At 46.1% G+C, this 119,888-nt stretch overlaps 8 protein-coding genes across 8 annotated transcripts; 3 read left to right on the top strand and 5 right to left on the bottom strand.

Moving 5' to 3' along the window:
• The first annotated feature begins 343 nt into the window (after positions 1-343).
• alox12 (arachidonate 12-lipoxygenase) lies at positions 344-12,479 on the top strand. The gene is made up of 15 exons (XM_018733219.2): positions 344-714; positions 4,431-4,574; positions 4,749-4,947; positions 5,372-5,453; positions 5,725-5,847; positions 6,615-6,721; positions 7,130-7,302; positions 7,679-7,822; positions 8,253-8,456; positions 8,664-8,750; positions 10,106-10,275; positions 11,060-11,181; positions 11,347-11,447; positions 11,535-11,705; positions 11,897-12,479. The coding sequence occupies exons 2-15, from the start codon at positions 4,431-4,433 to the stop codon at positions 12,074-12,076; spliced, it is 2,007 nt and encodes a 668-aa protein (XP_018588735.2). The 5' UTR covers positions 344-714; the 3' UTR covers positions 12,077-12,479.
• A 983-nt stretch (positions 12,480-13,462) lies between these two features.
• rnaseka (ribonuclease, RNase K a) lies at positions 13,463-15,600 on the bottom strand. The gene is made up of 3 exons (XM_018733485.2): positions 15,351-15,600; positions 14,395-14,477; positions 13,463-13,722 (listed from the first exon to the last, which is right to left on the bottom strand). Exons 1-3 carry the CDS (start codon positions 15,426-15,428, stop codon positions 13,578-13,580), a joined length of 306 nt encoding a protein of 101 aa, XP_018589001.1. The 5' UTR covers positions 15,429-15,600; the 3' UTR covers positions 13,463-13,577.
• Positions 15,601-31,169: 15,569 nt separating this feature from the next.
• On the bottom strand, positions 31,170-38,377 carry LOC108922847 (protein FAM122A). Its single transcript, XM_018733234.2, has 8 exons — positions 37,429-38,377; positions 36,867-36,951; positions 36,641-36,697; positions 36,418-36,461; positions 36,117-36,221; positions 35,866-35,921; positions 35,115-35,199; positions 31,170-32,820 (listed from the first exon to the last, which is right to left on the bottom strand). The coding sequence occupies exons 1-8, from the start codon at positions 37,527-37,529 to the stop codon at positions 32,706-32,708; spliced, it is 648 nt and encodes a 215-aa protein (XP_018588750.1). The 5' UTR covers positions 37,530-38,377; the 3' UTR covers positions 31,170-32,705.
• A 2,994-nt stretch (positions 38,378-41,371) lies between these two features.
• LOC108922967 (P2Y purinoceptor 3-like) lies at positions 41,372-42,617 on the bottom strand. The gene has a single exon (XM_018733382.1). It carries the CDS (start codon positions 42,587-42,589, stop codon positions 41,372-41,374), a length of 1,218 nt encoding a protein of 405 aa, XP_018588898.1. The 5' UTR covers positions 42,590-42,617.
• Positions 42,618-45,150: 2,533 nt separating this feature from the next.
• LOC108923043 (schwannomin-interacting protein 1) lies at positions 45,151-50,874 on the bottom strand. The gene is made up of 7 exons (XM_018733495.2): positions 50,480-50,874; positions 48,562-48,839; positions 48,259-48,377; positions 47,961-48,045; positions 47,282-47,413; positions 46,874-46,991; positions 45,151-45,675 (listed from the first exon to the last, which is right to left on the bottom strand). Exons 2-7 carry the CDS (start codon positions 48,790-48,792, stop codon positions 45,578-45,580), a joined length of 783 nt encoding a protein of 260 aa, XP_018589011.1. The 5' UTR covers positions 48,793-48,839; positions 50,480-50,874; the 3' UTR covers positions 45,151-45,577.
• Positions 50,875-56,407: 5,533 nt separating this feature from the next.
• ache (acetylcholinesterase (Yt blood group)) lies at positions 56,408-67,557 on the bottom strand. Its single transcript, XM_018733223.2, has 5 exons — positions 67,300-67,557; positions 60,904-62,362; positions 60,419-60,611; positions 59,959-60,137; positions 56,408-59,246 (listed from the first exon to the last, which is right to left on the bottom strand). Exons 2-5 carry the CDS (start codon positions 62,315-62,317, stop codon positions 59,125-59,127), a joined length of 1,908 nt encoding a protein of 635 aa, XP_018588739.1. The 5' UTR covers positions 62,318-62,362; positions 67,300-67,557; the 3' UTR covers positions 56,408-59,124.
• A 28,471-nt stretch (positions 67,558-96,028) lies between these two features.
• On the top strand, positions 96,029-101,584 carry LOC114912099 (integumentary mucin C.1-like; the record flags this gene model as incomplete). The annotated part of the gene is made up of 3 exons (XM_029257175.1): positions 96,029-96,067; positions 98,501-98,656; positions 101,492-101,584. Coding segments are annotated over 3 exons (288 nt in total), but the record flags the coding sequence as incomplete, so codon positions are not given.
• Positions 101,585-101,947: 363 nt separating this feature from the next.
• On the top strand, positions 101,948-106,426 carry LOC114912098 (putative protein TPRXL; the record flags this gene model as incomplete). The annotated part of the gene is made up of 3 exons (XM_029257174.1): positions 101,948-101,988; positions 103,858-104,008; positions 106,367-106,426. Coding segments are annotated over exons 1-3 (252 nt in total), but the record flags the coding sequence as incomplete, so codon positions are not given.
• Between the last annotated feature and the right edge of the window lie 13,462 nt (positions 106,427-119,888).

The following is a 119,888-nucleotide window of genomic DNA, read 5'->3' as shown; positions in this document are numbered from 1 at the left end:
AATTTTTGTTTATATAATTTAGTTTTGTTTGACAGTTCATTTTAAGAGTTTTTATATTATATAAATATCATGTTTACATTTTTCTACGAAATATATATACGTCGCTTTGGAGAAAAGCGTCTAAATGAATAAATGCATTTCATTTCAGAACCGCTTGTCCCATACGGGGTCACAGGGAACCGGAGCCTACCCGGTAACACAGGGCGCAAGGCCAGAGGGGGAGAGGACACACCCAGGACGGGACGCCAGTCCGTCACAAGGCACCCCCAGCGGGACTTGAACCCCAGACCCACCGGAAAGCAGGACCGTGGTCCAACCCACTGTGCCACCGCACCCCCTAAATGAATAAATGTAAAAAGTAAATGTCCATTTCTAAATCTCGCAGCGCTGAGGAACGAGAAGGTCAAGGTAGCTTGAACTATATGAGGAAGTTTCGAGGAGGACTACGGTTTGCGGAAAAGTAAACAAATGTTAATTGTGTGGGAGGAACAGAAGCAGAGGGGTCTGGTACCAAAACGCAGTAAAACGCAGAGAGAGGTGAGCAGGAGACACGGAGAAGGAGCACTAGGGAAGCGTCCTATGGTCGGAAAATCCCTCCCTGGAAAGTTACCTCAGCGCACAGCTGAGCTCCCGCCATAAACGAGGAACTGCGCGCGACCGCAGACGACGGTGCATCACGGCGAAGGAGAGCAGTTCGTCCACAGGAAAAACGAGGTAATTCTCCACTGGCTCACCTGTTTCCCAGTGTCTGCACTGAGCTCTACGTTCTACACACACTCTCCATATATTTGTCTGTGTGTATATATTATTTATATATATATATATATATATATATATATAATGAATTATTTGTCTTACGTACTTGCCGTTTTCGTTGTAAAATGAGCAAGACTGACCAGCTAATATAGAATTAAAATATATTATTATTTTTTTTTATTTGTAAAGATAGACTTAGTGTCCAGCATAAAAAGTGTCTTTTTATTTTCTTAGTTTAGTAACAATTTGAATTGCCTGTTATTTTCGCAGACCCCGGCTATCGTTTTGACGCTGAAGATAAAATAAAAAAAGCCCGCGTAACGGATCATTGCAATACTCTTATCCCACAAATATTTGATTCTACGATAATAATATCCGTTTTTTTTTTCCTTCTGACGTTCACTTTCCACATGCTTGTAAAGTTGCATTTTTCTCGAACTTAGCATTTCACATGAAAAAGCCTGGTCGTTCTTTACACGTAGTCTAGATGCCATTTCCAGATATGATCGAAGTCTTGATAAACATTCCTGGAATGTTTCCTGCCTCGGTGTTTAAATGTGAAATAATTTGGTTGACTCTATGTTCTGACACTCGCATTGATCATGGGCAATGAGGTTTAATTTGCAAAATTACACGCTTCGTCGAGCTGAAAATACAGCTTCGAGCACCTCCGAGCTCAGGACATAACTTGTATTATATTGTGTAATTGAATAATAGTGAGTACACTGAGTGTACACCGTTCCAGGTATCCGAACACGATTCGCTCCTGAGAATTACCTTTCAAAGTGAATATTCTGGCACCGAAGTCGATTTCTCCATCGTTTCCCAGTGGGGAAAATGTATAAATTGCTCCTGGACCTGCATACAGTGAGTTTTATGCGAAAGTTTGGGCACCCCAGGCCAAAATATATTTAGTTAATTTTGTACCCTGAAACTGAAAAGCTGATGGCTTCTACAACAAGACAAACATACCTCAAAGCCACCATGAGCTACTTGGAGAAAGGCAAGCTGAAGGATTTGGAATGACTCTCACAGTCCCCTGACCTTAACATCATTGAACATCTGTGGGTAGATCTTAAACATATTGTGCATGCAAGACATTTACATTTATTCACTTTAGCAGACACTTTTGTCCAAGCAACTTACAACAGATACTACATAGTGTTACGAGCCCATACACCTTAGTCACCAAGGTGACTACATTGCTAGATACACTACTTACAAGGGGTTTTCATCCATGCATCAGTGAAACTTCATGACACTCTCACACTATGGGGGAAACCTGAACAGCATGTCTTTGGACTGTGGGAGGAAACCAGAGCACCTGGAGGAAACCCATGCAGACACAGGGAGAACATGCAAACTCCACATAGACTGAGCAGGGATCAAACCCATATTCTTTCACACCACCCAGGCACTGTGAGACAGAAGCATTACTTGCTGTGCCACCATGCCACCCAAGACAGCTTAAGGATATCTCAGAATTAGAAGTGGTCTGCAAGGAAGAAGAACTGAGAATTGAAAGACTTTCAGCTTGATGTAAAAGGTCTTTACAAGCTGTGATAAGTGCCAAAGGGGTATTACTAAATACTGACTTACTAGGGTGTCCAAAGTTTTGCACGTCACAGATACTATTTTCTTTGTTCCTATGTTTTAAAGTTCATGAAATATAAAGTTACTGTGCATTAATAATTGCAAATATGTTGTTTTTCTTTTTAACAGTTAATATGATAAATATAAGCTTTGTAAAGCAGGCTCTCTGTCCAACTAGTTGCCCCTGTGATCAGGTTCCATATTGATCCCCTGTCTGTGCGATGTGACGTGCTGCACGCATCCGCTCGTGCAACACTCATTTCCTGCGAATTTTCACAGGTGCACCAACACAATAAAACTAGTGTTTTGCACTGAAGCCCACACAATTTTAATGGAATGTCAAAGTGGAAAATACAGAGTAGCAGAGTGAAATCTGGGTTATTAACAGTTGGAATCAGGATTTTTACTACAATGTTAGAAATGTTCAAGCACTTCCTGTGGAAGAATATATGTTTTTAAATCGCAGTATTCTTCAGATAATAATAAGGAAGTGTGCAGGGGAGTAGAATGAAGGGTTTAATGTCAAGTGAGATGCTGTCCTTCCCACCACCCTCAGCTTGACCACACATGAGACTGGGCCAGTGCAGTAGTCTGACTGAAAAGTCCGGATAACCTGGATGGGGCACACCTTTCTGAAGTCTGCATAAGGCAATATGATATAAATTACATCTTTATAACAGGCAATGGGAGAAGTGTCTGTGATGTGAGATGTCGGAGGAGCTTGAGCAGGTCTGGATTCTTCTCTGTTCTGCTGATCCGGTGTCAGGATCCAGATCGCATTCTCCTCACAGCCATGGAAAATATTGAATGTTTCTTATGATTCACATTTTCCAGGTTATTCGCTCCAGATCTGTCATACGGTTCTGCACTCTCTTCTAATATAACTGTACAACCAAGAAGAGGAGCCCTCTCCATTCCCCTGATGGATCATCCTCTTGGTTAATAAATGCTCTTATCTCGGACCCACCACACAGTGGACAGTAGACAGCTATGCGTTTTCATTAAGTGCTTGTCTAGTTACAGTTGCTGTGGTCTGAAGCCAAGGGTATTGGGGGTTTGCACTGTGGACAAACCCCTGTCCACTGTTGGGTTCTTGCATATAGAAACACACACACACACACACACGGGGTTGTGGGGAACCGGAGCCTACAAGGCGTAAGGCCGGAGGGGGAGGGGACACACTCAGGACAGGACGCCAGTCCGCCACAAGGCACCCCAAGCGGAACTCGAACCCCAGACCCACCGGAGAGCAGGACCCGGACCAACCCACTGTGCCGCTGCACTCCCTGCATATAGAAACATAAAGGACCAGTTTTTTTTTTTTTTGAACAGCATATGTCGTTATGGCAAGTAAGAAGGTCTCAAGTTCAAATTCCAATTCTACTCAAGTAGCCTTGGTCAAATACTAACTGCAGTGAAGTATTCTGTTTTATAAATGGGTAAATATTTCAAAGGTTACTGGTCTAATTTTGTAAGTTGCTATGGATAAGGATATCAGCTGCCTAAAGGTTATTAGTAATAATTTGGAGTCACCAGCTCACCTAAACGTTGTGAGAAAAAAACCCTGAAAATTATGTATAAGCCAGCTGTAGGAGGAAACAACTGTACAGGCCATACTGTTGTACATACCAGTTCTGTGACCTGAACTCTACGAGTGGATGTTTCAACCATTAGTTACGTGATGCGCTGCAGTTGCAGCCATGAGGAACTTCTGTGGTTATACTGCACAACCACTGATAATGCTGTAGAGAGCACCCAGGGTAACACTGGAGAGATGAACAGAAAAAGAAGTAGCAGCACGTACACACTGTGGTGGGAAACAAATATATGCAAAATAAAAATATGAATTTGTACAATAGTGCCTTTTGTGTTCAGATGTATCCTAGTCTTCAAAGAAAATGAAGTGTTTGATACCTTGCATAACACATCCTATGTACATTTAAGGGTCATTAATTAAAATTTATGTGCTAAGTGAAATTTACTTTGCTTATTTTCTGTTGCCTAAAATTACATTGTATGTGCTGACCACAGTTACATGGAAATGTCTCCATTCATTAGCTCTTGTTTACTCTTGCAAATAGATGGATTATACAGTCACTGTGGCAACAGGGACCTCCGAATACTCTGGGACCAACAACTATGTGTACGTGACCGTGGTGGGAGAGAAGGGTGAGAGCGAGAGGACAGTGTTAGACAACCCTGGTCTGGATCTCTGCCGGGGAGCGGTCAGTATGTGGTCAAACCAACAGAGTCCTTTTCTTTTATTCCTGTGTGTGTAACAATGATCCAAAGCTTTCTTCCCACTGAGTTTATATGGTGTGTGCATTAAGAGACAGCAAACAGAATTTGTTTGTCTCTGTTTGTTTGGGTCTCTTACATTCCCTGCATCTCTCTGCCAGGTGGATAAGTACAGAGTGCACAGTGCTGCTTCTCTTGGTCAGCTCTTGCTGGTCCGCCTAGAGAAGGAACGCTACTGGGTGGAGGACAACTGGTTCTGCCGTTACGTGGCTGTGACATCCCCAGATGGAGACACGCTAACCTTTCCTTGTTACCGCTGGCTGGTGGGAAATGTCAAGGTGGAGCTGCGAGAGGGAACAGGTGTGACTCAGTTCTCCAGTTTGAGCTCACCGGTCAGAGTATGTGTTAGCGGGCAAAGGTGCTGAAATTCCACTTAGAGATGGTGGTACTCAGACACACGCATTCTAAAGAGCTCTCACAAGTAAAGGGCTGATTTTCTCTCAGCCTCATTCACATGGGGACCGCTGGTCTCCTGCCAGACAGTCTATCTGGAAAATTCTGTGAAAATGTGTCAGCTTACTGGTAGGACTAGAAATAAGAAAAAAATACCACTACACAAAACACACAAATGGCAGAACTGATATCAAAAAGAGGAAGGGAGAAAGAAATTTGCTACAAACTCATCCCTTACTGCTTGTAATAGTAATAGTTTTTTTTGTATTACTCCTAAGGTGGTGATACAGCAGTGGTTACATTTCTTTTCACTTTGTCTCGTTCTCCCCAGCAAAGAAGCTTAATGATGACACTTTATCACTTTTATTGGAGCACAGGAGGGCAGAGCTGCAGGAGAGACAGAAAATATACCGGTCAGTTACAGTAAATGGAATAAATTCTATGTCTGCTAGGCACACACAAGCTAGCCTGCCTGTGTGTTTGTTGTATGTGATGGTTTGTCTTTTACTTTATTTGTAACCTTGTGAAAGCAGTCTTGGACAGAGTGCTATAATAATAACAATAACAACATATAACAAACTGTATTGTATTTAGGAACACCGTTGTGTATACGGCAATGTATGACTGTGTGTATCTGGGGTGTGCTGTGGTTGTAATTATGTGGGTGTGTTGTGTGATTGACAGGTGGCAGGCCTGGGCTCCCGGTATTCCAAAGTGTATTGATGCCAAATCAGAGGCTGACTTGCCGCAGGATGCGCGTTTTGACAACGAGAAACGGAGCGATTTCGAGGGATCACTGCAGTTTGCGTGAGTGGCTGTTGCTTTGCGGGACGTCCCCAGATAAGCATTTACATAGTTGCTACTCCTGTATTGTATGTAAATGTTTGTGTACCTTATTTTAAAAAAAAATGTAGGAAGGTTATCAGGATTCATCTATCCTGTGTTTTATGCACCTACTTGAGCGATAAACATCAGTGCATCAAGTGGAAAGTAAACTAGGTTTACTTAAGAATCACGTCTGCAGCTATGTCTCTTTCTCCTAATGTAATGCATAAATTTGTATTTTCACTGAGATGTATGTGGCTTTGGAGAAAAGCATCTGCTAAATCAATAAATGTAAATGTACATGTGTATCGCTGCTCATCGGGGCTGCCACTGCTGTGTTACACCACCTGTGTGTGAGTTACACCACTTGTGCCCTGGGCACATATAGGTAACTCTCTGCATAGCAGCTCTCATGTGTCACATGTGTCTCAGCCCTCATTTGAATCACTGCCGTTCCGAGCTGTGATCTGCTGTCCCATGAAAACCAGTGTCACACATAATTAACATACACATGTCCTGCAGATCTGCTGTGTAGCATGCTTCAGCTTGTTGCGCAGCAATTCAGAGAACCCATGACCTCTCCCTTTTGTGTCCCTCTTGTTGTTAACTGCTTCTCTTGGTTATCTCAGCACTCTCATATCTCTCTGCCTTTATCTGTCTCAGCTGCTATGTCTTCATTTAGGGTAATTTGATGTCAGTCCATTAAAATATCTTACAGTCTCTAATGCTGTGCTTCTTCTGCCTCACAGGCTGCTGGAACTCTCCCTGAAGACACTGGCATTAAAATTTGGAAAGTCGTGGGACAGTCTGGACGACTTCAAGCGCATCTTCTGGAAGCTCAGAAGCCCAGTCGCAGGTACTACTTCATGAGGTGCAATAAAACTGTGGCTTTAACAGATGATCCAGCTGTGATAGAACCTCATGCTCTGCAGTACACTTTATTGCATCTTTCCTATAGGTGTGATGTGGTGTGGGGGGATGCGGTGGCGCAGTGGGTTGGACTGGGTCCTGCTCTCTGGTGGGTCTGGGGTTCAAGTCCTGCTTGGGGTGCCTTGTGACAGACTGGTGCCCTGTCCTGGGTGTCCCCGGCCTTACGCCCTGAGTTGCTGGGTTAGGCTCTGGCTCCCCGCGACCCTGTATGGGATGAGCGATTCAGAGAGAATGTGTGATGTGGTGCGTTTCTGTCCATTGAGACCTTGTTCCTTTCTGACTTTTGTCCTCTGTCACGTTTCACATCCGTATGGGACTTCTGTGTGTTCATCAGAGTATGTGATGAAGAACTGGAGAGAGGACTGGCTTTTTGGGTACCAGTTTCTCAATGGCTGCAATCCACGCATGATCCAGCAGTGCCGCAAGCTGCCTGACAACTTCCCAGTCTCAGAGGACATGGTGCAGGGCTCCATGGGGCCAAAAATGACACTCAGCAAGGAAATGAAGGTGATTTTTTTTGCCTCTGCTTGACCTAGGGCATCCCAGTGAGTTTTTCATTATAAAAAAAAAAGCCATATGTCGTCACAAGTCAGTTATCCCAACCTCTCTTTACCCCCTTCTCACATGTTTTTCTTCTTCATTCAACTTCAGATGATTCTGGTTTGGTTTAATAATAAGAAAATGACTATACTATTGCTGTTTACTGCTTGATATTAATTTTTACATCTGTTGTCTTTTAAAATTTTATATTTATTTATTTAGTTGACATTTTTCTTCAAAACAGCTTACAGTTTATTTGTCTTGATTCATCCCAAGGTAGCTGAGACCCAGTTTTAACATTTCGTTCCTTTTTCTTTCCCTTCTTTGTCATCATTCACTGTAGGCTGGAAATATATACCTGGTCAATTATGCCATCATGGATGGCATCCCTGCAAATGTAATCCGGAATCGGCCGCAGCACCTGGCTGCACCCTTATGTCTGCTGTATGAGCACCCTGAGAGTGGCCTCATCCCCATTGCTATACAGGTAGCAGAGCCGGTTCTGCCTACACTTTCCCATGTATCTCACCTTTCTGTAGCTGCCCATATCAAGTTCCATACTTTGACTACTGCCTAGAAAAGAGTCAAAGAATTAGGACACAGATGCTGTCAGAACCTAATCACTCTACACTCTTGCAAGTGCACTGGGCTCCTCCAACACTGGTTGTATGGTGGTGCCACTCACTAGGGGATCCAAAATTTAAAGTCAGTAGATTCTCAGTTTTGGCACCATTGTGGTGGGTTGAACTTCCTTGGTCGCTCAGAACTGCTGAATCCCTTCCTGTGTTGAAAAAGGGTCTCAGATCTTCTGATCTTCTAACAGCTACATAAATTTGCAACACAAACTTTCTAATATAATCTTTGTATATGACTGTACACTGAAACTAAACACATATCTAATGCCAAACTATTTTCAGCTGGATCAGAATCCAGGCCCAGATACTCCTATTTTCCTGCCCAGTGATCCACCTCTGGCCTGGTTGCTGGCCAAAATATGGGTTCGTCACTCCGAGTTCCAGGTTTTCCAGGTGTTGTCCCACCTGCTGCGCACACACCTGGTGATCGAGGTGTTCTGTGTAGCCACTCTCCGGCAGCTTCCGGCTGTTCATCCCATTTATAAGGTGAGACTCCAGAAGGGAGGGGGGCGGTGTTATTCTAGTGTCCAGCTCTCAATCTAGGAAGGAAACGCTATACAGTGTCTGTGCTTATTTTTGATGAGCATCATAAATATTATAAATAATTGCTGTATTCCATTTGGAACTGGAACCTTGATGATAGTATTCTACCTCAGAACATTCCTCTGAAGCTCTGGGTGTCCCTCCTTATAGCTACTGACTCCACACCTGCGGTACACCCTGGAGATCAACTGTCGAGGACGCACCCAGCTCATCTCCTCCAATGGCATCTTCAAAAGGGTCTAAATTTCTCTCTCTCAGCATCTGCTAGTCGTGTCACAATGAAAGGGGAATGGGAAAAATATCCTGGCAACCAAACTCTATTTCATAAACTCCCTATTTGTACGAATACGCATGCTGAGCTACGTGTGTGGGAATTAGGACATGTTATGGGGAAGGACATGTACTTGTAGCCTGTAGGTTACTGGTTCAAGTCCCAGAAATGTTATTTCTGTTGTAACCTGCGGAAAATACTTAGAGGCAGTCCCCGAATTACGAACGAGTTCCGTGTCCTCAGTCTGTCTTTAAATCAGATTTTGACTTAAGTCAGAACACTTAGGTACGGTGGGTATCGAACGTCAGTTTGTGAAGTGTTTGACCTAGTATGCCGTGTACCTTTCTATGCATAAAAACATTAAAGAAACACTTTGGATACACTAAAACATCTTTAATATAACAATACAGTAATAATATTAATAATAATAATATGATGTGATGATGATTATTATGATAATAAATGTAACTACAGTATTTATAATAGAGAAAGACATAGAAAGAGATAATAATAAATGTTACTACTGTCATGATGAGCAGAGGACACGGAGGAGACTGCACCGAAGTGCAGGATTGTTTATTCAGAATCAAAGGACTAGACGTGTTCTTGTGGTCGGGGACGGGTGAATGGTCGGTTGGCGAACTGAACAGAGGCGAGGATCCGAAATTGTGGTCGAGGGAGAAGGCGTGCGGTCGTTTTCAAAGAAACGTGGAATGGGACTAGGGAATGATGAGTGACAGGAGTTGGAAGAGCAAAGCGAGGGGGAGTTGAGAACGCACGAGGGTTCGGGGGGTGGGGTTGTTGTTTGGAGTGAGATTCCGCAACTGGGAAAAAGAGTCTTTTCTAGTCGAGTGCTCTCTCAGAGAGAGAGAGACTATGTGTGCGTGGAAAACATTAAAGAAACTTTAATGTTCGCTTTTCCATTGTTCATTGGTGTTTCACCTTTCACTTTATTATTTACTCTTTAGTTTCAGTGGTGATCGTTTCCTTTTTCTCGGATGGTCAAAAAAAAAAATCTAATTACCAGTCAGTAAGGGGGTTGTTTGTAAGTACAGGTTGTATGTAAATCGGATGTTCGTAACTCGGGGACTGCCTGTAGTCCCAATCACACCAATATAGAATCCACCTATATAAATGTGTCAAATTTATCATTCACTTTCCATGATTTTGTTTGGAAGTCAAACAAGAAAGTAATACATTTTCTAGTTGTTTTCACATATTATCCTGTATTGGACTGGCTTCCAGTTTGGGGTGTACCCTGTCACAGTGTAGACAGTAAGTGAGTATGTTTTCAGATAGTTACCATTCCTGTGTCCCCTAGGTGGTTTCAACGGGGGGTGAAGGCCTGCTGGTGCTGGCCCAGAAAGAGTACAAGGTTCTGACGTACAGGTCTCTCCAGCCCAGCGTAGACTTCCATGAGCGTGGTGTGACAAAGCTGAAAGGCTATTTCTACAAAGAGGACAGCATGATGCTGTGGGATGCCATTCACAGGTAGGCCGGCACCTGGGGGAGAGATACACCTGGAGACCCCATGGGATAGACACCAGTGGGACTTGGCCAAGGCTACTCAGGATACTGCGGTACAAGATGGGTACAAACACACGGAACATGTGGTTCATCAGTTAGCCTTTTTCTGACTGGACTTTAAGGCTCAAACACTAGCTGAGCCCTTCTCTAATTGTGACCAGGACAACAATGGTGGTAGGAAAATCTGGCAGTGTTTCCCTGAGAGAGGTAAAGTCTGAAATGCTCAGGGGTCCTACACCAGTCAGCCAGAAGCTGGGAGCTGCTCGGGACCAGTTGCCAGGATGGTGCTTCTGTGACAGTTGGCCCTTACTTCTGCACAGGACCATCTAATCCAAAATGTGAAAAAATTAAGTGGATTGACAGGCACCTTAATCACAGGAGCACATCTGTCCTTTACTTGGAAGTGGGCAGGAAAGGTGTGAGAACAGCAGTCAAAACAAGAGCAGAACTGCAAGGTAGATAATTCCACATTTCAGGCAGCTAAATATAGGACAGACAGTACTAAGCTGTAAAAAGACTAATAGTTTGTGATGGATTTTTATGTTCCTCCTTCAACATTACAGCATTTTTGTCTTAGAACATCTAACCTTAACCCTAACTGTAAGTCTTCATCCCTCTTCCTGTTTCCCTCTTGCCCTCTCTTCCTCCATGTCTGCCCCTGCTTTTTCTTTCCGCTCTATTCTGTCAATGGATTCCCTCCATTTATATCTCGCCACTCATAACCGCCCACCACTCACTGCTCTTCCAGCTTCACCTGGGGGATGGTGTGCCTCTATTACTCCAGCGACACCGATGTGGCTGAGGATGAAGAGCTGCAAGCCTGGATACAGGAGATCGCTAACGAGGGTTTCGTGGACATCCCCAAGTTCGGTCAGACTTTTGTTTCTTATGTCCCCTTGTCCAATAATATCAGCTGCCGGAATGGTTTATTAGTGTAATGATGGGTGATCTGCTGTGTGACTGGTGATACGTTATCTCTATGGTGAAATATGATGGCGTTCACAGATGACTGGTAGTGGGGTCTGTTCTCTGCAGGTCTGTCCAGTGAGCTGAAGACCAGGGAGGAACTAAACACACTGCTGAGTGTGGTGATCTTCACAAGTACAGCACAGCATGCAGCTACTAATAATGGCCAGGTACACATGTACACGCACACACGCACGCACGCACGCAAGTACGCACACACTGTGATACCCTTTGGGACACTCTGCTCTAATTACCAGTTTGACTGGTGCGCCTGGATCCCCAACACTCCTTGCACCATGCGCTGCCCCCCGCCCACTGACAAAGATGCCATCACCATGGAGCTAGTCATAGACACTTTGCCTGATGTCAGCCAGTCCTGTATGCAGATGGCCATCACATGGCACCTGGGGCGCCTCCAGCCTGACGCAGTGAGTCCAGGGTCCCGCGGTGCTATACAGCTCCTCTTCTTGGTGTTTTATCCCATCTTGTAATATCTAACTGGAAATATTAGTGTGGTTTTAGTTGAGATGCTCCTGAAAGGTGAAATTGTCCATATGATCCCCTACTCACACCTGCTGCTTTCTCTGTGTCTCTTTGCTTTAATGCTTAACCATTCCAGATACAACTGGGGCAGTACACTGAGGAGTACTTCACTGAACCTCGTGCCAAGGAGCTCATCGAGAGGTTCCGACAAGAGCTGCGGGATGTGGAGGAGCACATTGCCAAAAAGAACGAGGGTTTGGAGCTGCCATACCTGTACCTGTGTCCCAGTCGCATCGAGAACAGCATCACCATTTAGACGGCAGCAGTACCGCAAAGACTGCCTTGCTGGGTAGGGTGCTGTGTCACATACTTAGCTGAACAGTAGGACTCACAGGGGTGTAAGTAAGTCACTGGAATCTTCAATATTTAGCTGTAGTGGTTACCTGCAACGCTTAAGGGTGTTTGACATTGCTGATAGTGTCACAAAAAAGGTATAAAAGTCTGTCACATTTCACTGTGATGTTAAAAAAACCTGATTAATTTTTTTTTTAATGGTAATATATTTTTCATGCAAGTGGCCTAGTCTTTTCCTGTAATTCTGTGTTATTCACTCATTTGATGAAATAGGCCAGTGAGAAACACCCATATTATTGTACAGTAAATATAAATTTTTATCTTCCAACGGTCTAAATACTTTTTGTATCAAAGGGGAACCTAGATAAACATGGTTTTAACGCTAAAAAGATGTAACTAATAAAATAAAGTAGTGCTTAGAGACTATGCAGTTAAAAAAAAAAAAATATATATATATATATATATATATATATATACACACACACACACACACACACACACACACACACACACACCACAGGTTTATGTCTATTTCCTATAAACACTGTATTCTGCTTATGGTCTAGTTTTCCAATATAAACAATGTGTTGCAAACATGATGCTAATCATTGTCTTTTATGTACAGTCTACATTGTCATAGGTGCAGAGCTCCATTCTGCTTTATTACAATAAACATCCAGTCTGGACAAGGGGGCAGCTACATATTTGTTGCAAACACAAACAACCTAAACACCTTAAAATGGGAAGTAACACAAATACTTTATTTCTGCTGTACAAGTACAATTACTTTTGAGACAACAAATCAATTTTAAAAATTCATAGCACTTTGGTGGGTGCAGTGGAACAGGACCACTGCATGTCATATAGGCACAATTCAGATCTACCAAGGCCACGTGGAATATGAAGAGAAACAGTGTTGGCAATTTTTTTTTAAAGAAAACACATTAATGGTGGTTGCGGCAACCAAGAACCAGGCCCTTTTTTTTTTTTTTTTAAATTGATCTGAGCCTTGGCCAAGTAATGTGATCCATCCCTTTGTACAACTCTGCAACTGAATCCTTAAAATACAGTCCTCAAGCATTTCTGAAGCAATCTTTGTAAGGCTCCAAACAGCATAATGAAACAACACACAGGATACAGGACATTTCTGAGGCACAGACACCCCTCACTGACAACTAAGGAACTTTGAGTAAACAACTAATGTCTTCCTCACCTGGAAGGTTTAAATTCCAGTTCAAAGATACAGACCCGAGTAGATGAGCAGTTGAATGAAGTCTTTCAACATAAATACTGAAAGAAGAACTTAATTCAAACCCCCCCCCAAAAAAAAAAAACAAACTGATTTGGATTTTTTTTTTTTTTTTTTTACATTAACAACTTCTGGAATCAACCATCCTGCAAGAGGGAATGTCAAGAACAGCTGATCACAACACAGCGAGGCAAGATGAACTGAGGAGGGGCTGCTAGCGCTCCATGTACTCGTTGTGCTTGTTGAGTCGGGCCTGACAGAAGGACAGGAGCCCAATGAACACATAGATTGCTGCCGCGATGTAGCAGTTGTAGCCCACCTGGTCATAGAGCGCATATATTGCTTGCGGAGAGCTGGAACTGCAGGTGTGCAGCAAGAGGAGGAGGGAAAGAAATCAGACAGGAAACACAAAACAGAAGTCTCATTAAGATCTCACAAAGCATCAGCTAAATGAATAAATGTGAATGTGTCATGAACATAATCTCTACCTGTGTATTGGACCTTAAAATTAAAGCTAACATCACTGTATGCCCACCACCTATATACCTGAAGTGGTTTTTCTCAGCACATTGAAGCCACAACCCAGATCTGCAGATATATCCTGCATAACAGCCACAGCATCCATCCTAACCTCACAACTGACTCTGCCCAACTACTTCTCCAGGCCATGGTGACATCCTGTCTGGACTACTGCAACTGTCTCTTGTGTGGCCTTCCCGCTACTGCCATCAAAGCTCTACAGCATATACAGAATTCTGCTGCACGAATTATGTGGGAATGCTTCGGCAAGTCAAACATCTCCTCTACTCATTTCTCTGGACTAGCAGAGATGTACCTGTCATCTTGCTGTTGTCCCCTTGAGAAAAGTGTTTAACCTCAACCCCTTTGGTAGATGTACATTTTAATCTAGTTTGGTATCTGTTTTTGAAAGCACCTTCCTAAATATGTAGATAAAAATAAAAAGGATGATAATGAGCATACAGTGACCGGACAGACCCACAGTGAGTCACGCCGTGGTGGAGATTACTCACTCTTTCTGGATGTCCTCCTCTGTGAAGGGCACATCCTCGATGAGAACTCCAGAGTGGACATTGAAGAAGATGCCCAGCAATGCCTTAGACGATGAGGAAGGCAGTGAGGAGCACAATGGATCGCAGGTCAAATCTCTCAAATCTACAAACTGTTCATTCACATACACTCTCTGCAGTCAACCCATCATGGGTTGAGAAGTGAAAGAAAAGTGTGAAGAAAGAGCTGCTGAGGCTCCTTCCTCTTCTGAAGGTGAAACCTTAAAACATTGATTTGTTTTTAAAAAAACCTAAGTATATGTAAAGCTTTGTGAGCTACAATGCATAAGATGCATTACAGCATATATTCATACACACAACATTCAGTGCATTCAAGAATCTGCCTTCCACATCATTTTACATGAAAATTACCACACGTGACTTATTTTGCCACATGACAATAGGAAAATCCCTATACAACAACTAGTGAACAGTAAAGCTCATCATAGAAAAACATTAACTACATAAGATAGGTGCACAAATAAACCACATATTGCAATATGAATCATTTAACAGAAGGAAACCAAGTAAAATAATAAAACCTGCAGGAAATTTCACTGTGCAAAGATTTATGATCAATTCATCTATAAAAATCATGTATGAACCAAGCAAGGCAGGCAAATCGTTGGCTACTGAATAATAATAACAACAAAAACGGAATACTTAAGTCATTACATACAGTAATTCTCAAACTATACGTGATGTTACTCGTTTTAAAGGTTAAACATCATGTCGCTGTCTGATCAGTTGTATCTGTTTTGATTTGATTGTCACCTCTGTCACTCTGAACCAAGTTGCTGGTGGACAGACACGTAAAATGAACATCATGTCCACAGCGAGCTTTTTGTGCAGAGCTACACAACGTACGACTGATAATAAATACTTATATTTGGATAATGATCGTAGAAAAAACAGCTTACCAGCATAATAACTCCCCAAATACTGATGACAATTCCACAGGCGGCCAGTTTGGGACCGCAAAACAGAAGCGACGCCATGAACGAAGCCTTCTTCTTTTTTCTTTTCAAAAAAAGTTATTTAAAAGAAATGTTTAAATACCCCTATTCAGGAATTCTCATATCGCCCAACACCCAAACCGAACCGCCACACAGACCCAATCAATGTTCGGCGGCACGAGCCGAGTCAGCTGACCGCCTCGCTCTGCCGTCTTTAGCCGGTACTTCCCGAACAGTCCACTAGAAACGATAGGGGGAACGGGAACTCGGAAACAGAGGTATCTGGGAAAACCAGACAAGTTAAGTACTAAATCAAACGGTTAAAGTTTTAAAATTCGCACAAGAAAGAAAATTCTATTTTTTGAGGGCTACAGATTGAAAGTTTGTTCGAAAAAAAATTTGCCAATTTCCCACCCTTACAGGATTCTCACATGGTACAGACCTGCTCAGCGTGAAGGACCACGTGAGAGGAGAGAAGCGGAGCGCAGATCACTTGACAGGAGGATCTCCAGAGCCTAACCCAGAAAGGTCAAGAAATCACAGTAGTACAGTGTCCTACAGTAAACATCAGTTCGGGCTTTTTGGCCTTATAAACAGAACAGAACCGGGTTACATGAGAAACAGTATATCGAGAAATTGCAGACAGGTTCGGGAATATACAACAACTCAAAGGCAAAAGGTTTCAGTAACAATAGGGTTGCAGAGTGTTACATGATTATAATGATTATAGTAGAAAAAACAGTTGAACCCGAGTCAACCACATGTTTGCTGAAGAAGTGCCTGTTGTGGATCTCTTTAATGCTATTGGACAGTAAACAGAAGCATAATAATAAAGAGACGAGTCACCTCAGAATCAAATGTTTTACTTAGTCGCATTTTCTGAATGACACTGATTCTGCTTGTCTGTTTGCTAAAAAAAAAGATAAGTTTATATTTCTTTATTCCTGGTAAAATGCTAAATTTGTTCAGGATTTATATTACGCCGAGTACGTCCAATGCTGTAATTCAACTTCTATCAGTTTATTTGTATTAATCGTTTATTTATGCTCAGGACTGCTTTTCCTATTTCAAGTTTAATGAATTTTGAAATATTTCCACAATCTTTATTTTAACACAATGTATGCAGAATCAAACTAGCTAGCGCGACTTTTCTCGGGTTTCAGTTAGTAGACCTGTGTGCTATTTAAGCAATAAAATATTACAGAAGTATACACCATATTTAGGGTAAATGATAGATGAAAGGTTTTCACAATGTTATGATTTATGTTTACAACATTGTTAACTATGTCTTCAACCCGATAATAAGGAAAATCTTTTATGATTTAGAATAATTTAGTCTTATACTAACACGTATGTGTGAGACTAGTCACATTATTCTCACAGTGATTTATGACGCAGACCCTGAATCATTACATTCATTGGGTTATTGGGGCTAAAGACCGGGGTCAAAAGTCTCCCTCCTCTGTCTCCGGAATATTGTACGCACGAAGTTTGAAAAAAAACACTCGTTGAGGCTCCGACCAATCATAATCCACTTCCGTTTTTTTCGGCCAATGAATGGTGCAGAAAATCTAGCGCGAGCAAAGTGTTTTCCGCACATTTTGAAGTGAAGTAACCAGGGGACGTTCAATGAATGTCGTTTTATAGCGTCCGGCTTCTGTCAGTGTTTGTACTTCAGCTTGAAGTTCAAGTCGTATGTGAAGAAACGGCAGTTACTTGCCAGAAACACTTTTCAGTTTAAAAACTATTTTGAAATCAAACACCTTAATAAAGTAACCAGGTGAGGTAGCAGATAATTATCTCAAATTGTAAAACCGTGTCGGAAACGTATTCTTGTAGAAACGAACTCCTAATATAATAATTTGCGTGAGTTAATATTTTCTTTTTAACTGCACAAAACGCTTCGGCTTCTTCTAAGGTAAGCTTTATACGTCCACATAATGCTGTTATTTATAGGTAAGCTAATGTGTATCCACGTAATCCTACTGTCTGTTAGACAAGCTTCTGTAGAAATCCATATTTTGCATACGATACACCTTTTTTGACAAAAATTTTGTCAACAAACGCAGTTAATTCCACTGTTGTTTTACAAAATTTACTTTACTATTTTTTTCTTCTCGGATGAGAATGGATTACCGGCCCGCCAAAGACCTTATTTTACTATATATATAAAACGTTCCCCTTCCTTTTCTCATCTGACTGTGACGTTTCCCACTTTAGTTGAAGTGGGTGATGTTGCTGTTAAAGGCCACAGGGAGGCGCTCTTCCCCTCATTTTCAGTCTGCTTTGTTTGTACTTCACGCCCATTTTTTAAATTATATTTTAGTGGCATCACTTCGTGGAGAACACATCTGTATCCCACTGTTTTGTTCTCTTTTAGCTCATAAACACTGGTGATTGGGTAGTCTGTGGGGGAAGTCGTTCTATAAAACACAGTCATTTCATTTTGGAAGTGCAATGCGTGGGTAGCAGTCTGGGCTGGAAATATGAAGATTAATTATGCTCTGATAATGAGATTTTGGGCTGCAGAATGCACTGCCATAATGCGATCTTTCCATGTGCTTATGCTTTACAGGTGAGGGCATCTTCTCTGCAGCGGCGCTGTGTTCACCACACTAGTTACTCGGGCACAAACACACCAACCAGTGGGCTGATGCAGAAAATTTTGACTGAAGTTGGAACCCCACGTTTCATGTGGCCTCGATTTCCCAACATTTCTGACGGTTACATCTGACGCACTTCAACCATTGTTTAATACCAGGATTTAAATGCGAATGGCTCCGCCATTGCAGGTTGCAGCTCAGGGTGTGTTCCATGTGATCTAAGTGGAGGTGGGAAAGCATAGCTGTGGAATCCCACAGAAAACAGGTGACACTGGTGCCTCACAGCTCCTTAACAGTAATTAATTATTGTAACTGCAAATAAGAGATTACAGTGGTTGACATTATTATAGCAGTTCAACAACGTTAATAAAATTTATTTTGCTGTTAAATTAAAATCACAGGCTGCATTACTAGATGGTTTTTTATTTACTGATTCTAAAAAAATACTTTCAGTAACGGGGAAAACTGAATGCACCAAATTTCCAGCGTCATGTCTGAACCCTCTGGCAACCATGCAAGTGCCTGACACTTAATCAGAATTAGGATCAGAATCCATTACTGATGCATTCCTTCCTCTGGATTTACAGAAGCCAGTTAATAACCGCAATAGTCCTCTGTCACGCCAATATTTTGAAAATAATCAAATCACGTGCTAATGATTGGCGATTCCCTAAGTATCGAAAACCAAATGCATAAAATTTTCTCTGCACAGAAGTACACACAGTAAGCAGTGCCTGTACACAATGTATTACTAAAATAATCCCGTTAAATAGAAAAGATTTTGTTTTCCCCAGTATTTCAAATGAACAGATCAGCTACATACAGTTTAGTGCTGTTAGATGGGAGGTAGTTGAGATAATGGCACTGTGGCAGTGGAGGAATTTTAGCAACATATTCTGCTTTAAATAAAGATTGCAGCTCCTGTGACTGATACTGATGCATACACAAATTTGTTACAATACAGCATATTATTTATTTATTCTTTGTGTCCCAAAATATACGATTGTGGAAGAAAGAGACAATGCATTAGTGTTTAAGCAGTGATTCATTTTAACCTAATGGTGAATTTGACACTTAAATAGTGCCCTATGTTGATATCTTCATTTAAACACAATCAACAGTACATTTAAATGCGTTCTGCTCTTTTACACAACTTTGGACATTTTTCCAAAGTATGTTAGGTTACAGCTATTAAAATGTACTCAACTGTAAATTTATTAAAGGGCACTAACTGTGAATAATTACAATGCAAATGCACCACATAAAACACTTTTAATGAATGTCTTAAAGCATAAATTTGAAATGTTTTTTTTTTTAACCTTCAGATTTGATGGTTAAATATAGATCTTTATAGGATTTTTTTCATAGTGTACCTTCCACTTCTGTGGTTTTTTTTTTTTTTTGTTTGTTTTCCAGAGCCAAATGGACAGACACAGAGATTAAGATGCTGAAGTGTGCTGTGCAATGCTTTGGTGATGACCTAAACACCATCAGCTCATTCATGAATGAGTGCACCATGCAGAAGCCCTGAACACATATTGTCATTCCAAGTGTTTCATCAGCGTTACACTGTATCCTATTACCTTTGGCTCCTTGTGGCCTTCAGTTGCACATCTCTTCATTCTTTCGTTATATTTTCTGCAATTAACTGCTTTCTTAACAAAAGTTTTGCTGATTTTATTTTTGAATAGTTAGATTCATTTATTTAGCTGATGCTTCTCTCAAAATGACATGGTGTTAAGCTACTCACAGTCATTTACCCATTATACTGTATCTTATAATATTTAAAAAAAAAATTGGTGGGAGGGTATCGGGATTTATCTATCCTGTGTTTTATGCACCTACTTGAACAATGAACCTCGGTGCAGCAAGTGGTGGGTAACAAACTAGGTTTGCTTGAGACTTCAATGTCTGCAGCTATGTCTCCTCTTAACGTAATGCATAAATTGTACTTTTGCTGAGATGTATGTCGCTTTGGACAAAAGCGTCTGCTAAATGAATAAATGTAAATGTATACAGTTAATTTTCATTGAAGCAGATTTGGGTAGGTTCCTTGATCAACAGTAAGAGCTGGGATCCAAACCCAGTCCCTTGAAAGCAAGGCAGTGGGTAGAACTATGCTAACTGCTGACCCTGGTTTTTTTGCCTAGTGAAAAATATTATGTACTATGATTTAGCTCTGGTCTGTATGCATAGTTACTAACTTCAGAAACCAATGATTTGGTTTTATAAAAGTAATGGGAAAGTGGAAAGTTGTCAAGTGCCTTTGTCAGATTTCTCATTTGAATTCTGCAGAGAATCTACAAATGATTTCTTGAAGGGAATTTTCTTCATGCGGGTGCTGCATAGGCCCAGTTGTGTGTTTCAAAAGCTTGTGGGTAATGGCCAGTTCTGGCAGAACTGAATGAATTCAGATACAGCTTTAATTTGTTTTGTCATTGACAGGAATTTTTATTTGGTGAATGCAGTTATTTGAACTAATTTCAAAAACTGGTCATTAAAACTGACAGTTTTGGAGATATAGGTTTGTGAATTCTGGGATTGTTCTGCTAACATCAGTTGCTCATCTCAAAGTAGAAGCCAGATCAAGACCACCATAAAAATCTGAGTGGAGCACCTGTCAGTAGACCCTGCCAAAAAAGGCACATCAACAGTGCTAGGGAACTGTCTGGACCCCATGGCCCTCTAACTTCTGGGCTACAAGGTTCCTCCCCAGCCATCCTCTAAAAACAGTTGGCAAAACTGGGGTTTAGGCTATTCAAGTTGTAAGGGTTAATGTTTTTTTGTCAAATCTCCAGCAGCAGTTAATTAATCAAAAATGAATAGTGATGCTGGCCAAAATAATACCTTTTACTGCTTCTATGCAGTTCAACACTTTTAATGCTTTCAAAGCAATGCAGCAAACAAATCTTTTAAAACTTGAACCAGTGCATCTTTGTTCATCAGAGCTCACCTTAAGTGTGCTTAATGACTCAGATCTGAGCAGTGGCTTGAAGGCTATTAAAGGCCTGGGTGAAGGTTCTAGCAGCAAGGAGCTCAACTCTGGCCATGGTGAGAATTGCTGGCATGACTTTGTAGTAGCACTTTCACACAGAGCTGTAATGGTTGATTTGGTAATCCTGTACTCATGTCCCTTTGTATGTATACTGAACACAAGTTACTGGGCTTGTATATTATGAACAATAACTTGAAGCCTGCAAATACTTTTGGCTTCAGTTGGCAAATTATTCAGCAATCTGAGCTGTATTTGTTATAACTTGATATTGACGTTGTGCTTATCTTCCCTAGAGAACCTTAATCTGGATTCTAGTCTCATTATGAATTCCGGTGAGCTGCCCTTTCTCTCATGCTAATCCTGTCATTGTACTGTACACCCTTACAGCTCGTACCCCTGTTGAAGGGAGACAGGACACCCTAGACTGGTGAGATGTGACTTCATGGCAGGGGATAACTCTTGCTATGGATCAGCCTTTTAATAAACTTTGAGGAGTTATCTCTAATTATGCAGCTTTACTGGCATTTGGTCGTATTGGATTTATGTCAGGTTGTAAAAAGGTAATGTACTTATGAAGTTTTGTACTGGTAAAGTCCATTACATGTTTTTGGCAGTATTTCTGCAGTCTAAATGTTGTACAAGAGTTTTAACTTCATAAGGCACTTTATAGAAGGGCTTATTTTCAGTGCAAATGAATTATCACTGTCTAAACAAAACATTTGCTTACCTTGAGCTGAATGTTTACAAATGTTGGTTTAATGTACAGTAAAACTGTACAAAAATTTATGTATAGAGTTTTTATTGAATGATTGTCAATTAACAAAGTACAATGTAGACTGTTGCTGATGGCTGTAAAGATGATCACTATTACCAAGTAGAAAGTTCATATATCGAACAACTGGTGTATGTATAACCAAATAATTTGACTAGTTTAACAAAATTAAGCAAAAAACTTTAAGGATTAAAATATTCCTGAGCTGCATGGTGGAGCTGTAGTTAAGACTGCAGCATCACAATGACTGGATGTTTAGAATTTGCACATTTTTCCTGTGTTTGTGTGCGTTTCCTCACAGTTCAAAGACCTGTATTTCAGGTGAACTAGTGACTAAGTTGACCTCTGGCTGTATGTTGTATTGCTCTAGTTTATAGATGGGTGAATAGTTACAGGGAGTTTACTGTAGTTTATCCAGCGCTGCCAGTCATCTTAAATGAATGTCAGCTAAACACTACTGTACGTGGTGATCATTGTATGTCACTTCAGAGAAAAGCCTCTGCTAATTAAATGGACATCTGACATGAGAATATTTGGCAAAGTTTCCAACGTCTTTGAAATTTCTTTAGCTTTAGTGTCACCTCTGGATGTCTATAATAAAGTCAACACTTGGGCATTTTTATGTTGCGTTGTCCATCACTGCAGCTTCCACAGAGCAGTTGCGGACACCTGTGTATTCTTGAAGCCACGCCTTTATTAGCCAGCTGTAGACCTGATGTGGCTGACAGGAGCAGCACGATCACACTGGCACTCCAGGGAGGGCAGCTGCCAATATTGATGTGCTGCTAAGGCCAGGCACACAAATGGACTGATGGCCTACTGAAGATAGCTGGAGTCAAACTCCTCCCACTTCACCATAATTAATGCATTTATTTCTATTGGACTTCTAGCCCCAGCCTGTACAGGAGCTGACAACCTGGACTTATTACACTGAACATTGTCTGCTAATACATTACAAAATGAGCAAAGAAGTGTGTAAGAGGAATTAAATTACTCCTTGCAGCACCACAATCAGCCAAGAGATACTATATTTATCATTTAGAAATTTTTTTTTAAACAGCAAAATTACTTAATTTTATATGTTATAGTGAAAATTGAAGACTTTACTACACCCCTTGAAATACAGTAATACAATTATGTTGAACTAACAAAATTAAGGGACAGTTTGCATTCCATTAAAAAAAAAAAAAACAAAACTGAACAATAGTTTAACAGACATAGTTATTCCATACTACTTGCATGTTCTGTTGGCATGACACTTGAAGTTCAAACAACATGTGTTGTTCCCAGGGCTCCCAGTAGCAGCATAGAATGGTTTGGAAGCGTTTGAGAGTCTGCAAACCATGATGTGCTGCTAAAGGGCACCCTGGGGGGGGGGGAAATCACTTGCTGATCCAGAGAATGTTCCTTGTATGATAAAGAAAACTTCACATTACCCCAACAGGTTGCAAACTGTGGATCAGTCTGCAAAAGACAATCTTGACTCAAACCGCATTCAGATGGTCCAGATCTTCATAGTCCTTCATTGTCACATCTACTTAGGAAGCATTCTTATTTTAATAATGTGCTCTCAGATAGAACAGAAATTCAGGATATGAGTTATGAGGCCTGATCCTAAGGAAGACATAGAAGTTGCAGTGTAATGAAAACACAGAAACCAACAGCTACCATATACATTACACATAACCAGTCCTACATTTATGGGTAGCAGCAGCATTGATCATCCAGTACAATTTAGTTCAACTTACCTTTGAAGAATCTGCACAATTCTGGAAAAGCTAGTCAGATTTTACACAAATGACATTCCAGTGTTATTGTTTTTACTGTTAAAGGTTGAATCACAGATTGGAGTTTAATTTTATTCATTTAGATTTTGTGTGTAAAATATATACATACACATATTTTGCAAGGAATAAAATGAAATCAGTACATTTTCTGCATATTTAAAACAATATGATATAATATAGTTTATTTTAAATTATGGCATACATTGAGCATGTAAATGAATTTTGGAAAAACAATCCCTAAAAAAATGAGGTATAATTATACATAAGCTTTTCCTGAATTTGAAAAAAATGTAAAATGTTCACGTAAAATACAAGTAACTACTTTGCCTTCACAGTGCAGATTTCACTAGTGTGTGTACTACACACCACTTGTTTACATAGATCCCTTAATGTCAGAGTAACACAGCAAGGAGCCCTCTGCAGTTCTGTCCCTGACAGTCAATTATGTACAAAGATAACTGGGAGACATTCCCTTAGGCAGGAGGCATTCAAAAGGTCTCGTCAAACAGGTGGTGACTGAATTATGATTCTCAAAAAAGCACACAAAGTAAAATGCACATAATGCAATTTACTGCAAAACTATATAATAACCATGTCCCTTTATAGAATAGTAACAAAAAAGGTTAAAAGAATAAAATTTTCCACCCACATTTGTACAAGTTTCAGATATAATGCAATCAAACATTCAAAAACTAATACTTTGACTCTGAAGCAATTAACTGACAAAAGCCCAAATTAATTAAAAAAATGAAAAAATACAGAATTATAAACTAGGATTATAGTTTTCCTTTCAAATGTCCGTCTGTCAGTGATCCATTAGCAAAAACCCGAGAAGCAATCTTAGCCACCTTGCAAATCTCGAAATGGACAAAAAAAATCATTGAAGAGCTTGTTTTTCTAGAGCAGCGAACACACACTGGCACTTGTGCCAATACAATACGTGTGTGCGTGCTTCATGTAGTAGCTTAAGTGCACGGCAGAGAGGGGGCGAGAAAAAAGGTACAGAGAAAAGAGAGAGAGGAAGAGGGTAAAGAAAAGAGGTGAAAAGATGCCTCAGACTGGCCTCCCCTCTACAGCTGTTAGAGGCAGTTAACCGAAACAAACAGGGAAACAGGAAGGAACTGGGGGAATAAAAAGTTTTACTTACCTCTAGTCCTTTTCCACAATATAAGCAAGAGACAAATTAACAAAAAGGTTTGCATGGCAAATTACTCCCAAAACCAAGAGAGTCCAACCAGTCTGATATAATTTGTCAGAAATCTTTTAAAAAACTAACAATGTATTTCTTTGGCTAAATTTTGTTTTAAATTATAAAAAGCACTTCCTGCACTTACTGGTAATGCACCTTTTCCATCTAATTCAACCACAAGTCTGTTTGCAATAAAAGTATTTTGCCCATCGCCATAAAAACGACAACAAAAGATTAATAAGCTCTAATAAACCTCGCCCTCTATTACGCAAATAAATTATCACAAACAGGTAAATTCATTAATTAACACATGAATACGTAACTACTCTTCTGACAGCTTCAATAAGAATTAACCTGATGGACATATAGAAAAAGAACTTAAAACCACAAAACAATGGGGCTTCCCAGTCAAGCAGCAGCAGCAGAGATACCGTCCGTTTAAGCTTATGGTTTCCTTTCCTGACTTGGGGGGGACAAGGCCTATAATTCGCCTCTAAACTTTCACCCCCCAAACCCCCTCACCACCTCCTGTCTGTACCCACGGCCCCATTCCTTCCCTTTCCACCTCAGAAAGCAGCAGTCCAGTGGTGTGCTGCTCTTGCCCTGGTGCAGCTGAGTGAAGCTGCCGGGGAGCTGGGTAGGCATAAAGAGCAGGGGCTGTAGCCTTTTTCCCGGGCCGTCACTTTCTACATTTAAAATCAACCTTTTCGGGGGGTCGAAAAAATCTGAAAAAAAATTGGAGGGTCCTCCTAGAATCACCCCAGGAGTGTTTCAAATTTGGGGACCACCGCACCTACCATCTTGGGGCAAAAAATTAATTTGTGCAGGCTTGGTGTCTGGGCTGCGCCAGTGCTACCAGGCTAGGCTCGCTCCCTTTATTGTACGCTTGCCAAGGCATTCACAGAGGCAGCAGAGAGAAAGGAGGGGGAGAGATGGGGGGGGAACAACAGAAGGAACATGCTACGCTGTGCACAGCCAGTGACGGGAAAGAAATTTGTTGCATGTTTGTGCATAAAATAGTAAAAAATTGCAAGCTACACAATGAGGTCTTTACCGAGTCGCACAAATAGAACCATGCCCAGAAACAAAAACTTTGCGAACCTGGTCACTGCAAGAGTAGCATTTAATCGGGAGGTTAAAAAAAAAAAGAAAAAAGAAAGAAAAAAAGGAATAAAGAAGCTCACACTAAGCAGCAAAATATGCATTAAAAGATATGCACCTACAATTAAAAATAATTATCTTTTCATTTCATACATCATTTTAGATGGGCCTGCTTTCAGCCACCTGATTCGTAGGCCTGTATGTTGAGCAAGGCCAAGCTCACACCGTGAGGAAAATGTACATCTGGTTCTACAGATAGTTTTACTGAACGAGGCCACAGCCACACACAGTCACACACATACGCACACACGCACGCACAAAATCCGACGATTCTTTTCAACTCTGTCCTACCTGCTTTTTATATCGAAAACCTTGTTGCCAATTTGGCAAAAGTATTCAAAATCAGCATTAAGCACGTCATTTGCATGGACAATGTTGAAATTTTAAGTTCAGACTGCAGCAATAGCCACTACCAATTTTTTTTTTTTTTTTTTTAAAAATCTACAAATTGTACACCTTACTTTAAAACAAATGTTCCTGTTCTTTCTTACCACTTCAGCAAAGTAGTGTCACACTTCTTTGGTACTGAAGCATTTTCCATTGTTTATGACTGAAAATTAACTAAACATTTAAAGAAATCAAACATATTCAGGAGTAGAAATTCAAACAAGCAAATAAAATTACATCCACATCTGAAACAAATGCATGAAACCAGGTAAAAACAGGTAAACACACAAAATCCTACAGTTCTCAACCACCCAGAGCATACAGAACTCAGGAAACATCTCATTAATGGGGCTCTAGAAACACTGCACAACTGCCACCTTTTCAGTGAAACAGAAAACTGCTATATCTATGCCAATTAATTAAAACTGGATCTATGAAGGGTGATTAGTCTCACTCCGACTTACTCTTACTGGGGCACGAGGAAACTATAAATACAGAAGACCAAATTTAACAAATTTCAACTCTGAATATGCAGTTTATTGTTGGAATGTTTTTTTTTTTAAACACCAGAATAGGCGTGTGTCTAATATATGCATATATTCCCAAACTGCTCCAATACCCAGATTCATAGGGTGTAAAAAACACTCACTCCTCTAATTTAGTTGTAAAATTTCTTGCAACTTCCCATTTAGAGAGCCTGTAAATAAGATTTAGTAATGTTAGATAAAATAATGACTGCATATACTGCAAATATTACCTGCTTATAAATTAAATTAAGCAAAAATGTGAAACATGTGACATACAAGGCTTAAAGTTTAGTTTATGAGAACAGTAGAAGCAGGAAACTTAATCCCTGAAATTCGGACACATGTTGGCACAGACTTACTAAATGATGTCCTAAAAAATACAAATAGTAGTAAACAGCATACATTATATTTTTTATAATTTAATAACTGGCAAATAAATCACCGCCAAGGTATTTAACTGTAACTTGCTAAAAACTAGTTTACACAGTACTGTGTTATACTTAGATGTTAACGTTATTATACTAGGTCATGAGAACATACAGACATAGAATTAATTTATATATTAATTTATTCAATTAATTGTTGAAAGTGCTTCTTTGCGATTTAGTCATGAATGCATCACTTCAGTAGTTAACATTAGAGAAGTAATGTGGTAACATTCCCCCCCCCAAAGAAAAACTTTTTAACCATCCACACACCGTGGACAACGATAATAAAATACAAGATGAACTGTTTTGAAAATACTTATTCAAATGACCAACTCGTGGCAATTTCTATTTATTTATTTATTTATTTTTAATAAAAAAAAAAAAAAAAAAAAAGCTTCAAACTTGATTTTTTGAATCAGGTTTTAGAAATAAAACTATAAAATTTTAAGATTAAATAAGAAATACATTTTCTATAATTAAAAGCAGAAGAAAAGTATGAGTTTATTAAAAAACACTTATTAATACAGTTTTTTTTGCACAGTTGTTTCTAGTCTTTCCGACCGAGTCATGCATGGACATTTGTGCGCAAATGACCGTACAGGATTATATATGTATCTTTTGCGCGTCTCGGACTGAACGACTGACTGGTATCCAGATGGTTTTCCCTTCATCTCGAGAACTTCTCCCAGCCCGTTTGAGAGCAAAAGCCGTTCCTTCTCGCCCTGACACGTAATTTAGATGGAAAGAGAGCAGTGTTTCACACAGAAAGGGAATGTAAAATGGATATTAAAAGTTTTAATAAACGGACAAGACAAGAAGTGTGCAGCTGACAGGGACACAGGTAGGTGTAGGTGTAGGTACACGTACACGTACACGTACAGCTTGTTCCTCATCATCATGTCTCTTAAATGTGAGCGAAATGATGACTGGAAGCCAGACAGCTCTCCTGTGTCAACACGCCACCATCATGCTTGACAGGCGCCAGCACCGTGAAGTAAATTAAGAATTATGAATTAGACAAATATTGGATTTATGTGCGGCACAGGGGTGGGCTGCTGGGCCTCGAGAGGGTGCGGGGAGGGGTGTGCTGGAGTGACACACACACACACACACACACACACAGGGCAGTAAACCCTCACAATTACACAATTAGAGCACAGAAGCTCCTTTAACTGGCCAAGAACGCAGAAAAACCATCTCAACGTACTGAACAACACGTCTAACTTACCTTTCAGTTGATGAATCATAAATAATAATTTTAAATAAAAAAAAAAAAAAAGTCCCCAGATTTCTCGTGCAAACCGTGACTAGTAGTAGCAGTCTCGGGAGGTGGATTTCATCATGTATACATACATTCGTATGTATGCAATCAACTAAATATTAACTGACATAGTTTATTAAATTTGTTGTGCATTCACTTATGCAAATACAAAATAAGAAAACATAAGACGTTAAAACTGTCTTACCTTTGTATTTAACTCCCATACTTCCAAAACCACGCCAAAAATATTAATTCTCTAGCACAGTTTTTTTTTTCGCGAAAATATGTAGAAAATAATAAAGATTAGGATTGTATATGTTTTTTTTCAATCCTGGCTATCACTCTCTCAGACGCCACAATTTGAAAATGGCGCCAACCTGAAGCTCCGACTCTTCTACTGCTCCGGTGACACGGCACTGAGGAAAAAAATTAAATTAAAATTTTCGCGACTAAATTATAATTTTTCTTCTACTAGAATACGTGTATTTGGACTCGCTTTAGCTATATCGGTGCATATTTTTTCATAAAATTGCTTCAATAATTTTTATTTATTTTTTGTTTAATTAAAACGACGGTTTATCTCCGCCGCAATGCACGACGGGAAGTGATCTTTGGACGTTTTTTTTGAATTTCACGCGCAGCGAATACCCGGATGGAGGAGCTTGTTTCTTGTTGGGGTACTTGAAACGAACAGTATTTCCACTTTGAAAATAACCTCGTTTAAAAGTGGTGTCTTCAGCTTACATTTTACTATATGAAATATAAAATCAGTATACAATACTGATTTTTTAAAAAAGTTTTTGGAGTCAGGAAAACGCCTGGACTGTTATTTATAATTAATATATACTTTAGTAACATTTAAAAGAGTCTTTTTCATGTAAAAAAAAAAAGTCGTTAAAAGGTATTTACATTTGAGGGTTTTCACCATACATGGGATAGATATAATATGAATTTATACTAGGAAAAACTTTTGTTTGTAGGATGGGCAGCTGTTGGGGTGCAGACAAAAACCCCTCCGCCCTCGTACAAACAGAACTCCCACAGGACAAAAACCCCTCTTTTGAAGCACAAAGTGGGACAACAACCTTCTTAATTAAATTAAGAAATGACAAAAGCCCCCGTTTTATGTTTTTGCACGTTAATGCCATCTAATACCATTATAATTGGAAGAAAATATATAAATTTAGGGGGGTGCGGTGTCGTAGCGGGTTTGGCTGGATCCTGCTCTCTGTGGGGTCTGAGTCCTGCTTGGGGTGCCTTGCGATAGATAGACTGGTATCCCGTCCTGGGTGTGTCCCTTCCCCCTCCAGCCTTACTCCCTGTGTTGCCGGGTTAGGCTCGGGACAAGCGGCTTCGGCCAATGTGCATGTGTGTGTAGTTAAATAGCAGACCCTCATTTATATTGTCTGCCTTTCTAGTTGGCGCTGCTCCAGCCTTGTGCCCTGTGTTGCCTGGTTAGGCTCCAGCTCGCCGTGACCCTGCTTGGGACAAGCCAGTGTGTGTGTGTGTGTGTGTGAGAGAGAGAAATTTAGTAATTTAATACTGAAGTAATCCTAAAAAATATCTTTCTCTGTGTTGGTTCATTTCTGAATGGCATAGGACACAGCATCAGGTGGTAGTAAATGACATTTAAATAAATCGAAACACTCTATGTTTTGAATATATTTTTTTAAAGATACGATATGATGTTCTTTTAATTATGCTTTTTTATGATTGTACAAATAATTTTGTTGTAAAACACACACACACACACACACACACACACACACACACATTTTCAGAACCGCTTGTCCCATACGGGGTCCCGGAGCCTACCCGGCAACACAGGGCGTAAGGCCGAAGGGGAAGGGGACACACCCAGGACGGGACGCCAGTCTGTCGCAAGGCACCCCAAGCGGGACTCGAACCCCAGACCCACCGGAGAGCAGGACTGTGGTCCAACCCACTGCGCCACTGCGCCACCGCACCCCCTGTTGTTGTAAAACAGCGAGCTGTAAATTTATAATGCAAGTATTAATGTATGCTACAATACAATATTTATAACGCCTTCCTTACTGTAGTCTCATTATACAATAAATGTAGTATTTTATAATTCAGAGAAGTGTTCATAAACTACAAATACACACACACACACACATTTTCGGAACCGCTTGTCCCATACGGGGAACCGGAGCCTACAGGGCGTAAGGCCGGAAGGGGAGGGGACACACCCAGGACGGGACGCCAGTCCGTCGCAAGGCACCCCAAGCGGGACTCGAACCCCAGACCCAGCAGAGAGCAGGACCCGGTCCAACCCACTGCGCCACCACGCCCCCCAAACTACAAATAATCAGAAGAATAAAAATTTCCTTAATTATTTGTCCTGGGGGGGGTTTTGTCCTTCACTCTGAGCAATACATCCATCTATCAAAGTGATGTTATCCATGCTGGCAAGAGGGCATTCTTCTTGAATTTTCCTCCCGTTTTCATCCAAGAGCACAGGCACAAGCATTTAAATACTAACCAGAAAAGATACCATAGTCCATCAGTGTTTTTCAAGCTTTTATTCATATATATATTTGTACTGTATATTTAAAAGATATACATTTCCACTAAAGCAGGAAATACTCAAGGAATGAATGTCTTTTTATCTTACAATTCCTTAAAAATACTTGATTATAATAAATTGCACTCTATTTACATTCAAACACATACAAAGAGCCATCTTTGACAGCAAATGCAGATTTCTTACAAAATGTGCTTTAATCTATCCTGTCTGTAGAGGAGTTTCTATGACTTTTCAGAGTACAGCACATTAATACCTCAGTGTCAATGTGCATACATGCAGATACATCCAAATAATTAAAGCCAGAACAATCATTAAACTGTAAAGGTAAATGTAAGTAAAAACTGTCGGAAACAGACGGCAAGGCAACAGCATACAATCGCGAAAAGAGTGCTGGGCAATGGCAAAAATGAACTTTTTGGTCAACTTAATATAAATCTAAAATAAATATATTAATTCTTTGCATAAATCAATGGAATTCATTCACACATAAATCATGGAAACTCCACTACAACCATGATATACTTCTTGCTCTCTAATAAAAATGCTTTCCACTGCTTCCTGACTGAATGAGAATATCTTGAATACACAACATATACACACTGTTTCGCAGACATTCTGTTGACATGTTGTTCTTCAAATATTTCAGTCATGACAGGGTAATACTGTATATGTTAGTGGAGTAGAAATCTAGTCATAGCAATTTCTAATCATAATGTAGAAACTCACTGTGAATCAAAGAGTTTCCTGAGAATACTGTACACAAGTTATCGGAGACTGTTGGGACATTGATGTGTTTGCGAGTGCCTTTATACCCTTATTTGTTGTTTTCAGTCTTGGATTATGATGACAACAGTAATTTGAGGAAGTCCTCACATCATTCATCAACAATTTCATTTTTTTCCAAACTGTAAAATGATAGTTTTCAGATTTATTTGTAGTTTCATTAAAAATAAATTCAAACAAAAAAATTAAATCATATATCAGGTTATGTGGATGAAGCTTCATTGTAATATAAGATAAACTATTAAACTACAGCGCTTAATTTTTACACATTGTTTGCTAAGTCTGAAGTACATACTAGGGCTTTAAATGTTTTCTTAAGATAGGGAGACTGGCCAATACTGGTCATGAGCAAGGGACTCAAACTACCAGCCCCCTGTCCAGTTTATGTACAGTATGAATATATGCACATCATAATATATACAAACACAATCCACTCAAAGGATTATTAAAATTGCTGTCTCCCCACTGCACATAAGTTAACAGAACAGTCAACAGTCTCTTCAACTTCAGATAGATGGCATATGTACATGCCACTCATATCTGTACTTTGTAATTAGGGGAATTTTATGGTGTTTCTAAGTACCTATAAATTACTTTAGGCCAAAGAGAAAAAGAAAATACCATAATTCTTAATTGTGGGTTAAATCTGACAAATTCATTCAGATAAAGTAACACCATGAAAGAACATTGCTCAAGAATGGTATGGTGTGACTGCAGGTTTTGGGAATCTGAATGCTGATACTCTGAAAGTGTAGCAGCACTGCTTTTCCATCACTGGGCAATACAGCATCATCTGATTGTCTTGAAGCAGAAACTTGTCTTTAACCATGTATTTGCTCTCAAGGCAGTACACATGCATGTGACTGGATGACCTGGGTCTACAGGCTGGGATGTTTTGGGGCACATGGCGGCAGCGAGAGTGACAGGGGGTTGCTCTGTGGGATGGTGGACGTGGCCATGTCCCCCTGGGTTGAGCCAGTTTGCTGGGTCACGCTGTGAGACAGAAGACAGAGTCACAGTACAGGATGGAAACAGAGTGAGGAAAGAAACACAGATAACATGCAGGTTTTTGTGGATTCAGGTGTATTCCCTTAGTAGCGAAAAAATTGTACAAGAAAAAAACAATTTAATTTAATATTCACAGTGTGTGTCTGGGTTTTCAGGTATGCTTTTCTTAAGAGAAAAAGGAACTTTTTTCCAAAGGGAAAAACATCTGACAGTCAGTTCAGTGAGTAGTGCAACTGCCTGATGACTGAAACTGCATGACTGAGCAAGCTTCAACATACTTTTTAATCACAGAACTGGGTGATATCTTGTTATAGAACATTCCTACTTCCTAAAGAGCCAAACAAAAACTAAATGAAATGTAATCATCAGTACAGAATAAAGCCGTGTCCCAAACAGGCATGTAGCATATGCAAATGAGAATGCACATAAAATTACTATGTTTTTGTCAGATCTGTCTGGCTCAGTGAGTAAATACTGAATGACCCGTGTTACTGTGGGAAATGTGTTTATTGTAATTGGTTAGCATTTGGTGACGGATGGGGAATATAAGGGGGTGTTTGCGTCTGCCAGAGGGAGAAAGAGAAGACAGCCTGGGGGAGCTAAGCAGGCTGGGAAAGCTGGCTGGAGGCACAGGTCCTGGAGGAAACAGGGTCCTCAGACTGAGAGCACTATTCCCCTGTGCGTCGGTGTTCTAATAAAACGTTCAAAATGTTCGCTGCCTTTGTGTCCTTCTTCGCCCCATCCAAACCCACGGCGCTGCGCACCACACTGGTGTCAGAGTGGGATGGGGCAAGACCATGAGAGGCTGGACTCGGAAGAAGACGAGGAAGGGGAAACTGGCGTGAGAATGAAAGCCAGCAGGACGGAAGAACAGTGTCCGGCGAACGAAGAGCTTGAGACAGTGGAGGCAGAGAAGCGAGAGGAGAGCACGGGTGTCCAGGGGGACCGTGGGGAAGCGTACGCTGTGGTGAAGACGGAGGAGAAGGGCTGCGAGGTGCTGTTGGAGATGGACGAGCAGGTCGAGTGGGGTCTCCCTGCGCCCACGGTAGGAGTAGCAGGAAGAGGCAGCGAACTGCCGCCGAGCGTGGAGGCTGCGGAAAGTCGCCCTGCGGGGAGCGATGCTTTCCCGAGGAGGTCGGACGATGTGCTGGACGACGCGGAGCAGCGTGCCTCGTCTGTGGACAGGCAGGGCTCCGTGGCGGAGGAGCGAGAACTCGCCAACGCGAGTTCACCCACAAATGAAATTTTTGCTGCTTTCATTGAGAAAGCGCCCAGCCTGTGTGAAACCCCGATGAGCTTTTTAAAGTTAGAGCGGTGCGGCAGACCGAGTGGCGCAGCAGACCAAACGCCGCAAAAGGAGGAAGGCTGCACAGCGAGAAGCAGCCAGTTTTACGAGCATCGAGGTGGACTCGGCGTAGGCGAGACTGCAGAGGCAAGAGTAGCAAGCAGGGCGGCTTTGCCGGGTCCTCTGCCGAAAGACAGCCGAGCAGCAAGAGGCGCGGTGAGACAACCGGGGGCGCAAGAGGAGTGTTCGCCCCCGATGATGGAACTAGGGTAGCGCAGAGAGGCTGCGGAGAGTGGACATGACGGCCCTGCGAGAGCCAGTCAGCTATGGGGAGCACAGAACGGTCGGCAAAAACCACGTGGGCGCTGCCAATGCTGGTACGTGCTACGGGCGAGGAAAAGAGCGACGCTGGGACCGAGGCCGGGTGGTCACGGGATGACTGCCTCGATCCCCAAGCGCACCGCCATAGTGGGCTACTGTGATTGTCCTCGCCCAAACCACCAGCATTGAACATCCGGGACTGCACTCCCGCCTGGAGGCACGTGAGGGACAACGCTGGACACTGGGACACTTATGGGGCAGGCAGCAGCGGGGACGCTGATATCTTTTGACGGGGGGCTATGTAACGACCCGCGTTACTGTGTTGGAGCGGGAAATATGTTTACTGTAATTGGTTAGCGTTTGGTGATGTACGGGGAATATAAGGGGGTGTTTGCGTCTGCCAGAGGGAGAAAGGGAACAGAACCTGGGGGAGCTAAGCAAGCTGAGAAGGCTCGATGGAGGCGCAGATTCCGGAGGAAACAGGGTCCTCAGACCAAGAGCATTATTTCCCTGTGCGTCGGTGTTCTAACGAAATGTTCGAAATGTTCGCTGCCTTTGCGTCCTTCTTCACCCCATCCAAACCCAAGGTGCTGCAAGCCACAATACTGTGCATATGTGTATGAAATTTTATGAGATGATGCACAAAACAGTGATTCTTCGGGGAAGTTCTGACCTTACTGTATAACCAGCAAGGTGGGGTGGGTCGGTTACCCCAGCAACAAACAACTTTTTAGGTGGGGCATCAAGTTCAACTCCTCCTGAAAAAAATATCACAACAGTCAGTAGTGAAAAGGGTGACAACTGGTAGCACAGTGGTTATAGCTGCTGCCTTCAGACCCAAGGGTTGTAGAATCCCACCTCCAGCTGTAGTACCCTTGAGCAAAGTACTTACCCTAAATTACTCCAGCAAAATTTCCCAGCTGTATAAATGGGCACATAACTGTAAGGTACTCTGGAGGAAAGCATCAGCTAAGTGAATAAATGTAAATATGTTTAATAAAATGTTACTTTTATAGTGTCTCCCATTTTTATGGTTAGAGTGATTTTATCAAAACCAAGAAAAAATGCAAAGGCAACTTACACCACATGCTCGCTACAAAGTCTTATTTAAAATGCACTAGTTTCTTTAAAAAAAAAAAAAAAAAAAAAGCTATTTATACTTTTGATAATAAGGGGATATTGACAGGTTTCATCTAGGCATCGTCAGAAAAATCTTTTTTTTTTATTAAACTGAGGAAAAACTTCAGTGCATTTTTGTTTGTTTTAAGCAGGCTAGACTGCAGACAAAAAAGGATTTGCAGGGTGTTCACATGATTTAACTAACACATTTCAGTAAAGTCAGGCATGCAGGAGTCTCCTCCAGCATTGCCAAATGACAACACCATCGTTCATAATAGCATTGTAGACCGGGTGCTCTCTCTCACCTTTCCTCTTGAGTGGTGTTAAAGCAGGCCATCTAACAGCAGAAGTCAGTGGTGTCCTGCAAAAGACAGAAGATATAACAGCTGCATTCTCAAGCAAATATGACAAGATCTTGTTCTCAGAATCTAAACAAGAAATATTTTAGCATATACTGTATGCTGAAATATTCAGATATCATGTAAAAAAATATCACAATAAAACTCAAATTAAAGTTATGTAAATGTGGCTGCTGCCTTCTAAAATTTAAACTTACTTCCTAAACCTTCTTGTTGGACTTGGGGATGAATTTGGGGTAACACCACTGTCCAAAGAATCATGCCAGTGTGTAACCGGAGGGAGGGGCACCAGAGAAAAGGCACTGTGAGTGAAGAAATAGCAGGCATGTCAGCCCAAATGCATCCCTAGCCTAAAAGAAAAGCCCTACTCACAGTGAGTCACCTTCATCCAGCAGGTGCTGCAGACACACTCAGACCAACTGACCAAATCAACTGACAAAAAAGTTTACAGAAAGGGCCAGTCCAGGTTATACATTAGCATCTGTTCAGGGCCCCTACCTCTGTCTAAGGTTCCCCCGCAAGGTGAGCTCCATGCTTTCATCCTGAAAGGCAACACACCACAGTAAGGTCACATTCATAGGCCACATAGTATTTTGATGCTATAAAATAGTGTATTAAGCAACCTTTTAAATCTTCGTCAAAACAACATCTTTTTTAATAAGACAATCCTAAAACAAAACAGTCTTACTCCAATAGGCAGTGTCCCTTTTAATTTTCTCACCTGTCTGTGGGAGGACAGTCTGTCGCTGACCCCTGGAAAAGGGCACAGAGGAAGGGCCTGTAACGGCAAGACAGATTACTTACTGATTTCTTCAGGGAAATGTACTAACACAGCCAAAGTCCGCCCGCTTCTCCAACAAAAACGCTCAAAGGCACATGTGTATCTGACCAGTTCTGATAAATAGAACAACGCGACATGGGTCACACAAAGGGGAAGAGACACTGACCAGTCCGGGACAGCTGGGGTTCACAGACATGCTACTCCGACGACAGCGAGCAGAACTCGCTGAGCTGAACACGGCCATTCCATCGCTGTGTCCGACACGACGTGTCCAGTGATACGTTATGAGGCATATGAGGGGTAAAGAAGATATAGGGAAGAAATTGGAGTTGTTGAGACAAAACAGAGCAGGAAGAAAGGAAGAATGAAAGGGCAGAAAGGAAGGTGGAAGTAGTACAGAACATACATACAATCATATATATTAACCATTTACTTACATTTACATTTATTCATTCAGCAGACGCTTTAGTCCAAAGCGACATACATAAACATCTCAGCAAAAGTACAGTTTATGCATTAACTTTCATTGCATCAGCTCAAGGGCTGTGGTCGTGCTACCATGTAAGCAATAAGTAAGCTGAATAATGGCATTTGACTGAATGTAAAGGTGAAAATGTTATGCTATAATGTCATGGATTAACCATTAGATGAAAAGTTCCAGTAAAGAAAAACACAAGTGAAAGAAAAACGTCTTTTTTTAATTGAAGAGCAACCTGCACTACCCTTACCTGACGCCAGTGATCATTGGGGCGCTATTGGATCTCCGAAGAGACCCGCCTCCGCCGGCCACCGTCGCGCCTGCGCACTGGTCGATCTCCATCCGCTCCATTCCGTACACCCAGGTCTCCGGGTTCACTTCTGCTGTCGCTTGCGACCCTCCCACTCTCACTCCCGGGCAAACTGAAGTACTACAACCCGGTGAAAGCCCGACCCGCAGGCCTCACCTAGTCCCAAGGGTCCAAAAGGGACTCCTGGCTAATACAGCGGGACTCTCTGCCCGACCCTGCCTTCTATCGCATTATTTGGCAGTGAAAGCAAGACCCCACGTCGGAGCCCGAGTTAAATACTAGTCAGCTGGCTGAGCAGCCTGGGCCGCTGGCCCAGTGCTAACCGTGGATATCCGCTAGCTGGCTACGTGGACAAATTTATTTCCAAGGAAGGGCCCCCCGCAGTAACATATATCGTAGCCAGTTAGCTAACTTAGCTAGCTACTCCATGTATTGCTACTACTACTACCCAACAGCGGAGCTCAAAACATCTCAGCTAGCGTAGCTAACCGCTAATAAGAGTAAAGTTGGAACATGAACAAACCTGAATAAAAAGTAACTAGTCTTCGAAACGGTGCTACAGGCAGCCAGCTGTCTATTTAGCTACCGAAGTCGATGCATTTAGCGGTACAACTTTCCATCGTTCACTGCATCGCAAACTCCTGAGAAGTTCAAAAAGCGAGGCTAACAAATTTTTCAGAGATTTTTTGAAAAAGATATCAAATGTTACTACATGTCAGGAAAGCACGCAGAAAAACTACTTTAAACTTTATTTGAACTCTTCTGTGTCCCGCCTCCTACGTGAAATCTCAAAACAACCGTGAGATCCGTTTGAAAAATCACATAATTTAAGCAGCTGAGCTTCTTTTTTTCTCCATAGCTATAGTCCAGGCAAGACGGAGCAGTCCTTTGCCTGTCGCGGCCGGGGAACTACGCCACACCGTGGCTGAGCGAGTTACTACAGGCCGTGTGTACCGCAGGCTTACACTGTTAACCGTTACATAGTTCTGTTGTTAAACAACAATAACATGGGTGGAAAGGTGCTTCTTACGGCGAAACTAGGATATTTCCCCCACTTACACTATTTTTACAGATTGTTTGTGTCTGAAGTGATTTTCTTATGTTTGATGATTCTAAATGTAGCCATAAAGAAGTAGATTTTATCAAAATGTAAAGTCCCTTTTCTTCTAGCAATATTTCTATGGCATAAGATGTCTTATGGGGAAAGATGGTCACAGATAGCAGCATGAATTGTGGAACAACATACAGCATTTACCAAGGGTCTGGTGTGTTTCCCCGATGCTGCAAAAGCATTTATGGCCCATACGTGGTATGTTATGGGTTGTTTCAGCATTTAAAATCTTTTCCTGATAACAATCTAATAGCACCATTGATGAGTGAAAGAGCTATCTCGAGTAATACATTTAATTTTTGCGTAAATCACCTGTCAGGCTGTATTTTGCTGTGTAGATTTGAAAGGGAAACTGTAACTGGAAACAGCTTTAACTATTTTGTTAAAAGCTTTGCCCAAAGTTTTCCCAGTTAAATTCACAGTACCTGCATTTAAATTATGATGTTAAGCAGGTGCATCATTCTCTATAATTGTAAGGGAGGTGTCAGAGAAAGTAGGGTAACATCAGGCAGGTTGCTTTCTGTAAACATGTTGACGTGGTTTTCCACGAGGACATCCCAGGATCAGGCCTTTCTGGGTCATTCCTCTTCGTGAATTAAGATACACACTTTCTGGTTTTTCAGAAAGTTTATCTATCTATTTGCTGATCCATTTTTTGCCTGCAGTCAAATCAGTCCATTGAAGTTTTTGCCTGTTTTCCAGGGCAGGATTTGGTCAGATCCAGGTAAGATCAACACTCCAGTTTATCACTGTTCAGTGAAAGACAAATTTCTACCGGAGAGCAAAACAAACACAACTGTTATGATATAAACATATTTCACTGAAAAACTGTCCGTTGAATTTTAGCATTTTTCCCCCAAAATTTTTAAAAGCACTTGACTGTCACAAAATATTTCAACATTTTCAGTACTGTTACAAATTAATTTATTTATATTTCTCCATAAACATAATCTCTAACCCACATTTAAACCACCTATTTTCCAAAATGCTGGATGTCATTTTCTGGCGTCCCGTCCTGAGTGTGTCCCCTCCCCCTCCGGCCTCAAAAAAATGGCACTATAGAAAAATCTACTTTTTATTTATTCTTTCAGGGGGGCGCGGTGGTGCAGTGGGTTGGACCGGGTCCTGCTCTCCAGTGGGTCTGGGGTTCGAGTCCTGCTTGGGGTGCCTTGCGGCGGACTGGCATCCTGTCCTGGGTGTGTCCCCTCCCCCTCTGGCCTTATGCCCTGTGTTGCCAGGTAGACTCCGGTTCCCCGCGACCCCCGTATGGGACAAGCGGTTCTGAAAATGTGTGTGTGTGTGTGGATGTCATTTTCTGTCATTTTACATTTGGATCTCATAGTCTTTTTTTTGATTTTCAACTTCCCACTGTCAGCATGTAATCCAGTGAGTAAGAAATTGATTTTGGGCTCCCAGGCCAATGAGCACATGTTCACTTAACATATTAGCAATATACATAGGGAGCAGCTGGTAGCACAGTGATCAGAACTACTGCTTTATATCCAAAGGTTGCAGGTTTGAATCCCACCTCCAGTTGTAGCACCCTTGAGCAAGGTACTTACCCTAAAAGCGCTGCAGTAAAATTACCCAGCTGTATAAATGGGTAAATAATTGTAAGTAGCTTAACAGTGTAAGTTGCTTTGGAGAAAAGCATCAGCTAAATGTAAAATACATGTAATCCTAGAACAAAATACCACTGCATACCCATTTAAGGGACATATGAAATTACTAATACAGATTTTACAGAATGTTTTTCAAAACATATTTGTTCTGTCCGGCAGCCCACCGGAGCACGGACACGCACAAACCATTTTAAGTTTAATCATTTACCAGGGCACCCTCAGGCACCCGCAATATTTGTTGCTGAGGTCTTCATGGATCGTCTGTTCCTTAGTTGTTAGAGCAATTGGAAAAGCAAAGTAGGTTTACTTACAATCCTTTTGTATGGATGCTAGAAAGTCTATGGTTTCCATCTAGTTGGCCCCAGTTGACTGCCTCACACTTTTGTGAATGAATAGAAATTACATGACTTGTGACATTTTTTCTATTCACAGTCTTTTGGAGTGAGTTGCTTGTAACACATTATTACTTAGGCATGACATCAATGTAGTGTTGCAGTATTTTGTTTGTAATAAAACACTCAGTAATATCTGAGTTGAACCTCTGACATACCTCTGGAGATAGACGAAAAGATTTACCTTATAGTTAATCCTTTGGACATCACACTACAAGACATTTATTACACGTTTAGTAAAAGCAAGACAACAGCACGTTTAATACAGCAGTTTATATTTGACATATTTCAAACCCATTTACATGACAGATGTAATATCCACCAACATAGATATTTCTCACCAAGAAAATATATTCAAATAAAAAATTGTACATCATGTACCTAAAACATTTTTATTATACTTCTGAGAGCAACATGATGTTTAAATAACTGTTGTATGTTAAGAGCTGAAGCCACAGTCTCAACTAAGAGATGTAAAAGATACAGGAGATGAAAAACATTTGTCATTTGTGATTAAGGGTGTCTCAGACCATAGTATTGTTGGAAATAATAATACAGTTTATTACACAACTAATGTTTGTTTCAAATGACAAAAGATATTGTGCAGATAATTCTTATAAATAAATTACCTTTGTGACTTGTGATTTTTTTAAAAAATATTTTCCTTTTTTCTCCTTTGGTCATCATTCTCCTAATCATCTCCAGCAATGTAATTAAAATATTCTATTTCTGCCTCTTTTTTTGTCTTTGAGTTTCATCTAAGCCAGGCCTCGGAAGATATTTCCTGATGATTTTGATTCATTGTCTATATTATTTTCTGCCTCCCTACCTCCTTTCTCTTCATCTTCCCCTCTTCCAAGCATCCGTAGGGGCCAGAGGAGGCCATGGAGCGCAGGGTCAGGTGCAGGGCAGCAGCGGGCTCCCTTCTCCTTGGTGAGAAAGTACAGCAGGGCATTGAGCCAGGCATTGAATGAAGCCAGCGGCCTGGTGATCTTGTAGCAGATGGAAACCATCCTCATGGTGTTGCATTCCACCCCCTTAGTGACTCTGAGTATGAGGAAAAGGGTTCGAGTCACGTGGAAGGGGAAGAAGCACAGTGCAAAGAGTAGGGTGATGGTGATGATGGTTTTGATGGATTTATGACGGCGGCGAACGTAGGAGGACTGTGGCCCCAGGGTGACAGACACAGCACCTCTTCTCTTCCCTGCTCTTCCACTGCTTTTTGGACTTCCTCCTACCTCCACTCCGTGCATGGACGGCTGCAGGCGCAGGGTTCGAATGATCGTCAGGACTACACGGGAGTAGCACCAGGCGATGATGGTGAATGGTACAAAAAACCCCAAGAGGTGGAGAACTATGCCGTATGGGATATAAATCCGGAACTCCGTGTCAATGGCATCATCCCAGCAATTCTGAATGACCTCTACTGGTCCGGCATTGACTCCCATCCCTGCCCGGCTACCTTCTTGTACTGTTCTGGTGAGGTTACCTGTTTGAGCAAAGCGAAAGATGGGGCTGGTCAATATGAACACCACAGCCCACACCACCAAACAGGTCCCCTTGACAGCCCTCTTTGTCTCCATGGTGACAGTCCTCATCGGATGGCAGATGCCCAAGTAGCGGTGCACAGATATGCAGGTGAGAAAGAAGATGCTGCAGTACAGGTTGAAGTAGAAGAGGAAGCGTACCAGGCGGCACATGAAGTCCCCGAAGACCCAGTGGTCTCTCATGACGTAGCTGGCGACTAGGAGGGGCAGCGAGAGTCCGTACATCAGGTCAGTGGAGGCCAGGTTGACCATGTAGATGAGTGAGGCGTTCCAGCGCTTGGTGCGGCGGAAGGAGCGGTAGAGGACCACTGAGTTGAGCGAGAGGCTGAAGACAAAGGTGAAGGAATAGCAGAGGGGGAGGAAGATGTATTTGTAGGATTCGTCAATGATGCAGGGCGAGGAGGTCACGTTTTCTCTTCTTGTTCCCATCAGCCCTGCCTGAGCGGTTGTTGTTATAATGAGCGCATTACTTCCCATGGCAGTGAAAGTGTTGTACTCTCATCCTTCCTTTTTCCTGATCTTCTTTAAGTCCTCTGTTCCCTCACTTTCTCTTCGCTTTCTGTCAGATGGATCATTCAGATTCCGAATTCGCTGATACGTCTCTTTAACTCTCCACCAAAAAGAAAGCTGCGCCGCAGTTTAATTTCACTCTTGCTCAATGCAGGATCAGTGTCTGGTCTTTCCGTTCTCTGTTTCATCTCCACTTGCCCTGATCCCACATACGAAAAACCTGCTTTCTCCACTGCACCCTTGCCCTTCCGCCCCTCCGCCTCCCTCCCTCTCTCCCTTCCTCCCTCCCTCCAGCCAGTTCTGATTCTCCTCTTGCACAACCTCTTATGCTGTTTGCCCTCTGGTACAAGTGGATGTTGCTGATTCAGTCTCTCTTTCACTCCATTAATTCCTCAGTCAGTAACCATTCTTACTCATGGCTTTTCCATCTCTCTATCCTCCTCTCCCTTTTTCATTCACCCTCGTGTATGACGGACCAATGGATTGTGCAGCTCTCTTTCCACACTGTCATTTCCAGGTCTACCTGTTTTCCATTTGGGAAGCTTTTGACAGTTTGAATAAACATGTCCGATCACTGCATAATTACTTAGTGAGTCTGCAAGCTGTAAGACAGCATTAGAGAACTGTGACATGAACCACTCCTGAACTGCTGAGATCTGAACATGCTCACATGATGCCATGTCACACTGCCTGTCCCATGGCAAGTGTGTCCATTTATAATGCAGCTGCTTAAGTATAACAGGTGTAAACAAGGGCAGCAGTCCAGAATCTCTCTGCTTCAGTGGTAAAAAGTAAGAAAAACACACCAGGAGATCATCATAACTATGTGTCAAACTTAGCCAGTTTTCATATAATCCCACCATGTAAAGGGCTCAAAATGTAGTGTTTCTTTGTAGTCATGCTCACAGTATAATGTGCTGTTATTTTCTCCCATTTCTCTGTCTTTCATTCATGTAATTCACAGGAAACAATAAAAGAATAAAAGTAAAAGTAAACAAAGATTTCTATACAAGCCTGTGTTTTGACCTTCTCTCCTCATTGTGTGCAATTCAAACTAAGGAGCTTCACCGCAATTACATGCCTCCTGTTAGATACCCAATAGGATATTGCTTGGGGATTTGCTTTATTGTATATCTGATATCTTTTGAACGATATTTTAAAAGGTTTACAACCTCAGATGGACAACTACTCACTGCAATCCATCATGTATTACTACTAAAGCCAGGCAGAATGCAAAAGGATGGAAAAACACGCATCCTGCAGTAGCCATGACTCCCTCCCCTTATGGCTTTTCCCAGACCTTCATTGCCTTACATTTACATTAAAACAATTAATGTATTAAAATCTACTGCTGTATTATTAAGGACCATGTGACTGTGGAGATAAAGCTGAAAATGGGAGATGTTAGGACTTTGCAACTGATCATAAAGCCATTAGGTTTACATACAAGAGCATGGTGATGTGTGGTCCCCCTGACATCAAGGTAAAAATATGAATTAAGGCAGAAGGCCAAGGGAAGAGTGATAATCTGTAGTTCTGCTTAACTGGTACAGCAAACAGTAGAAGCTCTATGCACTGTGGCTGCATGCAAAGACACATGCAAGGCATTCGAGTGAAAACTTACTGATATACACTGCTTCATCCTTTAACAGGCAGAACATGCTCCTGTTTCAGTGGTATGCCTTCATTCTGTGACACATGCCTTCATTTAAGCAGACACTCCCTCTGTAAGAGGAACGTTCCATTTCTTAAGGAGCTATATTCATCAGATTTGTTGTTTGCCATGCCAACCATGGAAGACAGCTCAATGACACAGTCCACACCTCCTCAGCTCTGCATGGCAGGATTCTATCTGTACTTCTTTCTCACTGTCTCACAACTCCTTCTGCCTTCTTACAACACCCTGTCTTTCCCCCTTCACTTTTTACTGCTGACCTGCTTGTTTGCAAACAGGTGTTCAGTGATTTTAGGGCTTTTGAGCTATAGGTCAGTGAGGGTGCACGCATGCTCAAGCTTGGGAATGGACATAAAAACATGCACCCATAGGGTTGACCTCTGTCCTTTTTCAGCTTTATACTGACACTTGGACCCCAAATAGGCACATTAACTAACCTCTTATTTATTCATTTAGCTTAAAAATTTTCTCCACACTGATGTACACAATTTACCTACTTACAATCACCCATTTATTACATTAGGTAATTTGTACTGGAGTAATTCAGGGCAAGTATCTTACTTAGGAGTAGTATAGCAGGAGGTAAGATTCAATCCTGGATCCCTTAAGCTCAAGCTCTAACCACTATGCTACTTCCTGCCCCAGTGCTTTCTTTCATGTGAAATCCTATAAACATACTAAAAAATGAATAATAAGTAAAAATGAAAACTAATAATAAAAACTCTATGGCATGTACCCACACACACATATTCACAAACTCCCAGTAATATTCAGATATATAGGAAGTGATGTACTTTTATTGAATAGAAAAATTTCTGGGGCTTGACAAACAGAGGCCAACAAAGTCAGGCCAGTGCAGTGAGACAGCCCCACGAGTACCTCCACAAACATATGGCTACAATGAGCTCCTTAGCAAACAGAGAGAAGCACAGGGAATACAACAGTTGCGTAAGGATCATTCCACATTATTGTTACCACCACAACGATGGCTTGGAAGCCATATAGTTCCTTGGGCATCAAAAGCAGCATACAAAGTTGAAAATACTGAAAATTCAATACTGAACACCATCATAAAAGCAGAAAGAAAACTTCCCTTAAAAATGTCCATGCCTGCCAATTTGATGTTGGGCAACACACTGCAGCTTTTATTCCCAGCCATTTTGGCAGGAGTGTCCAAAAAGTGATATCATCCAGTAGAGACGTGTGGCTTCTTTGCAGTTCAAATGGTCACATCACAATGTCATATCCTGCACCTCTAGGAGCATAGCATCCTGCTCTGTCCGCAGCTGGTCTCTGGTCAAGAGTCGGCGTACCAGTTCTGAGCTCAGATCTGGTGGATCATGACAAGTACACAAACAGGAAGACAGATGTAAAGGTCAAGGAAGTGGACAGACCCTGGTTCATTGTCTTAGTGTAGCAGTTCTGCCAGAACCATTTTTGCCCCATGTACGGTCTTGCTGACAGTGTGATACTGTCAGGATGGTCAGGAGCCTTGATATTTTAGCATTGTCATCAGCATTTTTACTCAGTGTCTGGCAGTGAATCAGTAGTGTTACTATATCATTATGGACGCAAATGTGGAGCAGCAAATAGGCTCATAGTTAAAGCCCTCACTTTATGATCAGAGGCCTCAGGTTCACATGGTGCACTTGATGGAAGTACTTTACCCTGAATTGCTCCAGTAACAATGACCCAACTATATAAACTGATAAATTATAATTACAAGTAGCTTAGCATGTAAATCTAACATTTTAAGAGAGAAAATGTTGCGTTCCATAAATACATTGGCTCCTCCTGTTGCAAGCATTCAAGTAACAAATTTTCAAAAATACAAATGTTTTCCTGTTTATTTATAACTGCTTTTTCTTCACTATTTTCAAAATGCAGCGCGAAAGCATCCTGTATTTACATGTCCAGCCAGTTTGGGCAGTAAAACACACCCAAACACAATAGAAGTTTGAGATCATTTTCAGCAACAACCAACACTCAACAGGGGTTTGTGGAGACAATGTATTTTTATCATTTTACGTTAAAAATTATTGTTGTAAAAACAAAGTATTTTTAATTTAATTTTTGGGTTTTTATTCAAGCTTTTTACAGAATCTAACCAATAAATAAACTGAAGGACATCATCTGTGTTAAAGTGGTCAGGAAGGTTTTATTTTTTGTAATTATAAATTAGCTTTCATTTTAATGTTGTTTCAAGGTGATTGTAACAAAATCAAAGACTTAAACAGCATTTTTTATTAATTGCAGTTTTATCTGAAGTCTTTAAAAATCTAGCCCATGAATAAATCCATGAATGTCTGCATTACTGAGCTTCTATTACGACCTAGTGCTAAAAGTGAAATTCTTGTTTATGAATATGTTGAGTTCCAAACTAGTTTCTTCCAGTCACAATTTTGTTCATAAGGTTCAACAGAATGTAAAACAGCAGTCAGTAGTGCAGCGGTATCAAAACCATGACATATTTCAGAAGAGGGTGTGAAGGTGTAAAAGGCAGTGTCGTGTGTGTCTCAGGACCTTACCATGAACACTCTGGGTGAGAGAGACCCTCAGTGCATCCAGTTGCTTCAGACTGAGAGCCTGGAGGTCACTGCGCTCCAACTTCTTCCTTTTCGTCACAGTATCAGAGCACGGTACACACTGAGGAAGAGGATGAGGCAGACTGATTATATGCCCAACACGTAATACAGTGGTTATGGACTAACTAGGCTCCTAGAAGGAGCCATGCAGGGATACCCTTGAGAAATACCCAACCTGAATTGCTTCTGTAAAATATCCAGCTGTAACAAATGGGTAAAACTGGGTAAGATCCAAGTGATATATACCCATAAGATGTGTGTTTCACCATTTGTGGGAAATTTCTACCTTTTTGGTCATGTTCTCTGCTGAAAGCTGTTCTCCTGTTTTCATGAGCTCCGTCAACCCCATACCTGTTCCTTCTGCTCAGTCCGCAGCTTGTCTCGGAGAGCGGTCAGTGCAGCCCTCACTTCCAGCTTGAAGCCGGTTGACCTGCTGCCACCTGTAGTCACTGGGGTTGGGGATGGGTTCCTAGCTTGGGGGGGCTGAAGAGTGATAGAGAAATATTTTATGAAGTAAAAATATTAAAAGTTACTGTTGTTACCATGGTGCAGTGGGTTGGACCGGGTCCTGCTCTCCGGTGGGTCTGGGGTTCGAGTCCCGCTTAGGGTGCCTTGCGACGGACTGGCGTCCCGTCCTGGGTGTGTCCCCTCCCCCTCCGGCCTTACGCCCTGTGTTACCGCGTAGGCTCCGGTTCCCCGCGACCCCGTATGGGTCAAGCGGTTCCGAAAATGTGTGTGTGTGTGTGTGTGTGTGTTGTTACCATTTCCAGATTATGAAGCACACTGTCTGGTCTATTCAATTACTCTTTTGTTGCATTTAAAAATTGTTTGTGAAATGTTGATCTACAGTGGTCCAGAGTCTGTCCTGGAAGGACAGAGTATAAGATACATCCCGGACAGGACACCAGTCCATAGCAGGGCAATGTCACACAATCACTCCCTAGCACATTCACACAAATGGCACAAATGGCAAGGAAGAGTCACCAATTCACTGGAAACATGTTTTGCACTGTCATTTTCCTGCCCCTACCGGCTGCGCAGTGTCTTCATCATCTTCATCTTCACTCTCACTGTTGTTGATAAAGCAGAGCTGAAGATTCATCTGGTTTTGGAGCCTAGTATAGAAAAAGGGAAAATTCTTCCTCAGTGTTTTTAATGCATTAGTGGGCAAGAATGTGGGTCTTGGAGATTATGACACATTGAATTTGAAAGATGAAATATTAAGCTATCCTTAATATGTAAAGGACTAAAGAAATGGTATGTATCACCCCATAAATCTACTAATGAGCACAAGGAAAAGTCTATGAACAGGGTGTTTCAGATGCTACCTTGAGGTGAGAGCAATGACACGGCTGTTGCATTCGTCCTCGCTGTCATCCCATACGTCTCTTCGACTTGAATCCCTCCAGACCCCAGACACACCATCTTGCTCCAGGACACTAGTACACTGGGGAATGAGTAGACACTCGATGAACTAGCCAGACAGATGAACTTCACTGACTGAAAAAGATTTCTTTAAGGCGGCTCTTTGTCTTCTTGTCAAGTCTTGTTTTGTTTTGGGAAAAAAACACTCATATCACTCATAACTTTTACCATATTAACTTCAGTGTCCTTCTGTCATGCTTTCTCACCTTGGATCTTTCTCTCCTTTCCTCCTCCTGTTTCTCCAGCTCAGCAATTCGCAAACTAAGGGCCTCCCAGTGCATGATGGGTAGGCCCAGGTCATCATCGGTACCCCTTTCTTGCCACACAAGGGCTGCTCCTTCTATAGCCTTCCCAAGGTCCTCTGCTTCATCACTCTCCTTCTCCTCTCCTCGCTCTCTCTGTCGCTCCTTCTCTCCCTCCACTCCTTGCTCCATCATGAGAACTGCTGAAGGCCAGGAGACAAGGGGGAGGGATGCGGGTGTCACTGTAAAGAGTCAGATATGACCAACATTGTCAGCAGAAGCAAAGGTGACAAAAACATCTTCCCAAAAGCTTCATAAAAGGTCCAAATTCTCACACAGACCCATACAGAAAACTTAGATATAATGTGATATTTATTGTATAACATAAACTACAGTTGTACGTAATTTCTATCTTTTTGGGAAATTATGATACAGAACACTTCTTCTTTGTTATTATGTTGATATCCAGCATTTGCACAAACAATATCACAGTTCTTTAAAATAAGTGCATAGAAACACAGAGAAAGAAGTAATATTCCTTGGGACAGAAGACAAAAAGTCTGGAAACAAGTTACTTTCATGATTCAGACTGTCATATTGCAGATATCCAGCATCTTTAAATGGTTTTTCATTAAGCATGAGGTTTTCTATTACAATACTTATAATTTTTCCTTTTTGTATGGAAGGGAGATAATTTTAAATTCTGAAGCAATGCTTTTCACAGTACTTGCACAAGAAAAGGCATCAGTAAGATATGAATTAAAATCAAACTGAGGCAAAAGCTAGTAAGACTGCAATTTATCTATATTTTTAGCTGCCCTGCTGACCCACACTAGCCTTTCTTTAGAAAGGGCAAATAACAATACCTGGTCCCAGGTGTGAGTACAGGCACAAGGGCTTGAAGCAAAATTGCACCTAAGCAGCACATGAGTCTATTATTCCCTCATGCAGAGAACAGACAAATAACTCCTAAAACTGGGGTCATTTGGATATGTACATTGTTGACAGACATTTGAAAGTATAATATTTACATGGACTATACTGTGCTGTTAAATCAGGCAAAATGGAAACCAAGAGATGGATACCTCACAGGTTTGTGTGTTTGGACTTTTTTAGACCAACTTTACTATAAAAAATGCATTGCAGACAAGCTTTGCATAAAAAAAAACTATTTTGCAAACCATCTGTATGATAAAAACTAAAAACTAAAATTTAGACTAGATTTACTATAAAAAAGATCAGCTGCAGCATAAAAAGCACAGTGTAGACCAGGTTTAGTGCAAAAAAACAACATTATAGCATAAAAAATGATGGTGTAGACCAATTTTACTGTACAAAAACTACAATATAGACCAGTTTTAGTTAAAAACCACAGTGAAGACCAGATTAAATTAAAAACACCACAGTGTAGTCCATTTATTGTATAAAAAGCTACAGTTTAGACCACTTTTGCTAGTGCAAAGACCACATTATAGACCAGTTTTAGTATAAAAACTGTAATGTAGACCAGTTGTTGCATGAACAGCTACAGTGTATCTAGTTTTAGAATAGAAAGCTACAGTATAGAACAGTCTTAGGGCAAAAACCATAGTGTAGACCAGTTTTAGTGTAAAAAGCTATAGTAGAGATACACATTTCAGTGTAAAATACTAGTGTAGGTCAGGTTTCGTGTAAAAGGCTACAGTGTAAATCAGTATTAGTGTTAAAAGTTACAGAGTAGATCAGTTTCAGTGTGGCTACAGTGTGTAAATCAGTATGTTAAAAGCTACACTGTTAGATCAGTTCAGTGAAAAAGGCTACACTGACTGTAGATCAGTTTCAGTGACAAAGCCAAGGCTGACCAGTTTCAGAATACAAAGTCGGTGTGGTAAGAGGCACTTACCAAAATGAGCTCAGCCCTCGATCTCCTTCCTCATCCAGCTGTTGTCAGATCCCCCGCAGTGTTCCTTCAGCAACTTTCTTCGGTTCGCCCCCTTCCTTCTACAGAAGGAAACACTCGTCCCTGCTGCTCTCCTTCCTTCCCAGCCTCCTCCTTCTCTCCACCCTTCCTCTATTCACGCCGTTTGTTTTCCCCACTCGGAAACGTGTTGGAATTCACGCCGGAGCGCCGCCGCCGCCACCGCCGCGCTTCAGCGTCTCCCAGAGGGCGGAACGGAGCCACGGCCGCTTCGGGGCTCTTATTCACGGTGAACACTGGAGCAAAAGTGAAACAAGTTCAGGAAAAAGTTCATGTAAAGAGCTTTTGCTCAACAGAAGACGGAGAAGGAGAAGGAGGAGAATGACAGGAAACATCCAGGTGTCCGATTTCATGGGCTGGGAACCAGATGTGGAAAATGTGGAAAATGCGAATCAAGCGATGGGATCACGAGACAGAATCGATTCTCCCCGTCTCAGTTCACCCCCTTTTTATTTTAGCACTTAAATAGCAATAAGGCACAGTGAATATTATTACATACTAGTGCATAATTAAATGCAAATACGAGTTATTGCATTTAGGTTAATTTAGTCGGCTAAGTGTCTTTCAATAAAACACTCAATAGAAATTACTGCAAACTTCGATTAAAACTAAGTGTCAATGTCGCTCTTTCCTTCTGCTGTGTACTTTTTGCTGCTTAGTTTACCGGTGCACACAAAACCATTTAAACAGCATCTGTAAACAGTAGTAGTCTACTACGTCGGAAATGGATTTTATCATTTATGTTTATTCATTTGTAATGGTTTTCTCCAAAGCGACTTTCAATGAACACTAGTCTTATCATCCCACCATACGCATACCAAATGCCATATTCACCAAGGTAACTTACACTGCTAGATACAATACTTAATGGGTCACTCATGAATATACCCGTGAAACACACTTTCTGTCTGTCACTCAGACTATGGGTCAGCTGAGCAGCGCCTCTTTGAATTGTGGGAGGCAACCGGAGGACCCGGAGGAAATTGAGCAGACACGGGAGAACCTGCAAACTCTCCACAGGCTGAGTAAATTGTACAAAAGTTTTTTTTTTTAAAGGTCATTTTCTTATACAATAGTGTACTGTATGGAGGCAGCTGGTAGCATAGTGGTTGGCACTACTGCCTTTAGATCCCAAAGTCGCAGGTCTGAATCCCACCTCCAACTGTAAAACCCAAGAAAAAGGCATTAACCTTAAACTGCTCCAGTAAAAAATAAATAAAAGCCCAGCTATATAAATGGGTAAATACTTGAAAATAGCTTAATAAGTCGCTTTGGGGAAAAATGCCAGATAGATAAATGTATTTAAACAGGCTGGCAGATTGTCGATACTGGTGTCATATCCTACAAAAGGTTGTAGGTTTAATTCCCGGAATCCTTGCTTCAATATCATCCATGCATCTAATTTCAATTAACCTCTTCTTCTGGTCAGGGTCGCGGTGAAGCAGAGCCTATTCCGGAAACACTAGGAATAAGGCTAATTGGGGGTACACCCTGGGCAGGATCCAATAATTGTCCTAATACATAATAAATCAATATACAGAAATATTTTAAATCAGAATCAGCTTTATTGACCAAGTATACCTGAGCATACAAGGAATTTGTTTCCGGTTTAGAGCAAATCTACAGTGTGCATTCACACATACAGACTACATAAGCACGTACTGAACTAGGCATAGACTAATACAAACATGATTACCGATAATATAATGCAGCAGACAAGAACATAGTATAATGCAGACAGAACATAAAACCATGTAGACATAATACAACTAAATGATCAAGCATAGAAAAAAGTATGCATTGACCTGTATCATAAAGTGACATTATAGTGCAGTGGTTGTCAGTTATTTGGAGAACATACTGCACATGGGTATGATGTTACTCAAAAGATATAAAGAAACATATTGTACATGGATATGATATTGCACAAAGGATATAAGGAAACATATTGCACATGATATTGCACAAAAGATGTAAGAACATACTGCACATGGGTGTAGTGCTGAACAAGTAGGGTACAGTAGTAGTAAAAAGTCCAGTGAAGATTGAGGTTATAGGAGGGTGTTTAGAATCTTTATGGCTGCCGGGAAAAAGCTGTTTTGGTGTCTGGTAGTTCTTGTTTTGATTAGTCTGTATCGCCTACCCGAGGGAAGTAGGCTAAACAGACAGTGAGTGGGGGTGAGGGGTCCCCTATGATTTTCTCAGCCCATTTCCTGACACGGGACATATACAGGTCCTGGAGGGAAGGCAGGTTGGTCCCGGTGATGCGCTCTGCTGACTTAACCAGTGTGTGAAGGCAGCGCTTGTCCGGTTGGGTGGCAGAGCCGAACCAGACAGTGATTGATGAACATAGTACGGATTCAATGGTGGCCCTGTGGAATTGGCACAGCAGTTCCTTCGGCAGGTTGTGCTTCCTTAGCTGGCGGAGAAAGTACATCCTCTGCTGGGCTTTCTTTGTTATGGTACTGATGTTCTTCTCCCACTTCAAGTCTTTGCGGATGGTAGTGTCAAGGAACTTGAAGGAATCAGTGCTGGACACAGTAGAACCTTGGATAGTGAGTGGTAGCAGAGAAGGTACTTTCTTAAAGTCAACTGTCATCTCCACTGTCTTACCGGTATTAAGTTCCAGGTTGTTGTGTCTGCACCACAAAGAAAGCCGGTCCACCTCCCGTCTGTATGCGGACTCATCGCAGTCCTTGATGAGTCCTATGACTGTAGTGTCATCAGCGAATTTCAGGATCTTAACTGATGAGTCCGCGGAGGTGAGGTCGTTTGTGTATATTGAAAAGAGCAGAGGGGAGAGCACACATCCCTGGGGGGGCACCGGTGCTGAGTGTGCGAGTGCTAGATGTGAATATCCCCAGCTTCACCTGCTGCTCTCTGTTGGTGAGGAAGCTTGTGATCCAGTTGTAGATGGATGTTGGCACAGGGAGCTGACTGAGTTTGTAGTGAAGGATGTCTGGAATGATTGTATTAAAGGCCGAAGTGAAGTCCACAAAGAGGATTTGTGCATATGTCTTTGTTGAGTCAAGGTGCTCCAGGATGTAGTGCGGCCCTATGTTCACAGCATCTTCCACAGACCTATTTGATCTGTAGGCAAACTGGAAGGGATCCAGCAGTGAGCCTGTGATGACCTTCAGACATGCTAGCACCAGCCTCTCAAAGCACTTCATTGCTACAGAGGTAAGAGCCACTGGTCTGAGTCATTCAGTCCCGAAATACAGGTTTTTTTGGGAATAGGTATTATGGTGGAGCCGGTTGAAGCACGTTGGGACCATGCTTGGTTCCAACCATCTATTGAAGATCTGTGTAAAGATGAGGGACAGCTGGCTCACACAGATTTTCAGGCAGGACGGAGACACCTGATCAGAGTCGGGGCCTTCCTTGTCTTTAATCTTTTGAACAGACGCCTTACATCATCTTCACTTATCGTCGAAGTTGGATGGGAAGAATGGTGGGTTGGTGGAGACTGGTGGACAGGTGTTAATGGCTGGTTAATGGGCCCCTCAGATATGCAGTAGAAAAAGTTCAGGTCTTCAGCCAATTGTTGGGTGTTACCTGAGTGAGGGCATCATGCTTTGAAGTTGGTGAGGGCTTGTAGGCCTCTCCACGCTGACACCGGATCATTAGCTGAGAATGTTTGTTTCAGCTTCTTGGAATAACGTCGCTTAGCAGTTTTGATCTCTTTAGTTAGCATGTTTCTGGCTTTGTTGTATAATGACCTTTCTCCACTCCTATAAGCTGCCTCTTTGTCCTTCCGTAGCTGCCTCAGTTTAGCAGTAAACCACGGTTTGTAGTTGTTGAATTTCCTGTGAGTGGTGGTCGGGATGCATGTGTCTTCACAAAAACTTATGTAAGAAGTAACAACATCAGTGAGTTTGTCAGGTTGTCAGCTGCTACTTCAAATACACTCCAATCGGTGCAAGCAAAGCAGCCCTGCAGAACCGACTTGGCTTCATCTGTCCATTTCTTCACTGTAGTGATTGTGGGTTTGGCAGATTTAAGTTTATGTTTGTATGTGGGGATTAGGTGAACCAGACAGTGGTCAGAGTAGCCGAGCGCAGAACGGGGAAGAGTGGTAGTTAGTTAATAGTTTAACACCTGTAAAAATAGGAAAATGTTACTTACACACACACACACACACACACACACACACACACACACACTGACCTGCTTGTCCCATAGGAGGTCACGGGGAACCGGAGCCTAACCCGGCAACACAAGGCGTAAGGGGACAAACCCAGGACAGGACGCCAGTCTGTCGCAAGGCACCCCAAGCAGGACTCGAACCCCAGACCCGCCGGAGAGCAGGACCTGGTCCAACCCACTCTGCCACCACACTCCCCTGAAAATGTTACACAATAATAATAATACACACACACACAATATGTAAACACAGTGCCATCTGGCGTTGACTTTATGGTTTCACTTCTAAAATGATTCCAGAATATTGTCACTTTCAAAGACGCTGAAAATATCTGGAAATACTATTACTGTGTATAATGCTACTTTTGGTAAATCACAGATTAGTTGTAGAACATTGTCATTTGAAATAATATAACAAGATGGGTAAGCACAAATGAATTTTATAACTATAAAATTAACAGCTGTGCATAGGATGGCTTGTGTGCTATATTTCTTCATTGAACATTCAGTTAAGTAAGTGTACTGGAAAGGCAGAACAAACATCTGCTCACTAGAGGCAAACAGTGAAGTTTCAATTTAGAAAGGATGTTTCACTCATTAAAGGAAGCCCTGGGTCATCCAACAAAGAGGATGTATAGAACCTTGCTAAAAGCTGGATATCCATGCCCCTCCTGCCCACTGTTGTTTCTGGATCAACACACAAAGAGGAGGCTTGTGACAGGGACTTGTTTTGGTTGGTGAGTGTTGAACATATCAGGTCCTCAGAGAATTTGTTTTGTCAAGAAAGGAAAATGTAGACTTTTTTTCTTTCATTTCCAATGATCACTGTCAGAAAGATGCTGGTGCCCAAGAGAAGAGCAATAGTGAAATGCTTATTGAGGTTTCATGTGGCAAGAAGCAGTTATATTGGTTTGAGTTCCAGTGAAACTCTACCATGAGAAAAGGTACACGAAAACAGACAAACACACACACACATTTAAATTTATTCATTTAGTAGATGCTTCTTCTCCAAAGTGACACACAAATGTGCATTAGGCAGCAGATTAAAAACTTTAGATAAATTATGTGTATATCATTTTGATACATCACTAGACAATTACCAAAGTAAAGTTAGTCTGATAATGAATGTTTTTACTGGAGTAACTGCCTATAGAACTGAGAGTCGCATAGGAAATATGAACATCATTACAGATGGTGTGGTGCAAATTTATGTTGCTGTCAATAGATCAGAAGGGAAGTTGGTCCAAAAGAGATGTGTTTAGACCCTTCTTGAATACTCTAAGGGATTCAGTAGTTCTGAGAGATAGGTGGTGTTCATTCCACCATACTGAAGCCAAACCCAAGATCCTTCAGGTTTTCAATTTTGGAGCCTTTGTGAGCAGGACCACCAAGTGGTCATAGGTGGAGAAGCACATTGCTTTTGCTGATCACATCTTGTAGGTGATACAGTACTTTGAGCATCATGTAGGTTATAACCATAGCAATTAACTGGATACTGGCAGCTACAGGAGAGAGAGAAGGAGACAAAAATAGACACATAGAGACAAGCAGAGACAAAGATATACAGACAGACCAACACAAACACAAACAGGCTGACAAAAAAGACACACACACACACACACACACACACACACACACACACACACACACACACACACACACACTTGGACAAATAGACAGAGAGGCAGTGTAGAGACAAAGACAGGAAGGCTTTTTCTCAGTCTGTTTATTGAGGTTGTATTCAGGGCTTCTGATACAGCAACCAGAAGGGCAAACGCAGACACACCAAGCAGGACCAGCACAGAGCAGCCGCCACAAAGACAGTTTGGCACAGGAACACTGGCCTCAGCCATAGTCATCATCAGCACATTAACTGTAATTGTAAGATTGACAGTGATAATAGCAATGAAATGTAACAGCATTCTACTTGCAATGGTGGTAATAATAATAATAATAATAATACTAATAAAGTATGTGAATGCCTTCTGAAGTGCTGGAATTATTTGAACAGTGGTTTTATTTTGAACCTGTTTCACTTCTAAAGTTGCACAGCTAAAGCGCAGGGTTTTTTTTTTTTTCATGATTACGCCATTAAACTGTAACTTTATCACTTCGATTGAGGTCGTCTCTTGTCTTAAGAAGAAAAATTATGAGTGTAGCTGTTGATTAGAATGTTTTTTTTCGTGAAAGAACACAATATGACTGGGTAAAAGCAACAGCAAGTAGCTAGCAGCAAGCTTGGGTCAGTGGATACATCAGCTGCAAATGTCATTCTATTTAAAATAATGGCAACAGTAAGAACTGCTGTGTGGCAGGTTTATGGTAGTAAGTAAAATATTACTGTATTAGAAATATGGCACTTTTAAGTCACTCTGTCTAGACATAACCTGCTCCTCATCTTCGTATCACTAGCCGTGATCATCACCATCCTAATTTCTGAATAATAAAATGTTACACTACAGCATGTAATTATTGCTAACATTATCATAATAACAACATCTGATTCCATAAGATAATAAGAATAGTGTTATGCACAGTTTCTACACATAAGTATAGGGTCATTTCTTACAGAAAATAACAGTCACGATATTTGGAGGAGGATACGGATGGGAGGCGGGCTCAGGGCATGCATCGGAAGGTTTCATTGGAGGAGGAGGAGGAAAGGATGGCCTCTCATTGGACAAGAGGCACTTCAGCAGCTGTCACTCAGACTCACCAAAACATGCCCACACAAATGTTTTCTCTATTCTTAAATGTTCATTAATAAATATTCTTTAAATCTCATGTCATTTTCATGTAATTACATTTTTAATCTAAACTTTCCACTCCAGTTTTGATCTTTAGCAATAACATGCCCGGTGATTAACTAATCAGGATGCTTGCTAGAAGATCCACAACCTTTCTGCAGTATCATCAGGAGTGAAAATAAGTAATACCTGTCGGTCAGACAGTAAACAAAATTGGCGATCAGCCACACATGAACATAACTATTTTTAAAATCCACTCAAACGCATGAAAATCCTGAATTCAAATAAATAACACCCCTGAAAGCCCCTGACTTTGACAGAAGACAGTGATGCATGCAGATGACAGAAAAAGCAAAAAAAGAAAAAAAAAAGAAAAAAAAAAAAAGAAAAAAAAAAAGAAAAAAACAGAGCACTGGTGAAATCACTCAAAGGTATGCGAGTAGATTTCATGGGGCTTGTCTTTTCTCTCGGCCCCCAGCCGTTCCCTGTCCCACACCCCCTCCAGCACTGGCAGTCCCATCTGAGGCAAAGGCCTGACACAGCTCTCTGTCAAATTAAAAAGCACTGAGGCAATCACACTCTCTCCATTTGGATTACGAGAAGCAGTCCCTTCCTGGCAGGGGGCGGGAGGGGGTACATGTAGAACTGCAGAATTGCATTGATTCGTTGGCACAGCAACAACACCAGTTGCACTCAGAGTAAAGCTGCAGGTCAGGAGAAAATAACTCAAGAGCAAACACAGGCAGACTTGGCAGGGGTTGTGCAAGGAGGACACACACACACACACACACACACACACACACTCATGCACTCAGAGGGCCGTAAGAGAAGAGTACAGGTGGAACAGGTGACACTACACATAGCCTGATGGTGCGGTTCAGTGCACATCTCCAAACAGTGATAAAATGGCTCCTGATTCCTATTTCTAAACACCACTTTTCATCTCATCTGGAGACAGACACACATCGGAAGATATCACACAAGAAGGCAACTACAAAAGAACAAAAAGCAAGAGGAAATGGGAGACATAACGACAGCACAGAGAGCAGCGTAGGCCAACACACAGATACAATGCTAAGTAGTGGTAAGTACTGGGAAATAAAAAATCGTAAGATAGTATTAAATAAAATCATAAAGTTAAAAAAAAACCTGGGTTTCTTGGGATCAGAGTAGATGAGGCTTCCTCATTCTCAGATTTACAAATGCACACTCAGATACTCGTGCACACACACACCCACCCACACACACACGCATACACTCATGCGCACACACATACTCTGTTTTCAGAGGTCTGAATTTTTGCTTTCCCAGATGTTCTCTGAGACACATTCTCTTGGACGACCGTGTCACTCCATAGGCTTCCCTTTACATCCTGCTGTTTTCCAATTTCTCTGAACTGAAAGCACACATGCACTCCCTTGCCTGACGGGGTATGTGGCTCATGTGTGGCCACGCCCCTTTGCCCATCAGTCTCTGGATTTGGGTAAAGAGTAGCCAATGATCTGTGGAAAGTGTACTGTGAGGGTAACTGTGTTCCCTCGGTGCCACTGATTTCACTGCTTTCAGTTTATTGCCCCCAGCATCTGTCTCAATCACATAAGTATGGAGTGATGCGGTCAGCCTATCCCATTTCCTCTCTCCCTCTGTCCTTGTTTCCCTCGACCTGGTGCACGCCCCTCAGAGGTCTGCACAGCGTTCCTGTTTGCTGTAGTGGTCAAACTGGCTCTTCCAGTGCATCATGTAAGAGCTCCAGCGGTGGAACTCCACCTTCCACTGTCGTTCAGCCTCATCAATGTTGTCTACAGAGAGATGAGAAGGAGCAACCGAGGCAGTAATTATGACCAGTTATTATCACCAACAGACATGCCTAGATCAATGTCAATGATATGAGTTGGAAAGAAAGATCACCTCCCTGGACAGGCTGTGTACTGATGCTGACTGGAATTTGGAAGATGAATGAACATTTTTAAGAAATAAAGGGCACTTTCAGCTTTCCTATAAACTAATAGTAGAAGATGGCAGGAAAACAGCAGAGAGAAAGGCATACAAACATTGTTATATTTTTAAATGATTAAGCCTAATGCTTACACACCCTCACCCCTTCCCTCTGTTCTACCCTGTGTCTCCTTTTTTTGTTTCTTGTTTCTCACTAACTCACTCCTGGCCTCCATCAGTCATAGAACTCCTGACCACCCGCACAATGATTATTAACTGTGTTTGAGGGCATGTGGTCCAATGTCCAACTATCAATGGACACCAGATTTTTTTTCAAAAGAATTATATTTTGCGAAATAATGTACCAATGTCAACAGGTAAAACTTATGAATATACTATGTACCTGTGATATTTCTACAAGAGGAAGTCAGATGATGCGCTACCTGTAAAGTCTGTGAGTGAGGAAAAATGGTGATGATGTTCTACTACCTGTAACCCCAGTGGAACAAGGAACTGTGGCAAGGATCTGCTACCTGTGGTCTACGTAGGTCATTAAGTGTGGAGATGATATGCTACCTGTGATGTTGAGCAGCTGGGGTAGGAAGCGGTTCCACAGGGCACACAGCTGGGTCCTCAGGCCGCGGTGCACCTTCAGCGGCTCTGTGTTCAGGCCCACGTGTTTCTGCTCACTTGCTGTGAACACGGGCCATCGCCGACGGCTATCCAACGTTCCATCCACGTTGACGTTGGGATTGCTGAGGTAGAAGACGATGGAAAGTAGTTAGGGTGACCTGGGCAATGCTGATTTATTCTCTGCTGTTCTGTGGTACAACACTACTCTTTCTGTGATCATCTACCTATACACCATCAACATACCCTGAACCTCCACATCCCCAGACAGGTTCTGTACAAGTGACTTCTCCTAACTCTAACCATCAAATTTGGTGGTAGCAGTCTCTTAGTGCTTCCATTCTCTCATTCATGTTCCCAACACAGTCCCACCTTTCCATTCTTCCAGTGCCCCAGTCATCCTCACCCAGTGCGGGCAAAATTGGCCCAATATCGCATCATCCGGCGGCTGAGCTTCTCTTCTTCTGCTGTGTAGTTCAGCCTCTTCTCAAGTGGCAGACCAAACACAAACTCAATCTCGTAACCGTGAATGACTCCCATCCATTCTGGCCAGACCAGATTGGAGGCACGGTGGTCAAAGAGGTAAAGGTACACTCCCCCTGTACAGAGTGATCAAACAGGTTGAGTTGGAGAAAAAAAGGAGTGAAAAATACTCAGCTATGTATGTCACCAGCAGACAGACATCATGTCTGAGAAAGAAAATGCTTTTAGACAATTCATCCTATAACTCAGGTCTTTAACCAATACTTTAACTGATAAGGTTGATATTAAATCAGTTCCATCCTTTTGTACTTAGTAGTAAAATGCACAAACATAATCACTTTACATTTTCTAAGCCTTGTATGTCTGACCTAACTCATGCAGCGCTACACACGCTGTCTGTGGTCTTACCTTGTGAGTTGGTAGCACTGTTGACGATTACTCCTACATTACCACTGCCAACCCCTGCCCCGGTGGGCCCCCCAGCTGCTGCCTGTGAGCGCTGAGCATGGTGTTGGGCGTAAGATCTAGCGAAATGCTGGAGAGGGCAGATGACGTTGTGGTCTCCTACAATGTCATCCATGGCATCACGGTTCTTAAGCGGATTGTTCTCATCCATCCAGTCTGTGTACTGCAGCACCACTGCCTCCAGGCCAATGTCATTGGCATGGGGCACACTCATCTTCACTCCAGCCAAAAAGTCCTCCCTAGAAATCAGACTGTCATTGTCTTTGCTGAATCCAGGAGCTCCGTAGATCAGGAAGTAGGAGCCCTCATCCTGGTTGACCCCAAGGAGTATCTGGGTGTCCTTGAAGTTGCCTGAGCTGAGCATGGCTTCTGGTGTGTCAGGTAGCACCACCCCGTCAATCACGGGAACGAAGGAGAAGCGGAAGAGACTGCTGAACGGTAGCACGTGCCATTCTTGCTCGATGAGCTCCTGGGGCGACCGGTTGCGAAGGCAGTCCACCAGCTCAGTGTCATTGCCAGTTGGGCATCCCACCAGCTTGCCCAGCAGAGTGGCTCGTCGTCTGGCTTCTACCGGGGTGACAGTAGCCCAAGGGCAGTTGGGGACCCCACTCTGCAAAATGGCACGGGTGAACAAAGGTCGGCTGTCGGGAGACAGGAGGTGCATACCTACAGAAGCCCCACCTGCACTCTCCCCAAAGATGGTCACCTGCTTGGGGTTGCCACCAAAAAACTGAATGTTGTCTTGTACCCACTGGAGGGCAAGCCGCTGGTCCAGCAGGCCCACATTTCCAGTGGCCTCTGTGGAGCCATGCAGAGCAAGGAAACCGAAGGCCCCTATACGGTAGTTCATGGACACCACTATCACCTTTTCTGTGTAAGATAGATACCGCCCATCATAGACGTCCAGTGAAGAGGAGCCACTGAAGAAGCCTCCACCATAGATCCATACCATCACTGTAAGGTTGTGAGGCCGTGGGGATGCTGGAACCCAAACGTTCAGGTACAAGCAGTCCTCGCTCATCTCCCTGTTGGGGTTCCACATCTCAATTCCTGGAAAGCCTGGGTATGAAGTGTCAACATACTGGTAGCAGGCATTGGGATAAGCATTAGCATCAATCACCCCTGACCAAGGTTTCTTAGGTTCCGCCCTCCGGAAGCGTTTCTTCCCTACGGGTGGTTCAGCAAATGGAATGCCGAGGAAAGCAATCACATGTCCACGGTCTGGCAATGGTAGGCGTATACCTCGAACACGCCCTTGGCGGGTGGTCACAGTGAGGTCAGCATCGTTCTGGGAAACAGTTGGGATAGGAAGAAGACAGAGGAAGAGGAGGAGGGGCAAGAGGAAGGGGCTCCTCATGATGGTATTTCTGGTTGTAGTCACAGTGTTTCTGGGACCTTTTTTCTGTAGGAAGAAAAATAAGAGGAAGAAAGCAACAGATTAAAGCAGGAATACATACTGTATTTGCAGACATATACATATAAAAAGAGAAAAGAAGGACAGACCTCCAGGAAAAAGCAGAATTTGAGAGCGAAGAGGGAACAAACAGTGATGAGGCTGAGAAAATGACAAATAAGACAGAATACACACATTTTCAGAACCGCTTGTCCCATACAGGGTCACGGGGAACCGGAGCCTACCCGGTAACACAGGGCGTAAGGCCAGAGGGGGAGGGGACACACCCAGGACGGGACGCCAGTCCGTCGCAAGGCACCCCAAGCGGGACTCGAACCCCAGACCCACCGGAAAGCAGGACTGTGGTCCAACCCACTGCGCCACTGCACCCCCCTCTAAGACAGAATAAAACCCATAAAAAGAACACTGCTGCCAGCCCAGAAGTCTTAAAATTACACAGATATACTTGTTTTTTTCACTGTGATTTGTGCTGTTGTGTTGTTGCCATGACACTGGGATTAGTGTAGGGGGCACCACAAGGGAGAGGGGTACATGATTTAGCCTGCAGCTGTGAGTCCAGGCTATTTCTGTCCCCCTTAAACTTCAGAGGCCTATTCTGGGGGTGTCACCTCCATCTACCTCTGTCCATATTTATTGCTCTACTCCCATCTCAATGCTGACAGCTGTCATTAGGTTTCTTTTCAATGAACTTTCCACCAACTCTAGGGGAATTATATTACACTATTTTAATTGTTATGAAGATTCACCTCCTCCTGAGATCTAGCCATTCATTTCTGTCCACCTTACAGGACACATCTTGAAGTTTATCCCCCAAACTGTATTTGCTACAATGCTGAGTCCTTGTGCACCTTATACAGTACATTCTCTGCTCTTAAATAATTCCATGTTTCCACACACACACACACACACACACACACACACACACACACACACACACACACACACACACACACACACTTTCTGAACCGCTTGTCCCATACGGGGTCACGGGGAACCGGAGCCTACCTGGCAACACAGGGCGTAAGGCCAGAGGCGGAGGGGACACACCCAGGACAGGACACCAGTCCATCACAAGGCACCCCAAGCGGGACTCGAACCCCAGACCCACTAGAGAGCAGGACCCGGTCCAACCCACTGCGCCACCGCGCCTCCTGAAGTTTAGATAATTTCTTATAAATCCTAGAAATATATCCAAAAATGTTTTTTGACTAGATCTCAGGAGGATTTGCACATTTACTGCATTATTCATGAAATTCTAATCTTATTGCCACTTACAGCAAAACCTGCATATAGCAACCAGAAAAACCAGGTGTGCTGTCTGCACCTGTCCCAAGCAGACAAGTGCGAGCACACAAGCAAATCTGATTCATGTACTGGATCAGTACACTAAACAGCCATCATTTTGTTCAGCACACACTCCGCCTAATACCAGAAAGTGGACAGACTCCAGCTGAGAAAGGGGGGAACAGGAAGTGATGACTCCAGCTCACAAATCATGAAAGATTCTCAAATGCAGTTGTGACACTGCCAGAGCAATGCAGGCCTGTCAGTCTGGCAACAGCACAAGCGGGCCCACAGGCCCGCTTCAGACACTTAATCTCCTCTCCACCAGGCTGGAACGCCATTTCATCTGTGCTGTACATGTGATGCTAGCTACCTGCCAAATCGAGGAGTATCCCCGGCTCTCCTGGATCATTTCCTGTGCCCTAGAGAGTCTGGGTCCCCTTGTGAACGCCAGACCCACCAGACAGCAGGACCCGCAAAACCTGCTGCGCCACCGCAACCCCCACTACTTAACTATTATTCACTAATAGTAAGAAATTCCGAAATAACTGTTCTGCTCAGTGGCTCCCATTATCAACAGTATTATCTTTTAATTGCTATAACTTTGGTGGCATGAAATTATAGCCTTGTTCCACATTGCTATATCGTCTCATAATATTTATGTTTCAAAGGTACATAAGTAATAAAATGCATCATGCACTACACAAGATACTTATGAATAAATTCTGATTTTGATGTGGTAAAATTCATAAAACTGATTTAATTACATGAGACAATCTGTGGAAGATTACTTACAATGAACAATGAATGTTGTCCTCAGAATTTAACAGAGAATTAGAGGTGGAGAGAAAAAGAGAGATGGGGAAAAACCTGCAATACTCAGGAAAGCAACACTGTAGTGCTGTGTGTGTGTGTGTGTGTCTCAATGGAGTTATTAATGTCTGTAAGGACAGCTGAGGGACGGAAGCAGGGGTGAGGAGAGGGAGGCTGGGTGTGCGTTCTGTCCCAAATTAGACCCTGGAATCTGTGTATGAAGTTCACAGTGGGACTGATTTCAGTCTGGGGTTACACACATCCCTTACTCCTACACACCTCCCCCTTCATTATCCTTCATTCTGATATCCTTCTGATATCTTTCATTCACGCATCTACAAAGTATATGTTATACTATCATAAACCATGAAATCAGCGTAATATTTGCTTCCACTCTTCTTTTCCATACTCTAGCATACACTAAAAGTGTGATACCTCATCCACTTCAATCTTTCTCCCAACCTCTGAGGCTCAGTTTGAACTTTATTCTTGTTGCTAAGGGAACCGTGGCCTAGACTGCCCACCACATCCTCTCCATAGATCTTCTCTATCCCATTTTATCTGTCTCTTATTAAATATCTGTGCTTTCTGTGTGCTTTCCTTTGTTCTTGCCTATGCTATGTTTCCTACTTCTTTATGGTTTAATATATGCAGTACAGTATTACACAACATGTCAAGATGATTTATGGCTTTCTCCCTGGAAAGCAGTAAGGATAAAACATTGTGACACTGCTTTATCAGGTATTGCTTGCTGAAGAGTTATAAAGACGATGAACAACATATTCTGAAGGACTGCTAAATACTGTAGTACAGTCAACGACAAAAAAAGGCGGGTCCGGCTTGTGACGACGAGCAAGCGCGCGCCACCCCCCGAGCCCCCCCTCCACCCGAACCACACACACAAACCAGGCGCGCGCTCCCCACCTTCGTATGGAGGCAGTTCTCCGTTTGGCGCTCCGTCCGATGGCACACGCGTACACACAGACACGCGCAAACACGTTTACAATTACATGATTTATTTATTAAGCAGGCGCTTTTCTCCAAACTGCGACGTACATGATGATCTCTCATACAAAAAACACACGCACGCACGCACGCACGCCATTGTAATTCGAAATCTGGACAGCTGCACCGTGAAAATAACACCGGACAGTCACTACTGTATTATAACAAATTTGAAATAGGTTACACGTTATGCTGTAATGCGCAGTGCAGTTAATTTGCCATGTAATCTATTTATACGCAATAATTTGTCAGTCAGGTGAAGTGAACGCCCATCTTTATATCCCAAGGGGGGGTTGTGTAATACACCAAAAAGATGTTGGACACCGTACTGTACTACAGACTCAGACACGGAGGGGTGGGAGGGGGGTGACTGATTGACATGAAGGAACACGGATAAATTTAGGAAATGTAAAAAAAATCAAGAGAAGTGCACAGCGACCACTTTACCTCAACATTCTCCCATGCCCGCTGTCTTAAATTATCGCAGCAGATCCCATGCATGAACATTTCGTTATCATTCTGTAAATTATTCAGACACAGATGGCCCAAATACAATTAGACAAATACTAATATTAATATACATCGACGTATAAAACAGTAGCTTAACCACTTGAAGGCTTTACACATATAAAAGAATCACGTCTTACATATACACTGCATAAGCAAGCAGCAAAACCGGCCAGTTTTGCTGAAAATAACCTGTTTATTTTTGCGCTCACAGTTGGCTGCTGTCACTCGTGGTCATTAAAGAAAGGCAAAAACAAACAAAACAAAGTAAATGTTCCGTGGAGTTTACCACATATCTAAACCAAGTGACTTGAGGATGGGGGTGTGAGGACACAGGAGAAATGGCACATGATGTGAAGGTAAACAAGCAAGGCTCCGTTGTCATTTCAGGAAAAATTTTCGGCCGGCGCGCGACTCTCGGTCTCCCTCCACGCACGACGAAATAACCCACTAATCAGACAAAAATCTAATTACATATTTATAATAAATGACATGCGTTCGGTGCTGCTGCCTAAGCCTCGCCTCGAAAACACGAAGCAAACCCCGAAATACTTGTTTATCCATCAGTGAGCATGTCAGTTGTTTCGTGTGCTACACTCGACTCAGTTATGCAACATACTGGGAGCTGCACGCGCTGCATAACGAAAAAAGATACACATAGACATACCTCAATGGGAGCTGCAATATCATACTGGTGATCATCCCTTCCTCCTGTCGCTATCGAAATTACCGGTAGAAGCTGTAAAAAAGGTTTCCGCAAGGTAACAGATTTAACAGATTTCACGATAAAAAAAACGCACACAGTGATGATATTTCTAGAAGGAATCAAAAGCAAACTGGCCCCTGATGTCAGTTTCATTTTGAATGACAACGATCCCAGCTGAAAACGGAAGGGATGCAATGATCATGACAGCTACACACAGAGCGTCAGTGAAAACCGCGCGCGAATCGTGTTTTTCATTTGTTTATTAATATGATTTGGCAAAACATACACATTTGAAGTACACACGCCCGCCGTCTAAAAATGCGCGCACACGGGCACACTCGAGTACACCAACATCAACACATTCCAGTAGCAAAACACCGACACCCCAGCACACATGTGACATGTACATGTATGAGGACTCACACACACACTCACACACATGCACACTTCGAGACCCCCATGATCATATCATTTTCCCGCATCTCCCCTCAGGATTCCACATCATGGACGGTTTTTTTGATTTGCTCGAGCTGCTCCTCCGTGTTTGTGTGTTTTTAACAGCCCACGAAGTTGCTGCAGCAATCGCGGCGTGGGGCGTGTTTTACTGTACCTGTCGTCCGACGCTGATGATGGAGCGACTCAGCAGCACTGCTTTCGAGGCTTTTCCTTCCCTCGTCTGACTTCGTCCTTGAACGAGGGGGTCGGAGCTTCGGCCGCGACGAACGGGGCGCAGGATTGGGGGAGCGTTAATATAACCGCGGGGCGACGGAGCGTGGAGACGCGCACTCTTCAGTGCCCAGCTTTACGTGTTAACGACCGCGCAGCGCGCGTGCGCGTGTGCGTGCCCGTTTGTGTATGTTTCACTGCTACGGAGAGTACGAGGGACTGCCCATAATAAAGCTCCTAGAATAAAAAAAGAAAAAAAGGAGTTCTCGCGAGAACCACCAGCACCACCCCCCACCCCGTCGTTGTGAGAAATGTTCTAAAAGTGAAAAAGGACGTTCGTACAAAATTAATCAAAAAATATCTTTCACGGAGCAAATTTAGATAACCGTTGTCATGGGTTTGGAACTGAAATTAACTTGATGTCGTATTAAGTTCTATATCTAAAATAACAAAAGTTGTAAGAATACAAATTTTAAAATGTATTCTTTAATATAACATATATTCTTTAAAATAACACCTCCTGTGACTATTAGTAATATTAGTACATAAATAGCTACTGAACCTTAACTGAACTTTTAAAACGAATGAAATAAAGGTTTTGTGAGATAAAAAATGAATTTTAAAAAGTTCACGTATGTTGAAAAGAATGCATTTCCTTAGCTTATTCATAACATTGTGTATTACTTCACTAGCATAATTACTATTTTCTGCAGTTTGTATTAGCTCTATCCTTTTAAGACTGTTGCCATTCATTTCTCAGATAAGCTCATGTTATTCAAATCAAATTTATTTCCAAGTTTAGAATTAGTGGTGATACTTTGCCTAGATGTCCTCGTGGCCTCGGTATTCTTAAAGTATATTTAGATGCAATGGCAAAGTGCGTTGCAGCACGGACACACTACAGACAGAAATCAAACAGAGGCTCATCAACACACACATATGTGCAAATTATTTTGACCAGGACAGGGACATTAACTCTTACAAACTGAATTACATTATTACTGTGCAATATGTAACAAGATAACTTTGCCAGGGCAGAACGATCGTAAACAAATCACTTTTTCTTCTGTCCTTTATTTCTCTACTGCCAGATCTCTCCATCTCCTCTGTCAGCAGTTCTCTCTGTGCATGTGGCTGCAGTGATTTTTGTTCTCTCCATTTAATCTTGAGGGATGTGGGGAGCTGGAAAACGAGAATGTTGCAGAGATGCAGAGGAGGGAGGAGAGGGGGCATTGGTTGATGTACAGTATCTGGCTGTGCAGAGCAGGAGGAAAGGTTGGGAGGGGCTTTCTCTGCACATTTGGTAATTAAAGAGAGTGTTCAAGTGCACCACCACGCCCATCTCCCCAGAGATAGTGAAATATGTCAACATAACAGTACCTGCAGGCCCATCCACTGTGCCTGTAGTTAGCAGCCATGCACAGTGCTACACTTGGGATTTGGACATCATTGTGCAACCATTGTTTCTATTAAAAAGTCATACAGTAGAAAACTAGCAAAGCCAGAATGGCATAAAAGTCAGGAGACGTCACATCAACACCCAGGCCCTCATCAAGAGGGACAATCCAATGGATTTAGAGAAGCTAGGTAATAATCACAACAATTCTGCATCACTCACATTTTTTGGAAACAACAAGTCAGAGACAGTATAAGGAACATGTAAAAAGTAGTGCTGATGCCTGAGGACACACATCCACAGGATGGTAAAAGTATTTACATTGGTGCTGCACTCATTTGGTCATTGTGCTATATTTTTCAGTAAGTGTATACACTAACTCCTCACCTTACAAACACATTTTGGAGAATTTTGGAATTCTTTTCCTAACTCCATTTGTTTACATCTCCAAAGTCACTTTTACAATGAAGTCTTAACAACTGAAATGCTACATAATAGAAATATTCCTCCGATTTTTTACTGGTTACGTTGTGTGAACACCTCAGAGAAAGTCATAATATGTCCAACAATTCATGCATTATGGTGGACTAGAGCCAATCCCTAAAACACAGGAGGTCAAGGCTGGGGATACCCTGGGTGAAATGCCAGTGCTGCACCTTTATTATTTTTTAATACAATCACACACACACACACACACACACACACACACACACACACACACACACACACACACACACACATTTTCTGAACCGCTTGTCCCGTACGGGGTCTTGGGAAGCCGGAGCCTAACCCGACAACACAGGGCATAAGGCCGGAGGGGGAGGGGACACACCCAGGACGGGACGCCAGTCCATCGCAAGGCACCCCAAGTGGGACTTGAACTCCAGACCCACCGGAGAGCAGGACCTGGTCTAACCCACTGCGCCCCCGCGCCCCTCTTAATACAATCAAACAACATGAAATTTAAACTCACAGTAAAATTTTTATTAATTTAAAACTGACTGAAAGTAAAAGTATTTTGTGCCCTCAAACTCCTACTCAATGACAGTTGTTGACCCATTCGTCTCCGTAAACATAAGCAATAATTGTCATCTTCTCTCACTAAGTTGTTAGGGTACATTTTACTGCCATCTATAAGTTGGACTTGGAAACACATGTTACTTTCACTGCACAGCAGAACTTTGAGCAAACAGAATGGTGAAGAAAAATAAAATAAAATAAAATAAAAAACTGGAAACTGTTAATATCTTTGCAGATATATAACTTGAATGATAATAACACAAGGAACCATTGTGTATTGCTGCACAAGTGAGTCAAATTTGATATGTAATATTCATTTCTGGTGTCCAGCCTCCAAAGCCAGTATCCGTATAACAGTATAAGTGTCATATAAAGGGACAATATTACAACACCAAAAAGAGCATCTGCAGTGTCGCCTTGGCCACCATGCAACCATTGCCCTCCCTTGCCAAATATAAGCGGTGTGTTCATATTGCTCGATTATGCTGTTCCACTTTCCCACTCTGTCCACATCCACATCAGAATGAATAACACTACCAGTTGTTCAAAATCCCTGAAGGACTCGACCACTATCAATGATGTAAATTACATTGGTAAAGAAGCTAGTGGCAAAGGACTCAGAGAGATGGCTGATGGGATGCAGTTTCAGTCTGCAAAGGGACAATGAAAGTTAAGATATTATAGAAAAAAAGTGCCTATTGACATACAGTTTGAACAATCATGTTCATTCAATGTTAAGTATAATGAATGAAAGAATAAGTACACAGACACACACACTTTCGGAACCGCTCGTCCCATACGGGGTTGCGGGGAACTGGAGCCTACCCGGCAACACAGGGCGTAAGGCCAGAGGGGGAGGGGACACACTCAGGACGGGACGCCAGTCCATCGCAAGACACCCCAAGCAGGACTCGAACCCCAGACCACTGGAGAGCAGGACCTGGTCCAACCCACTGCACCACTGCGCCCCCCCCATATAGAATAAATAAAAAGTAGATTTTTCTATAGTGCCATTTTTTTGACACATTTGTCCCGAAGTGCTCACTTCTGCTCATATTTTAAAAGGAAAACAATGTACTTATGCTCAGAATAAGGAGCAGAATGTAAATGGAGCCTTACTACAAGCTATCTTTGAACATCTCTAATGCTGATTCAGTTCTACGTGACGGTGCATGGTCACAGTCTGTTTTCTATATCTGTTGTATGTTTGAGGGCCTGTGAAGACGGTCGCTGAGCGCACAGAGAGGAATCTGTAACTCTCCAACCTTGGTTTCCAGCTCACCACCTCAGCGTTAACACAGTTGCCATTGATTATCTGTCTCGGCTCAACCTGAAGTCCTCAGCCGTTCCCTTTGGCCAGAAATTAATTCTCTGTGATTAAATCAAAATAATTTTCAATTACCTGGGAATGAGAGGAAGACAAGTGGTAAGCTATGAGACAAAAAGCATATGTGTAAGATATGCCACAGTGAAAGAAAGATAATAAGCAGACATTGTCTTAATGGAACATCACTACATATGTACTGCATAAACCAGGGAACCTCAAGCACGGAATGTATATGGACTTCAGAAATTCAGGCCTGATTTTAACAGCAAAAATACAGCAACTGCACTACAGGATGTCACACCTCACACACAATTCAAGTTCAAATGTTCAAAGGTCAAAGTTTAATTTTACTCACATGGCAAATAAGCCTTTGACTGAATTTAAGATATAATACAGTAACAAAATTGATACCAAGGCAGTTAACAAAACGATTAGTAAACATTTAAAATAATCTGGATATAGGTGTTATACTCTGTTACAGCAATGATTTGCTCGATTAAAAACTGACAGTTCAATTAGAAGCAACTAGTCAATTAAATAGTATAGGAAGGTTACTTGTGACCTTTTATAAACTTTTCATCTTTTGTTTGTCCACCCAATAAGCCCTCATCGTGGGGGGTAAGCAATCCCTAAACAGAGAAATAAGGAGACTGGTAAAATCATGACTTAAGTTTATTATTTGTGTGTGATAGAGTTAGAACCAGTGGAACAAGGGCCTTTCATGAACTTCTTTAAACTTTTCAGTGGAGAGTATGACACAGAAGCTTTTGTACAATCTTCAGCTGGGACAGGCTGGGAGAACTATGCCTCACAAGAGTAAAATCTTTAGCAAATACACACACACACACACACACACACACTTTTCTGAACCGCTTGTCCCATACGGGGTCACGGGGAACCGGAGCCTACCCGGTAACACAGGGCGTAAGGCCGGAGGGGGAGGGGACACACCCAGGACGGGACGCCAGGCCATCGCAAGGCACCCCAAGCGGGACTCGAACCCCAGACCCACTGGAGAGCAGGACCCGGTCCAACCCACTGCGCCACCACGCACCCCCTTTAGCAAATAATCCCTTTAAATTACTACACTGCCCTGTCTGAGAAAGTGCAACATTTTGCTTTATATCTTATAGATCAAATTAAAATTTGTGATGAACCAGTTCTGAGCAGTCTGATCCCCATTTCTGGATGCCTGGAAAAGTGAGCTGGAAGTTGCAAATCCAATGTGTGTGCCAGACACTGACAAAGGCCAGTGCATTACAATATTCAAACAGTGCTTAAAATTAGGATATAGCATTTACACACTTTTATTTCTTTTGAAAGAAACCAAGAACAGCAGCTCAGGGCCACGGGAGCTGCAACCTGCCTGCTCAGTAGTGGTTGCGGGATCCATATAACTAATGCAGTGAGAGGCAAAACTGCTGCATGAAAACAAGAGCGAGAGAAAAAGCTTCCTCAAGCTAATCTATAATAAGGCTATTAAAAGCATCAGTGTGCTGACCCAGGACTATGATCTAATTGCTGGTCTTTTAGCGATCGGCTGCGCACATCAGTCTTTCGCCCGCCTTTCTTGCTCTCACTATCTCCCTCGTATTACTACTGCACCTCCTGCTACAGCAAGACCATATAAAAAAGGCAGAAAAGAAGGATTCTAGTCTGTTCAGTACCAGAACTGTGAGATGTAGATGGGGTACAGAAGCACACTCACAGCACAGTTGAAAGAATTGGGAAAATTTCAGAGCACTGACATCACAGAGAACAGACATCAGAAAGAAAAAACACAAGCACAGAGCACGTAATTCACGCGACTGCAAACGACAAAGGCAATGTAACTGCCCTTTGAAACTGCAGCTGTGTTTCTGGACACACACCTTTGTGCCGAAGATCACCTTACTGTACTGCGGGCGCAATAATCTAGGGGCTGTACAGTGTCGACACCTTGTGGCCGTTCTTTCACACTGCAGTCCACAACCTGATTCAGCAGTGGGGACGTCAAGCTCAGCAGGAAGGTGCAGTCCACTGGCATCCCTCACTGCAATAGATATCATGGTCATTAAATGGTGTGAGTCATGACGGAGGTGGAGTTTGTCAAATAAAATCACAATAAAGAACGGTAACGCACAGACCACATACGTCAATCGGGGATGCAACAGCACATTAATCTAAAAATGTAAAATTTATTAGGAAGGTGGCATTTGCTTGGGGCACCTATTTAATTAGACTGAAAATGTAAATTTTGAACGCGATGATAAACTTGCAGAACAAGTAGATGCTTCGAGATAAGATAAAAAAGGAGGAGGTGTCTAGAATTCCATTTTAGCTAATCTCTTTACTGTAGTTTCGATGTCGTGATGAGCCTTTGAACTGGGTCGATATCTTTGAAAAGATGTAGGTACCTCAGAGCTGATTAGGAATTCAAAAAGGCAAAAATTTTATATAACGTTTTACATTTAAACAGAGTACTTCTGCCTTAGGGCTAAATGACTTTGTAAGAATAAGAAGAATATAAAAAGTAAATACAGTAGTTTCGTGTAACCGTTTTACACAATCGAATTACTAGACTGTAGGAATAAATAAGAGAAATATTTGAGTGAGCTTGCTCTTTCTCTCAAACCATTGAGTTTTTTTTTTCATACAATGCGAAACATTACATAATAAGAAAAAGTGAGTAACTAAAGGAGGTGCAGTGGTGCAGCGTTGCAGCCGCGGCTTTGGTCTGTGCCTGTTCTCTGGCGGGTCTGTGGTTCGAGTCCCGCTTGGGGTGCCTAACGGAGTGGTGTCCCCGCCCCCTGCGCCCTGTGTTGCCAGGTTAGGCTCCGGCTCGTCGCGACCCACTTTGGATAAGTGGTTTCAGCCTGTGTGTGAGTGAGTGTGAGAGAATAAATAAATAAAGTAACCGCGCTTTGACGCCAGCACAGCCTGTAATACTGCGCGTTTCAGTGAAACGACTAATACCGGCCGGGACTGTTCAGCACAGTAGATACTAGAACTTCCTGTGGTGTGGACCGATATATGTGATCCAGGGCTCTACTGGGATAGAACTGTCGCCTTGCACTCAAACACCCCAGTCTGACTTTGAACTTGAACTGTAGTAAATAGGCGGGTAGTTACCCTGAATTGCTGTAGTAAAAAAACACCCAGCTGTATGAGAAGAGGTTAGGGAGAATAAATGACAGTTTTTAAGTTTTAATCGTTTTACTTGGCACAACTTAAAGTTGGTTCGCTACTACACTTTTACGGATGTGCATGAACTCAAGAAAATACACGAAACGCGCACCGCGATCTGTGACCTGGGTCGGTGAGCTGGCAGGGATTGGTTTGTTCGGAGTAAATACAGTGACTGTTCCGTATTAAATCTGTGAAGGACAAACAAGAAAACGAACACGTTGTCACGAAAGAAGTGAAAGTAATAAAGTACAGTTATGACTAGATAAGGAGGGCGTGGGGTAAAAATGCAGTGCATGTCATAATCGCGATCCTCAAGTGCGGCTCCCTGCCTAGAGAACCCTAGAGAGAATATAAACCTAAGAGTGTTCATATCACTGTTTCATAGAAGCCCTCATTATCAAGAACTGACATTTCCCAGTAAATCATAAAAATCGGATGGGTTACACAGAGTCTCACTTATGGCCAACAGAGGTGATAATCCAGTATCTCTTACATTTCTACAAAAAACCTAATAACCTATTTATATAGCAATTTAAATTTGAATGAAATAAATCTGCAAAAGAAAAAAAAATCTCTGACACCTGAAATATTTTCAAAACAGCTGGGAAAATATTAATGTTGCATAGAGCTATATATATGCATACTTGAAAATAAACTAAAGCATACTTCATCAGCCACTTTGATATCAAGCAGCCTGTAATCTCAGTGCAAGCTCTATGATAACTGTTTGTCCCAGGATGGAGGTGACAAGGATAACATAATGAAATCTGGATTTAAAATGCATTTAAATATAAAATAGTAAACTAACTTTTATTGTACACGATGTGTTCCCAGCATATTTTTCTTTAGTTAAAAAAAAAGAAAAAAAAAACTTCTGGGCAATGGTATCCTTCTGGAACTATGCACGCCATTTGTATTGAGACTTTTACAGCCATCTCAATGCTGAATCCTACCCACAGGTGTCACCCAGTCAGGAATCAAGGTTAATAAGAAAATTCAAATTCTTCAAAGGTTAAAAATAGAGATGGCTCGGCTTATGTACATAAAGATGACTGTTACTGTGCATGGAATGTAAACATTGAATACGGGGAATATCCTCGTTCCGCTCCCTGATCTGACATCTTCTCTTCCTCCCTTGTCATAAATGTTAGTTTTGTGAATCCTCCTGTGTGAGGATAGTTGGGCTGAAAAGTCAGAAGGTGCAAATTGACAGATCAGGGCTTTGTCTGATGTGTGTCTTACAGTGAACCTCCATCCATCCCCATGACATTCTCTGGCATGTGATCATAACAACTCACTCTTTGAACCCTCAGTGTGGAGATGGATTATTTACTTGAGCTGAAAATGTCTTTACAAATCAGTCCATCCAATTTAGCTGTAATATAGACAGGTGGACTCACAGGAGTAAGGTAAGAGATCTAAAGCAGAAAAATACTACTGAAAATAATCAGTAACAGACATGAATTTAAGCAGTGAACTATGCACGTCAATAACTGCTGCGCTGCAAATTTTGATATGTCTTTATTCAGACAGTTTGGGCCAGATTTAACATAATTACCACTTTTAGTAGTGTGATACAGTCATATGTTATTGGGATGACCTCATATCAGTTATATTTTAAACTGCCATGTACACCTTTAGGCTGTTTGCTTATTACCCTCACAGCTATTTTGTACAATGAAGCAGCCTTTCCACCTAACTGTGTCTTTTAATGGATTTTCTAAAGACAGTACCCACAGGTCAGATGTTGGCTGATCTATATGCTTCCAGTCAGTACTTCTCTATAATGGTACATTAAACATGGTTTCATATAGCTGACATGAATGTGTGTTGAATGTCCCACCTCCTGCTCTAGAACCCTTCAGCTAGGTACTTAGTCTGAAGGACTTATTTAGGGGTAAGTAGTAGCGGAGTGGTTAGAGCTACTGTCTTTGAACCTAAAGGCCGCCAGTTTGAATCCTAACTCTAGCTGTAGTATCCTTAAACAAGGTACTTACCTTAAATTGTTCCATTACAAGTATCCAGCTCTATAAATGGATAAATAATTGTAAGTAGCTTAACAACGTAAGTTGCTTACAGCCATGTGTCCCCTGAACTTAAGGGGGATAGGATGCAAAGGATTGTTAGTAGATAAAAAACTTACCAGAAGAGATAATTATAAGAGAGGCAGACATAATATTCAATGGACACTATTCCTAAGCAGCTGAAAAATGCATTGTGCTGCCCATTTTGTTTGTACTGTACCTTTAAGAGCAGTGTATTACAAGGACATAGAAAATGAATGTACTTGGCTAGCCTGATATAACAAAAAAGTGATGTATAGATATATACGATATACTATACATATATATTATATATGTCATATATGAGAGCCCTTACATATGAACTCAAATGTAACAGGTAAATACATGACATTACACGATAATTACATGAAGTCATAATATGGTATTCAATCTTTTATGTTTTTAATGTTTAAATGTATATGTTAGTAACTTATGCATCACTCCTTGAAATTATGAACTCCCTGTGTTGCTCAGTTTACTACAAAATCACTATTTAATGAGAAGCAGTCTTTCTCACCTGAGACAGTAGGTGCGTAATTATCAATTCCATATGTTGCTCTAGTGGAAATCATGCATGTAGTAGAAAAAAAAAAGGGAGTAGTGCTGGTGCAAAAATAAGTGAATTCCAAGTTGTACTGGTTAAGCCAAGTAGCTAAGTAGAATCAGGTGTTTAAACCATAATCATTTATTCATTTTATGTATAAGAATTTTAAAGTTTAAACTTTATAAGTTTATTTTAATATTTTATATAAGAATAATAACATCCCTATAGGGTTGAAATACTTTCAAGCAGCACTGCACATATAAATTAAAAGTGTTGGGTTTTTAATAACACAGCAGTGTCTCTACACCAAGATAATGAAAAATCACAGATCTATCAGGATGAAAATCTCTCCTTTCCTATTTGCCTGTGAGTGTGGAGCATTAATTTAAGCAAACTCAATAAGCACATCCTTTAATAAGGCTATCAGGATCTTGAAATTTCTAGAACCAGAGTGCCAAAGAGCTATGGCACAACCTAAGTTTTTTCTGCAGAAATTGAACTTCCTTATCATTATCTATGTACTGATGATTTTGGCGGCACACTTGTTAACTTCCAATCGTACAAGGAAAAAAACGTTAGAGACAGTGAATATACTCATAATCACTAACTGGATGTTAATGATTAAATGGCTTGGCATTACATGGCATGGCATATTCTTGTGCTTCCTTCCCTGGAAAGGCAGTGGCTCCTGGAGAATTTTTTGAAAAGGGTCAGAAAGCAGAGGAACAGCGAGCATGGCACCTTCGGGGGCACCAGGAATTGGAATCCTATTCACCTTGCTGGTACTGTGGGCTGCCACAGGTAAGATACACTCAACTCTATTCAAATAAGTGAAGCATATTTCACTGACTTTCTAATCAAAGTCATTAATGCATTACATGATGCATTTGATTAAATACAGCTTAACTTAAGAAAAGGATAGTTAAAATTTAGTTTTTAATTTGTAATGAAAATGCAAATTGTTATTCAGGTAGAGGGGGGCGCGGTGGCGCAGTGGGTTGAGCCACAGTCCTGCTCTCTAGTGGGCCTGGGGTTCGAGTCTCGCTTGGGGTGCCTTGCGGTGGACTGGCGTCCCGTCCTGGGTGTGTCCCCCTCCCCTTCTGGCCTTACGCCCTGTGTTACCGGGTAGGCTCCGGTTCCCCGCAACCCTGTATGGGACAAGCGGTTCTGAAAATGTGGAATGTTATTCAGGTAGTTCATATGAGTGTGAGACACACTCCCCCTCCCAAAAAAATCAATGAAGTGAAGAATTCTACAATTTACAAAAAACTAAAATGTAAAATCAAATAACATTTTTAGATATTAATGGGTTTCCTTCCACAGTCCAAATACATGCAGTTCGAGGGAATGGTGATACTAAATTGCCCTTAGGGTGTGAATAGGCAAGTGACGGTGAGTGGCTACCCTACGATAGACTGCCATCCTGTCCAGGGTGTATCCCTCTCAACCTTACACCTAATGCTTGTGGGATAGATTGCATATCATTGCGACCCTGACAAGGACAAACGGTTCATTAAATATAGATAATTTTTATATATTGATAAATACATAAATTCTTGAAGAGCAACACAGTACTACAGTAGCCAGTGCTGGTCTGTCTCAGCTCCTGGACTGTGGATTTCGATGTGGGTTTGAATCTGGCTTAGTCTGTGTGGAGTTTGTTCTCCCCATGTTTATATGTGCTTACCTTATATTTTATGGATTTTAGATCACTGTGATCTAAGTGGGGGCGCGGTGGCGCAGTGGGTTGGACCACAGTCCTGCTCTCCGGTGGGTCTGGGGTTCGAGTCCTGCTTGGGGTGCCTTGCGAGGGACTGGCGTCCCGTCCTGGGTGTGTCCCCTCCCCCTCCGGCCTTACGCCCTGTGTTGCCGGGTAGGCTCCGGTTCCCCCGTGACCCCGTATGGGACAAGCGGTTCTGAAACTGTGTGTGTGTGTGATCTAAGTAGAAAGACAAATGAACAGTATAGTAATTTACGCCATTCATATAAAGCATACAGTCTAAGCTTTACACTGTGCTTAAGAAACACATAAAAGTTCATTGCACCTTTAAAATGAATTTTGGATAACAAGACATCAGAAGACGTTCTCCAGCTGAATAAATGTCATTATTGTTAAGAAAAAGTTGGTTACAATATAGTGGGTCTGGGGTTCGAGTCCCGCTTGGGGTGCCTTGCGATGGACTGGCGTCCCGTCCTGGGTGTGTCCCCTCCCCCTCCGGCCTTACGCCCTGTGTTACCGGGTAAGCTCTGGTTCCCCGCAACCCCGTATGGGACAAGCGGTTCCGAAAATGTGTGTGTGTGTGTGTGTGGTTACAATATGCAATTCACAGCCGAATATGTTGTATTCTGAATTCCTAAAGAATTTCACACTATAACAGACATTATTATGGTATAAGGACATGACATGTATATGGGAGACTGGTTTGATGGTCACCTTTGTCTGAAGATTGGAATCTGAGTGACATGGTGGCTGAGCATGTACTGTATAACTGATGTTTCACTGCTACAGTGTTGAGGATTTCAATATGGCCATAGCCATGCATGGGTAAAGCTTGTATATTCTTGCTATGCTTCCATGGGTGAACTGGTAACATGAAATGAGAGGCAGCGAGTCCTGGTCCTTGTGGACTGTAGGGTGTACCAGTTTCGTTAATCAAGTGACATCTCAGTTACTCAGCATTAGAAAGGTACCATTCAAAAGGGTAACATCCACTATAATAAGTGTAATCTGGGATTTGAAATAAAATCACATATTTAAAATACGGAATTTCTCTAACTGACTGGGCTTAGTATGCTGGCACAGCAGGTAGCCATAGTGGCTCACAGCTCCTGGGGTGGAGATTTAGATATATGTTTGAGTTTGGTTCAGTGTGGATTTTTCATGTTTTCCCCATTTTCATGTGGGCTTCTTCTTACCGTCTAAAGACATGTTTCAGATAAACTGATGATTCTGAATTGTGTAAAAAGAAATGAACAGCCTTAGTGAGTATAGTTGTGAAAAAATTAATGTATGCATGTAATTGCCTTGCGATAGACTGGCATCTTGTCCAGGGAGTACCCTGCCTTTTTCCATATGTTTCCAGAACAGGCTCAAGACCACCACGACTGCATGAGGAAATGTCGTTAATGACAATAAATTAACAAATATTTGATTAGCCAGACCGAAGGACTGAAAAAGTGTCATATCAAATGTTGAATGGATCTTGTATCCCAGGTGTTGTCCATTTCTATATATATATTGCCTCTCCCTCCAGCCTTGCGTCCTGTGTTGCCGGGTTAGGCTCTGGTTCACCGCGACCCTGCTTGGGACGACTGGTCTCAGACAATGTGCATGTGTGTGTGTATTTCATCCTCATAATTTTTAGACTTTCAACATTTTCAACATTTTACAAATCATTCATTTTAGTTAATGTAACTTAGTATAACAACATTTCCTACTATTAGATATGTATTCACTATTTGAATGACGTTTCTATAGACAGGTTCTTGAAGAATGCATGGTCGAAAATATACATTGATAGGCCCAACACAATGATAACCTCTGTGCTGCAATGGTAACGATGTCAACCATATTGGAAAAATGATTCACACTTGTAAAAAAAAAAGCACAATGCTTTGGATGCACTCAACCTTTCTCCTAAAGCAGGGGTCTCCAACCTTTTTGTGAGTGAGGGCTCCCTGAAGGGATAAAATAGTCTAGAGGGCTACTTGTTTGATATACTCAAAAAATATATAATTTGTTATAAATATAATAAATATAGGGGGCGTGGTTGTGCAGTGGGTGGGACCGGGTCCTGCTCTCCGGTGGGTCTGGGGTTCGAGTCCTGCTTGGGGTGCCTTGCGATGGACTGGCGTCCCGTCCTGGGTGTGTCCCCTCCCCCTCCGGCCTTACGCCCTGTGTTACCGGGTAGGCTCCGGTTCCCCGTGACCCCGTATGGGACAAGCGGTTCAGAAAATGTGTGTGTGTGTGTGTGTGTGTGTGTGTGTGTGTATAATAAATATAAACACAATGGTGCTTTTTAAACTTTCAATTAACAACATTATGTCAAAGGGATAATAAAATATCTTGATATCCAATCCTGGCATAAAAAATATTAATGATTTCTCACAAGTTGTTTTAATATTTTTTATTAAACAATCAATCCTGGAAAATATTCCAAGAAAATGTATTGAAATATGTACATTTATCATTTTTTTTCGTTCACATTGCACTGAACACATTTCCCTACAGACTCATCACACCGTGATTGGAAAACCATTTGCACGAACCTGAGTCTTTCTTCGGTTGCTTCGTTACGTTCGCTGACATAGCAGTGACTCGTCTTGCGATTATGTTCCCCCCGAGTTGAACATCGGAGAGTGCAGACATGATTTCATCTCCATTCTTGTGATCTTTAAACAGTGTGTTCACTATCACAGTCACATTCATTGCTCACTTGACAATTTCGCCATCCGAGAACGATTTTTTTTTTGTGTTTTGTCAAAAAATGAGCAACCCGCTTCGGTTGCAGCGTGTGACTTTTAGCGGGTCTGGTAAAACATGATTGCTGCCTGCTTAATGTTGCTTTCAACTCGTTAACTTTTTCTTTTCTAAGTGATGTACCTGGTGGATAACAAACTGCTATTGTAGGTCTTGTGGATTGTGGTGAAATGTTTCTCCGCGTTGTCCCTTGGATACCGCGATGCTAAACCCCAGATGAGGCGTACACTTTGTGACGAGAAATTCTGTCTTCCACTCCTTGTCAAAGTAATGTCTTTTTGTTTTTTTGCAGGACCTGGTGCACCATCAGCCATAATTAATCCTTTGTTGTTTTATTGTTATAGTTGATTTCACCTTGTTTATGCCGTAAGCTCGCTACCGCCTCAACTCGCACAGAAAAGAATATAGCCTGTGTGAGAAACGTACGCTACGTACGTTAATAACATGCGTAAACTTCTAAATATTTAAATGATGATTTTAATGTTATATGAAATGTTAACATACACGCACACATCATCTGAACCGCTTCTCCCATACGGAGTCGCGGGGAGCCGGAGCCTAACCCGGCAACACAGGGCGTAAGGCTGGTGGGGGAGGGGGCACACCCAGGACGGGACGCCAGTCCGTCGCAAGGCACCCCAAGTGGGACTTGAACTCCAGACCCACCAGAGAGCAGGACCCGCGCCCCCCAATGTTAACATAACACTTTTTCATTTTTTTATAAGTATAATTAAAAAACTAAAATCAATCATTAAAATGAGCCTATTTATAGAACGCGCTTCGCAGGCGACTCACAGACTACATGCGGGCTACCAGGTGCCCGCTGGCACCATGTTGGAGACCACTGTCCTAAAGAGTCTTCTATCTTGGGCAATTCTCAACTAGTTTCTGTGAAATATTGTTTATTTTAAAGCTAAATATATTTTCTATCAGTTGATCAAACCAGACATGTAATATCAAGCAGACAAAAACCTGAATGATGACAGGAAGTTTACAGATGTATATATACAGTATTGGTACCTAGGCATTGGGCTATGGTGTAGATTACTGTCAGCACTAAAATAAAGATTTTGGAATGTTTAGTTCTCTCAGTGTCACTTTAACATGATTACGTTTAAGCTATATTTTGCATTAGCAGATGTGACTGAATCTGTGGAAATCCAGATTCCACATGGTACCATATCTAATCTACCTGGTTTCCCATATCAAGTGCTCCCTATGCATAATTAACAAAGTAATGTCATCATCCTATATTCATAGTGTCTGTTAATAAGCAACAGAGATTTTCCTAGCATTTGGACGTATATAATTTACACAAAATACAGCATTCTGGTATTATAGCTGTCATGTTTGACACAAGCAGGCTAGAGACAGGTAGGTAGTGGACCCAATTGCAAGTTGGTTTTAATCTTTCAGTGAGGTTCGTAGGACTGGACATTAACAAAGTCAGGGACAGGCAAAGAAAGGCACAAACGTCACAATACAGGCAATCTGAAGATCAGTAGTCAGGGAGAACGGGCGAGAGTCAGAAACCAGGAACACGGGAACAAGCAAGGCAAAGACGCTGATACTGCAAAACCACGAAGGTGTTTGCCAGAATCTGCGTCATGGTGCGGACTCAGAGCTCCTTATATCTCAGGGGTTCAATTAACCGCTCGTTCCCGGGGGCGTGACAATAGCCATATATACCAGATGGTATCTGCCAAAGAGACTTAAAAGTTTGCTGCTCAACATACATAATTTTGTCATATATAATTTTTTGGTCAATAAATTTTGAATTGAATTGAATGGAGGATATTTCTAGACTATAAAGAAATGGACAGTCACAGCATTGGTATTTACTATGTTTTATTAGGAAGCAAAGCCACTAATCAGATAAAAGTTCTGTTGAAATTTGGGTATGTTTGCAAGGCACTCAGATTACACTATAAAGCTGTACCACACAATTTTCCTTCCTGAAGATCAGCTTACCTATGTGTTTTAACATTTGTTTGCTGATCCAGATTTAATGCATAGCGGACACTGCATGAATTCATGACTTAAACAATGTCTGGACTTGGCTTGTTCTTGTGTTTGCTCACTTGCTAGGAACGTAAATTGACCTTTAAGACTTTTTTGCACAAGAAGAAACTTAAGTCTCAAGCCTTTGTCCTTGCTGTATTTGTTACTATAACTGGTACAGTTAAACGCATAGCACTGCGTGCCTCTCGACAACTGCATTTTTTCAGTATGGTGGCCTGGGGATTCCTTCCATCATGATGCCATGACCTATCAATGTTAATCTATGTGTGATAGCAAAATAATGGTGTCAAATAAATCTGTTCTTCAGTATGTGTTACACATTTTAGTGCTGAATGCATTTTTGTATCCTTTTGAGTCGTACATCACCTTGGATCAATGTGATCAAATGTAAAGGATTCATAAATTTTTAAATTTTGATTTGATTAAAAATGTTGAAATACCAAACTTAACCTAAACTGAATACTCTTCAGTGATTTCCATACTAATAAAAAACCATAAATTGTGGATACAACATGAACCAAAACTCCTTTATATTAAGAATACCAAAGAAATTAAAAATGAATTCAGACATTAAAATATGAGACACAAAATTACACATCCTGCACTGAGAAAAAAACTAGTGACAACCAGAAAAAATGTTAAGGAAAAAAATTAGTAAAGGCTTTAGTGTTTGTAATAAATATACAGAAAAAACTGCAAATTTCAAGTTGAAGCGCAAATGGAAATTAATTTAAAAACAAATAGTCCACTATAAACACTGGTGCTTCAGAGAACCTGGGCTATGTGATTGGACATAAGTTGAAGTCCAACTAAGTTTGTGTGAAGTTTTCATATTATCCAGGTGTTTACTCGGGATTCCAACAGGAACTCAGATTACTTCTCAGGCAAAAATATGTGCTACATATGAACTTGGGAATTTTGACTATCCTCAGGGTATGTTCATGTGAGTGACCAATGAGCTACTGTAAAGTTGAAGTGATTGAATGTACAGAGAATTCTGAAGTGAATCTAAGATTGTGACTAGGGTGTAAGATGAATTCTAGTTTCAAAAAAGTAATAAAGGACTATTAAATAATTCAGTGAGTAAAAAACCAAGAATTTCAATGAAAAATTCTAAATCATACTGTTTTCACATGTTAAAAAGAAACCAAATAATGTATTACATTTGGAATAAAAACTAATGCAAGACATCTCTTGTGCAGAAAGTAAGATCACAAAAGAAAATGCAGTGTTAACTGGAAGGCCAGGGGATGCAGCAAAAAGACTGGCTACAAAATATAGAGCCACAGAACAATCTACTGCAAAAACATCAAAAACTGCTAGTACTACTGAAAGTGAGCCAGGTAGAACTGGAGAAACAGCAACATCTGTGACAACAAAAGTAGATACTACCAGCAGCTCATCTACAATAAATAATTCCTCAGAAGTTACGACCTTGACTGAGCCAACAACGACTTCCTCGGCAACGGCCACCACACCTCCAGAGACAACAACAACAGTGGAAATGTCAACGAGTAGCACGGGCCAGCAGACATCTACAGAAACATCGGAGGCAACTGTCTCTCACGCGGCGAGCACAACCGAGGGTACGACGGCCGGAGCAAGCACCAGCAGCGGTGTCGGAGAAACCACAAGTGTCGGCACCGTAGCTACTACGTCAGCAGAAACAGTGACGTCGCACGCTCCGGAAACCACCAGCGACCCATCGGCAGCTAGCACTACCGCGGTTTCAGCAGCCACTATTTCTGACAGGACGACGACTGCCCAGTCAGAGGCAGCGACGTCAGAAACCGCGCCGTCAACTGTGTCCGCCCGGACCTCTGCAGAGAGCACCGTCACAACCGACGAGGCGACGGTTGCCACTGCGCCGATGGGTACATCGCCGCAGTCCACCGCGATGATCTCAGAGACCAGCAGCGCCGCACAGAGCGAGCCAGCTACAAGTGCTGGGGCGACAGCAACACCTGCGACAACCAGTGCGCCGTCAAGCCCCACGAGTGCGGACGCAACCGCTTCTGCGTCGTCCCCTGAGGCGACCCCAGACGTCACCACCTTGACTGAGCCAACAACGACTTCCTCGGCAACGGCCACCACACCTCCAGAGACAACAACAACAGCGGAAATGTCAACGAGTAGCACGGGCCAGCAGACATCTACAGAAACGTCGGAGGCAACTGTCTCTCACGCGGCGAGCACAACCGAGGGTACGACGGCCGGAGCAAGCACCAGCAGCGGTGTCGGAGAAACCACAAGTGTCGGCACCGTAGCTACTACGTCAGCAGAAACAGTGACGTCGCACGCTCCGGAAACCACCAGCGACCCATCGGCAGCTAGCACTACCGCGGTTTCGGCAGCCACTATTTCTGACAGGACGACGACTGCCCAGTCAGAGGCAGCGACGTCAGAAACCGCGCCGTCAACTGTGTCCGCCCGGACCTCTGCAGAGAGCACCGTCACAACCGACGAGGCGACGGTTGCCACTGCGCCGATGGGTACATCGCCGCAGTCCACCGCGATGATCTCAGAGACCAGCAGCGCCGCACAGAGCGAGCCAGCTACAAGTGCTGGGGCGACAGCAACACCTGCGACAACCAGTGCGCCGTCAAGCCCCACGAGTGCGGACGCAACCGCTTCTGCGTCGTCCCCTGAGGCGACCCCAGACGTCACCACCTTGACTGAGCCAACAACGACTTCCTCGGCAACGGCCACCACACCTCCAGAGACAACAACAACAGCGGAAATGTCAACGAGTAGCACGGGCCAGCAGACATCTACAGAAACGTCGGAGGCAACTGTCTCTCACGCGGCGAGCACAACCGAGGGTACGACGGCCGGAGCAAGCACCAGCAGCGGTGTCGGAGAAACCACAAGTGTCGGCACCGTAGCTACTACGTCAGCAGAAACAGTGACGTCGCACGCTCCGGAAACCACCAGCGACCCATCGGCAGCTAGCACTACCGCGGTTTCGGCAGCCACTATTTCTGACAGGACGACGACTGCCCAGTCAGAGGCAGCGACGTCAGAAACCGCGCCGTCAACTGTGTCCGCCCGGACCTCTGCAGAGAGCACCGTCACAACCGACGAGGCGACGGTTGCCACTGCGCCGATGGGTACATCGCCGCAGTCCACCGCGATGATCTCAGAGACCAGCAGCGCCGCACAGAGCGAGCCAGCTACAAGTGCTGGGGCGACAGCAACACCTGCGACAACCAGTGCGCCGTCAAGCCCCACGAGTGCGGACGCAACCGCTTCTGCGTCGTCCCCTGAGGCGACCCCAGACGTCACCACCTTGACTGAGCCAACAACGACTTCCTCGGCAACGGCCACCACACCTCCAGAGACAACAACAACAGCGGAAATGTCAACGAGTAGCACGGGCCAGCAGACATCTACAGAAACGTCGGAGGCAACTGTCTCTCACGCGGCGAGCACAACCGAGGGTACGACGGCCGGAGCAAGCACCAGCAGCGGTGTCGGAGAAACCACAAGTGTCGGCACCGTAGCTACTACGTCAGCAGAAACAGTGACGTCGCACGCTCCGGAAACCACCAGCGACCCATCGGCAGCTAGCACTACCGCGGTTTCGGCAGCCACTATTTCTGACAGGACGACGACTGCCCAGTCAGAGGCAGCGACGTCAGAAACCGCGCCGTCAACTGTGTCCGCCCGGACCTCTGCAGAGAGCACCGTCACAACCGACGAGGCGACGGTTGCCACTGCGCCGATGGGTACATCGCCGCAGTCCACCGCGATGATCTCAGAGACCAGCAGCGCCGCACAGAGCGAGCCAGCTACAAGTGCTGGGGCGACAGCAACACCTGCGACAACCAGTGCGCCGTCAAGCCCCACGAGTGCGGACGCAACCGCTTCTGCGTCGTCCCCTGAGGCGACCCCAGACGTCACCACCTTGACTGAGCCAACAACGACTTCCTCGGCAACGGCCACCACACCTCCAGAGACAACAACAACAGCGGAAATGTCAACGAGTAGCACGGGCCAGCAGACATCTACAGAAACGTCGGAGGCAACTGTCTCTCACGCGGCGAGCACAACCGAGGGTACGACGGCCGGAGCAAGCACCAGCAGCGGTGTCGGAGAAACCACAAGTGTCGGCACCGTAGCTACTACGTCAGCAGAAACAGTGACGTCGCACGCTCCGGAAACCACCAGCGACCCATCGGCAGCTAGCACTACCGCGGTTTCGGCAGCCACTATTTCTGACAGGACGACGACTGCCCAGTCAGAGGCAGCGACGTCAGAAACCGCGCCGTCAACTGTGTCCGCCCGGACCTCTGCAGAGAGCACCGTCACAACCGACGAGGCGACGGTTGCCACTGCGCCGATGGGTACATCGCCGCAGTCCACCGCGATGATCTCAGAGACCAGCAGCGCCGCACAGAGCGAGCCAGCTACAAGTGCTGGGGCGACAGCAACACCTGCGACAACCAGTGCGCCGTCAAGCCCCACGAGTCCGGACGCAACCGCTTCTGCGTCGTCCCCTGAGGCGACCCCAGACGTCACCACCTTGACTGAGCCAACAACGACTTCCTCGGCAACGGCCACCACACCTCCAGAGACAACAACAACAGCGGAAATGTCAACGAGTAGCACGGGCCAGCAGACATCTACAGAAACGTCGGAGGCAACTGTCTCTCACGCGGCGAGCACAACCGAGGGTACGACGGCCGGAGCAAGCACCAGCAGCGGTGTCGGAGAAACCACAAGTGTCGGCACCGTAGCTACTACGTCAGCAGAAACAGTGACGTCGCACGCTCCGGAAACCACCAGCGACCCATCGGCAGCTAGCACTACCGCGGTTTCGGCAGCCACTATTTCTGACAGGACGACGACTGCCCAGTCAGAGGCAGCGACGTCAGAAACCGCGCCGTCAACTGTGTCCGCCCGGACCTCTGCAGAGAGCACCGTCACAACCGACGAGGCGACGGTTGCCACTGCGCCGATGGGTACATCGCCGCAGTCCACCGCGATGATCTCAGAGACCAGCAGCGCCGCACAGAGCGAGCCAGCTACAAGTGCTGGGGCGACAGCAACACCTGCGACAACCAGTGCGCCGTCAAGCCCCACGAGTGCGGACGCAACCGCTTCTGCGTCGTCCCCTGAGGCGACCCCAGACGTCACCACCTTGACTGAGCCAACAACGACTTCCTCGGCAACGGCCACCACACCTCCAGAGACAACAACAACAGCGGAAATGTCAACGAGTAGCACGGGCCAGCAGACATCTACAGAAACGTCGGAGGCAACTGTCTCTCACGCGGCGAGCACAACCGAGGGTACGACGGCCGGAGCAAGCACCAGCAGCGGTGTCGGAGAAACCACAAGTGTCGGCACCGTAGCTACTACGTCAGCAGAAACAGTGACGTCGCACGCTCCGGAAACCACCAGCGACCCATCGGCAGCTAGCACTACCGCGGTTTCGGCAGCCACTATTTCTGACAGGACGACGACTGCCCAGTCAGAGGCAGCGACGTCAGAAACCGCGCCGTCAACTGTGTCCGCCCGGACCTCTGCAGAGAGCACCGTCACAACCGACGAGGCGACGGTTGCCACTGCGCCGATGGGTACATCGCCGCAGTCCACCGCGATGATCTCAGAGACCAGCAGCGCCGCACAGAGCGAGCCAGCTACAAGTGCTGGGGCGACAGCAACACCTGCGACAACCAGTGCGCCGTCAAGCCCCACGAGTGCGGACGCAACCGCTTCTGCGTCGTCCCCTGAGGCGACCCCAGACGTCACCACCTTGACTGAGCCAACAACGACTTCCTCGGCAACGGCCACCACACCTCCAGAGACAACAACAACAGCGGAAATGTCAACGAGTAGCACGGGCCAGCAGACATCTACAGAAACGTCGGAGGCAACTGTCTCTCACGCGGCGAGCACAACCGAGGGTACGACGGCCGGAGCAAGCACCAGCAGCGGTGTCGGAGAAACCACAAGTGTCGGCACCGTAGCTACTACGTCAGCAGAAACAGTGACGTCGCACGCTCCGGAAACCACCAGCGACCCATCGGCAGCTAGCACTACCGCGGTTTCGGCAGCCACTATTTCTGACAGGACGACGACTGCCCAGTCAGAGGCAGCGACGTCAGAAACCGCGCCGTCAACTGTGTCCGCCCGGACCTCTGCAGAGAGCACCGTCACAACCGACGAGGCGACGGTTGCCACTGCGCCGATGGGTACATCGCCGCAGTCCACCGCGATGATCTCAGAGACCAGCAGCGCCGCACAGAGCGAGCCAGCTACAAGTGCTGGGGCGACAGCAACACCTGCGACAACCAGTGCGCCGTCAAGCCCCACGAGTGCGGACGCAACCGCTTCTGCGTCGTCCCCTGAGGCGACCCCAGACGTCACCACCTTGACTGAGCCAACAACGACTTCCTCGGCAACGGCCACCACACCTCCAGAGACAACAACAACAGCGGAAATGTCAACGAGTAGCACGGGCCAGCAGACATCTACAGAAACGTCGGAGGCAACTGTCTCTCACGCGGCGAGCACAACCGAGGGTACGACGGCCGGAGCAAGCACCAGCAGCGGTGTCGGAGAAACCACAAGTGTCGGCACCGTAGCTACTACGTCAGCAGAAACAGTGACGTCGCACGCTCCGGAAACCACCAGCGACCCATCGGCAGCTAGCACTACCGCGGTTTCGGCAGCCACTATTTCTGACAGGACGACGACTGCCCAGTCAGAGGCAGCGACGTCAGAAACCGCGCCGTCAACTGTGTCCGCCCGGACCTCTGCAGAGAGCACCGTCACAACCGACGAGGCGACGGTTGCCACTGCGCCGATGGGTACATCGCCGCAGTCCACCGCGATGATCTCAGAGACCAGCAGCGCCGCACAGAGCGAGCCAGCTACAAGTGCTGGGGCGACAGCAACACCTGCGACAACCAGTGCGCCGTCAAGCCCCACGAGTGCGGACGCAACCGCTTCTGCGTCGTCCCCTGAGGCGACCCCAGACGTCACCACCTTGACTGAGCCAACAACGACTTCCTCGGCAACGGCCACCACACCTCCAGAGACAACAACAACAGCGGAAATGTCAACGAGTAGCACGGGCCAGCAGACATCTACAGAAACGTCGGAGGCAACTGTCTCTCACGCGGCGAGCACAACCGAGGGTACGACGGCCGGAGCAAGCACCAGCAGCGGTGTCGGAGAAACCACAAGTGTCGGCACCGTAGCTACTACGTCAGCAGAAACAGTGACGTCGCACGCTCCGGAAACCACCAGCGACCCATCGGCAGCTAGCACTACCGCGGTTTCGGCAGCCACTATTTCTGACAGGACGACGACTGCCCAGTCAGAGGCAGCGACGTCAGAAACCGCGCCGTCAACTGTGTCCGCCCGGACCTCTGCAGAGAGCACCGTCACAACCGACGAGGCGACGGTTGCCACTGCGCCGATGGGTACATCGCCGCAGTCCACCGCGATGATCTCAGAGACCAGCAGCGCCGCACAGAGCGAGCCAGCTACAAGTGCTGGGGCGACAGCAACACCTGCGACAACCAGTGCGCCGTCAAGCCCCACGAGTGCGGACGCAACCGCTTCTGCGTCGTCCCCTGAGGCGACCCCAGACGTCACCACCTTGACTGAGCCAACAACGACTTCCTCGGCAACGGCCACCACACCTCCAGAGACAACAACAACAGCGGAAATGTCAACGAGTAGCACGGGCCAGCAGACATCTACAGAAACGTCGGAGGCAACTGTCTCTCACGCGGCGAGCACAACCGAGGGTACGACGGCCGGAGCAAGCACCAGCAGCGGTGTCGGAGAAACCACAAGTGTCGGCACCGTAGCTACTACGTCAGCAGAAACAGTGACGTCGCACGCTCCGGAAACCACCAGCGACCCATCGGCAGCTAGCACTACCGCGGTTTCGGCAGCCACTATTTCTGACAGGACGACGACTGCCCAGTCAGAGGCAGCGACGTCAGAAACCGCGCCGTCAACTGTGTCCGCCCGGACCTCTGCAGAGAGCACCGTCACAACCGACGAGGCGACGGTTGCCACTGCGCCGATGGGTACATCGCCGCAGTCCACCGCGATGATCTCAGAGACCAGCAGCGCCGCACAGAGCGAGCCAGCTACAAGTGCTGGGGCGACAGCAACACCTGCGACAACCAGTGCGCCGTCAAGCCCCACGAGTCCGGACGCAACCGCTTCTGCGTCGTCCCCTGAGGCGACCCCAGACGTCACCACCTTGACTGAGCCAACAACGACTTCCTCGGCAACGGCCACCACACCTCCAGAGACAACAACAACAGCGGAAATGTCAACGAGTAGCACGGGCCAGCAGACATCTACAGAAACGTCGGCGGCAACTGTCTCTCACGCGGCGAGCACAACCGAGGGTACGACGGCCGGAGCAAGCACCAGCAGCGGTGTCGGAGAAACCACAAGTGTCGGCACCGTAGCTACTACGTCAGCAGAAACAGTGACGTCGCACGCTCCGGAAACCACCAGCGACCCATCGGCAGCTAGCACTACCGCGGTTTCGGCAGCCACTATTTCTGACAGGACGACGACTGCCCAGTCAGAGGCAGCGACGTCAGAAACCGCGCCGTCAACTGTGTCCGCCCGGACCTCTGCAGAGAGCACCGTCACAACCGACGAGGCGACGGTTGCCACTGCGCCGATGGGTACATCGCCGCAGTCCACCGCGATGATCTCAGAGACCAGCAGCGCCGCACAGAGCGAGCCAGCTACAAGTGCTGGGGCGACAGCAACACCTGCGACAACCAGTGCGCCGTCAAGCCCCACGAGTGCGGACGCAACCGCTTCTGCGTCGTCCCCTGAGGCGACCCCAGACGTCACCACCTTGACTGAGCCAACAACGACTTCCTCGGCAACGGCCACCACACCTCCAGAGACAACAACAACAGCGGAAATGTCAACGAGTAGCACGGGCCAGCAGACATCTACAGAAACGTCGGAGGCAACTGTCTCTCACGCGGCGAGCACAACCGAGGGTACGACGGCCGGAGCAAGCACCAGCAGCGGTGTCGGAGAAACCACAAGTGTCGGCACCGTAGCTACTACGTCAGCAGAAACAGTGACGTCGCACGCTCCGGAAACCACCAGCGACCCATCGGCAGCTAGCACTACCGCGGTTTCGGCAGCCACTATTTCTGACAGGACGACGACTGCCCAGTCAGAGGCAGCGACGTCAGAAACCGCGCCGTCAACTGTGTCCGCCCGGACCTCTGCAGAGAGCACCGTCACAACCGACGAGGCGACGGTTGCCACTGCGCCGATGGGTACATCGCCGCAGTCCACCGCGATGATCTCAGAGACCAGCAGCGCCGCACAGAGCGAGCCAGCTACAAGTGCTGGGGCGACAGCAACACCTGCGACAACCAGTGCGCCGTCAAGCCCCACGAGTCCGGACGCAACCGCTTCTGCGTCGTCCCCTGAGGCGACCCCAGACGTCACCACCTTGACTGAGCCAACAACGACTTCCTCGGCAACGGCCACCACACCTCCAGAGACAACAACAACAGCGGAAATGTCAACGAGTAGCACGGGCCAGCAGACATCTACAGAAACGTCGGAGGCAACTGTCTCTCACGCGGCGAGCACAACCGAGGGTACGACGGCCGGAGCAAGCACCAGCAGCGGTGTCGGAGAAACCACAAGTGTCGGCACCGTAGCTACTACGTCAGCAGAAACAGTGACGTCGCACGCTCCGGAAACCACCAGCGACCCATCGGCAGCTAGCACTACCGCGGTTTCGGCAGCCACTATTTCTGACAGGACGACGACTGCCCAGTCAGAGGCAGCGACGTCAGAAACCGCGCCGTCAACTGTGTCCGCCCGGACCTCTGCAGAGAGCACCGTCACAACCGACGAGGCGACGGTTGCCACTGCGCCGATGGGTACATCGCCGCAGTCCACCGCGATGATCTCAGAGACCAGCAGCGCCGCACAGAGCGAGCCAGCTACAAGTGCTGGGGCGACAGCAACACCTGCGACAACCAGTGCGCCGTCAAGCCCCACGAGTGCGGACGCAACCGCTTCTGCGTCGTCCCCTGAGGCGACCCCAGACGTCACCACCTTGACTGAGCCAACAACGACTTCCTCGGCAACGGCCACCACACCTCCAGAGACAACAACAACAGCGGAAATGTCAACGAGTAGCACGGGCCAGCAGACATCTACAGAAACGTCGGAGGCAACTGTCTCTCACGCGGCGAGCACAACCGAGGGTACGACGGCCGGAGCAAGCACCAGCAGCGGTGTCGGAGAAACCACAAGTGTCGGCACCGTAGCTACTACGTCAGCAGAAACAGTGACGTCGCACGCTCCGGAAACCACCAGCGACCCATCGGCAGCTAGCACTACCGCGGTTTCGGCAGCCACTATTTCTGACAGGACGACGACTGCCCAGTCAGAGGCAGCGACGTCAGAAACCGCGCCGTCAACTGTGTCCGCCCGGACCTCTGCAGAGAGCACCGTCACAACCGACGAGGCGACGGTTGCCACTGCGCCGATGGGTACATCGCCGCAGTCCACCGCGATGATCTCAGAGACCAGCAGCGCCGCACAGAGCGAGCCAGCTACAAGTGCTGGGGCGACAGCAACACCTGCGACAACCAGTGCGCCGTCAAGCCCCACGAGTGCCGGACGCAACCGCTTCTGCGTCGTCCCCTGAGGCGACCCCAGACGTCACCACCTTGACTGAGCCAACAACGACTTCCTCGGCAACGGCCACCACACCTCCAGAGACAACAACAACAGCGGAAATGTCAACGAGTAGCACGGGCCAGCAGACATCTACAGAAACGTCGGAGGCAACTGTCTCTCACGCGGCGAGCACAACCGAGGGTACGACGGCCGGAGCAAGCACCAGCAGCGGTGTCGGAGAAACCACAAGTGTCGGCACCGTAGCTACTACGTCAGCAGAAACAGTGACGTCGCACGCTCCGGAAACCACCAGCGACCCATCGGCAGCTAGCACTACCGCGGTTTCGGCAGCCACTATTTCTGACAGGACGACGACTGCCCAGTCAGAGGCAGCGACGTCAGAAACCGCGCCGTCAACTGTGTCCGCCCGGACCTCTGCAGAGAGCACCGTCACAACCGACGAGGCGACGGTTGCCACTGCGCCGATGGGTACATCGCCGATGGGTACATCGCCGCAGTCCACCGCGATGATCTCAGAGACCAGCAGCGCCACACAGAGCGAGCCAGCTACAAGTGCTGGGGCGACAGCAACACCTGCGACAACCAGTGCGCCGTCAAGCCCCACGAGTGCGGACGCAACCGCTTCTGCGTCGTCCCCTGAGGCGACCCCAGACGTCACCACCTTGACTGAGCCAACAACGACTTCCTCGGCAACGGCCACCACACCTCCAGAGACAACAACAACAGCGGAAATGTCAACGAGTAGCACGGGCCAGCAGACATCTACAGAAACGTCGGCGGCAACTGTCTCTCACGCGGCGAGCACAACCGAGGGTACGACGGCCGGAGCAAGCACCAGCAGCGGTGTCGGAGAAACCACAAGTGTCGGCACCGTAGCTACTACGTCAGCAGAAACAGTGACGTCGCACGCTCCGGAAACCACCAGCGACCCATCGGCAGCTAGCACTACCGCGGTTTCGGCAGCCACTATTTCTGACAGGACGACGACTGCCCAGTCAGAGGCAGCGACGTCAGAAACCGCGCCGTCAACTGTGTCCGCCCGGACCTCTGCAGAGAGCACCGTCACAACCGACGAGGCGACGGTTGCCACTGCGCCGATGGGTACATCGCCGCAGTCCACCGCGATGATCTCAGAGACCAGCAGCGCCGCACAGAGCGAGCCAGCTACAAGTGCTGGGGCGACAGCAACACCTGCGACAACCAGTGCGCCGTCAAGCCCCACGAGTGCGGACGCAACCGCTTCTGCGTCGTCCCCTGAGGCGACCCCAGACGTCACCACCTTGACTGAGCCAACAACGACTTCCTCGGCAACGGCCACCACACCTCCAGAGACAACAACAACAGCGGAAATGTCAACGAGTAGCACGGGCCAGCAGACATCTACAGAAACGTCGGAGGCAACTGTCTCTCACGCGGCGAGCACAACCGAGGGTACGACGGCCGGAGCAAGCACCAGCAGCGGTGTCGGAGAAACCACAAGTGTCGGCACCGTAGCTACTACGTCAGCAGAAACAGTGACGTCGCACGCTCCGGAAACCACCAGCGACCCATCGGCAGCTAGCACTACCGCGGTTTCGGCAGCCACTATTTCTGACAGGACGACGACTGCCCAGTCAGAGGCAGCGACGTCAGAAACCGCGCCGTCAACTGTGTCCGCCCGGACCTCTGCAGAGAGCACCGTCACAACCGACGAGGCGACGGTTGCCACTGCGCCGATGGGTACATCGCCGCAGTCCACCGCGATGATCTCAGAGACCAGCAGCGCCGCACAGAGCGAGCCAGCTACAAGTGCTGGGGCGACAGCAACACCTGCGACAACCAGTGCGCCGTCAAGCCCCACGAGTGCGGACGCAACCGCTTCTGCGTCGTCCCCTGAGGCGACCCCAGACGTCACCACCTTGACTGAGCCAACAACGACTTCCTCGGCAACGGCCACCACACCTCCAGAGACAACAACAACAGCGGAAATGTCAACGAGTAGCACGGGCCAGCAGACATCTACAGAAACGTCGGAGGCAACTGTCTCTCACGCGGCGAGCACAACCGAGGGTACGACGGCCGGAGCAAGCACCAGCAGCGGTGTCGGAGAAACCACAAGTGTCGGCACCGTAGCTACTACGTCAGCAGAAACAGTGACGTCGCACGCTCCGGAAACCACCAGCGACCCATCGGCAGCTAGCACTACCGCGGTTTCGGCAGCCACTATTTCTGACAGGACGACGACTGCCCAGTCAGAGGCAGCGACGTCAGAAACCGCGCCGTCAACTGTGTCCGCCCGGACCTCTGCAGAGAGCACCGTCACAACCGACGAGGCGACGGTTGCCACTGCGCCGATGGGTACATCGCCGCAGTCCACCGCGATGATCTCAGAGACCAGCAGCGCCGCACAGAGCGAGCCAGCTACAAGTGCTGGGGCGACAGCAACACCTGCGACAACCAGTGCGCCGTCAAGCCCCACGAGTGCGGACGCAACCGCTTCTGCGTCGTCCCCTGAGGCGACCCCAGACGTCACCACCTTGACTGAGCCAACAACGACTTCCTCGGCAACGGCCACCACACCTCCAGAGACAACAACAACAGCGGAAATGTCAACGAGTAGCACGGGCCAGCAGACATCTACAGAAACGTCGGAGGCAACTGTCTCTCACGCGGCGAGCACAACCGAGGGTACGACGGCCGGAGCAAGCACCAGCAGCGGTGTCGGAGAAACCACAAGTGTCGGCACCGTAGCTACTACGTCAGCAGAAACAGTGACGTCGCACGCTCCGGAAACCACCAGCGACCCATCGGCAGCTAGCACTACCGCGGTTTCGGCAGCCACTATTTCTGACAGGACGACGACTGCCCAGTCAGAGGCAGCGACGTCAGAAACCGCGCCGTCAACTGTGTCCGCCCGGACCTCTGCAGAGAGCACCGTCACAACCGACGAGGCGACGGTTGCCACTGCGCCGATGGGTACATCGCCGCAGTCCACCGCGATGATCTCAGAGACCAGCAGCGCCGCACAGAGCGAGCCAGCTACAAGTGCTGGGGCGACAGCAACACCTGCGACAACCAGTGCGCCGTCAAGCCCCACGAGTGCGGACGCAACCGCTTCTGCGTCGTCCCCTGAGGCGACCCCAGACGTCACCACCTTGACTGAGCCAACAACGACTTCCTCGGCAACGGCCACCACACCTCCAGAGACAACAACAACAGCGGAAATGTCAACGAGTAGCACGGGCCAGCAGACATCTACAGAAACGTCGGAGGCAACTGTCTCTCACGCGGCGAGCACAACCGAGGGTACGACGGCCGGAGCAAGCACCAGCAGCGGTGTCGGAGAAACCACAAGTGTCGGCACCGTAGCTACTACGTCAGCAGAAACAGTGACGTCGCACGCTCCGGAAACCACCAGCGACCCATCGGCAGCTAGCACTACCGCGGTTTCGGCAGCCACTATTTCTGACAGGACGACGACTGCCCAGTCAGAGGCAGCGACGTCAGAAACCGCGCCGTCAACTGTGTCCGCCCGGACCTCTGCAGAGAGCACCGTCACAACCGACGAGGCGACGGTTGCCACTGCGCCGATGGGTACATCGCCGCAGTCCACCGCGATGATCTCAGAGACCAGCAGCGCCGCACAGAGCGAGCCAGCTACAAGTGCTGGGGCGACAGCAACACCTGCGACAACCAGTGCGCCGTCAAGCCCCACGAGTGCGGACGCAACCGCTTCTGCGTCGTCCCCTGAGGCGACCCCAGACGTCACCACCTTGACTGAGCCAACAACGACTTCCTCGGCAACGGCCACCACACCTCCAGAGACAACAACAACAGCGGAAATGTCAACGAGTAGCACGGGCCAGCAGACATCTACAGAAACGTCGGCGGCAACTGTCTCTCACGCGGCGAGCACAACCGAGGGTACGACGGCCGGAGCAAGCACCAGCAGCGGTGTCGGAGAAACCACAAGTGTCGGCACCGTAGCTACTACGTCAGCAGAAACAGTGACGTCGCACGCTCCGGAAACCACCAGCGACCCATCGGCAGCTAGCACTACCGCGGTTTCGGCAGCCACTATTTCTGACAGGACGACGACTGCCCAGTCAGAGGCAGCGACGTCAGAAACCGCGCCGTCAACTGTGTCCGCCCGGACCTCTGCAGAGAGCACCGTCACAACCGACGAGGCGACGGTTGCCACTGCGCCGATGGGTACATCGCCGCAGTCCACCGCGATGATCTCAGAGACCAGCAGCGCCGCACAGAGCGAGCCAGCTACAAGTGCTGGGGCGACAGCAACACCTGCGACAACCAGTGCGCCGTCAAGCCCCACGAGTGCGGACGCAACCGCTTCTGCGTCGTCCCCTGAGGCGACCCCAGACGTCACCACCTTGACTGAGCCAACAACGACTTCCTCGGCAACGGCCACCACACCTCCAGAGACAACAACAACAGCGGAAATGTCAACGAGTAGCACGGGCCAGCAGACATCTACAGAAACGTCGGCGGCAACTGTCTCTCACGCGGCGAGCACAACCGAGGGTACGACGGCCGGAGCAAGCACCAGCAGCGGTGTCGGAGAAACCACAAGTGTCGGCACCGTAGCTACTACGTCAGCAGAAACAGTGACGTCGCACGCTCCGGAAACCACCAGCGACCCATCGGCAGCTAGCACTACCGCGGTTTCGGCAGCCACTATTTCTGACAGGACGACGACTGCCCAGTCAGAGGCAGCGACGTCAGAAACCGCGCCGTCAACTGTGTCCGCCCGGACCTCTGCAGAGAGCACCGTCACAACCGACGAGGCGACGGTTGCCACTGCGCCGATGGGTACATCGCCGCAGTCCACCGCGATGATCTCAGAGACCAGCAGCGCCGCACAGAGCGAGCCAGCTACAAGTGCTGGGGCGACAGCAACACCTGCGACAACCAGTGCGCCGTCAAGCCCCACGAGTGCGGACGCAACCGCTTCTGCGTCGTCCCCTGAGGCGACCCCAGACGTCACCACCTTGACTGAGCCAACAACGACTTCCTCGGCAACGGCCACCACACCTCCAGAGACAACAACAACAGCGGAAATGTCAACGAGTAGCACGGGCCAGCAGACATCTACAGAAACGTCGGAGGCAACTGTCTCTCACGCGGCGAGCACAACCGAGGGTACGACGGCCGGAGCAAGCACCAGCAGCGGTGTCGGAGAAACCACAAGTGTCGGCACCGTAGCTACTACGTCAGCAGAAACAGTGACGTCGCACGCTCCGGAAACCACCAGCGACCCATCGGCAGCTAGCACTACCGCGGTTTCGGCAGCCACTATTTCTGACAGGACGACGACTGCCCAGTCAGAGGCAGCGACGTCAGAAACCGCGCCGTCAACTGTGTCCGCCCGGACCTCTGCAGAGAGCACCGTCACAACCGACGAGGCGACGGTTGCCACTGCGCCGATGGGTACATCGCCGCAGTCCACCGCGATGATCTCAGAGACCAGCAGCGCCGCACAGAGCGAGCCAGCTACAAGTGCTGGGGCGACAGCAACACCTGCGACAACCAGTGCGCCGTCAAGCCCCACGAGTGCGGACGCAACCGCTTCTGCGTCGTCCCCTGAGGCGACCCCAGACGTCACCACCTTGACTGAGCCAACAACGACTTCCTCGGCAACGGCCACCACACCTCCAGAGACAACAACAACAGCGGAAATGTCAACGAGTAGCACGGGCCAGCAGACATCTACAGAAACGTCGGAGGCAACTGTCTCTCACGCGGCGAGCACAACCGAGGGTACGACGGCCGGAGCAAGCACCAGCAGCGGTGTCGGAGAAACCACAAGTGTCGGCACCGTAGCTACTACGTCAGCAGAAACAGTGACGTCGCACGCTCCGGAAACCACCAGCGACCCATCGGCAGCTAGCACTACCGCGGTTTCGGCAGCCACTATTTCTGACAGGACGACGACTGCCCAGTCAGAGGCAGCGACGTCAGAAACCGCGCCGTCAACTGTGTCCGCCCGGACCTCTGCAGAGAGCACCGTCACAACCGACGAGGCGACGGTTGCCACTGCGCCGATGGGTACATCGCCGCAGTCCACCGCGATGATCTCAGAGACCAGCAGCGCCGCACAGAGCGAGCCAGCTACAAGTGCTGGGGCGACAGCAACACCTGCGACAACCAGTGCGCCGTCAAGCCCCACGAGTCCGGACGCAACCGCTTCTGCGTCGTCCCCTGAGGCGACCCCAGACGTCACCACCTTGACTGAGCCAACAACGACTTCCTCGGCAACGGCCACCACACCTCCAGAGACAACAACAACAGCGGAAATGTCAACGAGTAGCACGGGCCAGCAGACATCTACAGAAACGTCGGAGGCAACTGTCTCTCACGCGGCGAGCACAACCGAGGGTACGACGGCCGGAGCAAGCACCAGCAGCGGTGTCGGAGAAACCACAAGTGTCGGCACCGTAGCTACTACGTCAGCAGAAACAGTGACGTCGCACGCTCCGGAAACCACCAGCGACCCATCGGCAGCTAGCACTACCGCGGTTTCGGCAGCCACTATTTCTGACAGGACGACGACTGCCCAGTCAGAGGCAGCGACGTCAGAAACCGCGCCGTCAACTGTGTCCGCCCGGACCTCTGCAGAGAGCACCGTCACAACCGACGAGGCGACGGTTGCCACTGCGCCGATGGGTACATCGCCGCAGTCCACCGCGATGATCTCAGAGACCAGCAGCGCCGCACAGAGCGAGCCAGCTACAAGTGCTGGGGCGACAGCAACACCTGCGACAACCAGTGCGCCGTCAAGCCCCACGAGTCCGGACGCAACCGCTTCTGCGTCGTCCCCTGAGGCGACCCCAGACGTCACCACCTTGACTGAGCCAACAACGACTTCCTCGGCAACGGCCACCACACCTCCAGAGACAACAACAACAGCGGAAATGTCAACGAGTAGCACGGGCCAGCAGACATCTACAGAAACGTCGGCGGCAACTGTCTCTCACGCGGCGAGCACAACCGAGGGTACGACGGCCGGAGCAAGCACCAGCAGCGGTGTCGGAGAAACCACAAGTGTCGGCACCGTAGCTACTACGTCAGCAGAAACAGTGACGTCGCACGCTCCGGAAACCACCAGCGACCCATCGGCAGCTAGCACTACCGCGGTTTCGGCAGCCACTATTTCTGACAGGACGACGACTGCCCAGTCAGAGGCAGCGACGTCAGAAACCGCGCCGTCAACTGTGTCCGCCCGGACCTCTGCAGAGAGCACCGTCACAACCGACGAGGCGACGGTTGCCACTGCGCCGATGGGTACATCGCCGCAGTCCACCGCGATGATCTCAGAGACCAGCAGCGCCGCACAGAGCGAGCCAGCTACAAGTGCTGGGGCGACAGCAACACCTGCGACAACCAGTGCGCCGTCAAGCCCCACGAGTCCGGACGCAACCGCTTCTGCGTCGTCCCCTGAGGCGACCCCAGACGTCACCACCTTGACTGAGCCAACAACGACTTCCTCGGCAACGGCCACCACACCTCCAGAGACAACAACAACAGCGGAAATGTCAACGAGTAGCACGGGCCAGCAGACATCTACAGAAACGTCGGAGGCAACTGTCTCTCACGCGGCGAGCACAACCGAGGGTACGACGGCCGGAGCAAGCACCAGCAGCGGTGTCGGAGAAACCACAAGTGTCGGCACCGTAGCTACTACGTCAGCAGAAACAGTGACGTCGCACGCTCCGGAAACCACCAGCGACCCATCGGCAGCTAGCACTACCGCGGTTTCGGCAGCCACTATTTCTGACAGGACGACGACTGCCCAGTCAGAGGCAGCGACGTCAGAAACCGCGCCGTCAACTGTGTCCGCCCGGACCTCTGCAGAGAGCACCGTCACAACCGACGAGGCGACGGTTGCCACTGCGGCGATGTACATCGGCGCAGTCCACCGCGATGATCTCAGAGACCAGCAGCGCCGCACAGAGCGAGCCAGCTACAAGTGCTGGGGCGACAGCAACACCTGCGACAACCAGTGCGCCGTCAAGCCCCACGAGTCGGACGCAACCGCTTCTGCGTCGTCCCCTGAGGCGACCCCAGACGTCACCACCTTGACTGAGCCAACAACGACTTCCTCGGCAACGGCCACCACACCTCCAGAGACAACAACAACAGCGGAAATGTCAACGAGTAGCACGGGCCAGCAGACATCTACAGAAACGTCGGAGGCAACTGTCTCTCACGCGGCGAGCACAACCGAGGGTACGACGGCCGGAGCAAGCACCAGCAGCGGTGTCGGAGAAACCACAAGTGTCGGCACCGTAGCTACTACGTCAGCAGAAACAGTGACGTCGCACGCTCCGGAAACCACCAGCGACCCATCGGCAGCTAGCACTACCGCGGTTTCGGCAGCCACTATTTCTGACAGGACGACGACTGCCCAGTCAGAGGCAGCGACGTCAGAAACCGCGCCGTCAACTGTGTCCGCCCGGACCTCTGCAGAGAGCACCGTCACAACCGACGAGGCGACGGTTGCCACTGCGCCGATGGGTACATCGCCGCAGTCCACCGCGATGATCTCAGAGACCAGCAGCGCCGCACAGAGCGAGCCAGCTACAAGTGCTGGGGCGACAGCAACACCTGCGACAACCAGTGCGCCGTCAAGCCCCACGAGTGCGGACGCAACCGCTTCTGCGTCGTCCCCTGAGGCGACCCCAGACGTCACCACCTTGACTGAGCCAACAACGACTTCCTCGGCAACGGCCACCACACCTCCAGAGACAACAACAACAGCGGAAATGTCAACGAGTAGCACGGGCCAGCAGACATCTACAGAAACGTCGGAGGCAACTGTCTCTCACGCGGCGAGCACAACCGAGGGTACGACGGCCGGAGCAAGCACCAGCAGCGGTGTCGGAGAAACCACAAGTGTCGGCACCGTAGCTACTACGTCAGCAGAAACAGTGACGTCGCACGCTCCGGAAACCACCAGCGACCCATCGGCAGCTAGCACTACCGCGGTTTCGGCAGCCACTATTTCTGACAGGACGACGACTGCCCAGTCAGAGGCAGCGACGTCAGAAACCGCGCCGTCAACTGTGTCCGCCCGGACCTCTGCAGAGAGCACCGTCACAACCGACGAGGCGACGGTTGCCACTGCGCCGATGGGTACATCGCCGCAGTCCACCGCGATGATCTCAGAGACCAGCAGCGCCGCACAGAGCGAGCCAGCTACAAGTGCTGGGGCGACAGCAACACCTGCGACAACCAGTGCGCCGTCAAGCCCCACGAGTGCGGACGCAACCGCTTCTGCGTCGTCCCCTGAGGCGACCCCAGACGTCACCACCTTGACTGAGCCAACAACGACTTCCTCGGCAACGGCCACCACACCTCCAGAGACAACAACAACAGCGGAAATGTCAACGAGTAGCACGGGCCAGCAGACATCTACAGAAACGTCGGAGGCAACTGTCTCTCACGCGGCGAGCACAACCGAGGGTACGACGGCCGGAGCAAGCACCAGCAGCGGTGTCGGAGAAACCACAAGTGTCGGCACCGTAGCTACTACGTCAGCAGAAACAGTGACGTCGCACGCTCCGGAAACCACCAGCGACCCATCGGCAGCTAGCACTACCGCGGTTTCGGCAGCCACTATTTCTGACAGGACGACGACTGCCCAGTCAGAGGCAGCGACGTCAGAAACCGCGCCGTCAACTGTGTCCGCCCGGACCTCTGCAGAGAGCACCGTCACAACCGACGAGGCGACGGTTGCCACTGCGCCGATGGGTACATCGCCGCAGTCCACCGCGATGATCTCAGAGACCAGCAGCGCCGCACAGAGCGAGCCAGCTACAAGTGCTGGGGCGACAGCAACACCTGCGACAACCAGTGCGCCGTCAAGCCCCACGAGTCCGGACGCAACCGCTTCTGCGTCGTCCCCTGAGGCGACCCCAGACGTCACCACCTTGACTGAGCCAACAACGACTTCCTCGGCAACGGCCACCACACCTCCAGAGACAACAACAACAGCGGAAATGTCAACGAGTAGCACGGGCCAGCAGACATCTACAGAAACGTCGGAGGCAACTGTCTCTCACGCGGCGAGCACAACCGAGGGTACGACGGCCGGAGCAAGCACCAGCAGCGGTGTCGGAGAAACCACAAGTGTCGGCACCGTAGCTACTACGTCAGCAGAAACAGTGACGTCGCACGCTCCGGAAACCACCAGCGACCCATCGGCAGCTAGCACTACCGCGGTTTCGGCAGCCACTATTTCTGACAGGACGACGACTGCCCAGTCAGAGGCAGCGACGTCAGAAACCGCGCCGTCAACTGTGTCCGCCCGGACCTCTGCAGAGAGCACCGTCACAACCGACGAGGCGACGGTTGCCACTGCGCCGATGGGTACATCGCCGCAGTCCACCGCGATGATCTCAGAGACCAGCAGCGCCGCACAGAGCGAGCCAGCTACAAGTGCTGGGGCGACAGCAACACCTGCGACAACCAGTGCGCCGTCAAGCCCCACGAGTGCGGACGCAACCGCTTCTGCGTCGTCCCCTGAGGCGACCCCAGACGTCACCACCTTGACTGAGCCAACAACGACTTCCTCGGCAACGGCCACCACACCTCCAGAGACAACAACAACAGCGGAAATGTCAACGAGTAGCACGGGCCAGCAGACATCTACAGAAACGTCGGAGGCAACTGTCTCTCACGCGGCGAGCACAACCGAGGGTACGACGGCCGGAGCAAGCACCAGCAGCGGTGTCGGAGAAACCACAAGTGTCGGCACCGTAGCTACTACGTCAGCAGAAACAGTGACGTCGCACGCTCCGGAAACCACCAGCGACCCATCGGCAGCTAGCACTACCGCGGTTTCGGCAGCCACTATTTCTGACAGGACGACGACTGCCCAGTCAGAGGCAGCGACGTCAGAAACCGCGCCGTCAACTGTGTCCGCCCGGACCTCTGCAGAGAGCACCGTCACAACCGACGAGGCGACGGTTGCCACTGCGCCGATGGGTACATCGCCGCAGTCCACCGCGATGATCTCAGAGACCAGCAGCGCCGCACAGAGCGAGCCAGCTACAAGTGCTGGGGCGACAGCAACACCTGCGACAACCAGTGCGCCGTCAAGCCCCACGAGTGCGGACGCAACCGCTTCTGCGTCGTCCCCTGAGGCGACCCCAGACGTCACCACCTTGACTGAGCCAACAACGACTTCCTCGGCAACGGCCACCACACCTCCAGAGACAACAACAACAGCGGAAATGTCAACGAGTAGCACGGGCCAGCAGACATCTACAGAAACGTCGGAGGCAACTGTCTCTCACGCGGCGAGCACAACCGAGGGTACGACGGCCGGAGCAAGCACCAGCAGCGGTGTCGGAGAAACCACAAGTGTCGGCACCGTAGCTACTACGTCAGCAGAAACAGTGACGTCGCACGCTCCGGAAACCACCAGCGACCCATCGGCAGCTAGCACTACCGCGGTTTCGGCAGCCACTATTTCTGACAGGACGACGACTGCCCAGTCAGAGGCAGCGACGTCAGAAACCGCGCCGTCAACTGTGTCCGCCCGGACCTCTGCAGAGAGCACCGTCACAACCGACGAAGCGACGGTTGCCACTGCGCCGATGGGTACATCGCCGCAGTCCACCGCGATGATCTCAGAGACCAGCAGCGCCGCACAGAGCGAGCCAGCTACAAGTGCTGGGGCGACAGCAACACCTGCGACAACCAGTGCGCCGTCAAGCCCCACGAGTGCGGACGCAACCGCTTCTGCGTCGTCCCCTGAGGCGACCCCAGACGTCACCACCTTGACTGAGCCAACAACGACTTCCTCGGCAACGGCCACCACACCTCCAGAGACAACAACAACAGCGGAAATGTCAACGAGTAGCACGGGCCAGCAGACATCTACAGAAACGTCGGCGGCAACTGTCTCTCACGCGGCGAGCACAACCGAGGGTACGACGGCCGGAGCAAGCACCAGCAGCGGTGTCGGAGAAACCACAAGTGTCGGCACCGTAGCTACTACGTCAGCAGAAACAGTGACGTCGCACGCTCCGGAAACCACCAGCGACCCATCGGCAGCTAGCACTACCGCGGTTTCGGCAGCCACTATTTCTGACAGGACGACGACTGCCCAGTCAGAGGCAGCGACGTCAGAAACCGCGCCGTCAACTGTGTCCGCCCGGACCTCTGCAGAGAGCACCGTCACAACCGACGAGGCGACGGTTGCCACTGCGCCGATGGGTACATCGCCGCAGTCCACCGCGATGATCTCAGAGACCAGCAGCGCCGCACAGAGCGAGCCAGCTACAAGTGCTGGGGCGACAGCAACACCTGCGACAACCAGTGCGCCGTCAAGCCCCACGAGTGCGGACGCAACCGCTTCTGCGTCGTCCCCTGAGGCGACCCCAGACGTCACCACCTTGACTGAGCCAACAACGACTTCCTCGGCAACGGCCACCACACCTCCAGAGACAACAACAACAGCGGAAATGTCAACGAGTAGCACGGGCCAGCAGACATCTACAGAAACGTCGGAGGCAACTGTCTCTCACGCGGCGAGCACAACCGAGGGTACGACGGCCGGAGCAAGCACCAGCAGCGGTGTCGGAGAAACCACAAGTGTCGGCACCGTAGCTACTACGTCAGCAGAAACAGTGACGTCGCACGCTCCGGAAACCACCAGCGACCCATCGGCAGCTAGCACTACCGCGGTTTCGGCAGCCACTATTTCTGACAGGACGACGACTGCCCAGTCAGAGGCAGCGACGTCAGAAACCGCGCCGTCAACTGTGTCCGCCCGGACCTCTGCAGAGAGCACCGTCACAACCGACGAGGCGACGGTTGCCACTGCGCCGATGGGTACATCGCCGCAGTCCACCGCGATGATCTCAGAGACCAGCAGCGCCGCACAGAGCGAGCCAGCTACAAGTGCTGGGGCGACAGCAACACCTGCGACAACCAGTGCGCCGTCAAGCCCCACGAGTGCGGACGCAACCGCTTCTGCGTCGTCCCCTGAGGCGACCCCAGACGTCACCACCTTGACTGAGCCAACAACGACTTCCTCGGCAACGGCCACCACACCTCCAGAGACAACAACAACAGCGGAAATGTCAACGAGTAGCACGGGCCAGCAGACATCTACAGAAACGTCGGAGGCAACTGTCTCTCACGCGGCGAGCACAACCGAGGGTACGACGGCCGGAGCAAGCACCAGCAGCGGTGTCGGAGAAACCACAAGTGTCGGCACCGTAGCTACTACGTCAGCAGAAACAGTGACGTCGCACGCTCCGGAAACCACCAGCGACCCATCGGCAGCTAGCACTACCGCGGTTTCGGCAGCCACTATTTCTGACAGGACGACGACTGCCCAGTCAGAGGCAGCGACGTCAGAAACCGCGCCGTCAACTGTGTCCGCCCGGACCTCTGCAGAGAGCACCGTCACAACCGACGAGGCGACGGTTGCCACTGCGCCGATGGGTACATCGCCGCAGTCCACCGCGATGATCTCAGAGACCAGCAGCGCCGCACAGAGCGAGCCAGCTACAAGTGCTGGGGCGACAGCAACACCTGCGACAACCAGTGCGCCGTCAAGCCCCACGAGTGCGGACGCAACCGCTTCTGCGTCGTCCCCTGAGGCGACCCCAGACGTCACCACCTTGACTGAGCCAACAACGACTTCCTCGGCAACGGCCACCACACCTCCAGAGACAACAACAACAGCGGAAATGTCAACGAGTAGCACGGGCCAGCAGACATCTACAGAAACGTCGGCGGCAACTGTCTCTCACGCGGCGAGCACAACCGAGGGTACGACGGCCGGAGCAAGCACCAGCAGCGGTGTCGGAGAAACCACAAGTGTCGGCACCGTAGCTACTACGTCAGCAGAAACAGTGACGTCGCACGCTCCGGAAACCACCAGCGACCCATCGGCAGCTAGCACTACCGCGGTTTCGGCAGCCACTATTTCTGACAGGACGACGACTGCCCAGTCAGAGGCAGCGACGTCAGAAACCGCGCCGTCAACTGTGTCCGCCCGGACCTCTGCAGAGAGCACCGTCACAACCGACGAGGCGACGGTTGCCACTGCGCCGATGGGTACATCGCCGCAGTCCACCGCGATGATCTCAGAGACCAGCAGCGCCGCACAGAGCGAGCCAGCTACAAGTGCTGGGGCGACAGCAACACCTGCGACAACCAGTGCGCCGTCAAGCCCCACGAGTGCGGACGCAACCGCTTCTGCGTCGTCCCCTGAGGCGACCCCAGACGTCACCACCTTGACTGAGCCAACAACGACTTCCTCGGCAACGGCCACCACACCTCCAGAGACAACAACAACAGCGGAAATGTCAACGAGTAGCACGGGCCAGCAGACATCTACAGAAACGTCGGAGGCAACTGTCTCTCACGCGGCGAGCACAACCGAGGGTACGACGGCCGGAGCAAGCACCAGCAGCGGTGTCGGAGAAACCACAAGTGTCGGCACCGTAGCTACTACGTCAGCAGAAACAGTGACGTCGCACGCTCCGGAAACCACCAGCGACCCATCGGCAGCTAGCACTACCGCGGTTTCGGCAGCCACTATTTCTGACAGGACGACGACTGCCCAGTCAGAGGCAGCGACGTCAGAAACCGCGCCGTCAACTGTGTCCGCCCGGACCTCTGCAGAGAGCACCGTCACAACCGACGAGGCGACGGTTGCCACTGCGCCGATGGGTACATCGCCGCAGTCCACCGCGATGATCTCAGAGACCAGCAGCGCCGCACAGAGCGAGCCAGCTACAAGTGCTGGGGCGACAGCAACACCTGCGACAACCAGTGCGCCGTCAAGCCCCACGAGTGCGGACGCAACCGCTTCTGCGTCGTCCCCTGAGGCGACCCCAGACGTCACCACCTTGACTGAGCCAACAACGACTTCCTCGGCAACGGCCACCACACCTCCAGAGACAACAACAACAGCGGAAATGTCAACGAGTAGCACGGGCCAGCAGACATCTACAGAAACGTCGGAGGCAACTGTCTCTCACGCGGCGAGCACAACCGAGGGTACGACGGCCGGAGCAAGCACCAGCAGCGGTGTCGGAGAAACCACAAGTGTCGGCACCGTAGCTACTACGTCAGCAGAAACAGTGACGTCGCACGCTCCGGAAACCACCAGCGACCCATCGGCAGCTAGCACTACCGCGGTTTCGGCAGCCACTATTTCTGACAGGACGACGACTGCCCAGTCAGAGGCAGCGACGTCAGAAACCGCGCCGTCAACTGTGTCCGCCCGGACCTCTGCAGAGAGCACCGTCACAACCGACGAGGCGACGGTTGCCACTGCGCCGATGGGTACATCGCCGCAGTCCACCGCGATGATCTCAGAGACCAGCAGCGCCGCACAGAGCGAGCCAGCTACAAGTGCTGGGGCGACAGCAACACCTGCGACAACCAGTGCGCCGTCAAGCCCCACGAGTGCGGACGCAACCGCTTCTGCGTCGTCCCCTGAGGCGACCCCAGACGTCACCACCTTGACTGAGCCAACAACGACTTCCTCGGCAACGGCCACCACACCTCCAGAGACAACAACAACAGCGGAAATGTCAACGAGTAGCACGGGCCAGCAGACATCTACAGAAACGTCGGAGGCAACTGTCTCTCACGCGGCGAGCACAACCGAGGGTACGACGGCCGGAGCAAGCACCAGCAGCGGTGTCGGAGAAACCACAAGTGTCGGCACCGTAGCTACTACGTCAGCAGAAACAGTGACGTCGCACGCTCCGGAAACCACCAGCGACCCATCGGCAGCTAGCACTACCGCGGTTTCGGCAGCCACTATTTCTGACAGGACGACGACTGCCCAGTCAGAGGCAGCGACGTCAGAAACCGCGCCGTCAACTGTGTCCGCCCGGACCTCTGCAGAGAGCACCGTCACAACCGACGAGGCGACGGTTGCCACTGCGCCGATGGGTACATCGCCGCAGTCCACCGCGATGATCTCAGAGACCAGCAGCGCCGCACAGAGCGAGCCAGCTACAAGTGCTGGGGCGACAGCAACACCTGCGACAACCAGTGCGCCGTCAAGCCCCACGAGTGCGGACGCAACCGCTTCTGCGTCGTCCCCTGAGGCGACCCCAGACGTCACCACCTTGACTGAGCCAACAACGACTTCCTCGGCAACGGCCACCACACCTCCAGAGACAACAACAACAGCGGAAATGTCAACGAGTAGCACGGGCCAGCAGACATCTACAGAAACGTCGGCGGCAACTGTCTCTCACGCGGCGAGCACAACCGAGGGTACGACGGCCGGAGCAAGCACCAGCAGCGGTGTCGGAGAAACCACAAGTGTCGGCACCGTAGCTACTACGTCAGCAGAAACAGTGACGTCGCACGCTCCGGAAACCACCAGCGACCCATCGGCAGCTAGCACTACCGCGGTTTCGGCAGCCACTATTTCTGACAGGACGACGACTGCCCAGTCAGAGGCAGCGACGTCAGAAACCGCGCCGTCAACTGTGTCCGCCCGGACCTCTGCAGAGAGCACCGTCACAACCGACGAGGCGACGGTTGCCACTGCGCCGATGGGTACATCGGCGCAGTCCACCGCGATGATCTCAGAGACCAGCAGCGCCGCACAGAGCGAGCCAGCTACAAGTGCTGGGGCGACAGCAACACCTGCGACAACCAGTGCGCCGTCAAGCCCCACGAGTCCGGACGCAACCGCTTCTGCGTCGTCCCCTGAGGCGACCCCAGACGTCACCACCTTGACTGAGCCAACAACGACTTCCTCGGCAACGGCCACCACACCTCCAGAGACAACAACAACAGCGGAAATGTCAACGAGTAGCACGGGCCAGCAGACATCTACAGAAACGTGGGAGGCAACTGTCTCTCACGCGGCGAGCACAACCGAGGGTACGACGGCCGGAGCAAGCACCAGCAGCGGTGTCGGAGAAACCACAAGTGTCGGCACCGTAGCTACTACGTCAGCAGAAACAGTGACGTCGCACGCTCCGGAAACCACCAGCGACCCATCGGCAGCTAGCACTACCGCGGTTTCGGCAGCCACTATTTCTGACAGGACGACGACTGCCCAGTCAGAGGCAGCGACGTCAGAAACCGCGCCGTCAACTGTGTCCGCCCGGACCTCTGCAGAGAGCACCGTCACAACCGACGAGGCGACGGTTGCCACTGCGCCGATGGGTACATCGCCGCAGTCCACCGCGATGATCTCAGAGACCAGCAGCGCCGCACAGAGCGAGCCAGCTACAAGTGCTGGGGCGACAGCAACACCTGCGACAACCAGTGCGCCGTCAAGCCCCACGAGTGCGGACGCAACCGCTTCTGCGTCGTCCCCTGAGGCGACCCCAGACGTCACCACCTTGACTGAGCCAACAACGACTTCCTCGGCAACGGCCACCACACCTCCAGAGACAACAACAACAGCGGAAATGTCAACGAGTAGCACGGGCCAGCAGACATCTACAGAAACGTCGGCGGCAACTGTCTCTCACGCGGCGAGCACAACCGAGGGTACGACGGCCGGAGCAAGCACCAGCAGCGGTGTCGGAGAAACCACAAGTGTCGGCACCGTAGCTACTACGTCAGCAGAAACAGTGACGTCGCACGCTCCGGAAACCACCAGCGACCCATCGGCAGCTAGCACTACCGCGGTTTCGGCAGCCACTATTTCTGACAGGACGACGACTGCCCAGTCAGAGGCAGCGACGTCAGAAACCGCGCCGTCAACTGTGTCCGCCCGGACCTCTGCAGAGAGCACCGTCACAACCGACGAAGCGACGGTTGCCACTGCGCCGATGGGTACATCGCCGATGGGTACATCGCCGCAGTCCACCGCGATGATCTCAGAGACCAGCAGCGCCGCACAGAGCGAGCCAGCTACAAGTGCTGGGGCGACAGCAACACCTGCGACAACCAGTGCGCCGTCAAGCCCCACGAGTGCGGACGCAACCGCTTCTGCGTCGTCCCCTGAGGCGACCCCAGACGTCACCACCTTGACTGCGCCAACAACGACTTCCTCGGCAACGGCCACCAGACATCCAGTGACCACAATTGGTTCTGCTGGGACTTCTGAGACTATTAAATCTACAAGTCTTGTTACTGAAATAACTGTTTTACCGTGTCTTAATGGCATCTATGAAGATGGTGAATGCAAATGTCTTCCCCGCTTTTATGGTGACATTTGTCAATTCTATTTTTCTTCAGTGACTTTTGGTGAGTTTTCCCTTTCTTCTTACGAATCTAATATGATGTGAACACCAGCTCGATAAGAGTTCTTCTGACAGTTTTTTTATCCTGGATAAATTAAACAAGTTTTCAACATCTATCATCTGATGACATGAGTTTTAACTTTCTTTTTTAAAGATTCATGTACTACATGAACTTGTAGACTTTAACTAATGTCTTTGTAAGGCATACAGTTTTATCCTCATTTTATTTAGCAGTTGAAAACAACTCATTAGAAAAATGTTTTTCCTATGTATGAGTGACATTGGAAAGATTTTTATTTGCGTATTAACAGAAGTGAACTGTGAATTATATTCTTTTGAAACAGAATCCTTTGTTATGGCAACAGAAGTTACCATCAGAATCAATGAAACATTTAAAGAGGCGTACAGAAATCCAGAGTCATCAGAGTACAAAGAATTTTCCATGAACTTCACTGCTAATGTAAGATGGGATTTTGTTTATTCCTACAAAAGTTGCATTTCAAAGCCATGTTAAATATATCATACAAAAGGACAACCAGTTTGTAGAGTGAATCTTACAAATATGCAGGTATTATCATAGAGAAATCACAAATGCCCGTGGAAATGTTTCACATGATATGATTTCTTATTTGTAATCTAGAGGTGTAAAGTGCTTTTAAATTGTATTGATTGATTATACTGTTTGGTTTATAATTTTGGATGCAGTTGTGGTATAACAGCTGAAGTGAAAGAAATGTGTTTTATTCAAAACATTATTTTTTAAATTTTCTACTTTTAGAGGTTTACAGATAAAAGGTTATGTTTAATTAGTGAGTAGTTTGATGGAATTTATCGCCATGAGAAAGGTTGTTTCTTTTAATATCCATTTACAAAGAGAACAGTGAGCAAGTCTACACAAGTTGTTCATACATATTTTTCAAACCATATTATTTTCCATCATTTACATTTCAGTAACATAATTACCTCCACTATAAAGCATTTTTGCAGTGCTAGACAAGAATTTCTACTGTTTATTTTGAGTGCAGAGGCACTATTATTTATAGTAGTTTTGATTAGTAGTTGTTTTGATATATTGTACATTTATTTTGCACGCTACTGTAGCCACGTGTAGTTTCCCTATAGGATCCAAAAAGTTTTCATTCATTCATTCATACAGGTGGGATGATTTATGTATTAGCCCAAGCAAATTTATTATCAGTTATAAACACCAAAATAATTACCTTAAAATTTCTTTTTGTTTCAGATGGACAGGGTGTACCATGATACAGTTGGAAATTATGTTGGCGTTATTATCTTAAATATCAGGTAAATACAGGCTGATAAACTGATCAAACTAAGCAGCCAAACCAATAATACAAGTTAGTGGTGCCTCTTTAACCAGGTATCAGAAAGACCCTCAGGTACTACCTGTCCCTCATTCTAGAAACAAAACAAATAATTACACAATGGTAGACTGAGCTGTGGGTTTAACAGTTATTTATATCTCCCTGTCCTTTTTCTGCTACAATTCTGCAGGCAAGGTAGTGTGGTAGTGAAGCATGAAGTAGTAGTGAACATAACAAATGAGCAGAATACCACACAAATGGTTGATCAGGCTGCCATGCAGATTGAAGAGGCTTTACAGAAAGCCAGCAACTGCACAGAAGGTAACAATATGTAACAACATCCATGTAATTTAATAGAATACATTCACGAATTTATGTAGGGTGACTGACTTAAGCTGCATGTAGGATTCCCCCATGTTATTTCTTTTGCATTTCAGGTTCAAAACCATGCCCAGGGATTACTGTTCTGGACGACCCTATCATTGAGAAACCAAAGTTTTCTCTCCAATGTGAGTTACTTGCATGTGAAATAAATGTTTTAGTAAATATTATCTATTTGATTTTATTTAGAACTACAACTTTTTAAAATTTAAAAATGTTGATGCTGAACTGGAAATTAAATATCTTTCTCTGTGGTAGATTATAAAATTCTTGAATGGGGTATTTTTAGGTAAGAAATGTTCAGTGGGATAAAATTTCTCAGGTATTAGCAAATAGTTGACAGTGAAGGTATACTCATTTATGGGTGGTACATTAGGCTTTCTTGAACTTTGAGTGTGACAGGTCCCCCTGCCCCACCCTTTGTTAGACCTGTCCTAATTTCATAAATTGGCAAGGGAGGTTCTGACCTTCTTTCTTAACATCCAGTGGTGTGTGACCAGAGCATCCCCAAAGAGTTCAGAAGTTATTTCACTGCAGTCCAAACATCAGATAAGATCATCTGTATCTCTCAGTGTGAAAGCATCCACAACAACACCAAGAACTGCAACACAGGCACCTGTCAGATCCTGAATACCGGGCCAACTTGTCAGTGAGTTCTAATTTGTCATACCTTTGTACTTTGAATACAAAAAAGTATTTAAAGGATACTAAAGCAAACATATCTACTGAGTAGGAATAAGTAACTTCTGAAATCTGTTACCTATAAATTGACCCTTACAGTATATAATCTGTTGACGGGTTAGAAAACAAGTTTTCATGCAATTTGACTTCCTTCATGCAAATGACTGCTGTTGTAGATGTAAACCAGGATACTGGTATTCTGGTGCTGACTGTCATGGGCCCATCCAGAAGACTGCTCTGTTTGCTGCAGTTGGGACTCTAGCTGGAGTCATGTTGGTTGCTGTAGTGGCTTTGACTGTCTATCTTGTCTGGCAGAAACAACAGGTTAAATGGTAAGGAATTGCTTCAGTTTTGATAAACAATGCTTTTAAATACCAGCAAAACATCTTTAGACCACTTTAAGGAAAATAACAGTTGTACTTTTCAGATTGATGTGAATGTCTGTCATATTTAATGGAGTGGCTGCATCATTTATGTACTAGTTCTTCAGTGGTTTTCCACACAACAAACAAAAAATGTATTTAATGTGTTTTTAGCTGTAGCCACAGAGACAGTTACATTTTTTTTATGCTGTATCTTCTTCACTTTACCCATGACAGGCTGAAGAACTGTAGAGATGATCAGGTTAAAGAATGGCTGGAAGATGACTTTGAGTGGTCTTCGGCTGACAGAGGAGTGGTAGACTTTGAAAGAAATTCTATAGGTAGCATATCAGTTTGGATTTGTAAGAACAGTTAGATTTTGAGAAGTTTTTCTCTTGGTGTTTTACAAGTATCAGTGTCAAAATAGTGAATAAGAATGTCCCTTTATTGTTTTCTCCAGAAAACACCTTTGCCTCACATGATGGTTTGCAGTATGAAGAGGAGGCTAATGTCTCAGCTTTGGGCACACAGTCTCCCTATCATGGCCCCCAACAGCCTCGCTCCCACGAAACACTTAACTCTGTCTTCTATGACTTCTCTGACTACCAGTCCTTTCATGGAGGAACAAGCAATAGTCAGGCTGACACGAATCCAGCTTCTTTCACAGCACCACATTTCACCTTCAGTAATGTGGACACTTATATGCAGGTGAGCTGCCAAACCTGTAGGAGACAGTAACCAAGTAGATAACCCTAACAGAAAATAGTTTTTAAAGAAAAAAATATGCTACAAAGGTAAAAAGAAATCAGTTCATGTATCTGGATGTTTTAGTCAGTTATATTTAATCTTACTTAAACATTTTGTAATTCAATTTCTCTGTTTGTTTGCTTTACAGCCCACAATCGAAAGACCACAAATTCAGTCTTGTTCAGAGATTTAAAGTTTTCTAATGTGTACTTTGGATCATCTGAACAACATCACTTGGCAACCATCTGAAAAAATTATAGCACAAATCCTTGATGAGGGGAAAACTAAAAGACAGCATGTGGACACAATGTGACAACATATGGACACAATGTTCTACTGTGATTTCACAGGCTCTGGTCAATTCTCATTCTTATTATGAGGGTATTCACTAAAGACACCCTCACCTTTGTATTTATAATGTATATCTGGCCAGAAAGGCACTTTATTGCAAATGTGTAACATTCTGTTAAATACTGAATAAGATGGAACAAACATTGTTTGTTTTTATTACAGGAGTCAACATTGTTCAAGCTGCTAACCTACACATTTCTTTATAAATCATACTTGGACCTCTGATACAGCACTGCACATTAGCTTTATTGTTTGAAATGCAAAGGAATGGATGCTGAGCGATAATTACAGTTACAAATATGATACAGTATGCTGGTATGATTGTTTAACTGCTTGTACCGTCTTTGTTTTAGTTTAGTGATTTTTAGTGCAACTTCGTGTGTGTGGGTGGCATGGTGGCACAGCGAATAGTGCTCCTGTCTCACAGCACCTGGGTGATGTGAGAGAATGTAGGTTTGATCCCCACTCAGTCTGTGTGGAGTTTGCATGTTCTGTCTGTGTGGGTTTCCTCCCATAGTCCAATGACATGCTGTTCAGGTTCCCCCATAGTGTGTGAGTGTGTTTCACTGATGCATGGATGAGTAACCCCTTGTAAGTAGTGTATCTAGCAGTGTAGTCACCTTGGTGAATAAGGTTTGTGGGCTAGTAACACTACATAGTATCTGTTGTAAGTTGCTTTGGACAAAAGTGTCTGCTGAGTGAATGAATGTTTTTTCCCTCATCAGAAATCATTTTAACATGTCCTCTGTACCGCTTCACGGAACAAATTAATCTTATTATGTGGGGGAATCCAGGTTTAGAAAAGGAAAATAGCACCTATTTGACATGATAACTTAAGCCTTACTGATAAGAGGTGTTTAGTGGAACATGGTAAAAAATAAGATAGTACAGTTTACAACAGTTCTTTTTTGTCTAGCGATAATTTTTTAACTTGAGAATTGAATGTACAACATATACAAAATAACTGTTTTATTTAAAAAAAATAATGTATTTTATTTACATACTGTAATCTAAATAGCTTTTGGACTGGTTCTACAATTAATACTTTCAATATATTGTACAGAAAATGGACTGGATCCCAGATATTTGCAGGTAGACCTCATTACTTTCTGGTTTTTAAAAAAGTCTGGCCGTTTCCCTGTAGGGGGCATGGTGGCACAGTGGGTTGGACCGGGTCCTGCTCTTTGGTGGGTCTGGGGTTCGAGTCCTGTTTGGGGTACCTTGCGATGGACTAGCGTCCCGTCCTGGGTGTGTCCCCTCCCCCTCCGGCCTTACACCCTGAGTTGCCGGGTTAGGCTCCGGTTCCCCGCGACCCCGTATGGGACAAGCGGTTCAGAAAATGTGTGTGTGTGTATTCTTCCAAATAAAAATAAGATCAGTACACGAGCTGTAATATTTTTAATTTTGTTCTTTTGTTTTTTTTTTTTACTCCAGGCTTAAATCACTACAAAAAATTCACTGAAATTCATTAAAATATGGGAAAAGAAGCAAATGACTGATATTTACTATATTAGTATTTCTTTCATAAGACAGTAAAAACAATAATCACAGTATGTTATGTTCATTATATACATTGGTTCTAGGAATTACAGTAAATATGTTTCTTTACCATGTGAGGATTTTACCTTGACCATAAGAATACATTTGACATGCACAGAAGTATCTGGTTTAAGAAAGGACTATATGTGTGGTAACAATAGTGGTTTAGTTAGTGGAATGGCTCATAACAACAAATTCAATTCAATATATCACTACTATAATGTAACATGCATTTCCTCATATACAGCCATCAGTCTCTGAGATGGGGTGTGGTTTGGCCATAAGGGTAAGGTGAAAAAAATGCAGCATTCATAGGCTTGATTTTCTGCTTGGCAGTATGTATAATTGAAGTATAAAACAATTTAATAAGTACAGAACACTTAGCTAATTAGTTTAATTATTCATTTACTTTAGTTGCTAAATGTACGAAGTAAACAGTGTGAATTTTCTACACTGGCATACCAGCACACTGGAGCATGATGTTAATATTTAAACTCTCAGGACCATCAGTTGTGAAGTGTTCAGAGTGCAGATCTTCTTCAATCACAGCTAGAAGTGACAGCACAGAGGAACAGCTGAGCCCATACCAACAAACAATGGGAAAGCTTGGGGTCCATTTTCTGCTTACCTGGATGATAATATTGAATACAATGGGTAAGATAAGAGTTACATTCTGGAAACTGGAATGGCAAACTACTAATCTATAAGAAAACATAGTGAATGCCGAGCTCTTTATCACATAATTTTCTTCAGCCTCTACAAAATATTTTACTATACATGTAATGGCTTCTGCTTTTTTGTATAGAAAAGTTTAACCAGAAAATGGAATATGTGCTAAAGCAACATTTGAAAACTTTAGATACCTTAGATTTTGTTGGCGTGGAGTAATACTTTTCACTGATATACTGTTAAATTTTAATTTATAGCACTGTAAAAAATAGTAGTGAAAACATTAAAAATGACTGTTTTTAACGCGAGGGGGTGCGGTGGCGCAGTGGGTTGGACCACAGTCCTGCTCTTTGGTGGGTCTAGGGTTCAAGTCCCGCTTGGGGTGCCTTGCGACGGACTGGCGTCCCGTCCTGGGTGTGTCCCCTCCCCCTCCAGCCTTACGCTCTGAGTTGCCGGGTTGGGCTCTGGTTCCCCGTGACCCTGTATGGGACAAGCGGTTCTGAAAATGTGTGTGTGTGTGTGTGTGTGTGTGTTTTTAACGCTACATAACATACAAGTTGCCATGAACTGAGTTGGTCAACCATTTTTCTGAACATTTTAAGCCTAAAGTTGTGATATTCAGTTATTTTTTTTACTTGCATAACCAAATGTAGAAACATCCACACCCAGTTATAGCTAACTAAACCGTAAATATGTGTAAACTGTGTGAATTGTGTAATAATTCCAAAATCAGAGTGATATTAGGCCTTGTCCAGAATAGTACAAATGGTTCTGTATCACTCAGAATCCAGACTTGGTGGTTCTTGAAAATGTGTGTGTGTGTGTGTTTAAGCTGAAGATGGTAACGTAATGAATTTCAAATGATACAAGATGATTTGTACAGTGATACTTTAACCATGTGCCAACTGCTATTATGACTCATCAGGTTTCTTTGTGTCATCTTGATTTAGAAAATTCCACATTTTTCAGTGCCACAGTTGCAACACATACGGTTGTCGATGTATAAAGATAGTCTGATATGTGATACACCCAAGTATCTCTAATAAGTATCTGTGATCACTTTATGTACAGCAATAATAATAATTATGTATATAAATAAAACCCATATTATACAAATAGTTCCAGATGTTTAAAAATAAAACGAAATACATGTTTAGCTGTTTAGCAGTTTAAAAATATTAGGTTTCTTCTAGTTTTGTAGTTTTATTTATATGTTCATCAGGCACCGATGCATAAGCAGTGATCATCATTTTTAATCAAACAGGTTGACTGCTGTAACAAATTTCTGAAAGACTCATTGTATTTTTAAACGTATGAAGTACTGCTGAATAATAGAAATGCATGACTCATTCAGTACTTCCTGTAGTTTACCCTGCACAATTCAGTAATATATATTTTATAACTCAGAGGAGATGTGCACTGTAATATGTATACCTGTAACAAACATATCTCAGCTTGATCTGTATTTAAATTACGAAAGATGTGTTCAAGGTACGACGACAGATTCCACACCTTTGACAAAAAATCACTAACCCAGCAATGACAAGCACAAGCTCAGCCACAGAGACAGGTATATCAACAGGTACA

Source organism: Scleropages formosus, chromosome 13, assembly GCF_900964775.1.
Source record: "Scleropages formosus chromosome 13, fSclFor1.1, whole genome shotgun sequence".
NCBI classification, from domain to species: domain Eukaryota; kingdom Metazoa; phylum Chordata; class Actinopteri; order Osteoglossiformes; family Osteoglossidae; genus Scleropages; species Scleropages formosus.
The sequence above is the reverse complement of the archived record's forward strand: the minus strand, read 5'-3'. Positions and strand labels throughout refer to the sequence as shown.

Excerpts from the sequence above, each read along its gene's own strand:
- alox12 (XM_018733219.2), top strand. The coding sequence starts at position 4,431 with ATGGATTATACAGTCACTGTGGCAACAGGGACCTCCGAATACTCTGGG. Across the intron at positions 6,722-7,129 it reads GCTCAGAAGCCCAGTCGCAG|AGTATGTGATGAAGAACTGG; the intron begins GTACTACTTCAT and ends TGTGTTCATCAG. Across the intron at positions 11,706-11,896 it reads GGCGCCTCCAGCCTGACGCA|ATACAACTGGGGCAGTACAC; the intron begins GTGAGTCCAGGG and ends TAACCATTCCAG.
- rnaseka (XM_018733485.2), bottom strand. The coding sequence starts at position 15,428 with ATGGCGTCGCTTCTGTTTTGCGGTCCCAAACTGGCCGCCTGTGGAATT. Across the intron at positions 14,478-15,350 it reads TTTGGGGAGTTATTATGCTG|GCATTGCTGGGCATCTTCTT; the intron begins GTAAGCTGTTTT and ends TCATCGTCTAAG. Across the intron at positions 13,723-14,394 it reads GAGGAGGACATCCAGAAAGA|TTCCAGCTCTCCGCAAGCAA; the intron begins GTGAGTAATCTC and ends GCACACCTGCAG.
- LOC108922847 (XM_018733234.2), bottom strand. The coding sequence starts at position 37,529 with ATGGAGCGGATGGAGATCGACCAGTGCGCAGGCGCGACGGTGGCCGGC. Across the intron at positions 35,922-36,116 it reads CCAACAAGAAGGTTTAGGAA|GACACCACTGACTTCTGCTG; the intron begins GTAAGTTTAAAT and ends TGTCTTTTGCAG. Across the intron at positions 32,821-35,114 it reads CTTGCTGGTTATACAGTAAG|CGTGACCCAGCAAACTGGCT; the intron begins GTCAGAACTTCC and ends TCTGTCTCACAG.
- LOC108922967 (XM_018733382.1), bottom strand. The coding sequence starts at position 42,589 with ATGGGAACAAGAAGAGAAAACGTGACCTCCTCGCCCTGCATCATTGAC.
- LOC108923043 (XM_018733495.2), bottom strand. The coding sequence starts at position 48,792 with ATGATGGAGCAAGGAGTGGAGGGAGAGAAGGAGCGACAGAGAGAGCGA. Across the intron at positions 46,992-47,281 it reads GGACTGAGCAGAAGGAACAG|TGTGTACCGTGCTCTGATAC; the intron begins GTATGGGGTTGA and ends CCTCTTCCTCAG. Across the intron at positions 45,676-46,873 it reads TCTCACCCAGAGTGTTCATG|ATCTGAGCTCAGAACTGGTA; the intron begins GTAAGGTCCTGA and ends ATGATCCACCAG.
- ache (XM_018733223.2), bottom strand. The coding sequence starts at position 62,317 with ATGAGGAGCCCCTTCCTCTTGCCCCTCCTCCTCTTCCTCTGTCTTCTT. Across the intron at positions 60,612-60,903 it reads CAGTGCTACCAACTCACAAG|GGGGAGTGTACCTTTACCTC; the intron begins GTAAGACCACAG and ends CACTCTGTACAG. Across the intron at positions 60,138-60,418 it reads GCCAATTTTGCCCGCACTGG|CAATCCCAACGTCAACGTGG; the intron begins GTGAGGATGACT and ends CTTCTACCTCAG.